The following is a 142,980-nucleotide window of genomic DNA, read 5'->3' as shown; positions in this document are numbered from 1 at the left end:
CAATTTCCTTTTCCCGGACATTTACACCAAAGGCCAACAAACTTTTTCTGTAAAGTTGCCGGTAGTAAATATTTTAGGCTTTGCAGGCTGGATATGGTCTCTGCCATGTATTCTTTGCTTTTAAAAAAAAAAAAAAATGTTTTAAATATAAAAACGTAAAATGTAAAAAAAACCAAAAAACCAAAAAAACAAAACCACCATAGCGAGCTCACAGCTAGCCAAGATAGCCACAGGAGAGTTTGGTCATGGACCATGGTTTGCCGACTCTTTTTCCGATTGTCCCCTCGTTCCTCCAACCTGAGGCAAATGCCTCTTTCCCGTTGCTTAGCATAGGTGGAAGGTGAAAGAGAGGACTGACTTCTCAGTTTCCTCATAATTTAGGTTTCCAGCCAGTGACACTGACATTTGCCCAGAGCCCTACCTTCTTCCTCTCGGGCACTCCTGCTGTTTCTGTGCCTGGCCGTCCCAGGACCCTTCCTACCCCAACCAGAACGCATGGCTTCTATAAGCTTTGAACACGATTTACTGCTCTCTGTCTTCCAGAGGACGCCCTGATGTTACTCCTATTGTTTTCCAGTGTTGTCAATAACTGATTAAGTCTAAAAGTATGGGTCTTTTCTAAGAAAGAGAGAGATCTTTTCTGTCATGGGTAGGATTCAGGGCGGGAGGGGAGTGTCCACAATGTTTATCCAATCGCTACTATTTTCTAGGAACATTTTCTTCCCAATTGCCCCAAGCCTCAAAGCAGTGTCCTCAACAGCGACTTAGACTTAACTGTGAGTGTAACTAATTTCTCTGCTATTTTTCCTTATAGGCTATTTCTCTCTTATTTTTTCAAGTGGATTAATTTCTTTACTTTTAGTAATCTCTACGCCCAAGCTGGGGCTTGAACTCACGACCCTGAGACCAAGAATTGCACGCTCCTCTGGCTGGGCCAGCCAGGGCCCCCATTTTTGTCTTAGATTAATGTTTTATTGAATTGGAGTATATCCTTGGATAACTTTTAAATAAAGGTTCTGAAAGTGGTATAAACTATCTGAGTTACTGGGCTGATTTCACTCTTGAATGATAGATTAGTTGCATAGATAATTCTGAATTTAAAATAATTTCCCTTGGAGCTTTGCTTTGATCACCTTCAGCAGCAAGTGTCAATAAAGAGGAATGTGTTACCAATGAGACCTTTTTAGATTAATGTTTTATTGAATTGGAGTATATCCTTGGATAACTTTTAAATAAAGGTTCTGAAAGTGGTATAAACTATCTGAGTTACTGGGCTGATTTCACTCTTGAATGATAGATTAGTTGCATAGATAATTCTGAATTTAAAATAATTTCCCTTGGAGCTTTGCTTTGATCACCTTCAGCAGCAAGTGTCAATAAAGAGGAATGTGTTACCAATGAGACCTTTATCTTTATAGGTAATCTATCCTCTCTCCTTCTCTATATAGGATCTTTTAGGATTTGGGGGCACCTGGGTGGCTGAGTCAGCTGAGCATCCAACTTCAGCTCAAGTCATGATCTCATGGTTCGTGGGTTCGAGCCTGGCGTCGGGCTCCATGCTGACAGCTCAGAGCCTGGAGCCTGCTTCCGATTCTGTGTCTCCCTCTCTCTCTGCTCCTTGCCGGCTCGTGCTCTGTCTGTTTCTCTCTCTCTCTCTCTCTCAAAAATAAATAAACATTAAAAAAAAAAAAGAATCTTTTGGATTTTGCCTTTGACCAGGAAGGTATAAAATATCGTTAGGAAATGACTTCATTTGTGTTAATGATGTGAGGTGAGAGTCTGAATTCAATTTTTTACATGTAGATATTAGGTTATTCTAGTATCATTTGTAAAAAAAAAAAAAAAAAAAAGATTATTACAGGGTGCCTGGGTGGCACAGTTGGTTAAGCGTCTGACTCTGGCTCAGGCCATAGTCTCGTGGTTTGTGGGTTCGAGCCCCGCGTCGGGCTCTGTGCTGACAGCTCGGAGCCCGGCGCCTGCTTCGGATTCTGTGTCTCCCCCTCTCTCTCTGCCCCTCTCCTGCTCATGCTCTGTCTCTCTCTGTCTCTCAATAATAAATAACTATTAAAAGAACATTTTAAAAAAATAAATAAAACAAGATTATTGCTTCCTATCAAGTTTTCATGGCAACCTCGTTGGAAATTAAATGACCACAATTATAAGGGTTGATTTCCAGACTGGCGATTCTTTTCTGTTGATCTGTCTACTCTGGGACACTGCCACATAGTCTTGATTACTATCACTTTGTAGTAACTTTTGAAATAGGAAGTATAAGTCCTCTAACTTTTTTTCAAGATTGCGTTGGCTGTTCTGAAGTCATTGGCTTCTTAGGCTCAATCTACTCCTTCCTTTCTGTCCTTGAACTAAACATAATTAAAGACCTTTCTGGGTTTTTTTCAAATGTTTACAAGCCTTAGTTCATTCAGGATCACAATTTGTTTTCCCAGTGCTTACATGGGCTCACACAATTCATTTTTATTTGCATGTCCTTCTATAGCTATCATTTTTAAAAAATATTTGTACGCTTATTTATTCATTTTGACACGGAGAGAATATGAGTGGGGGAGGGGCAGAGAGAGAGGGAGACAGAGAATCCCAAGCAGTCTCCGCGCTGACAGCGATGTGGGGCTCAAACTCACAAAACTGTGAGATCACGACCTGAGCCAAAATCCAGAGTCGGACACTTAACTGAGTAAGCCACCCTGGCACCCCTATATCTATCATTTTAGAACCAGGATCATCAAATGATCTTCATATAAGTTTAATAAGCTACTTCTCACTTTTCTTCACGGGAGCGTTTCATGGCTGTGTTGTCCGATTTTTGTTCTTTACAACTTCCCCTCTCCTTTTGAATCATCTTTCCTTGGAGAGCTTCTGGTGATAAAATTAGATGCTTCTATTTTTTTTTTTTCCCGAACTTTCTGAAATTTTCTATCTTAAAGTCGTGCCCCAGGGTTCTTTCCTTCATTGTCATGGGCCGCTGTTTGCTAAAAGGCCCCTGACTCTGCATGTTCCTGGTCATGCTTATGAGAATTCTCTCTCCTGTAACCCGTGGCCTAGAAAACAGACACAGGACAGTCGGTTATGAAGCCCAGATCTAGGCCCTTCCATTCTGGTAATGGTGCACACAAATGGTGACCACAAATGGAGGAGCCAATAAGAGACAAACTAATTTCATCTTCCCTAGACCTGGGGGCTGTGTAGCCTAGGGAGCTTTCAGAAAGACCAGGAATTCCTTCACCGACAGTGGTAACATGCAGGGACTAAATGTAGAAATGCTGTCAATAGCCTTCCTTCTAGTCAAACGTTAGTAAACTATCACAACACACCAGATACCATGATACAAATTCCCTCTTCTTCAAGGTCTTGGACTCCCTTACACATCATCCGCTGAATACTCATTTTTTTTTTTTTTTTTTTTTTCAATCAGAGCAGAGGCCGACCAAATGGTTATCTTGGAACTGATCAGAGGGCTGGGCAATCTCTGAGTTACCGGGATCCTACTGATTCCATCCCAACTTTATGTGACTTCCTAAAAAGATGGACATTAGTACATCTTACTTGGCTAAGTGAACTGCCTTCGAAATAAAAAGAGAGTTTGCAAAGTTGGCCAAATTAGCAAACAGAATCATAAGAAATTCACTTGCTTTCTTGGACTATTTCTAAGAAACATAATGGGGGAAGGTCTTCCTAACATGAAGTATCCATAAATAATCGGAACACGAAATGTTCACTATAAAAGGCAAGGTGGGAGGGGCACCTGGGTGGCTCAGTCATTAAGCATCTGACTCTTGATTTCAGCTCAGGTCATGAGCTGAACCCACGGGTTCGTGGGATTGAGCCCCGCATCCAGTTCCCTGCTGACAGTGCAGATCCCGCTTGGGATTCTCTCTCTCCCTCGCTCTCTATTTCTCCCCCCCCCCCAAAAAAAAAATGAATAAACTTTAAAAAAAAGGCAAAGTGGGAAAAGTAGTTTCAGCATATGTGACTGACAAAGATTTAATATTCTCTGTTTATATGAAGAGGGCAGTTATGAATCAACGAGAGGACTATCTCCATGGAAAATTGCACAAATGACATCAACAGGCAGTTTCCGAAAGAAGAGGAGGGTGTGAGGGGAGTTGAGTCCAGACCACTCCACAGATGTTTCCATGGAAATAACCAGGAGCGAGGAAGGAGACGGTCAAGTGGCAGATTTAGTACTTATGTGTGGAACTCTCTAGTTAAAAGGGAACCTGACAGGACCCAATCTCCCCAACTCCTTCTTTGTCTTCGAAAGATGATGTGTTTCCAGTTTGGGTGGGGGGAGTATTGTTGGGATCATTTCTTTTCCTCTACAGAATAAGCGTGTACGACATGTATTATAAGAATTCATCGAGATGTAGGGTTTTTGGTACCTCAGCAATTCTTAGATTATGTATGGTCCCTGGAGAAGCATCAGCACCACCTGGGAACTTGCTGGAAATGCAAATTCTCAGGTTCGAGCCTAGATTTATACAATCAGAAGCCCCAAGGGGTATGAGGAAAGTCATGTGTGTTTAATTCACTGGCCAGGTGATATTCTGATGCATGTTCACCTTCGAGAACTGCTGTCATTGCTAAAATCTTCCTTTATTGTTTCATGAGAAATCCAACTAAGTGGCTTATGTGTTTGAATCCCTGTTGTATATATTAAGTCATATTTATTAAAATGCTAAGGACATATTACATTTAAAAAATGAAATCTCGGGGCACCTGGGTGATTCTGTTGGTTAAGCATCTGCCCTTTGATTTCGGCTCAGGTCCTGATCTCACAGTTCATGAGTTCAAGCCCTGCATCAGGCTCCATGCCTGCTTGGGATTCTCTCTCTCCCTCTGTCTCTGCCCCACCCTCACTTGCACTCATGCATGTACACTCTGTCTCTCTCTCAAAATAAATAAATAAACTTTAAAAAATAATAAAAAATGAAATCTCTAATGTATTAAATTTCCATATCTCATTAAGTAAAAGATGAACAGAGGTGGACCAGGAAGAGAGTGGTTCTGGGTTAGTTGGTTTGTCTGCTTTTTTTTTCTTTTAAAGTTTATTTTATTTTATTTTTTTAAAAATTTTTCTTTAATGTTTTATTTATTTTTAAGACAGAGAGAGAGAGCATGAGTGGGGATGGGGCAGAGAGAGAGAGAGAGACACAGAATCGGAAGCAGGCTCCAGGCTCCAAGCCGTCAGCACAGAGCCCGACGCGGGGCTTGAACTCACGAACTGTGAGATCACGACCTGAGCCGGAGTCGGACGCTCAACCGACTGAGCCACCCAGGTGCCCCTAAGGCTTATTTATTTATTTTGAGAAAGCACACGTGCTAGAGGGCAGAGGGGCAGAGAGGGAGGGGGAGAGAGAGAATCCCAAGCAGGTCCTGGGCTGTCGGTGCAGAGCCTGACTTCGGGCTCGATCCCATGAACCGTGAGATCATGACCTGATCTGAAACCAAGACTTGGACGCTTAAGCAACTGAGCCACACAGGCGCCCCACAGGGGATGTAAAGGCGTTTAGAATGATAGACTCTAGCTAGAATAATTGTGTCTGGGTCACAGAGCAAGTGGTCAAGAATGAACAGCTCTGAAAACATGCCAGCAGATCCGCAGTAACTATTTCATCTTAGAGATTTATTTATGTTTTTTCAATATAATTTATTGTCAAATTGGCTAACCAACATCGAGTACAGTGGGCTCTTGGTTTGGGGGGTAGATTCTCATGATTCATCACTTACATACAACACCCAGGGCTCATCCCAACAAGTGCCCATCCCCCATTTTTCCCCTCTCTTATCTTGGAGCTTTAGAGTTTTAGGACTCTTGGGATCTTTGGAAATCCTCTAATCTTCCTCATTTTATCTATTTGGAAACCAAGAGACTAAATGACTCGCTGGTGAGAGGCAGAACCAGGAACAGAACGTGGCCATCCTAACTTGAAGTGTAGGATTTTGTCACTATAACGTGCTTCCCCTAAAATCTACGGTTTTTTTGTAGTAGTAACTACATAAACCCCAGAAATCCCTTGCACTAGGAGATCGCTGTAAATGCTAACATTTGATGAGCCTTCTCCACTCGTGTACGTATTTGTTTGATGCAGGACCATTTATAAAATTCTTTGGTATATATAGTCTTCTCTGCTCGGGCATCCCCCTTAATGGCTATACAAATAGGAAAATGACCTCCTATTTGTGAAACACAATAGAGGTCCTCTCTGGTTTTGTTCTCAGTCATGTTCAAAGGAACAGTCTGTGGAAAGCCCTTCCTCCCTATACCCTTCCCCTTCCTCTCTGTGCCAGAACCCAATAACTCATTTTTCTCAGTCAGTGGTTTTCACAGCTGGGTGACAAAGTCTCACTGCTCCTTGGCAAAATAAGAAGAAAAACAAAGCGTAGCTAGTTTTTTCTAAAGCTAGATTTCTTAGGTTTAAAGTGCTGTCCTTTCTTTGAAAGTAAGTTCTTCCTCTTTTGTTTTGACATTCAGATGCCATATTTAAAAATGAAATGATGGGAGTGGATGATGGAAATCACTGAAATAATAAAACCAAGAGTTGGCCATTATATACAGATTTCACTTAAAAATTTTTGTTCTGATCCATGAAATCAAAATGTCTGTGAGAACGACATCTCCAGCCATTGCTCCTTTGAAAGTACTTCTTATAAAATAAAATTAAATTAAATTAAATTTAATTAAATTTAAAAATTAAATTAAATTAAATTAAATTAAAAAATAAAATAAAATAAAATAAAATAAAATAAAATAAATAAAGTAAAATAATCTGTGATGAAAAGCCAGTTTTTTTCGCTCCAATCAGTTGTGGAGCGATGTCTTTGTAAAAGATAATGAATAAGTTATTAGAAATGCTGCAGTAATATTAGATTGCTATAAAAGTTTCTATACCTGCTCAGTTTCTGGGTTAATCTTGCTGCAGATCGGCAAGGAGTCGGAGGAGCAGCACAGGTCGGCAGAACACATTTTCAGTACACTAAATGTTTAATTTACAGCATAACACTCTTTACAACACCAGGCCCTGCAAAGGTGTGATGGGTGAAGGGGTTCTACGGTCCAATCCATTCAGGAAACGCTCAGAGCCTTTCACCTGCTGATATGCGGAGTAATATTACAGTATTTCTTGAACTTATCTAGCCACAGAACTACCACTCCCTTCTTTGGTAGTTCATCTTTTTTTTTTTTCTTTTAAGGTTTTATTTTTAAGCAGTCTACACCTAACGTGGGGCTCGACTCACAACCCTGAGATCCAGAGCCACGTGCTCTACCAACTGAGCCAGCCAGATGCCTCAAGTAACTTTTTACTGTCTTTCTCTGAACTCTGGCGTTCCATAGATCGCAGTTTGGGAAATAGCGCTCTGAAACATAGCATATGCCTGTCACTTGGAGGAGACAACTCATGTCACCTTCCTCATGCTAACTTTCCATTTGGGGCTCCGAAATGAGCCATACCGGAAACGTGTGGATGTTTTGGTGTGCCCACACTTCTTCCCATGACTGCACCTCATTAAGAAGCAAAATTAATCCAGTGTTTTCCACTCCCTGTGCCAACTGATATCACCTGTGAACGTTGCTTCACTTCTATTACTACACCTGCTGTTCCAGTGAAACTCCTGAGCCTTGATAACCTTTCCCCTTTCTCTTAGCCCAACCAGTTCCTTCCCGTAGCCATTTTCCCTCATGCTTTTCTGTTGGGCCCGTGAATTCCCCACTTGGTTGTCAGGCGAAGCCATCTTTAGCCTTTAAATTCTTCCTTTACGCTGTTGCCAGAGTCTTTTTAAAAGCCCCAAATCCAAGCATGGCATGCCTCTGCTTCCAGTGCTTCCCTACCTTCTCGTTAGAGTCCTTTGACAAGGGACAAGAGCATCTGAGCCCCATGCCTCCCAACTCTGGACTATCTCCGCCTGCCATTGTGTGGTCAGAACCTGGGAGCCCTTCAGGTGAGTTTCACCGCAGGGTAGGATGGCAGCTAAAGGAGTAAGAGAGATGAAAAAAGGCTAGAGGAGCACAGGACATTTTGAGATCAGACTTCCCAAGGGGCTAGCAGCATCACCTCTGGGATACCGTAGGTTTCTGTCAAGGTGGACAGTTGTGGGGAGGAAGAGAGCAATGTATGGCTTCTAAAGTTCTTCCAAAGTTCTACCTTGGACAGAGGAGGTACTTGACAAGAAGGGACTACAAGAAGAAGAGTAGCTTCTTTGGAAAGGATGTAATGACCTCAGATCCACTGGGAGAAGGGAAGCCCTTCACTTCCAAAACTTCCAACTATACACACAGCATAACTATTGTGCCGTCATAAAGCACGGTCGTAGGGGCCACAAAGCCACTGATAACTTTAAGGAAGTCCCCTCACAATGAACATCGAATCACCCAAACCCTTGCTTCCTGAACTATACAAAGATGGTTAGTTGAAACTAAGGTACAATCTGAGACAATAGAAAACGAAATAAGATCGACTACCTCCCATCGAGATTTATTTCTACACCTTGATCCCATTAGAACTCCCACAGCACTCTGTACATCTCTGGGGCATGCATTACATTTTATCTTATATTTTAGCCATTTGGGAAGTTTCTTCAGCTGATGAGCCTTTCCAGGTATGATCAGATGCCTGATTCATCTTGCAAATCTAAACTGTAATGTATAATAATGGGTGTTTATTGAATAAATTAGTGCTATAAATTTCTGCGACTTCTCAATTTGAAACTTCCATTCTCCACAGAATTCTATTTCAGATTCACCCCTGCTGCTCACGCAAACAAATGCAGTTGATAGATTCACTTGCAATGACCTGTTCATTGAAAACGAAGAAAAAGCAGATCTTGTATAATAAATTTACTCATTTTAGCGAGTCCAAAGAATCTAAAATGCCTTCTTTTTCAGAAATGTAAGATGTTTTTGTTTTGGTTATCATTTTACTGCGTGTGTCTTGATTTTGTGTTCATGCATGGTCACTGTTACCAAGATATGAGTGTCTATGGACCTGGTGACTTAAAGTGGATCTGTAAATCTTCCAGCAAGTTTGCTAACAAGTTTGGATTGGAGTCATATCCATAGGAATGCCTAGAAGTGAGGATTCAAGACAGAGCCCTAAATCAAGTTGAAGTCCCAGTGGAGCCAGATTGGTATTTACTCCCAAATTATGAGCTACTTTTTCAAAAATTTATTTCTTTAAATTCCAGTTGGTTAACATACAGTGTAGTAGTGGTTTCAGGAGTAGAATCCAGTGATTCATCGCTTACGTATAACACCCAGTGCTCAGCCCAGCAAGTGCCCTCCTTAATGCCCACCACCCATTTAGCCCATCCCCCCACGAACCTCCCCTCCAGCAACCCTCAGTTTTTTCTCTGTATTTAAGAGCCTCTTATGGTTTGTTTCCCTCTCTCTTCTTATCTTATTTTTTCTTTCCCTTTCCCTAGGTTCATCTGTTTTGTTTCTTTTTTTTTTAATTTTTTAACGTTAATTTATTTTTTCAGAGACAGATACAGAGCATTAGCAGGGGAGGGGCAGAGACAGGAGACACAGAATCCGAAGCAGGCTCCAGGCTCCGAGCTGTCAGCATAGAGCCCGACTTGGGGCTCAAACCCACAAACCGCGAGATCATGACTTAGGCCAAAGTCGGACGCCCAACTGACTGAGCCACCCAGGTGCCCTGCATCTGTTTTGTTTCTTAAAGAACATGCTACAAATAATAATATACAGTAAAACCTTGAATTGTGAGTAACTTGTTCTGTGAGCACTCTGCAAGACAAACATTTCTAACAAATTTTAACTTGATAAATGAGCGATGTCTTGCCATATGAGTAGTACGTGATGCCGGGTGTCACGTGATCACAATGGTTCTTGAAATTCGCTTTGATATACAAGTGCTTTAGATTACAAGCATGTTTCCCGAATGAATTATGCTCGCAAACCAAGGTCTTACTATATTACAATTAGAAACAGTAACTCTCATTTTGGAATATGTGCTCTATTTTCATCATAGATCTTGCCTACGACACATTGCAGACCTGTGGCCAGCCTGTGAACTTGCAGTAACAATATCCTCAAGGTCACTCCCAAGGCAGATAACATTACAACAAATTTCAATCTTCTGCACTTGGTACCTAGTCACAAGTGGCTTCTTCCTAGTGTTTAACTATAAATCTAACCCATTTAACCAAAGTCACTATGTATTTTGTGGGTTGTCCCAATGAAGGAGATAAAATTGGGTGCCTTTGCCCATCTTCATGAGAGGAGGGTCCAACTATTTCATACATGGATAGAAAGTCATCGTAAAGCAAAGCAGATCTTTCTGGTTGTGTCAAAAATCACTAGGTGACTGGATAGTCATAGAAGTACAGGCCAAGATGGGGTGCCTGGGTGGCTCAGTCAGTTGAGCGTCTGACCTGGGCTCAGGGCATAATCTCACGGGGCGTGGGTTCGAGCCCCGCGTCAGGCTCTGTGCTGACAGCTCAGAACCTGGAGCCTGCTTCCGATTCTGTGTCTCCCTCTCTCTCTGCCCCTTCCCCACTCATGCTCTGTCCCTCTCTGTCTCAGAAATAAATAAACATAAAAAAAAATTTAAAAAAGAAGTATAGGCCAAGAGCCTTGTTATCCTAGGAGAAAGGTCCTAGGAGAATTTTGAGAGCTTTGTGAAAATTGGTCTTACTTCTTAGCAGAAGAATTGGTCACCAGGAAGAAAGAAGACAGTGGAACTGGCCCTTGAGGTGGTGATCCTCTGGGTCCTTCCATGGCCAGATGGCACTTGGGGAGTGTGCTGGTGAGCTGAGAACACTGATGGCCAAGAGCCCTATTACTCGGAGCTCAGACCTATTTCTCCCAGGTGCCGTCATAAGAGAATGTAATTCCCAGACACTGCTTTGCCTTCAAAACCTGGGACATTCATATCAGCAGTATTTGCAATGGCTGAAAGGTGGAAGCAAACCAAGAACGTCCACTGATGGATGAAGGAAGAAACAAACTGTGGTGTATACGCACAATGGAATATTGCACAGCCATAAAAAAGGATGAGTTCTTGCCATTTGCAGCAATGTGGATGAACCTTGAGGGCATTATGCTAAGGAAAACAAGCCAGATACAAAAGGTCACGTATTATATGATTCCATTTATATGAAATAGCCAGAATAGGCAAATCCATAGAGACACAAAGTAGAATGGTGGCTGCCAGGAGTGGAGAAGCAAGAATTGTGGATGTAGTATTGACGTACTGAGTTTTAAGTTTTGCAGGTTGAAAAGAGTTCTGGAGACCAATGGTGGTAATGGCAGTGTGTCAAGGTGAATGTACTTAATATCACCTAATTGCACAGTTAAAAATGGGTATGACAGTAAATTTTATGTGTATTTTACCGCCCCCCCCCAAAAAAAGAAGAAAATTAAACCTGCTGTAAAAAGTGTTCTGTTCCAGCACCTGTGAGGGCAGCCACTGCAGAGAGGTCAGTTCCCACCCCCCAACCTGGGCCAGATCTTCACTAGAGCAGGTGGGAGATTTGCCACCCCGTAACCCCAGTCTCTACCTTTCTCTAGAGCTGAAAGCTCGAAACTTACCCTCCAGTAACAGCAGTAAATTCATGAAGCCATCCATCTCCCCTCTCCCATGTCTAAATCCCTCCATGGGAAGTGCATGAATGTAAGCACCGTTTGATTGAATGTGACGTTTCTTAACATGGGTAAAAGAACAATCCTTTACACATCTGGTCATTTCAGCATGCCTGTCGGCACACGAGGTGAGTAATCAAGTAAGCGGTAAGATGCACTTAATGCGAAGCTCGAAAGAAAGGTCTGTGCTGCAAACATATGTGTGGGCTTCTGGTACAGGAAGTGGATGAACACACCCTGAGAAAAATGTAGACAGAACATGTGTCCTGGGAGGTTGTTAACTAGCAGAATGGAAATAGAGAGCGCCACCCAAGTCTTTCTAACCTGCCCCCATGGGATGACCAAATTAAGAACTTGATTAAATTCAGACACTTTGGGTTGCAATGAAGGAAGCTGAACCAACAAGGGAATTGCGTCGGAAATGTAGGGATTCCTGAAAACAATAGTGTGCAAAAAAGAAAAGTGAGAGAATACACAGCACCTGACTCTCCTGCTAGCCCTTCTATCTGCTTCTCTCTGTAAATTCACCATATCCCACAGGAGGAGACATTGCTACAGCAGCTCCTGGGCCCCATCTCTCCTAGCTTCACCACCAGAGAAAGACTGAGTGTCTTCAAAAATTCGAGGAAAGATCTGATGGATTGAACAGGGTCGTGAGATCACTCCGGCCAATCAGCTGAGGCAGGTACTGTGGCTTAGGCTGCATTGGAGCCCAGGGATAGAACACTCATCAGTTGTGATCAAAAGGAAGGGTCACCAAGGACAGGAAAGACGTCACCAGAATCCCAAGATTTGAGTCAGAAAAAGATTTCCTAGAAAAGATAAGGTGACTGACAAAACCAAGTGCCGACTGTACAACATGCAGATTCTTGAGGCAGAAGCCTGTTTATAGAAGGTACAGTGGAGAAAGGAGGTAGTGAGGCCAGCCACATCCCCTCTCCCTCGGGTTTTGAAGACAGATCACATCTCGGTAACTACGGGACTCCTGCTGGGCTGTGGCTTCTGCTGCTGAAACCCTAACGGAGTTCACTCAGGGAAAGCCGAAGCATTCCATTGGGTCTCAAAGCACCCCACAACGATCAGTGTATACCGCCAGATGCCCACCCCCTAGTCAGCTCTCAGCACCTCCTCCCTCTTGCATCACAAGAAGGAGCCTAATCTTCCCAGTCCCCATCTCCATGAAGGCTACTTAATGAGAGGCAAGGGTCCGTAGGTCCACACAATCCTAACCTTGCCTCATCAGACACTGGGGATTCCATCCCACCAGCCCCCTGGTTTTCTTGTTCTTCCTAGAGCAAAACATAGCAGCACCAGAAATTAAGACATTTTTCCAAGCAGTCATCTCTAAGAATGGAGCACAAGTTTCCATCTTCGGTTTTCTTATCTCTCTACTTGCAGCACGGAAATATCGCCTACCCTTGCTCTCAGGGGCTCGTCTGCTTGGACATGATAACCACAAACAGAACTGCAAAGTCCACTGTTGATTACCTATGGCCCACACTGATCCACAAAATACGCCCAATGGGGGTTATCACAACCAGTTAGATGACTGACTGTTAACCCTCAGCAGAAGGACTGAACAGGTCTGACCACACCAACCAGTGACTGATGATCACTGTTTACCCAGAACTTTAGTAGACGCATCTAACTACACCAACCTCTGGTAAATACAATGGTAAACAATACCATTGGTAATACCATTTACCAATACCTCTGGTAAACAATGTTGACGCTCTGTGAAGAGCTTTTTGTTCCTCTTTCTTTTAGAATTAAAGCTCCTGCCCCTTTTTGAGGTTGGAATTTGTTCCAATTGGCAGCAATCGTTGCTTTTCACACTCCCTTTGCCACTGTCTGGTTACAATCACGAGAGGGGTCCTTTGCTGCTCACGCTACACTTTGTCCCCATCATTGCTAATTTGAAAATTCGGAAGAATCCGTTCATCTCCAACGGAGGTATCGGGCCGTTCTTGCTTTCTCTGCCCCACGACCCAGCATTTGCTACCTCCCAAGTTACCCCCGTTCCACTTGGTATTAGAGAATGTAAAGACATCCTCGTGCTTGGGCTGGATGTTTATCCTTTCACAGGATTAATAGTGACCAGCAGAAGGAAAGCAGCGGCAGTCTGGACTATTCCAGCCACAGGACAGGAGACTGTTCACCATATGCATTTATGCTGATGCTTTCGCTTTATCTTTCACTCACTTATCTTCTTCTAAATCTAGATCTTCTGAATCAAATGTCACCAACTTCTGCATGTCATAATATATATTGCCCCACCAAACTGAGCTTCAATTACAGAGCGGCCCCCAAATTTTCAAGCATAATCATTCTCCTGCTAACTTCTGGCCATCAATTGCCATCAAGCCAGATTATGTGATTCCACACTCTTTACCCATTTACACATCTATCCACTAATGCCCCAACCAGTTCAGGTCAGGCTCACCTCTTATTAAACCTATTTTCAAATGTCATTTAAAAAAAAAAAGTTTGTTTTGGGAGAGAGAGCGAGAGAGAGGGAAGAGAGAATCCTAAGTAGGCTCCACGCTGTCAGTGCAGAGCCCAATGTGGGACTTGAACTCATGAACTGTGAGACTGTGACCTGAGCTGAATTCAAGAGTCAGTTTCTTAACTGACTGAGCCACCCAGGGGCTCCAAACCTATTTTCAAATGTCTTACAGTGCAGCTTACTCTACCATGATAGTTATGTGACCTCTTCTGGCATTTATTTAATAAAACACACTTCCAGAAATGGATATGCTGGTAAAGTTTATTTACATTACATTCTATCATGTCAGTCACATTTAAGTCCTGGAGATTTGTATTTACATATAGCATAGAGTACATTCCTGGCAGAATTCTTTTTGTCTTAGCAAAACAAAAACAAAAGCAAAGAAACAAACAAAAAACCCCAAAAAAACAAGATGCAATTGATCTGACAGTTGGGTAGCTTAATGAGCATCATGCTTCTTTGGGGGTCTCATCTGGGATTTTAGAATGAACCGTATCCAAAGGCTGCCAGTGACAACTCATGAGAGAGTCATAGAGTTCCTCACTTTTCACCATAAACTCCTTGTTCAGTTCTTCAATATTCAAATGAAGATCTGGATCTGCAGAAGCCAATAATGCATATGGAAAAAAAAAAGTGTTACAGGACACATATTAGAAATGGCTTGAAACGAGAGTTTCATAAAAACATCAGCAGGAAAATATTGCAGACGTTTCACGTTAGAGTTTTTAAACTGCGCGTTTCCTTTCAAGAAGATTTGAAAATACAAACGGGAGCTGGGAAAGTAGCATGACCAGGCTCAACCAGCGTCCCTGTGGTGGAAGAGATGGAGAAAATGGGCAGATAAAGAGATGTTTTGGAGATGGATGGACAGTATTTGGAAATGGGTTCAATTTGGGGCAAAAGAGAAAGGGAGGGTCAAGGATGAGCCCTAAGTTTCCAGCACGAGCACCTGGGTGGACAGGACACCAGCGAGCCAGGACTAAATCCGCAGAACTGAACGGGGCTTTGAAACAATAAACATGTTGCTTTATTTGCTTAATTAACAGATTGACGTAAGTGAATAAATTGTTTATAGCAGCCCATTCAGAAACAGAGGGGGGCACAGGCTTCCTTCTCTGAAACCTGGAACCCTATGGTGAGGTGGTGTTAAGTTACCATGAAAGCGTCAGACCTAGATATTCATTCCAACTTGTCAGGTTTCCAAGGTGCTGAATGCCATCCGTTTTTTCCTCTCCTTATACTGAATGTAATTGAAGCAGCCCTTCCTGTGTTCCTCTGTAATGTTTGCAAGCCTTAGCTCATTCAGGACCATAATTTTTACTTCCTAATACTCATAAGGGACCACACTATTCATTTGTATTTGTATGCCTGTCCTGGACTAAATATTTGTGCCCCCTAAAATTCATTGAGACACTTACTTCCAATGCGATGGCATTTTGGAGACGAGGCCTTTGGGAGACAATCAGGGTTGGATGAGGTCATAAGGGTTGGGCCCTAGTCTGATGGGATTAGTGCCCTTATAAGAAAGGACACCAGTGATGGTGTTCTATGTTTCCCCCACCATATGAAGGTGGCTGTCTGCAAGCCAGGAAGAGAGCCCTCACCAGGCACTGAAGCAGCTAGTACCTTGATATTGGACTTCTCAGTGTCCAGAACTATGAAAAATAAACTTGTTATTCAAGCCACCCCGTCTGTGGTATTTTGTTATAGCAGCCTGAGCTGACTAACATCCTTCTGTGCTTATTTTAGAACCAAGATTATCAACCGTCATCATAGGCCTAAAGCATCATATAAGTTTCATGAGCTACTTCCCACTTTTCTTCCCTGGAGTCATTCGTGACTGTGTTGTCTGATTTTTATTGTTTAGAGCTTCCCCTCCCTTTTTATCTTTCCTTTGAGAGCATCTGGTCATAAAATTAGATTTTTTTTTTTTTTCTGAGCTTTCTGAAATTCTCTTTCTTAAGGTCATGCCCCAGGGTTCTTTCCTTCACCGTTATGGTCAAGTGTTTGTGAAAAGGCTCCTTACTTAGGTTCCTGGTCACAGGAAAGGTGTCAGGACCACATCCATATAAGTACTGCCTGTCCTCTAACCTGTGGCCTAGAAACAGACACAGTGTGGTCAGCTATGAACCCCAGATTAACGATTTAGGCCCTTCCAGTGACATTGACTCTAGTGGTAGAAGAAGCCCATAAAAGACAAACGAATACATCTTCCCTAAGCCTGGTGGACCTCTAGACCAAGCTAATCCAGCAGCCCCTATCCACATGTGGTTATTCAGCACTGGAAATGAGGTTAGTCCTTATCAGAGAGGTGATGTAAATATGCCCTGCATTGCAAAAACTTGGTATAAGCTTTTTAAATTCCTGGGGTGCCTGGGTGGCTCAGTCGGTTGAGCATCTGACTTTGGCTCAGGTCATAATCTCACAGTCCGTGAGTTCGAGCCCTGCATCAGGCTCTGTGCCGACAGAAATATTTCAAGCATTGAAATTAATTTCATCTGTTCCTTTTTAGTTTTTTTTTTTTTTTAATTTGGCTACTAGAAAATTTAAAACTATGTGGTTGGATTTGTGTTTAAATCACATTTGCCCTGGACAGAACTCCCCCCGCTCTATGAAGAGCTTATACTAACCACCAAATTTGCTATTATCTGCCAGATGAAGTTAAGACACTTAAAAACAGTTTAGAGCTATTGTCACACTTTGTAGGAGGTTCGTTTTCACATCCCATTCCACAGATGGGGCACTGATGTCCTAGAGGGGAATTTGCCTGGAATTACAGAGCTTGTCAGGGTGATTTGAACCCAGGCGGTCTGCATCCAGAAAGCACACTTATTGTGGGTCTTTCTCTGTAATTTTTATACCGTCCGCAGGACTGGAGAAGGCAGGGAGAATGGATTCAGGCTTTAACCAGAATGAAATTCCCCTGAGAGATGGAATGCGTACCTTTTATTCACATTTCAATCAAATGTATTTGGATAAAACTAGAACTCCCCCATAGCATTTAAAGATTTCTTTTAAACATCAGTTTCATTTCATTTGAACACTGAGCACCTGTTGACTTGCTGACTTTGTATTAGTCACTGGGACTACAAAGACAGCTGTTCTCACCTTTGATGCAGTCACGAGGCAGTGTGTGTGGGGGGGGGGGGGGTTGGTCTGCTGGGGGTCCCCTGGGGGTGGAGGAAACCACCAGATGGCCATGTGATAACACAGGCAGGTGGTAAGAAACTGGCAAAGGTGTTCTCTCTGAGAGTCTCTTCTATTTTTCTTGCCTGTAACTTAAGTAAAACAAGCCACACATTTTCTCCCCTTCCTCGATTAATAATAGGGTCCTGCTCTGGGCATTTCGTGCCCATGCACTTTTCTTTCAAATAGATCAGGAACTACAAGGAGCACTTCCTAACCCTACAGACTGGGCCCTTGAGGTCCCCCAGGAACCAATAACCCTGAGGGAAGTTAGGAAGCCAAAGTCACAGTGATCACCTCCTACTTCTCCCCTTAAAAATCAAAATTAAAGCATTACTAATCCCAAAGTTTAAATTTATGGAGGAAACTGATCTTAAAAACAATTTATTGTCTTTTTATTGCTTGGAAATGTCCCCATTTCCTAGTCCTTCAGAAAGACCCAAACAGGTGGCTTAGCTCAAGCTTCCCACAGAAACAATTTCCAAAAACCAGATGAACTGCTGAAGAAAATGGCTTACGCAACCTACATAGGAATTTTCCAGTAGAATCTCTCGGTTTCGAGCCAGTTGAGTAATGAGTAACCTTGGGAATGGATTAGTTTTGTTTTCAACCATGGCAACACAGGGTTTACGTTACCTTCCAGTGGGTTTTCATCTTGCTTTTCTGCCAGAGCCATGCTTTCCTACAAGGAAATCAGTATGTTAGGAAAAAAAAATAAAGATTTACTATCAACACATGCTTTTAAAGAAAACACTCCCTGTCAAAAATAATATCTAAGATACTGAACTCCCTTTAGATCAAATTTGTTTTGAATTTTTATTTGAAGAATCTTTAATAATGACCACAGTTATGAAATAGGTAATGAGTCAACAGATGAAAAGTCACAAAGGAGGAGCATGCCTAACCAAGGCCTCTGGCCTCCCTGAAGCTTCTGGAACTAACTGGCATCCTAGGGCCTGGGCTAGGAACTAGACACCAGGGACCCTGGCATCCAGACTCCACGGTCCCTGCACTAAATGCCCAACTCTCTGTCTGGACCTCTGCCCCTATTTCCAGATGACGACTTGTAAAATCTTCACGAGCACATTCTCCCTAGAGCCTTCTAATCACACCCGGACCCCACAGCTCAGCTAAGGACCAGGACAATAGGTGCTTAAGCAGATAACAGAGACTATAGAAGAGCTAACCAGTCAATGAGAGAAGTAAATTCGAGAAGCACTCCCCAAATAAATCTTGTTTGGTTAACCCAGACCCTATTGGCTCTCCTGGGACAGGTTAAGTTTCTATGACTCCTCTCCATAGGCACCTGCTGGGAAGTGTTTCTGTTAAACATGTACAGCTGTTCCGAGGAACCAAGCCATCCAGGAATAGCCCAGGTAGTTCCTGGGACCCAATGAACTTCATAAAGCCTCCCTTGCTAAGAAGAACAAGTTTATACTGAAAACCAAAGAGCCATTGTCTCTTCTTTTCAATCTGTCAGAAAGCATCCCTCCCTTTCACTCTGAAATAGGTCCTGGTTTGGAAAACAAATTATGTAGTTGCCATAAGTTTAATCTCACCATTGGTGTATTTTTTCCTGTTTAGAAACAGCTAAGACAGCCAGAATCTGGGCTTAAAGGAGGCCTTTCTCATAACACAATGCCTGAGTAACCTCACATTTCCTCCTTTGCAATGTGTGCTCAGGTAACTGTGGATCTCACCTGACCAGGATGCAGGGAGCAGGTGCTCCATGGAGACAGAGCATTCTCTCTGGTGTGAGGGTCACCTGGGCAGTACCTGCTGTTCTTGAAGAAGGGCACATCTAAGTAACTTTTGCTAGTGGTTTTGCTAGTGTTCTGCTAGCAGAGTGCTAACTCTGCTGGTGGGAGTGTGGGACCATTGTGCTGAAGGAGGCCAAAGACCTGAGAATCATTTTGAAGACATCCACTCCCTCTGATCTAAAGACACAATGTCAAAACGCACAGGGCTCTTGGGAGGCTAACCTCTTATCCTGGAGACACAAGCATTAAGAACACCAGCGTGCCCCAGAGGGGGAAATGGACAATAGAGCTGGGACATCTGGCAGAGGTCATCCTTTCTTAGGCAAGAATAAAGCGAGGGCACTTGGGAGTGAAAGAGGCCCACGGCAAAGCCTCACCGATGTGAATACTGCTAAACAGCTTCATAACTGGGGACTCCCGCCAGGAAAGCAGGCAGGTGGCACAAGTGTGCTAACCACAGCCACGAAAGTGGATAGATTTCTAATTCTTGACACTGCGTGTTAAGAAAGGAAGGAAGGAGGGAAGAAAGAAAGAAAGAAAGAAAGAAAGAAAGAAAGAAAGAAAGAAAAGGAAAAAGAAAGAAAAGGAAAGAAGGAAAGAGAAAGAAAGAAGGAAGGAAAGAAAAGGATAGAAAGAAAGAAAGAAAGGAAGAAAGAAAGAAAGGAAGAAAGAAAGAAAGAAAGAAAGAAAGAAAGAAAAGGAAAGAAAGAAAGAAAAGGGAAAAAAGAAAGGAAAGAAAGAAAGAAAGGAAAGAAAGAAGGAAAGAAAAGGAAAGAAAGAAGGAAAGAAAAGGAAAGAAAGAAGGAAAGAAAGAAAGAAAAAAAAGAAAGAAAGAAGGAAATAAAAGGATAGAAAGAAAGAAAAGAAAGAAAAAAGAAAGAAGAAAAGGAAAGAAAGAAGGAAAGAAAGAAAAGGAAAGAAAGGAAAGAAAAGAAAGAAGGGAAATAAAGAAAGAAGGAAAGAAAGAAAGAAAGAAAGGAAATAAAGAAAGAAGGAAAGAAAGAGAGAAGGAAGGAAAGAAAAGGATAGAAGGAAAGGAAGAAAGAAGGAAAGAAGGAAAGTAGGAAAGAAGGAAAGAAACTGCATGTTATGGTAATAATTTGACAGGAGAGTGGGATGAAAATCCCAGCAGGTGTCAACAAAAACGAGAAGAAAGAGACAGGGGACAAGGAGACAAAAAATGGTTAATTTCTTTTAAAAATTTTATTTATTTATGGGGCACCTGGGTGGCTCAGTGGGTTAAGCATCTGACTCTTGATTTCAGCTTGGGTCATGATCTCAGGGTTCAGGGATTTGAGCCCCGAGTCGAGCTCTGTGCTAACAGCACAGCGCCTACCTGGGATTCTCTCTGTCCCTCTCTCTCTGAGGGACACCTGATTTCTGCTCTCAAAATAAATAAACAGCTCTTCTTCTCTTCTGGTCACCTGATTTCTGTCTCTCAAAATAAATAAACATTAAAAACGTTTTTATTTATTTATGTTTCTTTGTTCCTTTGGTGGTGTTGTTTCTTACTGTCTTTTCTTTCTTTGGTGTTAATTTTGTTTTCTCATGAGTGGGCAGAAATCAAGAAATACTTTCATTTTTGAAGTTGATAATGCAGTCAAACCTATACTTCTCTATTTAAAGAGAAGGTAACCACAGGAAGACACATAGACTATCTCCCAAACTAGTGAAAAAGAGAAGGGGTAGAAGAAAAAATGTGCTAAAACCTCAGGTAATATAGCAAAATTTTCTTTTTTAAGTGATGCAACATCAAACATCTGCTAACAGGGTAAAACCTGATCTGGGTTTAAAAAGAAAAAAAAAACAAGAAATATAACAAGATATTTTATATAAAAGAAGGCACGCCTAAAACATACTTGAAAAATTGAAAATGAAAGTTTGGGGAAAAAAAAAAAAAAAAAAAGAAGATACCAAGCAAATGTAAGTTCTAAAAACTGAGGGTTGAAATATTAAATCCAACTCTGGGTTTAAGGTACAGGCCATCCCATGAGGAACACTAGGAAGCAAACTGGAGAGAACACGAACACTTTGACTGCTCAGTGCTAATTTCCATAATAGGCAAGCATCTGCACAGTCAGATAAAAGGGGGTATAACAGAAAGAGAGGTAGACAAAGAACATCGATGAGGTCACAGAACACAGATATCATCAGGCAACAGCTTAAAAGGTATTTGCCCTCAATGATAGGCAAACGCCTTCCACACCTGTCACGTTGGTAAATTGCACACGGAGAGGCAAGCACACTCACAACAGCAATGAGAAGTGTAAACGTAGGCAGGCTTTTTGGTGAGTAATTCGCGATCCGAAATTTTCAATGTTACATCCTTTAATCCCGACCTTCTACTTCCGGCAATGTATTCTTAGGCAAAGAACACTCTGACAAATGTTTGTAGATCAGTAAACGTTTGTTGAAGTGCTAAGAACATTTAAAATGTCAGCCCCCAAGGGATGAGCTAATATCACAGCTCGTCCAAATGGGCAACTTTTAAAGAAAGCTCTTTCAAAGGGGGTACGTCTCGGGGAGGCGGGGTGGCTCAGTTGGTTAAATGTCTGAGTCTTGACTTCCACTCAGGTCACAATCTCATGGTTCTTGAGTTCGAGACCCCCACCGGGCTCTGTGCTGTCAGTGCGCCTCTGTCCCTCTCTCTCTGTTCCTCCCCTGCTTGCGCGCATTTGTGCGCTTGTGCGCATTTGTGCGCTTGTGCGTGTGCGCGCTCTCTCTCAAAAATAAACATTCAAAAAAAAAAAAAAATTAAAGGGGAACATCTGCTAATGCCACCTGTCAGCAGAAGCAAGCAAGGAGTAAACCAGTATGTACTACACAAGTTCATTCTTGTTCAATTCTCCGCAAACAGAAATAAAGCCCAATCACCCTGATTTAGCAAGAGTAGAAGGAAAAAATCTAGAGGACATGGGTGTCCTTGAACAGGGGTTTCTTCTAACTGGGGAGGAAATGGGGAAGAGGAAAGGGACAAGGACGGGGGAAGCTTTCTCTTATTCTAACACAGAAATCTGTGCAATTTCAGAAATAGCTCGCATTAGTAACCAAAACATTAGAACAGTTCTTTTTAATTTTTTTAAAATGCTTATTTAATCTTGAGAGAGAGAGAATGGCAGTATGAGTGGGGAAAGAGCAGAGAGAGAGAGAGAGAGAGAGAGACAGACAGACAGACAGACAGAATCTGAAGCAGGCCCCAGGCACGGAGCTGTCAGCACAGAGCCCCTAATTCACGAGCTGTGAGACCACGACCTGAACCGAAGTCAGGCATTTAACCTACTGAGCCACACAGATGCCCCTGGAACAGCTCTTAAAAGTATGTTCATGTTTTCTGCTATTACAAAACAAAAAACTATCTCTAGTCCTATTTTAAGTGTTTAAGAGTAAAATCAAGGGGCACCTGGGTGGCTCGGTGGGTTAAGCCTCTGACTTTGGCTCAGCTCATGGTCTCACAGTTCATGAGTTCGAGCCCCACGTCCGGCTCTGTGCCCACAGCTCAGAGCCTGGAGCCTGCTTCGGATTCTGTGTCTCCCTCTCTCTCCGCCCCTCCCCCAACTCACACTCTGTTTCTCTTCTCTCTCTCTCAAAAATAAACATTTTTTTTTTCTAAAAAGAGTAAAATCAAATGAGTGGTAATCTAAAATTTAGCAGTAAGAATTTAAGCACGGACTTCATCAGCCTATAATTTTGTTTTTGGAAGACAGTGATGACTTAAATTGTGGGCAAATCATCAGCTTTTCCTCTCTGGCATTGAAATGGGGAGCAAAAGCCATGGCTGTGGGAATTTGAATGAGAGCATCCGGAGGTGTGAAGGTAGGAAAAAGATACCTCCATGCTGGGTTCACGGACGACACAGGATTCATTTCAGGGAGGGGTACCTTAGGTGTGACCAGACTTGCAGCTGGGTGTCCGGAGGTCTCACGCACAGAAAGGTTGTGTCCATCTCTCTCTGCTGCACAGCCGTAGTCATAGCCAGAGAGGGAGTAACCGCTGTGCTGCTGCTCAAACCAGCTGCCCGATTGGTAACCCAGGCAGGGCTGGAACACGGGCTTCCCCCTAATGAGCGGAGGGGAGACAAGAACGACATCACCAAGCAAGGTAGAATCACTCAAAACTCTTTCTTCTTTCCCAGGAGGCTCAGGTAAAGATGATTTGTGCGTTAACTGTTTAAGGACACCAATTTCCAAAGCGATGGTTTGGAAATTGCCAAAAAGCACGGAAGAAACAGAGCATGGACGCCCTTCATTTTCACTGGGAGTAGGACAGACCAGCTCACCTTTGCCAGTGCCAGTAATAAGTACTTGGTTGAGCTATGCCACAGCCTGCAAAACTCTCCTGCCCAGCCATTTATCCAGAAACCTCGCAAAAAGAGACCAGGTATCCACAGTTTTTATTCGGGAGGCAATAACTCCAGCTCTGGGGGCTAAAGCCTCTCACCCAGCAAATCTCTCTCCCGACTGCTAGAGAGAGCAATTAACATAGAAGCAGTTCCTGCTGGGTGATGAATTGCTTGACTTTTGTTACAATGGGGTTAAGGCATGGGTGGGGTAGGAGTCTATAGGGGTCACCTGGGGGGACCTTCTGCACGCTAGCAGCTGGCTCTAAGCTTGCCAGCGGCCTCTCCCAGCTCCAGGCTCAGGGGAAGGCAGCCGAAAGCCTGCGGGGGCACAGAGGAGTGCGTGTTGAGCAACTGTGAAACCCACTGAAGTCTCCATCCCACCCTCTACAATTATTGAGTCATTTGTAACAACGAAAACCGTAAAAGAAGTACCGCACTGTTGATGTTTCCCTCCTCAGTTCACTTATCTGCTAACTATTGGAAGCAGCAATTAGTGGACTTTTTTTTTTAATAGCTCTTGCAGGTTGAAATCATTACCCCGACCAACCAGTGGAAAGAAGTCCTAGAAGGAACACATACACACACTAACCTACCCTCTTAATGTGGGTACAGGAAAACATTTTATTTTTTTTTATTTTTATTTTTTGGTGAGATCTGATTTATTCATACATTGCATACATTCACTTGCCAAACATTGACTGAACATTTCTTTTATATGAGAAACAAGGATCAAATAGAGTAGAAAGTATATAGGATCCAGGAGTCAGAAGACCAAGTTTCAAATCCTGACTCTACCTCTTCATAACTGTGATTATGGCAGAAACAAATATCCCTAATGAGTCATGGTTCTTCCATGATTTTTAAGGTGAAGATAATAGAATCTTCTCTGCCTGCCTTTAAGGATTATGGTAAAGCTCTAAAGAATTCTGTAAATTACAGCTTTCCAAATGTCAAATGTATTTCTTATGTGTATGAAACTACTTCATATGGAGGATTTAAAAAAAAATCACCATTCTTTTTACTATACTTTGGTTTACAGGAAAACATTTTAAAGAAATAATACCGTGGCTCAAAATTATTTAAAAACACCAAATACAGCATGCCTTCCCAAATTTCAACGTGCATATGAATCACCTCAGCACGTTGTTTAAAACGTAGGTTCTGATTCCATAGGTTTGGATTAGAGCCTCACTCAGATTCTGCCTAAGTAGCCAGCCTACACAGTGTCCAAATGTGAGAAGGCAACTTTTGAGTCCAAATAGGGGCACTTTGGGTCTGGCCATTTCCCTGCAGCTTGTTAATAAGTGCTTGATGTAGTCTATATTTGCCGGTGTTGTAAAGAATAATAATCATGAATTCAAATCATTCAGTTATTCACCCATTATTTACTGAACAGCTACTTGTGCAAAGCAGGGTGATAGAGTGGGGCCTACACTCCAGATGTCCCCATGCTTCCTGGGAGAGGTTACTGATTAGCAGCTCTGCCTCACCTTGCTGGGTGCCAGCCACTATTCAGTTTCCTTTTCTTCCTTAATAACAAATCTCAGGGGCACCTGGGGGGCTCAGTCAGTTAAGCGTCCGACTTCGGCTCAGGTCATGATCTCATGGTTCGTGGGTTCGAGCCCCGCATCAAGCTCTGTGCTGACCGCTCACAGCCTGGAGCCTGCTTCGGATTCTGTGTCTCCCTGTCTCTCAAAAATGAATAAACGTTAAATAAAAATTTAGGGGGGAAAATAATAGCACCCTGATTTTTTGGGGGGGCAGAGATAGGCCTCACTAAAAGACATTTCCTAGTTCCCCAAGCGCAGGTAGATGTGGCCGAGCAGCCAAAGTCTGGCTAATAAGATGTAAATAGGACTATTATAAGAGGATTGAGGACAGCTGTGTGGGCCAAGGGTGTTTGCTTAACTGGAAGGAGGCCTGTGGTACTCCACCCTTTCTCCGGACCTAGGGCTAGGATTAGAGATATGATGGCTGGAACCCAAACGCTGCACCTATTTTGGCCTATGAGGTGACATCAAAGGGGAAGCCATACACCGGAATATAGGATCTGAAAGAGAGAATGTGTCTGCGTGTCTGATGACTGAGGACTCCTTGTACCAGCACTAGATTGACTCCCTCCAGATTTCTTTTACTTACGAGGTAAATGTCTTAAGCCATGGCTGATTTAGGTTACTGTATGAAGTTAAACACAATTCCTAACTGCTAGAGCAGCTTAGCCTTCAAATAAAACCTATCAGTTGAGGATTCTTTTTGTAAAACTTTCATCAGTGTTTTGTTCCTTCTCTTTAGAGCTGGATTTTGTAAAAGGAAAATCAGAATGTTGCCTATAAATGGGTGAGAGATAAAGCCATCGCTGGAAAAGAAAGCAGAAGTTAGACGCTTATAATAAGGTGGTTACAGAGGCTGGGGAAGGAAGTTAATGTCGTGTGTCTGAATCCCCCAGCAGCGTGACAGGAGCTGGGGACAGAGGGCCAGGAGCAAAGCTCCAGAGAAGATGGACACTCAGGGGCTTTGTTGATGACAGCGACAAGGAAGGGTTCACAAATGCTGTTTTGCTCTTTAAAAGCCCCAAAGGCCAACTCCTCATATTTCACCTGTCTTATTCCTGTGAAGCAGGTGAAGCAAATTTATACCAGGACAGACAATTGGCCAGTGTCCAGGGGGAAGTAGCCCACTCTCAGCTTCTACGTGCAAAGGAGACAAAAAGTCCTCTGGGAATATGCACATGTACCTCTGTAGTCCTAAAAGTTAAGACTTGCTACCTGCCACAGTGAGAAAGTGGGGTGGTGGGGAGGGGTAATTGAGCAAAAATATGAGACTCTCATATTTCTAACATGGCTGATTTTTCTCTGCTGTATCCTGTGTTTTAGCACAGCATGTCCACCTTACTACCCACCCCCCCCACCACCAAAAAAACTGTTTTTTCTTCAGCAAACCAAAGCCAGGCACTCCATAAATATTTGTTGAATGAATGAATAAATCAACACACAGCTCAAGTGTAAAAAGCTTTTTGATCAATAATTTAAAAGCAAAACTAAAAAAAAAAAATCCTGTTGTGCTCTAGTGTTAATGAACTCTTAACAGTTGGTTGTTTCTTGGCAACTGCAGTTTTCACAAGAAGAGGATTAAATGGTTTTTTGCATCCTGTGTTTGGAAAGAGACCAGGAGGTTTGCAGGAAGTATGCTCAGCTCGAATCTAGTTGAACAAGTTTGTAATTTTGTATTGTTTTTCTTTAGACAGTGAAAAACTGCTTTTCTTTCTTCTTTGTTAAAGAGAAAGTTTGAGCCCAAGGAAATGTAAAAAGTAGCAGCATTATAAGTCTACTGTCCCTTAGCTGGGTGGTTTTGAGTTACTTTTCTAGACCTATTTCACATTTATAACCTCAGACTGGATTAGTGCATTAAAACAATTTTTTTTTAATGTTTATTTTTGACAGAGAGAGAGAGAGAGAGCATGAGCAGGGGAGGGGCAGAGAGAGAGCGAGACACAGGATCCAAAGCAGGCTCCAGGCTCCGAGCTGTTAGCACAGGGCCCGACGCAGGGCTCGAAACCACAGACTACGAGATCATGACCTGAGCCGGTCGGAAGCTCAACCGCTCAACTGACTGAGCCACCAAGGTGCCCCAGGATTAGTGCATTTTAACTTTAGAGGCACTAATCCTTTTGAAAATGTAATGAAATTTTATCAATGCTCTCCTTCAAAAATGTACAAAAACAATTGTGCATCTAATTTCAAGGGCTGGAGAGTCCTCAGAACTTATCCATAAACTGCCCTAGAGCGGGATCACCTGGATAAATGCTTCTCTAAGGTCTTCTGAGCTCCAGAATTGGTTCCAACGATTTCTAACAGTTTTCAAGATAAAACATGAGACTTCAAAGAAATGTCCTATTCACTCATTCTTTGTCCCATGCCCAGCCAACATCCACTGCACCTATTCACACCCCCCTCACTTTGGTAGGTCTCTGGTGGACACAGGAAAGAGATGGTAAATAGGAAAATAACTTAAATAGTAAGATAACTTGACTTTTTTTTTTTTTTTTAACATAATGAAGATAACCAGCACGAAGCGAAGGAATTAGTTTAAAACAGTGAATGACTACACGTGTTTCCGAGACAGAGGGTTAGTTTGACTACAGCATTTTCAGTGCCTGGGGAGCGCTTACACGTGGAGTCGCTAAAGCCTGCAGAAGACAAAGCCTTCCCTGAATTGCAATGACACCCAAAGCATTCAAAGAGTAATCATTTCTACAAGACCCAAACCAGCGGAAATTAAAACAAACACGAGTTAGACACGTAGCGACAGTTCAGAATACCAGAGAAACACATAGTCTTGAAAACAAAGGGGTCAAAATGCTGATCCTGTAGGATCCTGTAGGATCAGCACTAAAGCGGGGGTTGAAGAACTGACACCGAGGATGCCATCCGAATTCCTGCTTGTCAAATCCACCTGCTGTCGCCTTTATGAGACTAATTATGACGCTTCAGGATTTACTCCGATTTGTGCAAAGCTGTCATTTCAACAGACCTTTGAATCTCCACACGTTATGAGAATTGCAAATGCTAATTAAGGCGATCTTGGCTTTCATGCATGTTTCATGTGGTCCCTAAACTGCGGGGCGGGGGGTGGTCAAAGTGAAATGGGAGATCTCTTTTCGGTACATTCACCTACGATGACTGCGGACTTCGTCCTCAAGCAGCCCGTGTTATCACTTCAGGTAAAGCGTCCTCCTCCCTCCCCGGGATGTGCGGCGACGTTGGCCAATGTGACCCCGAAGTCAGACAAACCAATCAAGCTAGAAGGAAAGGTGTGCGGCCTGCCTTAGAAGCCGCTAACCATGAATGCCGACCCCTCTCTGCCCTGTTACGAGAGAACGTGAGAGACAAACGCTTGCTTATGCTGCCTGCGCAAAAAGGAAACCCAATTCCTGTCCACCGTCTGACAGCCCACAGCACAGCTGGCTCGGCACTCAGCACGCGACACCGCCAGGGGCCCCGCCCAGACCGGAAGAGGTCCCGCCCTGTTCGTGACGTCACGGAAACGAGGGGCTTCCGCAGAGGATGTCCCGCCCCATTCCCCTTTAGACCGGCCTACCTCACAGCCACCTAGAATATGCCTGCTTGCCCCCAACATTTTTCTCCTCGCCGTGAGAACTTCCTCGTGTGACATCCTTTCTTTTTTTCCTTTTGGAAGTTCCGCGTGATCTTCGAGCGCTGAAACCGCTTCCACGGAGACAGGCGCCCTAAAGGCAGCCCTGCGCCCATGACGTAATTTGAGCGCCGACGCAGGAAGGACCCCACTTGCTCTGGCATCCGCTTTCGTCACTGTCTCAGCTGAGCGGCGCTGGTTGAAGGGGCACGTGCGCTGCTGAATGGAGCTGGTCGCTGGTTGTTACGAACAGGTCCTTTTTGGGTTCGCAGTACGCCCCGAGCCGGCTGCAGGCGACGACCACGAGGTAAGAGCGCGCGCCGGGAGGGACTGCGGGAGGAGGGGCGCTGGAAGGTCTGGTCGGGTTCCCGCACGGCCGTGGTAAGCACATCATCACAGGTAAACACACTGATCTCTTAGGGATTAATTGATGAATCAAACTCAAACGTATAATTTAGCTTTTTAAAACCTGGAGTAGGCATTTTCGTAAAACGAGATCACGTTTGTTCGGTTTAGTAGACATTCTGGCCACGGTGCGGGAAGGAAGCTGGCAAATGAGTCCGTTGACAGCCGGTGTATGCGTTCAGGATTTAAAGAAAGAACAGTTCGCTTTTACTGAGTTTTTGTCCTTGAATTTGACACAATGTTAGATCTGGGTCGGGTTAAACCTCTCGTTGATAAAGTGTCTCCAGTTCATTCAGTGTTTTTGAACTCTTACCACGGAGCCGTTAATTGGTAGTGGAGGTGCAAAGAAGCCAAAGGAATGGGTACAGCGCTAGAGAGCTTGCGGACATAAGGGCAAAGGAGACAAATGCGTGGAGGCAAATTAGAACAAAATAGAAGTATTTTTACTCGATGTGTGAGCAGAAAGGTTAAGTAAATTGCCGTTAGTCAAACAGATAGGACATACCCAGGATTAGAAATAAGATCTCTTAACTTTTAATCCAGTAGTATTTTTCCCTAAGCACCTAAGTATCTCCTAGAAACCCATTCTTTTCAGTACTTCTTTGTGAAAAAGGCAAGGTGTCAGTCTTGAATTAACCAGAAAACTGGAGGGATATAACTTGAATAATTACTTTGTTTGTCTCCTCCTGCTTATTAATCTTTTTGGCTGGAAGGTGCCATCTCTTGAATCTTAAAGATGATGCCATTGTGTTCTCTTTGTAATAAAGTCACTGCATTGTTCCAGACATGTAGTGGTCTTCCCAGCAGCCTCCTGAGGCAAATACAGTTATCCCCATGTTACAGATAAGGAGCCTGAAGTTGACATAGGTTAAGTGACCTGCGCAGTGCCACACAACTAATATTGGGAGACCTGGGACTCAAGTCCCTAGGTGTCTCTGAAACATGAAGCTCTTGTACTACCCACTGCTGCTTCTAAACTGAGACAGACCAGAGCTCAGATAATCAACATTCCCTCTGTAAAGTGCACAAGCAAAGATTGTCTTTGATTTATGGTCATAGCAGCCCCTCAGGAATATTGTGCCTTTACTCAAAAGAGGCTCCCTTGGTCCTATTGATGGAAGGACTGTCTGATGCTGTAGTTATTTAGAAATTAATTTGCAATGACACATCTTAAGTGTGTTCAAAGAAGTCTGATGGATTCTTCTTCCGTGGTTTGTTTGATTTGCTAATACTCCTTTTTTAAAAAAACTTAAAAAAAAAATTTTTTTTAACGTTTATTTATTTTTGAGACAGAGAGAGACACAGCATGAACGGGGGAGGGGCAGAGAGAGAGGGAGACACAGAATCGGAAGCAAGCTCCAGGCTCTGAGCCATCAGCCCAGAGCCCGACGCGGGGCTCGAACTCGCGGACCGCGAGATCGTGACCTGAGCCGAAGTCGGACGCCCAACAGACTGAGCCACCCAGGCGCCCCAAAAAACTTTTAATGTTTATTTTTGAGAGAGACAGAGTGCAAGTGGGGGAGGGGCAGAAAGAGAGGGAGACAAGAATCCCAAGCAGGCGCCAGGCTCTGAGCCGTCAGCACAAAGCCTGATGTGGGACTCAAACCCACGAACCGCGAGATAAGACCTGAGCTGAAGTTGGACACTGACTGAGCCACCCAGGTGCCCCAATTTGCTAATACTTCTTGATGCGTCTCCCTCAGTTTGAGGTGTGTGTATGTATTCAGCTCTCTTATTCCTTGCACTCAACCAGTCTCACTTATTTTGTCCAAAAGTTGCATATCAATAAGCGTAGAGTTCTTGAGATCTCATCATGGGTCATTCTCTAGGGCTTATTTTAGTACTAAGGGAGACACAGTGTTTATCCTGTTTATTTTTCTTTATAAGACTTGTCATTTATACTCCTCTCTATGTGATACCATATTTATTTACAGTTTGTCTCTCCCACAGGGATGCAGTTACATTAGAATTACGGCTTTCTTTTCTTCACTGTTACATATCAACTGTCCAAAATGATGCCAAGCACATAGTAGTCATTTAGTATTTGAACGAATAAATTCAAATCAAATTTGAACATTTGAATGAATGAATAGTGAAGTCTCACATATAAATACATATGTGAAGGAGTTAAGGATTGGAATAGGACCTTAAAGTAATCCGGTCTCCATAATTGTTTTGGAGTCTTGATTGCTTTCCTGTCTCCTTGCTGCCTGCCTTTTTTAATTCTCAGGGTCTTTGTTTTTCTTAGTCTGCTATCCTTGCATAGTTTTTTCTCAATTTGTAAGTATCCACTGGTAGTTTTCATGAATTGTGGAACCACTTACGTGTTTCTGGAGAACTGTGATGGGCTTGTGACACTGATTGCATGTTTTACTCTTCAGCAAAAATGGACTCCTGTGGCTGACTTCACTCACCATGCCCACACTGCCTCCTTGTCAGCAGTGGCTGTCAATAGTCGTTTTGTAGTCACTGGGAGCAAAGATGAAACAATTCACATATATGACATGAAAAAGAAGGTAGACCATGGGGCTCTAGTGCATCACAACGGTAAGAAAATTATATCCTTTAAGACAATGGTGAGGCGTCATTACTTGACAGTTTGACTTGAGTTGAACAATTCATTAAGTGCCTATTACATAGTAGATTCTGTGCTAGGAAATACAGAAATGAAAAAAAACATGTCTTTTGTTTTTAAGTTCTTCACGGTCCATATTGAGAGACAGAAGGGGGGCACTTAACTGCATCTGGGGGAAGTGGGAGGAAGCAGAAATTTCCCTAAAATGCCATCGAACTGAATTATCTTAGAAGAGAAGTGCCAGTTGTTAGCCAGGTGAAGTTTTCAAGGTGGGAGAGAGGGCATCCCAGGCAGAGCAGGAAGTGCACGGAGCAGAGTAGCAGCCTCATGCTGATGGCTGACTTCGTTGAGGGAGTACCACATACCCAGCAGTTTGCCAGTAAGGTACAGTTGCATCTTCGGCTTCCTAGAAGAGAAAACCAAGGCTCAGAGATGTTTTGTGAGTTGCCCATAGTCACAAAACAGTGGAACTGGAACTCAGACCTAGGTGTGGAGCCCATGTCGTTAACCAGTGGGTGCATGGGGACCTGTAAGCAAGTCAGTATTACGAGAAGGTTAGAACGGAGGTTAAGGTGATTGGGGAATTAGACAGGCCACGTCCTGGATGGTCCTTGAGAAGAAGAGGTTAGGGATTGAATGGTAGGGAGGGGCGGTGTGGGCTTGAGGAAAGTGCTGGCACCTGGCATACGAGAGATGCTGACCAAGGACAAGCAGAAGGACTAGTGAGAGTCTGCCTGATTGAAGTTGGAGGCTGTGGCCCGAGTAACATCCGTTTGCACTAAGCTCCAGGCATTTTTGTGGGGAGCAGAAAGTTACCCGGTACCCATGCAACAGAAGGATTGATTTACAAAGGATTTTGATGAAAGGTGGTTTAAGTTGTCAGTCTAGAGAAAATGGGGTGTTAAGGGTCTGCAGATCTCTGAAATAAAAAAGCACGTGGAGTGAATGAAGGGGGCAAGAAGGGGCTGGTGAAAGGTGAGGTTGCAGGCAGGGAAGAGATTCTTCAAGAGTTGTAATGTGGAGCAGCTCTAGGTGGTAACATGTCCTGGGTGTAGGTGCGAGGGACTGAACTAGAGAGGAAGCAAAGGTCACTGGAGTGGAGGTCAGGGCCTGGTGATTCTCCAGTCATGCTTGGGTTTTCCGCACTGATGGTGAAGTTGTCCAGGATAGTGGTAGGATTTAGGGATAAGAAGACTGAATAGGTATGTGTTTTTCCAGTATTGAACATTATTCTGTTTTTATTGTATTTTCCCAAGGCACAAAGAATGAGGTTTAACACGTGTTCCAGGAGAAGGGAAATGGAAAGGAAGAACTCAAAACAGTAGAATCAGTTAGATATGTGCTTAGTTTGGGGAAGCTCTGCCCAGGTTTTTGATTTCCTGCGATTAAAGGGAGATAAGACAGCTACACACTGGTTTCTAGCAGTAATTTGGAGTGTTCAGTGTCTTTTTCAGATGGTCCTTAGCTACTTTGACAAGTTTTTGCTTTTCAACAGAAGCTAGACTTTGAGTGAGTTCAACATATGTTCTTTTTCCATTCTGCCTCCTATTCCCAGTTCCTACAAGAAAGTCCTCTCTCCCTTAGGTGTGGAAGAAATAATTTAAATCAATCTGATCTGCCTAAAGCCATTGGTACAGGTGTTGCACAATAAGGATGGGACTTACTTAGAAGAAGTTTGGATGGGGATGAAGTACGGTTCCTAACTTCATTCTTTGTATAACTCCTGTTTATCTAACAGTTGGTAATAGATAAGATCTTTACCAAGGTAGGAAATAAGTTGATAGAAAGGAAAACGGGCAAAGGTGGCTAAAGACTCCCACTTTGATAAGGTTGTATGTTACCCCATGTATTTGGGGCTGGGGCTGGGCGGTGTGCAAACTTGTATTCATCAGAGATCTTTTACTCTTTCCATATAAAGGACAATGTAAAGGACTCACCAGGAGGTGGCAGGTGAACAACAGTGACCCAAGGGTTCATATTCTTTTTTGAAAAGGACAAGATAGTAAATATTTAGGCTCTGCGGCCATATGGTCTCTGTTTTGATTGCTCAGCTCTGCTGTTGCAGTGCAGAAAACAGCCATAGACATTTGGGAACTGAACAAGCAAGTCTGTGTTCTAGAAAACTGCATTTATCAAAACAGGCCACCAGCCAGATTTAGCTTAGAGACAGTAGTTTGTTGACCACTGAGCTATAGGAAGAGTAAGCTGACGGACACAACCTTTAAAGGATAGGGAGTTTTATTTGAGGGTCAGGGTATCATGTGTTGTCCATATACAGGGACTGCTTTTGGGGGTCAGAAGAATGCTGGGTTCCTCTATCACCTTAACCTCCTTCCAGCGAGGTTAATATTTGAGGGTATAGAACATGTTTGTCTCTCTATCTCAAGAGCTGTAGAAGAAATTCATGGGAGATTCAGGTTTTAATTTTTGGGCAGAGGGGAGTGGAGTTGTTTGTGAAGAAGTTGAAAAGCTGTAGGAAAATTTGTGAACCATACAAAGGAGATTACAGAAGGCATAGTTGAACAGTAGGACAGTTTATAAAATTGTTTTCATAAATTCTTTGTTTTAAGATTTAAAAAAATTTTTAGTTATTTTTTTAAAGATTTTATTTTTAAGTAATCTCTAAACCCATTGTGGGGGCTCAAACTTACAACCCCGAGATCAAGAGTCATCTGCTCTGCCAACTGAGCTAGCCAGGCGCCCCTGTAATAAATTCTTAGGACAGTGAATGAAAACTGTAGAAATCAAATAGAAAACAGCTCTGGAGTGATAATAATTGGATTGTGGATGATTGGGTAGCTAACTAACTGATTAGAAAGTGATAATCATTCCTCTCTTCTCTTTCAATAAAGAAAGAAAGGGAGGGAGCCAGGGTGCCTGGGTGGCCTCCAACTCTTGATTTTGGCTCAGGTCAAGATCCCAGGTCCTGGGATCCAGCTGCATTGAGCCTGGAGCCTGCTTGATGCCCCTCTCTCCCACTTGTGTTTTCTCTCTCTCTCTCTCTTTCTCTCTCTCTCTCCCCCTCTCTCTCTCTTAAAAAAAAAAAAAAAAAAAAAAAACCCACACAAAGCAAAAACAAAAGCCAAAACAAAGAAAAGGGAAAGGAAAGGAAGAAGTCATATGGTTGTATATCTTGGTTTGTTCCCCAGATTAGCTGGTTTATTAGTTGTTTTTTTTTGTTGTTTTTTTTTTTTTGACTTCTGCTCAAATAATCCTAGCCAACCGTCTCCTAAATTTATGATTCTAGACCCATAGAGCAAGTAAATGAACTGATTAGCTCTAGTCTGTATCTACAACTAGAGAAATTCTGTTGAAAGTATTTGCACAGCCTTGAAATTGTATGTTCTGATATGAAAAAATTAATTTCTTCACCTAAGACTTTAAGGTTTATTTCACTAATGCTGACGTTAGATTTTTACTTACCACAGCATAGCCTTCAAACCAGAAATGGAGTTTGCATTCAAAATGAACATTAAGTTGGTCTGTTTCGGTTTTTCCACAGGCACAATAACTTGCTTGAAATTCTATGGCAACAGGCACTTAATCAGTGGGGCAGAAGATGGAGTCATTTGTGTCTGGGATGCAAAGAAATGGGAGTGCCTGAAGTCCATTAAAGCTCACAAGTGAGTCTAGTCCTTTCCCATTGGTGGTCTCCAGGTACCAGTCAAGTTGGGGGCTAACTGTTGGTTTCCTTGTAGAGGACACGTGACCTTCCTTTCTATTCACCCATCTGGCAAGTTGGCCCTGTCTGTGGGTACGGATAAGACATTGAGGTAAGTCATTAATGCCAAGAGCATCTTTTCTCAGTTGTGGTCTTTGTTCTCCAAGTACAACAGCAGGAACCTAACCATCAGGGTATTTTTTACTACAATAATTAGATACACTTCTGTCTTGTGTCCTGGCTGTCAGCTACTTAGAGATACTGCAGTACAAGGAAAAGCTGAAAGCCAGTGAACCTTTTCATGACGGTAGAGAAAAAAAAGGACAGACTCTGTGTTCAGACATACACATTACATCCCAGTCATTCATTCGGAGTTGGGAAGCAAAGAGGATGGTCCTAAAAAGCAATGTGTTAAGAGGTGAAACCTTTTGAAAATATATTAAACATTTTAAGTAGGTGAAAGGGGTGTGGGAATGGATGCATTAATCTTGCTTAATGGTAAATATTTCCAGTGTTGTTGTAAGAAACATGACAGTTCCAAGTAGCGGCATCTGTAGTAAATTGTCATTCGAGTAAGTGTTCATTATGCTTACCTTTACACCTAGTAAAAGTTACCATGCCATAAGTGAGTTTCCTGTTTTGCAGAACATGGAATCTTGTGGAAGGAAGATCAGCATTCATAAAAAACATAAAGCAAAGTGAGTACTTTTATTTGGAATGTTTTTTATAACTTGATGGAATATGAATGTAGGCACACACATTCTTGTGTGCGTGCGTGCTCACCTTTGTTTCCCCTGCATGATGGTGGTTACCTCCTAGAGCAATGCTTTGGGTTACTTTTCCCATTTTCTTTTTTTCCCATTTTAGATTGGGATTCTTGTTGTGACTGTGTCACCTACCAGGTCTCTGACCTTTGATGATTCTTTAATCCAGTTTATTTTCTAAAACTTAACTTGCAAAATATGCATCAAAAATTTCTTATGAAGGGTAAATAGGACAGTGGATGTGAAATGCATGGTACAGCTCTTTGCTATTTTTGTTATTACTCTGGTCATTGTTTATGAAATAAAAAAAGCTTTTTTTTTTTTTTTAACTTGCAGATGCTCACATAGTGGAATGGTCCCCAAGAGGAGAGAAATACGTAGTTGTTATGCTGAATAAAATAGATATCTATCAACTTGACACTGCATCCGTTAGTGGCACCATCACAAATGAAAAGAGAATATCTTCTGTTACGTTTCTTTCAGTAAGTGATGAGAAATCAGTGGTGGAATCTTAGTGTGTATGATGATGGTTGCAATTGTTGATGACATTCCGGATATTCTTTTTCTCTCTTCTAGGAGTCTGTCCTTGCAGTGGCTGGAGATGAAGAAGTTGTAAGGTTTTTTGACTGTGATTCACTAATGTGTCTCTGTGAATTTAAAGCTCATGATAACAGGTATTTTTTTTTTTTCCTTGTCAGTCTCTATGTGTATGTGTGTATGTAAGTGTAGAGTCTCCAGTAAGTGTCACGTATGCAATAGTTTCATAAGGTAGGGTACATTCCTACATATATATGATTTCTGGAGTCTGAGAGGATGGTAGAAATGTCTTGGCCTTAGTGCAAAAGTAGGGAAGTTGTCATCAGGACTAGTGATTTGGACAAGATGTTTTTCCAATAATATTAGGCTCGGGGCCTAAAATCAGTCATATTTGAAGAGGAGCAAAAAAAAAAAAAACGATCTTGAGCTTTGCCAGGATCTCTCTTGTCCTTTTATTTTATTCCTCTTTTCCACTTCTCCCTGTGCACACTACTTGTTTTTCCTGCAGGAGAAATATGTGACAGCAATGACTTCTGTTTTATGCCAGTCTTTCTTACCTGTCACTGCTCACTGTATCTCTGTGGGTAGACACTGCCATTCAGAGTAAAGGCTAAGTGACTTGGCCAAGGTTACCCCACTGTTGGGTGCTGGAGCTGGGATCCAAACCCAGTCCTGTCTGCCTCTGCTTTTTCTACTACAATTTTGGGAAGGGTGATAATGCACTGTTCTACTTTAATGTGCTTCATTTACTTGTCCTTTTATGTCTTAAGTAAGTCCTAGTTTTTACTTTCCAAATAACAGTTTTTAAGAAATCTCTTGGCAATACTCAAATACTGCAGTGTACCGGCTCTGGTTTTCTCCTGCATTAGGAAGTGTTCATTCAAGGCCATGTCAAAGGTACTTAATAACACTAGTACACTTAAGCTAACACTTAGGATATTTGGCTGTTTATTCATTTAACAAGTATTCATTGAGCATCCATTAAGAACTGCACTTAGTATTTAATGATGAATGGAAAGACAAGAAGTTGCATTTAGTGGCTCTAGTCGTAGAGCAACAGACAGACGATGAACAAGTAAGCAGGTAATTAGAACAGGAAAAGAAATGTGTGCTTTAAGAATAACAGACATAACTTGCACAGTTTGATCCAGAAAGGGGGAGGGGGTAGGACTGGAGAGGGGTAAAAGGGAGCCGTTTCTGAACAGACGAGCGATGGCACGCAGTCACCTGAGGGAGGAAAGAGCTGGATGTATTTTAACAAGAGATGGAAGAACGTTGTGACTAGATCAGAGTGAGCCAAATGGTACATGGCCTTGTAGACTGGTGAAGAGTTTAGATTTTAGCTAAGGGCCTTTGTAGATTTTTTGTTTCCTACTGTGGAAAAATGTAAAGGCCAATAGACCAGTTTAAGGAAGCAACCCCCATAGACCCACCACCCAGCTTCAGCAGTTGTCAGTTTATGGCCAGACATGCTTTATATATACCCCCATACCCTTCCTCCTCTCCTGTGTTATTTAAAAAAAATTTTTTGGGGGGCGCCTGGGTGGCTCAGTCGGTTGAGCACTGGCTTCAGCTCAGATCATGATCTCACGGTCCGTGAGTTTGAGCCCCGTGTCAGGCTCTGTGCTGACAGCTCAGAGCCTGGAGCCTGTTTCGGATTCTGTGTCTCCCTCTCTCTCTGACCCTCCCCCATTCATGGTCTGTCTCTCTGTCTCAAAAATAAATAAACGTTAAAAAAAAAAATTTTTTTTTTTAATGTCTATTTTTGAGAGAGAGAGAGAGAGAAAGAGCCAAAGTCATGATTGGGGGAGGGGCAGAGAGAGGGAGACACAGAATCCGAAGCAGGCTCCAGGCCCTGAGCTGTCAGCACAGAGCCCGACATGGAGCTTGAAACCACGAACCTCAAGGTCCACCCAGACACCCTCATCCTGTGTTATTTTAAAAAAGATCCTAGTTTTGTAGGATTTTAAGCCTGGGACTAACATGATTTGATTGATAGTTTTAAAAAATTGTTAGTAAAAATGGAAGCAGAGAGACCAGTTAGGCTCCCTGGGAATCCAGAAGAACAGGGGTAGTGGCTTAGACTAGGGTGGTGGCATTGGAGGGGGGGTAGAAACGGGTGCGTAGGAGGAAGCCCGTGGTTCGTTTCGTTGTCTTACTTGGCTCTTCATACTGAACTTGGAGTATCTTGAGGTGAAGGACTTTAAGTATCTTTATGTCATTTGTGATAACCTAATTACTTATGGTTATCATGATCATCTTTTCAACTTTTTCTTAAATATGGTTAATAATCCACTTTATCTTAGAACTTAGACCCTGAAAATGGCACACTGACTGATGGGGATGTGAAGCACAGTTCTATTTTAGCACCGTTCCTTGAGCAGTTTGGAAGCACTTGAAACATTGAAAAATCGAGAGATTGTGTGCGTAGAAGCTCTACAATGGTATTGTACTATCTGGAAGAAAGGATCCTTTATGGTGTTAATATTTCTATTTTAGGATAAAGGACATGTTCAGTTTTGAAATTCCAGAGCATCATGTTATTGTTACAGCATCAAGTGATGGTTTCGTCAAAATGTGGAAGCTTAAGCAGAATAAGGTTGGTGTCTTAGCACAATGTGAATGCGCTTTAATGCAAGTCTTTATTATCGGTATTGTTTTGAGTGAAGTGAGGTGGAATATTTTCCAAAGGTCATAAGGCAGAGATCTTTAAAAAAACCTGAGATCTCTTCCACGCATGATTGATACTCATAGTTTTAAAGTTAGGGTTCCAAGAGCCACGGTGGGGGTTGGTGTTGTGAGTCTCAGCTGGCAGGATACGAGAACTCGTGCTTTTTCAATCAGAGAAATGCTGCTTTCTTCTCATTTGTGTGTAGATTGGTGTTAGATAAGATTTTGTTAGATAAAAATGCTGCCATTACTGGGGTGCCTGGCTGGTCGGTAAAACATGTGACTCTTGATCTCAGCGTTGTGAGTTTAAGCCGCATGTTGGGTGTGGAGCCTATTTAAAAAAAAAATACTGCCATTACTAAAAACTCAAAAATTCCTGATCAGTAATCTTAGAATAGTTTTGAACCAGATAAGTGGAAAATTAAATCCCTTTAGTGGTCTCACTCTTAACAGATTTTCTTGTTTTTACTTGTTTTGCTTGGTTCTCTTATAAACCCATTCTACGAATGTGGTTTGTCGAGTGTGTGCTTTGTGCAAGATTCTTTGTTAAAACCTAGACATGAACGAGACACGATCCTTTTCCTTGGTGAATTTACAATTTCTGAATATTCAGAAAGTGCCTTGCGAAGGGCATAGTCAGACCAAACATGGATCAAGATAATGGAATTCTTCTATTTTATTCTCAAGAAAATATAGTAAGTTTTAAATTAAGTTCACTCAGGGGTGCCTGACTGACTCAGTCAGTAGAGAATGCGACTCTTGGTCTTGGGGTTGTAAGTTTGAGCCTCACGTTGGGTGTAGAGATTACTTAAAAATGTAAAATAAAACCTTTGAAAAAAAGTTAAGTTCACTTGATTATGGAAAAAGAAAAGTATTTAAAATTCCCCCATGTTAAGAATTCTTCTTTCTTCTGTTTTAGAAAGTTCCTCCATCTTTACTCTGTGAAGTAAAAACTAATGCCAGGCTGACATGCCTTGGAGTGTGGCTAGACAGAGTGACAGACACAAAAGAAAGCCTTCCTCCGGCTGCAGAGCCTTCTCCTGGTAAGTGAAAGTGATTGTTTTTTAATAATTTGTTAGCTCTTGAATTGTTGAGGTGGAGGACATTCAGATAACTTCACTTCACAAGAAGGAAAAAGCAGTCTTTAAATGCACTGTCTCAGGGCACCTGGGTGGCTCAGTCGGTTAAGCATCCGACTTCGGCTCAGGTCATGATCTCACGATTCATGAGTTCGAGCCCCGTGTCAGGCTCTGTGCTGACAGCTCAGAGCCTGGAGCTTGCTTCGAGTTCTATGTCCCTCTTTCTCTGCCCCTCCCTTGCTTGTGCTCTGTTTCTGTCTCTCAAACGTAAATAAAATATTAAAAATTAAATAAATAAATAAATGCACTGTCTCTTGTGTTTTAGTAAGTAAAGAAGAGTCCAAAATCAAAAAGGAAGCTGGCAATATAGTGCAGGAAGAAGAAAGGCAGTCCAAAGCTAATACGAAGAAATGTGGTTTAACTGATGACAGTAATAAGCCAACGAAAGGAAATAGCCTGGTGTCAACCAAGAAGAGGAAAATGGTAGAAATGTTGGAAAAAAAGAAGAAGAAAAAGAAAATATGAGTGATACAGTCAATCCCACATTCCTTCTATGAGAAAAACTTATTAGATGGAATCATTCTTTTCAAATGTGCCTGCCTCCCCTCCACGAGTAAAAGCTAGAAATTTCTTCTTTTGGAGAAGATGTACAGCTTAAAAAAACAAACACATTTAGATGTTTTCTATTTTTATTTTTTATTTTTAACAATGGTAAAACAATTTTTGGTAGGCGGTGTTCTATTATATATTATATATCGTGATATATAGTATGTTAATGTGTAATATATAATTTTTACCGTTGTATAAAGCAAATAAAGATCTTAAAATATTTAGTTTAAAATATGCACAGTTTTGAACACATTCTTTACCAGAGATGGATAAAAAAATTGTTTTTCAGATTTTTCTCCTAAATGGGGGAAGAATAAAACTTAGCCTTCCTTTGGCTTCTTCAGATGATTCTAGTACTTTTAATGCAGATTTTGATCCTTTTCGTAACCAAGGTATAAAAAGATTTTCATACCAGTAAGTATATATTAAGACCAACTCAAAACTCATGGACACGTAAAATATGTATGCATAAAGTGTATGCTTAAATTCAGGGCTATGTCCTTAAGAAGGTTCTTAGATTGCCAAACCTCATCAGACTACTCTGCTTCCACGCTGTGGATGAGAAGATAATTGAAGGTTTGGAAAATGACATTTTCAGGGTATGTTGCTTTTTTTCCCCATCTGTTTCAGGCCAACAAAAACAGTCATTTAGTTAATCCAATAAAATCTTAAATTCAGCCTGTTAATTATAATCTTGTCATCTCTCTCTTCCTTGCCCACCCCCCCCCCCCCCAGTAGATTCCTAGGTATTTAGAAAAGACACATTAATAGAGGATTCATAGATGTGAATTAGCTGACCAGATGTCAAATACCTAAAGCCGACAGGGGAATCCCTCCTGTTCAGGCTAATTAAAACATCAAGCATTTGGGCACTGGAATTGCCACTCACTTCACAGGAGGAAATCATCTAGGAAGTGAGCCAGAATCCGTGTCTGACATTTCAGGCTACCTCCTCGTTAACTTCAGGCCTACAAACAAAGATGAATATAGATTTGGGTTATTTGTTATGTTTTTGTTTAAATATTTAATATTTTTTAGAGCAGTTTGAGGTTTGTTTCTAACAAAAGGGAGAAGGTGCAGAGATTTCCCATGTACCCGCTGCCTCTACCATGCACAGCCACACCTGATATCCACATCACTCATTAGAATGGTACACTTTTTACCAGGGATGAACCTACACTGACGTGTTCGATTCACCCAAAGTTCATGGCTTACCTTGGGGATCACTCTTGGTGTTGAACACTGGATGGGTTTGGAAGAATGACCTATTATAATGCACAGAGCATTTCCACTGCTCTGCAACAACTCTTGTGTTCTGCCTGTTCATCTCTCCCCTACCCAACCTTCCACGATCACTGATCTTTTTATTACCTCCATAGTTTTGCCTTGTCCAGAATGGCACGTACTTAGAATCCTACAGTACTGTATCCTTTTCAGATTGGCTTCTTTCACCTAGGAATATGCATTTAAGTCTCTTCTGTGTCTTTTCATAGCTTGATAGCTCATTTCTTTTTAATGCTCAATAGTATTCCATTGTATGTGCCACACATTACCACTCATTCACTGCTAGAGGACATCTTGGTTGCCTTCCAAGTTTTGGCAGTTACAAACTTGCCATAAACATTTGCAAGTTTTGGGGTGGATGTGTTTTCAACTCCTTTGGGTAAATACTAAGTAGTGTGACTGATGGACTGTATGGTGAGTGTATGTGTAGGTTTGTGAGAAACGGCCATCCTATCTTCCAAAGTAGCTGTACCATTTTTCAGTCCAGAACATTTGTCAGTTTTCTGGATCTTGGCCAATCTTGTGTGTAGTGGGATCTCGTTATTTTAATTTGCATTTCCCTGAGGACCTACGTGGAGCTTTTCCTATGCTTATGTGCCATCTGGATATCTTTGGTAAAGTGTCAAGCTACTTGGCCTGTTTTTTAGTTAAATAGTTTCCTTACTATTGAGTTTTAAGAATTCTTTGTACTTTAGAGGCGCCTGGGTGGCTCAGTTGGTTAAGTGTCCGACTTCAGCTCAGGTCATGGTCTCACAGTTCGTGGGTTCTAGTCCCGCATCAGGCTCTGTGCTGACAGCCTAGAGCCTGCTTCAGATTCTGTGTCTCCCTCTCTCTCTGGCCCTCCTCCACTTATGCTCTGTTTCTGTCTCAAAAATAAAAATTGTGCATATGTATGTACACACACACACGCACAAGTTCTTTGTATTTTGGATAGCAATCCTTTATCAGATGTGTCTTTGGAAATATTTTTTTCCCTGTCAGTAGCTTGTCTTCTCATTCTCTTGATAATATTTTGCAGAAGTTTTTAATGTTAATGAAGCCTAGCTAATCAATTATTTCTTTCACGGGTCATATTTTTGATGTATCTAAAAAGGCTTCACCATCCCCGAATGTCATCTAAGTTTTCTCTTAAGTTTCTTTATGGGAGTTTTACAGTTTCGCATTTTCCATTTAGGTCTGTGATCCATCCTGAGTTAAGTTTTGTGAAAGATGTTAGGTCTATGTCTAGATTTTTTTTTTTTTTTTTTTTTTTTTTTTACACATAGATGTTCAGTTCACCATTTGTTGAAGAGACTATTTTTGTTTTGTAGTATTACCTCTGCTCCTTTGTCAAAAATCAGTTGATTGTACAGTTGACTCTTGGACAATGTGGATTTGAACTGTATGGGTCCATTTACCGATTTTTTTCAATAAATACGGTATTGTAAATGCATTTTCTCTTGTGTTTTCTTGGCATGTTCTTTTCTCTAGCTTTATTGTAAGAACACATATATAATTCACATATAACATACAAAATATGTGTTAACTGTGTTATCAGTAAGGCTTCTGGTCAGCAGTAGACTTTTAATTAACTTTGAGGAGAGACAAAAGTTAATATGCAGATTTTTTGACTGCCTGAAGGGTCAGGGCCCATAACTGAGCTGTTCAAAAGTCATCTGTATTTGTGGTGGTCTATTTCTGGGCCCTCTATTCTGTTCTGTTGATCTACTTGTCCTTCCCCTCTATGTACAGTCTGCACATAGTCTTGGCCATCTACATGTCAAATTATCCACTTTGATACTTGTGTCTGAGCAGATTCTCTTCCCAGATTCACTCCCAATTCAGAATGCACCATGTCACCTATATCTCCCCCTCCTTTGTTCACTAGCCCTGTGCCAGGTGCTACCCTAGATTCTGGGTGCTGAAAGGAAAAGTGTGATCCCGGCCTAAAGGACGAAAGCTGGTAAATAATTACACATACGGGAACAGATCTGCCTGGATGACTCTCCTATAGCCTGAAGCCTTTTTGAGCACCCCTCCCTTCTTTCCTTTTGTTGAACCACACCCTTAAGTATACCCTCGGTGCATAACATCCTTGATCTGCCCTGCAAATATGACTGACACATACCTATTCTTTTTTTTTTTTTAAGCTTAAGTTTACTGATTTTAAGAGAGAGAGTGTGCGAGCAGGGGAAGGGCAGAGAGAGAATCCCAAACAGGGTCAGCGCAGAGCCCAGCGTGGGGCTCGAATCCATGAATCGTGAGATTATGACCTGAGCCTAAATCAAGAGTTGGACGTTTAACTGAGCCGCCCAGGCACCCAGTTACTTAAAATTTAAATCCAAGTTAGTTAACATACAGTTTAATAATGGTTTCAGGAGTAGGACTGAGTGATTCATCACTTACAATAACACCCAGTGCTCATCACAAGTGCCCTCCTTCTTGTCCATCGCCCATTTAGCCCATCTTCCCAACATCCCCAAGCAACCCTGTTTGTTCTCCGTATTTAAAAGTGTCTTACGGTTTGCCTCCCTCTGTCTTTTTTTCCTTCCTTTCGCCTATGTTTGTAAGTGAAATAAGTCAGAAAGGCAAAGATATGATTTCACTCATGTGGAATTTAAGAAACATACCTAGTCTTTAACATCCTCCTCTTGGGTGGTCCCTCAGCACATACTCTGTTGCAGGTTTTTTTTTTTTTTTTTTTTGGCCTCAGTACCCTGGGGTTTGTTGTCTCGGTGCTTTGAAGAATGAAAAAGTGGACACAAAATGAGCAGCAGGCAAAAGTTTATTCGTGTAGAAGATTAGAAAGTAAGACTAGGGGGCGCCTGGGTGGCTCAGGTCATGATCTCGCAGTTTGTGAATTTGAGCCCCGCGTCGGTCTCTCTGCTGACGGCTGCTGACGGCTCGGAGCCTGGAGCCTGCCTCAGATTCTGTGTCTCCCTCTCTTTCTGCCCCTCCCCTGCTCACGCTCTGTCCCTCAAATATAAAAGTTAAAAAAAGTTAAAAAAAATAGTATGAAATGTCTCTTTATAGACGGGGGCATTTGGAGGTGAATACCCACAACACTAGGTAAGGATCTTTGTTTTATAATTCTGGTCAGCCCTTCCTTCCCTTCCCCCGGGTTCCTTCTTAGGTCCTCCTCTTATCGGTGAGAGAACTCTAGGTGCTGGGTTGTCCATTCCTTATTGGCTCGATTCCATTGTGGGTGCTATGTGGCCATATCATTCCTTGTGGGTCATACCTTTTATGGTCTGTCTTTCACAAAAGACCTTTTGTGAAATTCCTGAGGGGAACCTGAGAGGGAGGAGGTGGTGACTATTACATTCTTAAGAGGAACCGTACCCCGGAGGGAGTTTTTCTGTGGTCAGATGCTCCCAGCATTGTCCCAAAATATGTGTTTCCACACCCAGGGACCTCCGGTCCTCACCCTTCCCTCTCTGCCTACTGAATCCTATCTTTTCCTATCATACTCCCTGCCCCTGGCACTCGAAAAGCAAGTCTTAGGGCGAGTGGGATCCAAGAGACCTACTTGTCTTGTGGCAGCCAAAGGAACACTCCGTCCACAAGCCCCCTACTAAGGGGCCATTTCTTGTCAAGCTAGACTTGTCGGCCTTTTTGCTTGGTCTAGCGGCTCCTTTGGTCTTTGGAGGTCTTTTGGCATTCACCTCCCTTTCGCAGAACACCTGTAATGGCCTGGGATGGTCAGGGGTCGCTTGACTGAGGACTTTAATAAAAAAAAAGGAGATGTGAGTTTTTAGACAAGGATAAAAGGGCATTTCTGGCAGAGGAAATGGGGTGCTGTCTCAGCTAAGAGAGACTTAGCTGGGAGACACAAAAAAGCTGCTCTGGCTATTCTAAACAGAGGGCACGGGGCTGGAGTTATAACAAAGACACAGGTGCGTCGGACAGAAGAGAACCAGAGCTCAGAAAGGGAGAGGGTGCAGTCAGGGCGATCTCTCCACCTTGTCTCCAACTCCACGTGTTGTCTTCACGCTTCTCTCTGCAGACTGGCCTCTCTTACTCCACATCTGTTCTCACTCAGTCCATGCTCATTGAGCAGCCGTTGTGTGCCAAGCACCGTTCCAAGCGCCGCATAAACATCCTTCTCAAAGAACTTACGTGCTGGGTGGGAGGATGATTGTGCAGTCAGTAAGTTTTACAGCATACTGTGTATGGAGGTAAGCGTCATGGAGAAAAATAAGCCGTGGAGGGAACTGCGGAGGGATTGCAGTTTTAACCCAGATAATCCGGGAAGGCCTCACTGAGCAGGTGACCTTTGAATGAAGACAAAGGAGGTGAGGAAGTGAGCTGGGAGATGATCTGGGGAGAAGCTCTGGGCTGATGAAGCAGCACGTGCAGGTGCTCGGAGGTGGGCGTGAGAAAGGGGGCCATCGGAGGCATTTGAGCATATGTATCCACAACTGACTCATAACAGGAGTGCTCTGGTCACTGTATTGAGAACAGACGAAAGGAGTTAGGGCAGCTCTGCCATTTATTAAGGCCAGTGGCCATGTCCCTATTAGGTAACCTCTTTCTCCTCTTGTGTTTGAAAGCAAGAGATAATAAGAGTCTCTAGTCCAAGGGATAGTATGAAGATTAGACCAGTTCATCTACGGAAAGCACTTCATGCAGTGTCTGGCTTACAATTAACACGCCGCGTGTTTTCTTTCTGATAAATGAGGTCCCAGAAGCATGTGGCAGATAGGGTGGGTTGAGAACGCAGGCAATATTTTTTCATAACCTCACTCATCAATTTCCTGGGGGAAGGTTTTATTGATGGATGATGGTCCTCTTCAAAGCTACAAAATACATCCTGAACACCTAGAAACTGGTATTGTAGATCCTCAGTAGACGTCAGGTGAAACACTGCAACCGGGAATTTGTTTCTGACATTTTTGTTTTGGGATTTCTTAATGTGTGAAGTCACACACGAATGAGGTTCCAAAAAGGGTCAAATAATGCTGAAACTGAGGCACTATTCCTTCTTCTTCACAAGCTCTTCTGTTTTGGCCGACGGACTTTACTGCTCTGGTTATGTGCGTGGCTACGTTTGTCTGTCTACCGAACATGGTCTGGACCCTAGGCCTCTGTGAAAGAAACAAACAGAAACAACCTGTTAAGAAGCCCCAGTGACCAGAGGACTAAAAACTTCTCCCTCACGCGATCTTGGTCACACTCCATTGACACATTTGTGGCTCAGGGGTTCCTAGGTGAGAACTGAGCTATATCCTAAAATATGTTAATGCCAATGAGAAACATTACTGAACACAAATCGTTAATTTGGTTTACTCTGTAACTAACTGAAACAGAGCAGAGAGCCAATGTATTTGACAATAAATTTTGGGACTACACACAGAGAAATGGGGTGTGCTACGGGTTGAGGAATGACGAGGCAATACAACATAAAGGTGAAGGTGTAGGTTTTGAAAGACCTTACTTCAAATAACAGCTCTACCAAGCATTACAGTTGTAGGTAATTAACTTAATCCTCTGTGGTTCAATTTAAGTCTAAAGGGCAGGGGTAAGATCATGGTGGTGATAACTAAGGTTTACGTATACACCTGTATCGGGAGGCGTGCATCCCTAAGTCCGTTCCGAGGTGGTTAAGATAGGTCCCGTTGTTGGTTGCTAAGCGGAGTCTTCCAGTAATTTGGTGAGGATCTGGCCTACTAGAATTACCAATGGTTCTTCTTAGTCCTTATCTGCTTTGGCTGGTAAGAATCAGCGATGGTAACCACAGGGTTCAGTTTGGGTATCTAAAAGGTTAAGAGATGTTGCAAGTGACAAGTTTTTGTTTTGGAAGATGCGGGAGCTGCGATCTCCTTTTTTTCACTGAAGACTGTATTTATAAGATTTATCTACGTTGATCCTTACAGGGGATGAGGGGGAGAGAGACGTCAAGGATAACACCCAAATTCTGGTTTACAGTGATTGAGTGGTCGCGCAGGAAACGCAGGGAAGAGACGCAGATCTGGAGAGGGAGTGGAGATGATGTTTCGTGGACACTGGCGCATACTGCGGTAGTAGGAAATTATATTTCACTTATCCTCTCCCTTCCTTTAAGTTGCTTCTCAGATAATAATAAAGCCACATTATTGTCTGGCTTGTGGCCACCAGCTCTGCAGGAAGAAAGTAGTTCTTAACCATGGCAGGCAAAAACCGCGATTCGGCGAGTGAGAATCCTCCCGGATGGCATGCCTTTGGTTTACACCAGGTTAACCTGGCCCAGCTCGCGAAGCCACTTGGAAAGACCCGACTCAAATTCTGGGTTTCAGGCGGGCTGCTGGCGAGCCGAGCTTCGAAGGCCGGTCAGCACGGCCGGATCGGCGATTGGAACACCGGCGTAGGGACTCCGGGCTCGCGCCGCGACTCACCGCCTCACCTCCCGGACGCAGAGCGCTTGCCTGGGCGCTTCCTCTCAAGCCCCGCCCCAGGCGTCTCCCGTTCCTGGAACGCATGCGCGCGCCGCGACACCTCCGCCTCAAGCCCCGCCCCATGCTCCGCCCCACCCCTCGGTCCGCCTTGCCCTCGGGACGCAGAGCGCGTCGCGACGTTTCCGGCGGGGCCCGGACTCCCACGCCTCGCCGCTGGTACCCCGCGGTCGACCGGTGCAGTCGTAGGGGAAAGAGGTTCGGTGCTTGGGAATTAATTACTATTTTATATCATTTTGACTTGTTTGGGGTTATATAAGAGGCTTTGCTGCCGCCTACTCGTTGTCCCCCAGATCCAGGCAGGGGCTTTAGGCTGCGTCACAGTTTCCTTTCTAGTCGTGCATTTTCTGCTTTCCTTAAAGTAGTCGTGAATCTTGCAGAACCTCTGAGCTCTGGAGGCCAGTGCTTACCAGTGTAGCGTAGCGGTGATTAGTTTCCTGGGGGTTTTATTGCTCTTGCTGCTTGAAAATCTCGCTGAGTGCTACTTGCAATTAATGACTGGCACAATTCCAAGTAGCCCCTGCCCGACAATTAAAAATTTAAACAAAAGGTTGTATTGCTTTCAAGTTAAACCATACCAGATGCATTTCTTTGCCAAGAGCGAAGTGTTCACGTTAATTATGATTTGGACTTTCCTGTATTTTACCCCCCTCACCGTACCCAGTCTAACAAGAGTTAGGAATTGGATGCAAAATTAAATAGCTGTCTGAAAGTTTTGCACATGTTGAGTTTTGAAAGAATTCAGTTCTTTGGGCAGGAGTGGAAAGGGGTAACTGAAATAGCTGAATTAAGGTTACAGGAGATACTTAGTTTCCGATTCAGTAATAATTTGGTTAGCTGATGAAAAGGTAAACTTATCACCTGGACAGAGCTGGTCCGTGAATTTTGCTGTTTCCTGTAGTCCTGTGCTATTGGAATGGAGGTTATTACCAAAATGGTTGGTATCTGCTCAGCATTTACTAGCGGCTGAGCACGTTTACTTATTATTTTGTTTAATGCCCACAGCAGCTGTAGGAAATTTGTACCATTCTTATCCTCATGGTACAAGGAAGGAAACTGAGGCTTAGAGAGGTTGGGAGCTTGTCCATTACTTCTTAGCTGCTAAGGAGTGGAGCTGGAACTAGGATCCACTTCTTTCTGACTGCTAGAGAGACGTGCTGTTTACCACCTCTGATCCAGTCCCTCGTTCCCAGGTGCAGCAGGTGTACTCTTCTGTCTGGTTGGAGTGAAAGAGAACAATGCAGAAGGACTCTGGCCCGCTGTAAGTACACAGTGAATGGGAGTAGAATAGCCAAGAACTTCTCAAAACCAGAGCTTCTTTCCTGATCTGAAAAGTGCACTAAGCGTAGAGTGCCGGACAGCCTGGGGTATCGGAGCATTGGTCACGTAGGCCGGGAACCTGAGTTTGAGTCCCGGCTCCGTCACTGTCTCCAGGCAAGTCCTCTAACCTCTAGGCTTTATTTTCATTTGTACAGTGATATGACTGTTCTGGAATGATGACGTTTTAGTCCCATCCTGTGATTGTGGTTTTTATTTTTTAGACATGGTTGGCACTGGTTTCTTAACTCTTTCATTTTCAGAGTGCCTTTACACTGGATTGGCTTTGGCTATGCAGCACTGGTCGCTTCTGGTGGGATCATTGGCTATGCAAAAGCAGGTATGGTTTGTAGCTACCTGACCTCTTAAGATCTTCACGTTGTTGCTGGTAAAGAGTGAGTCCCCGGGGTCCCCAGAGTTCAGTCTTGTTTGAGTCAGGTTTGTTTGAAGCCCTCTAGCTGGGGTACAGGCTCCTTTTCAGTCCCGTAGCTGCCCCTGCACTTGCTTTCCCATTATCTGGCTGACCTCAGTCAAGCTTCTTGTCTACTCCCTTGTTCTTGGTGTCTTTATCTAAGATGCCGGGCAGGAGTGGTAGTAGATTGTTATTATCATCGACTACCACACATCTGCCTTGACCCCTGGGTGTTATTATCTCTGTGCTCTTTGGAGTAGGCAGAAACCTCTTTTCTCATCAGGCATAGTTCTATCAGCAAACCTGCTGTTTCTACCTCTTTCCTAGCCTGCATTCCCCACCCCAACACACACACACACACACACACACACACACCCCAGAATTTTTACTCTCCAGGTTTGGTTTTGTTTTAATTCACTGCCCCTATTTCCTTCTCCTTTGGGGATTTGCCTGAGGTTCTGCCTGTGGACAGTTCCAACGCTTGACAGGTTCATCAGGCCTGGTTAGGAGCCCTTCTTTGCTCCCCAGATGCAAGTGTCTGAATATTAAAAAGGAGAGGAATAATGTGACGTTACCCCGACTTCTCCGTAAAATAGCAAACGCCGCAACACATTTGCCTGCTTGAGAGCTCCTTGGTTATGAGCTGTGTTGAGAGAAATTCTCTTGGCTGTTTTCCCCTGGAGGGAAAGGAAATCTGGTGACTTCTGTTGATGAGTGTCTGACGTTATAATGCAGGACTGTGTTTGCTTCTCTGCAGGTAGCGTCCCGTCACTGGCTGCTGGCCTTCTTTTCGGAAGTTTAGCAGGCCTGGGTGCCTATCAGCTGTCTCAGGATCCGAGGAACATTTGGGTTTTCCTAGGTACGTCCGCTTCCCTGTCTCTCTGGTACAGTTATGTATCCAGAACGTTCTACCCAAAGGCTCTGGTTCGGTGGCATGTGGCAGGATCTTCACATGAAGACAGTTTTACTACTTCTGCCCAAGTGCTGGGGAAGTTTTAAAATTGGGAGTGGGGAGAGTGGTGCTGATTTCTGTTTACTTTCTATGTACAGAATACGGAAAGGTTTTCATGCCTCACAATTTAGGTCTAGCCAACGGAATTAGTGTTAAGCTTGTACGAGGCAGGTAGACGTCTCGTAATCATCATGTCTGCCCACTGAAGAGCATGTGCTTGTACCGGAGGATCACGTGCCTGGGTGAGGTTTGCCTCAATAGTGCGTTTGTTTGCCTTTGCAAATCACGTGTTAGCCCTTTAAAACTAAGCTGAATGTCTGGCATAGGCCTTGCCTTCGAGGAGCCTTTACGTTGACTGATGCTGTTGGGGTGACTGCGGGGCTGCTGAAGTGCCCCGTGAGCAGCCCAAACAGCAGCACCGGGGAGGAAGATCACTTCTTATCAGCGTGGCCTGGGGTGCATTTTCACTGAGCTCTCCCCACACATCAGCCATTCTGCCGGGAGCGTGGACATCTCGCCGTCTCCCCAGATACGCAGAGTGGGAACACGTGCAGTGCCGGCCCTTAGAAGAGTGGCGGGGAGAACAAGTGTGTTGACCGAGTGGCTCGTACAAGTTGGCACGGGTTGGGAAGGGAGGTCGTGGCGGCTGATTTGGGGCATGCCTGTGGAAGGAGGAGGCGCCCCGCTCTCAGCTCTGCCTCCCAGCTCCCTCGCTCAAGCTCCTGAATGACTTTTAGGCTTCCTTTATCCTCATGTCTGATTCTACTCCTGCTCTCAGCAACTGCCCTCGCTGCCTACGTAAAGGAAAACAACAGTCATCACACGGAGGCTCCAGCATGCCATCATCACCCAGGCCTTCTGCTGTGCTGTTTCTCTCTCAAAGGCCAATCCCTCCACCCACGCTTTGGGTCTCTTCTCCCCACCTTCTTGGGGTGTTATGCTGCCAGAGATGTCATCTCTTATTTGTGTTCTGCCCTGCGGGTGAATCCTTCCCACTCATGTTCAAAGGTGTCCTCTCTTACCCATTAAAAAAGAAAGGACCTCTCGTGACCCCACTTCCTTCTCCAGTTGCCTGCCCTTCTTCTTCCCCTTCAGCAACTTCCCTAAAACAATCCGTTCTACTCCCTGTTTTTACTTCTTCACCTCTCACATTCTCGACCCCCCTTTTTGTGTCCTTTGTCCATGGAAATAGCTTTCCTTGAGCCTGTCAGTGACCTGGATTTTCAAAATCCAGTGTATATACTTTTAATGTTTATTTATTTATTAGAAAGAGCGTGCGCCTGAGCTGGGGAAGGGCAAGAGAGAGAGCGAGAGAGCGAATCCCAAGCAAGCTCCACGCTCAGTGTGGAGTCCGATGCGGGGTTCAATCTCATGACCCTGGGATCATGACCTGAGCTGGAATCAAGACTCAGATGTCTAACCAGCTGAGCCACCCAGGCAACCCGACTGTACATTTTTTAATTCTCATTCTAGTTGGCCTTTTAGCTTTTTCAGCATAGGAGACCAAGCCATTTTCCACTCTCCTGTTTTCCTTCTTATTTTCTCGTTCTCTTTTGTTGACCCATCTTTCTTCTTGGCCATTAAATATTTAAGTTCTTAAGACCTGGCTCTTTGTATATTTTTTTTTTTTGTTTTTAATTTTTTTAATGTTTATTTTTAAGACAGAGATAGAGCATGAGCGGGGGAAGGGCAGAGAGAGAGGGAAACACAGAATCCGAAGCAGGCTCCAGGCTCTGAGCTGTCAGCACAGAGCCCGATGCAGGGCTCGAACTCCGGGACCTTGAAATCATGACCTGAGCCGAAGTCGGACCCTTAACCGACTGAGCCACCCAGGCACCCCGTATCTTCTTTATACCGTCTTGCTTGGCAGTGTTATTGGGGTCTAGGCCTTAAATTACCATTGAAACGGAAAATTGATTCAGAAAGGCATCACTCCTCCAAGCTTTACTCATAAGTAAAGGTTGTGTGCTTGAAATCTTGTCTCCAGGCATCTGCCCAAACCTAACTTCATGTCCTTACAAATGTGTTTGGTGCCAGTGTTTTCCATCCATTTGGATCTTGTCCTCCTCCCACCTTTCTGTCTCCTTCAGCAGTCAGTCCTATTTGCACTACCTCCAGCCCATACCCTGAAGTGTCCCCTTCTGTGTCTCCATGGCCACCGTTCTCATCCCAGTACCCCTTATCTGACCTGCATTCTTGAGGAAGTTCTTCAGTGGTATCCCGACATGCTCTGGTTTCCCTCCGGATTGTTCTCCATGGAGCAGCTCGAGTTCTGATTTTACAGTCCTCTTATGTTCATGTATCCCTCTGCTTGGTATGCTTTGATGGCTTCTCATTGCTCTTGGGCCGAAGAACATAGTCCTCAGTATGGCTGTCAGGGCTCTGTGCTCTGGCCCCTCTTCCTTACTGGCCACAGTTGAGCCTTCGGTTCCCTCTCACCACAAGGCCCCACCATTATTATCCCCTCTCTTGGAATGTGCTTTCTTCCCCCTTTTAGCTCTTCACTCCTTTTCAGATCTTGGCTTTTTGGTCTTTGTTTCCTCAGCAAATCCTTTCCTCATTTTCCCGAATAGGCGGGACCCTCTTAGAGGCCTTTTATGATGGTAGTTTTGCCCTCCAGCACCTAGTGCAGTGAGTGCATGGGAATACATGTAATAGGTCTTCACATGCTGACTAGCAGAGCATACAGTTAAGGTAAATACATCAACAGGGAATAGAAGAAGACCTACCGCAAATGTGGAGAAAACTATGGCGGAAGAATGGTGGGTAGTGAGGCCGGAAAGGCAGGTTTGGCCCAGATGGTGAGGGCCTTATATTCCAGTCTTTGTACTTAGTCCTATAGGGCGCGGGTGGCCATGAAGCACCCCCAGCGCTCCCCCAGCGTGGAGGAGATGGTATGAGAGGGGATCTGGCCCTTGAAAGGTGGGTGGGACATTGGTTCTCCCGTATAGAAGATGTAATGATATTCGATTCTTTCTGTCTTTCCCCTCAGCTACATCTGGAACCTTAGCTGGCATTATGGGGATGAGATTCTACCACTCTGGGAAATTTCTGCCTGCGGGCTTAATCGCGGGTGCCAGGTATTTTCTGTTCCCTTGCCGTTCGTCACCGGGATGGAGTTGAGTTTAGGGCCCCAGATACACTGTACATTCCAGAATTTACTTGTGTTGGTATACCTGATGCTGGACATCAACCGAAATGATTTAATTTACACACAAATAGGAAAGGCTGCAAAAACAGTAGTTGATTTGATGTCAAAATGAAGTAAGTTCATGGCTTTGCTGTCACGTTTGCAATCTGGTCCATCCTGGCTCCTGCCTCCGTCAGAAGGAGCTTCAGGCAAAGCCCTGACAGCGGCTCTTTCTGCGACTTTCAGCGTGCGTTCCAGATTTCTTAGACGTGTGGGTGTCCTTTATCACTGACCATTTTGTTAAAAGGGAGTTTTGATTGAATCCTGCTGGCTAACTTGAGTTACAAAACTCAGACCAGATTGTTTTTAAAAACGTTTTCCTTACGTGTGATAAAGATACTCTGAGGACAGAATTTTTAAAAATCTGTTCGAAAGAAGATCACTAGCCTGACTTCAGTCATAGTTACGCTGTCAGGCATAATGCTTTATAGTCCGTGTACACCAAGGTCAAGAGCAGTAAACTGGAGACTGGAAATCTACCATTAACTAGCTCAGTGACCCCGGAGAGACCTTGGTCTTTCAGCCTTCAGTTTGCTCATCTCTTTGAATTATTGGCAGTGAGATGAGGAACCCCCAATTCACACGTACCATTTTGAGGCGGGTGCAGGGCAAGACTGCCCCTTGGCATGTTATTTCTTTCGTGTTTCCGAGAATGAAGTCTCCACCTCTGCCTGCTCGGCCTCGGCGTCTCCTCATGTAGTTGCGAAGGGCCTGTAGTCTTAGTTTCTTAAAAAAAAAAAAAAAAAAGCAGTCGAGTACCTGTTGTGTTCTTTACCTGATGTGTTTTGGTTTATGTGTTTCTTTTGAACAGTTTGCTGATGGTCGCCAAACTTGGAATTAGCGTGTTGAATAGACCCCATCAGTAGTTGTCATGTCCCAGCTTGGACTCATGAAGATTTTAAAAACTTCTCCAATATCAGTGTATTAAGAGAAACAAGTGCAGCATTTTCACATATTCTGACATTTTACTTAAAAAAAAAAATGACATTGAACTTCGCAGAAGAAATCATTCATTTCACTACAGCCTTAAAGAGGTGGTAGTTTGTAACCCAAGAGCTCCTTATTACACTTTGATTCTTGTGTGTTGATGTTCTCTCTTCTTTCTGTGTCTATAGGTAAAACCTCAAAGGGTAAAATGTTAGGTATCAACTTTGGGGACCCCCAAACCCCATGCCCTACTCAGAACAGTGTGAAAAACATCTCTTATGAGCTTTAGGGTTTCTGTTTTTTGGCTCATCTTAGAGCACAGACCTACTTTGAAATTATGTTAAATGAAATATCAATGAAAATAAAATTTACCATTAATATTTTCTATGGTGTCTTCGTTGCCAGAGTTGTCTAGAACATAGACTGGGATGTGAATGGCAGGAAGCTATGGGAACGTGGAAGTGTTCTGTTAATGTTTTATTTAGTATTTATGTATTTTAAATAATTTAAGAACCAAGGAAAGCTATGTATGATTTGATTGTACATTGCATCGAAGCTTGTTTTAAAGGTGATCTTTAGTGAGGATTTCTATGGTTAGGACTGTGTAACAACAGCAACAGAATGAAAAAGAAAAAATGAAATTGTGGTTAATTAGCTAACCTATAAATGTGAAACGAAAAGACCTGTGGGAAACTTGAGTTATCTAATTTGGTCTCTACACACATTAACTGGGTACTGACACATTTTCACTTCACTTTCCTTTTTTCAGCATTGAGAATTAACTCCCATCTGGTCCTTCTTACTTTAGCTTCCCCCTCTTTGGAAAAAAAGGGATATTTGCGGCTTCCCTCCTCCCTAACTGCTGTTGATTGTATTTATAGTGTAATTCAGGCACTTACTGATCAGTATCATGTGTCTCCTTAAACTCTTTGAAAGGCGTCCTGGTTTTCTCATTCTTGTTTTATGTAACATGGTTTTGACATTTCTGCCTGGGCCTGCTCTTCAGTCGTAATGCCTGGAGCTCTGCACAAGTTGGGTGCGACCAAGGTACCGTGTCTGAGACTCTGCATTTCTGTTAATGCAGCTGGGATCAAAATAAGATTTTTGGACAGCCCCATCACAGCAGTGACTCATTACGCTTTCGGTCTACTGAGACTTCAGGCCCTTTTCTTGCAGGCTGCTATTAATAACTACTCACAGATCGGAAGGGGTTATTGCTTGATGTCACATACTTGCAAATACATTGATTAAATTACAATGCCCCATTAATTCCTGGCATAGTCAGTAATTGCCTTTTATCCTGTAGTGCTACCAAATTCATGCTTTAAATTATAAAGACAAATCCATTTACAAATAGTTCATTGGTGTGTGATAGGATTTCATGCCCTGGTGGATCAGATTATTATGAACTGTTCTCAAACATTAGTCTTTTATGGTCTAAGAGGAAAACAGATAAAATCAGGTAGGTAGAACATTGCATTATGTTTTTGATATCTTAAGAATGGATTTTTATGGAAATGTGTTGGGGAGAAAAGAAACAACTGTTTGTAGTTAGTGTTACAAAGATCAGACCTGGGTGTTCTCTTGAGCAGCAAAGAGCGGTGTGTGTATTGTATATGTTCATAGAGCTAACCTTCATCTTCAGTGCTTTTTTCCCCAAAACCCTGCTATGTGAGGGCCAGGTGGACTTGTTCCCCAGGTGTTTGAATCCTGTGAAGTATAAGAGCAGAAGCACAGAAAAAAGATTATTCTAAAAAAAAAAAAAAAAACAAAAAAAAAACACTAACAAAAAAAAACCCCAATACTCATTTTGTATTTATTCATCAGACACATTTTGGGTTCCAAGCTAGCCTTTCTATGATCATTTTGATAAATAGCTTCTTGAAATATGGTTAGATTCATTTAGTAATCCTCATCTATATTTTCTGTCTTCTCCATCCGAGCCCAGCCACATATGCACGTACGCCAGTGACATGTGCATGGGGCCACCCAAACTGCCATCCGTCCAGGCTTTCATAGATAGGATTTTGAATCACCGTGTTGGCCTCAGTTCATCTGTTGTGGAGTGTTTCCAAAGGCACCAATTTTGGTCACCTTCAGTTCTAGCATCAAACTCTGAAAACAGGGGTCCCTGGAGGTGGGAATTTATTTAGGTCCACAGTAGATCCCCGTGTAACTGTTTGATCCCAGTGGTCAGCTCCGAAAGGTTTAAGGCTGTCCACAGACTGGGGTTAGAGGGTGGGTGGGATGGTCTTCAATGCCTAGCCGCCCAGGTAGTGCCCTTGCCAAGTTTCTGTTGCCCCTTCTTTGCAGAGTTTCCCCAGTACTTACTGTCCTAAGATTGTGCTGGGTCCTAGAAGGAAAAGAACAAGCGATGACTTGCCTTCTTGGAATCTAGTGGAGAAGACTGAAATCTAAAACACCAGAGGCAATAATAGGAATAAATGCTTAATAGAGGTAGATGGGTACTGCAGCCAGAGCACAAAAAAAGGGAATGGTCAGTTCTGTTGAAGGACTCTAGAAGAGTTGATGGTTGAGCCACGCCTTGAAAAATGAGGAATTCATAAACAAGGACTGACAAATGTTGCAGGAAGGGAAAATATGCACAGTGCCTCAGAGGCATGACGCTATCTGGCACAGTTGGGCAACAGCAAGTCGTGTGGTTATGACCAGGACAGCAGGACAGGAGACTGAAAGGCAGAGGTCATATCTAGATGACCTTGGTATCCTAGACCAAATAATTTGGATGGAAACCATTTTTGTCTTCATTTTTTTTTTTTTTTTTTTTTAGTTTTGCTTCTTATTTGTGGAAGCTCTCTATTTTTGATGGGTACTAATCCTTTGTTGTGTATTGTGTTTTCCCCCCAGGCTATTACTTATTGTTTAGCTTTGCTTATAGTGTCTGTACATTTTTGCATATTCAGATCTGTTAATTTGCTTTATAAAGCCCTTTCTCCAAAATTATACAAATTAGGTATTAGGTAGTTAACAAAGTTACTTAAAATTGAAGCAAAATATGCTTGTGATAAAAAATGGATGTAGGGTACCTGGGTGGCTCAGTCGGTTAAGTGGCTGACTTCGGCTCAGGTCATGATCTTGCAGTTCGTGAGTTCGAGCCCAGCTCAGAGCCTGGAGCCTGCTTTGGATTCTGTGTGTGCCTCTCTCTCTGCCCCTCCCCAGCTCGCACTCTTGTCTCTGTCTCTCTCAAAAATAAATAAACATTGAAAAAAATGCATTCAAGACAGAAAGGTAAACTGTAAAATTGTCTTTTTCTCATCTCAGACCCTTAATCTCTCAGTGTAAGGGGTAACCATTGTTATGCCTTGTTTATTGGCCCAGGAATTCCCTGGATAGATTATCATTTCCTGTGTTATATTATCATATAAATGTATCCTTTTTTGCTTATGGTTGACGTAAATCAGCGCACAGCAGAAATACTACACTCTTTGCTGCACTGGACTATGTTTAACAAAGCTTTTCTTACCTGGACATAGAGACCTACCTAGTTCACCTTTCCCCTACTGATAGAAAAGTACTTTGTTTAAAAAAGTCTTTTGCTGTTAATGCTGAGCCAAGGTACATTACCATCTAAATCACAGTGCACCGTGCAAATGAATGTATATAGGTGACATCTCTAAAAGCTGAGTCCAAGCAGATGAGCATTTAAAATTTTAATTGTCCTCAGAAGAGTTGGAACAACAATGGTTGTAAGATTTTGTTTCCCCGTATTTGCTAATGTCATGTCTTGTGAGAATTTTAAGCTTTGGCAGGTTAAATTAGGAATCTGCAAATGGCCAGATAGTAAGTATTTTAGGCTTTGTGGGCCATACTGTCTCTGCCCTAGCTACCCAGTTCTGCCATTGTAGAGTAAGACCCGCCAGAAACCGTATGTAAACGAACATGGCTGTTTATAGACCCTGAAATTCGGATTTCATATGATTTTCATATATCATGAAATAGTAATCTTATTTTTTTCAGCCATGCTATTTTGATTGAAAACAAAAATATTGTTAGCATGCTGGCTGCATAAAAACGGCACAATGGACCAAATTTGACTCACTAGCCATAGTTTGCCAACCCCTTGATCCAAGCCAAAAATAACTAATTGTTTAAATTATTAATAAGTTATGAAACATTTTTTCATGTTTATTGACCAGTGATAATGTATTTTTTCTGTGAGCTGCTCTTTCTGTTTTTTGTTCCTGTTTTTGTTTCTTTTTCTCTTGGTGTGTGACTCTATATAGTAAAAAAGCTTGTTCTTGTTTTCGGAGCACCCGGGTGGCTCAGTCGGTTAAGTGTCCGACTTTGGCTCAGGTCATGATCTCATGGTTCGTTGGTTCAACCCCGAATCAGGCTCTGTGTTGACAGCTTAGAGCCAGGAGTCTGCTTCAGATTCTGTATGTGTGTGTGTGTGTCTCTCTCTCTGCCCCTCCCCTGCTGAAGCTCTCTTTCTCTCAAAAATGAATAAATGTTTAAACATTTTTGAAAAAAAAAGCTTGTTCTTATTTTCATTTGTTACTTCCATAGTTTTATTTCTTAGGTTTCTATTTTTGTTGCCCTTAGAATTTACTTTTGTGTGATGTTTCAAATTAGGGATCTTTCTGAATTCTGTTCTCCCAAAAAACGCATTACCCTCAATATTGTTTATTCAGGTGATATATCCTTCTCTCGTTGCTTTGAAATGCCACCTTTACCTTGTACTGAATTTCCATATTTGAGACTGATTCTGTTTCTAGTATCTTTCATAGATTTACTTATCTCTGTCTCAGTGCCAAATTATATTCATCACTATAGATTTATATATATTTTGATACTTGGTAGTGCACGTCTGTCTTTGTTCCTCTTCAGATTTTCTTGGACATATTAATATATAATTTTTCCAGATAAATCTGGAATTAGCTTTTTTTAAAAAAGATTTTAGTTTTGAATAATCTCTACACCCAACATGGGGTTCGAACTCACGACCTCATAGTCAAGAGTCGCATGCTCTTCTGACTGAGCCAGCCAGGTGCCCCTAGAATTACCTCTTTATTTTTAAAATTTACTTGGGATTTTTGGTATGATTGCACTAAATTATTGGTAAATTTTGGAGGAATTGAAAGCTTTAAAATATTTATTCTTCAACCCAAGAACATTGCTTGTCCCTTCATTTAATTTTTTTCCTTTAAGTTTAATTAGTATATAATATTCTATTAATTTCAGGTGTATATCATAGTGATGTGATATTTTTATACATTATGAAATGATCCCTGTAAGTAGTTATCATCTATCACCATACAAAGTTATTACAGTATTATTGACTATATTCCCTAGCTGTACATTACATCCCATGGCTTATTTTGTAATTGGAAGTTTGTACCACTGAATCTCCTTCACTTATTTCACCTCCCCCTGCCCCCACACCAGGACCCCACCCCTCCAGTAACTTCCAGTTTGTTTCCTGTATCTCAGTCTGTTTTTATTTTTTTTTTTTAAGATTTTTTTTTTAAGTTTTTTATTTTGAGAAAGAGAGAATGAGTGGGAGGAGGGGCAGAGAGAGCAAGCGGGACAGAGGATTTGAAGTGGGGTCTGTACTGACAGCAAAGAGCCTGATGGGGGGCTCAAACTCATGAACCATGAGATCATGACCTGAACTGAAGTTGGATGCTTAACCGACTGAGCCACTCAGGTGCCCAGTCTGGTTTGTTTGTTTGTTTGTTTGTTTTCCAATTAATTAATGTTTTTGAGAGAGAGTGCATGTGAGTGGGGAAGGGCAGAGGGAGAGTCAGAGAATCCCAAGCAGGCTACACACCCAGTGCAGAGCCCAAAGTGGGGCTCCATCTCACAAACTGTGACATGATGACCTGAGCTGAAATCAAGAGTCAGGAGCTTAACCAACTGAGCCACGCAGGTGTCCCTGGTCTGTCTCTGTTTTGTTTGTTCTTTGTGGTTTTTAGGTTTCGCATACAAGTGAAATAGTGTGGTATTTGTCTTTCTCTGACTTTTTTTTTACTTAGCATAGTATTCTCGTGGTCCATCCATGTTGCCACAAATGTCAAGCATCTCATTGTTTTTTATGGCTTAGTAATAGTCTATTGTGTATACACACACACACACACACACACACACACACATCCCACATCTTCTTTATTAATTTCTCAATAGACACTTAAGTTGCTCCCATTAGCTATTGTAAATAATGCTGCCATGAAAATATGGGTGCATGTATCTCTTTAGATTGGTGTTTTTGTGTCAGTACCCAGAAGTAGAATTGCAGGATCGTATTGTAGTTCTATTTTTAATTTTTTGAGGAACCTCCATATTCTTTTTCACAGTGGCTGCAACCAATTTACATTCCCACCAGCAGTGCTCAAGAGTTTCCTTTTTCCCACATCTTCGCCAACACTTGTTATTTTTTTGTGTTTGATACTAGCCATGTGTGTGTGAGATGGTGTGGGATATTTCATTGTGATTTTGATTTGCATTTCCTTGATTATTGATGTGGAGCATCTTTTCATGTGTCTGGCAGACATATATGTGTAACTTTGGAAAAATGTCAATGCAAGTTGTGCTCTTTTTTAATTGGGTTATTGTTTTGATATTAAGCTATGTAAGTTTTTTATATACTTTAGATATTAACACCTTAATCAGATACATGATTTGCAGATATCTTCCTCCATCATTAGGTTGCCATTTCATTTTGTTGGTTTCCTTCGCTGTGCAAAAGCTTTTAAGTTTGATGTAATCCCATGTATTTGTTAGCTTTTGTTGCCCTTGCATAGGAAACTGGTCCAAAAATATTGCTTAACACTGATGTCAAAGAGCTTACTGCCTAGGTTTTCTTCTAGGAGTTTTGTGGTTTCAAATATTATGTTTGTCTTTAATCTATCTTGAATTTATTTTTGTATATGGTACAAGATAGTAGTCTAGTTTTATCTTTTGCATGTGGCCATCCAGTTTCCCCAGCACAATTTTTTGAAGAGTATGTCCTTTACTCATTGCTTGTTCTTGCCTCCTTTGTCATAGATTGACCATATATGTGTGGGCTTATTTCTGGCTTTCTGTTCCGTTCCATTGATTTATGTGTTTGTTTTGTGCCAATACCATACTGTTTAGGTTACTATAGCTTTGTAGAATAGTTTGAAATCAGGGAACATGATGCCTTCAGATTTTTTTCTTCTCTCTCAAGATTGCTTTGGCTGTTGAGGGTCTTTTGTCGTTTCATATAAATATTAGGATTCTTTGTTCTAGTTCTGTGAAAATGCATTTAACATTTTGATGGGGATTGCATTGAATCTGTAAGATTGCTTTGGGTAGTAAGGATATTTTAACAATGTAATTCTTCCAACCCATGAGCCCAGTATATTTTTTCATTTATATGTGTCATTTTCAGTTTCTTTCATCAATATCATACAGTTTTCAGAGTACAGGTCTTTCATCTCTTGGGTTTTATTCCTAGGTGCTTTGTTCTTTTTGATGCAGTGGTAAAGAGGGTTGTGTTTTGTTGTTGTTTTTAAATTTTTTTTAACATTTATTTTGAGAGAGAGAGAGAGAGAGAGAAAGCACAAGTGGGGAAGGGCAGAGAGAGAGCGAGACACAGAATCTGAAGCAGGGTCCAGGCTCTGAGATGACAGCACAGACCCTGATGTGGGGCTTGAGCCCACGAACCGTGAGAGCATGACCTGAGCCAAAGTTGGACACTTAACCACAGGTGCCCCAGGGGTGTTGTTTTTTAAAGCTTCTTTCTGATAACTCATTATTAGCATATAAAAGTACAGTTGATTTTTGTGTGTTAATTTTGGATTCTGCAACTTTACTGAATTCATTTATTTGAATAGTTTTTTCGTGGAGTCTTTAGGGTTTTCTATATATGTTATGTCATCTGCAAATAGTGATAATTTTGCTTCTATCTTTCCAACTTGGATGCCTGTATTTCTTTTTCTTATCTAATGGCTGTGACTAGTACTTCAGTACTATGTTGAATAAAAGTGGCAAGACTGGGCATTCTTGTCTTGTTCCTTATCTTAGAGGAAGCTTTCAGCTTTTTGCTGTTGAACATGGTGTTAGCTGTGGGTTGTCATATATGGACCTTACATGTTGAGATACATTCCTTTTGTACCCACTTTATTGAGAATTTTTTTTTTATTGAGAATTTTTATGAATGGATGTTGAATTTTGTCACATGGTTTTTCTGATACCTATTGAGATGATCATATGATTTTTATCCTTTGTTTTATTAATGTGGTGTATCATGTTGATTTGAAGATGTTGAACCATCCTTGCATTCCTGGCAAAACTCCCATTTGATCATGGTGTGTGATCCTTTGTATTACTGAATTTGGTTTGCTGATATTTTTTGAGGACTTTTTTCATCTTTGTTCATCTGGGCTATTAGCCTACAAATTTCTTTTTTTGTAATGTTTTTGTCTCATTTAGGTAGTAAGAGTAATGCTAGCTTCATAAAATGAGTTTGGAAGTGTTCCTTCCTCTTTAGTGTTTTGGGATAATTTGATAAGGATAGTTACTAACTCCTCTTTAAATGTTTGGCAGAATTCATCTGTGAAGCTGTCTGGTCCTGGATTTTTGTTTTGGGTGGTTTTTTTAATTGTTTTGATTTCATTATTTATAATTGATCTGTTCATGTTTTCTCTTTATTCATTATCAGTCTTGGAAGGTTATGTGTTTCTGGTAATTCATTTTTTCCTAGGCTTTCCAGTGTGTTGGTGTATAATTGTAGCAGTCTCTTATCATCTTTTGTATTTCTTTAGTGTCAGTTGTAATTTCTCTTCCATTTCTGGTTTTATTTAGTTGGTCCCTCTCTCATATTTTCTTGATGAATCTGGCTACAGGTTTATCGATTTTATCTTTTCAGAGAACCAGCTTTTGGTTTCATTGAGCCTTTCTTTTTTGTCTCTATTTCATTTATTTCCATTCTGATCTTTATCATTTCCCCCCTTTTACTAACTCTGGGCTTTATTATTGCTGATTTTGTTGTTCTTTCTCTAGTTCCTTTAGATGTAAAGTTAGTTATTTGAAATGTTTATTGCTCATTGCTATAAACGTTTCTTCTAGAACTGCTTTTACTGTGTCCCATAGATTTTGGAAAGTCTTGTTTCTATTTTCATTTGTCTCAAGATATTTTTTGATTTTCTCTTTGAGTTTTTTTGTTGGCCTATTGGTTGTTTAGTAGCATATTATTTAGTCTCCATGTGTTGTGTGGGGGTTTTTTTTTTTTTCAGTTTTACTTTTGTAATTGATTTCTAGTTTCATACTGTTGTACTTGGAAAAAATGCTTGATAGGGTTTCAGTCTTCTTAAATTTATTGAGATTTATTTTGTGGCCTAATGTGATCCTGGAGCATGTTCACTGTGCACTTGAAAAGGTGTATTCTGCATTTTGGGGATGAAATGTTCTGTGTGTATCTAATAAGTCTATCTGGTTTGCCGTGTTGTTTAAGGCCAGTGTTTCCTTACTGATATTTTTGTCTCAATAATCTGCCCATTAATGTAAGTGGGGTATTAAAGTTTCCTGTTATTACTGTATTATTGTCAATTTTCCTCTTTATGTCTGTTAATATTTGTTTTATAAATTTAGGTACTCCGTGTTGGGTATGCAAATATTTGCAAGTGTTTTATCTTCTTTTTGGATTGACCCTTTTATCATTTTGTAATTTCTTTCTTTGTCTTTTGTTTCAGTCTTTCTTTTAGAAGTCAGGGGGGTTTTTTTGTTGTTTTTTTTAATGCTTATTTATTTTGAGAGAGAGAGTGCACGTGCACACACAAGCAAGGAAGGGGCACAGAGAGAGAGGGAGAGAGAGAATCCCAACCAGGCTCCACGCCATTAGTGCAGAGCCCGACACGGCTCAATCAATCTCATGAACCATGAGATCATGACCTAAGCTGAAATCAAGAGTTGGACACTTAACTGACTGAGCCACCCAGGCACCCCTAGAAGTCAGTTTTGTCTGATGAGTATTGCTACTCTAGCTTTTTGTTTCCATTTGCATGGAAAATGTTTTCCATCTCTCCACTTTCAGTCTGTGTGTGTCTTTAGATCTGAAATGAGTGTCTTGTAGGCAGCATATAGGTGGGTCTTGTTTTTTATCCATTCAGCCACCCTATGTCTTTTGATTGCAGCATTTAGGCCATTTATATTTAAAGAAATTATTGATAGATGTGGGCTTACTGCCATTTTGTTGTTTTCTGTTTGTTAATTTAGTTTTTTTAATGTCTTCATATATTCCTTTAGTTCCTTGTATTTCTATTAAGATTACTGTCGGATACTGTAGAGTTTTGATGAATAGTAACTTTTTTAAATTAGGTAGCAATCTGAACAAAATGAATTGACACTACTATAAATGTCTCTGCTGATCCACTCAAGCATTACCTGCGTTAGGTTTTTATTAGCTACCACTTATCTAGTCCTATGGCTTTATGTTAAAGTTAGAAATACTATGGGACGCCTGGGTGGCTCAGTCGGTTAAGTGTCCCAACTTCGGCTCAGGTCATGATCTCATAGTTTGTGAGTTCGAGCCCCACATCGAGGTCTGTGCTGACAGCTCAGAGCCTGGAGCCTCCTTCAGATTCTGTGTCTCCTTCTGTCTCTCTGCCCCTCCCCTGCTTGTAGTCTCTCTCTCTCTCTGTCTCTCTCTCTCTCAGAAAAAATAAACATTAAATTTTTTTTTTTTTTAAGTTAGAAATAACATACTTGGGGTTACTGACAAGATCAACATTGTTCTGGAGACATTAGATAAAGCAGTAAAACTATGAGAAATAAATGAGGTCTAAATTAATAGTGGAGGGGCGCCTGGGTGGCACAGTCGGTTAAGCGTCCGACTTCAGCCAGGTCACGATCTCGCGGTCCGTGAGTTCGAGCCCCGCGTCGGGCTCTGGGCTGATGGCTCAGAGCCTGGAGCCTGTTTCCGATTCTGTGTCTCCCTCTGTCTCTGCCCCTCCCCCGTTCATGCTCTGTCTCTCTCTGTCCCCAAAATAAATAAAAAACGTTGAAAAAAAAAAAAAATAAATTAATAGTGGAAAAAGAAATTAAACATTTTAAATGGTTAATATATGTCTGTCTAGAAAATCCAAGAGAAACAATTCAAAACATAATAAATTAATGGGAAAGTTCTATAAAGCAGCAAGAAAGAAGATAAACACTAAAATCCAGCAACTTTCTGTTAACAGTCATACTCTGCTCTCTCCCATACAATTGCTAATACTGAAGTCTAAGCCTCACCATCTTTTAATCTTCTAATAGAACTATTTGTTTTCATGTTTTGCCCCAACAATTCTTTCTCTTCTGCCGGGAGACAGAAGTATATTTCAAGTATATTTAGATTCCTAGACTTAAAACCATTCGGTTCTCTCTTAACATTTAGATTTCTTCTTTAGTCTCACGAACGTCCTTTTCTTTTTCTTAACACCCATAATAATTTGCCAATATACAGTTTTATGCATGCTTATTTAATGTGATCAGGACAAGTGACCCTTTTGTCACCATCGTATATGCTACACTTTAGTACGTAATGGGCACTTAGTAAATATTTGCTGAAAATATAGACTGATCCAATCTTCTTTTTAAAAATGGGCTTGATTTTTTAGGACCATTTTGAGAAGATAGTACAGAGTTCCCATATACCCCACCCCCCATCCAGTTTTCCTTGTTATGTTAGCATGATACATTTGTTACAACTAATGAGTCGATGTTGGTACATTAATTAAAGTACATATTTTGTTCAGATTTTCTAAGTTTTTAAACTAATATTGCTTGTCTGTTACAGAATCTCACCTAGGACCGCATGTTACATTTAGTTATCATGTCTTCTTATGTTCCTATGGCCTATGATTGTTTCAGATTTGTCTTGTTTTTGATGGCTGTGATAGTTTTGATCAAATGTTTTATAGAATGCTCTTTTGTTGAATTTGTCTAGTGTTTTCCTTACGGTTAGACTGGAGTTCTAAAATTTTAGGAGGAAGGCCATAGAGGTCAAGTGCCATTTTCATCACATCCTACTAAGGTCACATATATGGATATATAGTATTATTGTTGATTTTGACTTTGATCATCTGGCTTGAGGTAGTATTCAGTCAGGCTTCTCCACTGTGAAGTTACTCCTTTTTTCCCCCTTCCCCTACTGTACTCTTTGAAAGGAAGTCACTATACATACTCTGTACTTAAGGATTGGGAATTGTACTCTACCTCCTTGAGGGCAGAGTATCTACATAAATGACTTTGAATTCTGCTGTTTGGGAGATTTGTCTCTTCTCCCCTACTTACTTATTCACTTATTTATATCTGTATGGACTCAAGGATATGTATTTCCCACTTTGGGTTATAATACAGTATTTCTTTATTAATTTTCTTTCTCAAATTGTTGCAGTTTTGGCCGTCGGGAGCTCTTTCATTTGGCTCCTGTGTCCCTTTGACATAGCCCGTCAACATAGGCTTCTTTTGCTTGCTTGCTTTTGCTTTTGTTTTTTTAGAACTTTGTTCCTTTCTAGCACTGTAAGATCCTCCAGTATCATCTTGTGTATTTCATGCTCAGCGCTAGAATCAGCCATTTCTCCAGACTGGACAATGCTATCAGAAATCAAGATCTGGATGCTAGATATGCTTGTTGCTACTGGGGTGAAATCTTTTATTTGATTATAATTATATCTTTAATCTTTTTTAATTTTTCATTTGTTATTTTTTCTACTTTCTTAAGCTAAATGCTCAAATTCAGCATATTTTCAGTGTTCCTAGTTTTATTTCGTTTTTTTTTCATAAATGGATCCATGTATACTTTTTTCCTCTGAGATCTGTTTTGGCTGAATTTTGCAAGTTTTAGAGGCATGTTGTTCATTTCTAAAGAGTTTTTTTTTTTTACTTTTCCTTTTTGAATCATTGTTTAGAATGATATTTTTAATATATTTTTAAGTGGATAAAATTTGGAGACATATACCCTTTTATTATTATAGTCTAGTTTTATTAAAATGTGGGGAAAATGTGGCTTATGTATTTCTTTATTTGGGAGATTGTAATTTTCTTTGTGACCTAATATAAGGTCAACTTTTTGTGAATGCTATATATATTCGAGAAGTGCATGAATTTTTTCCTTATTGGTTGAAGTATCTCTATATGGTATGTATGTCAGATAAACTTTGTTTACTGTATTATCCAAATACTTATTTACTTATTTTAGGCTTCTAGATCTGTTGAGAAATAAGCCTCTTACTCTGATTTGGTTGTTTTTGTTTTTGTTTTTGTTTTGAGAGTGCACACATGCATGTGTGAGTGGGGGAGGGGCAGAGGGAGAGCGAGAGCTAGAAGTTTAAGCAGGCTCCATGCCCAGCACAAGCCCAATGCAGAACTGATCTCACAATCGTGAGATCATGACCTGAGTTCAAGTCAAGAGTCAGACGCTAGACTGACTGAGCCACCCAGGCGTGCTACTCTGATTGTTTTTATATCCGTTTCTTCTTGTATTTATGATAAATCTTGCTTCATATATTTATCTTGCTTTAAGTTTTATTTGGAAAAATTTCAAATCTACAGAAAAGTTTCATTAATATTCATAATTACTCATATAACCTCTACCTAATTTTAATTCACTTGTTAACATTAGGTACATTCTCTCTCACTCTATCTGTATCTATACATGTGCCTATATTTTATATATATAAACCATTCAGTTGTCTCAGCATTGAGTTTCTTTCTTTAGTCTCTATAGTGTCTTTTTATATATGTAGTATAAAATATAAGCATAGATACAGTAATCCTCAACCAGATATTAGCAAATTGAATCCAACCGTGTATAAAAGGAATTACATATTATGACCAAGTGGAATTTATTCCAGATATACAGAGCTGATTCAGCATTCGAAAAGCAATTAATGTAATCCATCGCATCAACAAGCTACAGAGCAAAAATCATATATATAACCAATGATGATAGCAATAGATGCAGGAAAAGCATTTGACAAAGTCTAAAACTCATTCCTGATAAAACTCAGCAAACTAGGAGTAGAAAACTTCCTCGGTTTGATAAAGAACATCTGTTTGATAAAGTAACATCGTACTTAATGGGAAGAAACTAGATGTTTTCCCACTAAGATCAGGAACAAGACAGGGATGTTCACTCTTGCCTCACCTATTCAATATTTTACTGGAAGTCCTTGTAGTACAATAAGACCAGAAAAGAAAATAAAAGATAAACTGGGAAGAAAGAAAGAAAACTTTGTTTGCAGATCACATGATTGTCTATGTAGAAAATCTCAAAGAATTAACAAAGAAACTCTTGGACTTAATAAATGGTAATAAAAGGTATTAGGTACAAAGTTAATACACAGAGTCATTTGCCTTCTTATATATGAGCAATGAACAATTTAAATTTGAAATTAAAATACAATACCATTTCTATTAATGCTAAAGAAGAAATGCTTAGGAATAAATCTAACAAATATTTATAAGATCTATATTAGGAAAACTACAAAACACTGATGAAAGATGTCAAGATGACAGTAAATAGAGATGGTCCATGCACTACAAGAAGAGAATATTGTCAAGGTGTCAGTTCTATCCAACTTGGTCTAGATCCAGTCCAATACAACCAAAATCCCAGTAAATTATTCTATGGGATGTTGGCACCTGACTCTGGTTTATATGGAGAGGTAAGAGACCCAAAGTAGCCAACATAAAATTGAAGGAGAAGAACAAAGTTGGAGGACTGATGTTAACCTGACTTAAAACTTCTGTAAAGCTATAGTAATCAAGACACTGTGGTATAGGTGGAAGAATAGATACAGATCAATCGGACAGAACAGAAAGCCCAGAAATAAAGTCAACTGATCTTTGATGAACTAGCAAAGGCAGTTCAGTGGCGAAAGGATAGTTTCTTCCAAGAAATGGTGCTGGAACAACTGGAGATAAACATGCAAAAAATGGAAAGAAAATTTAGACATAGACCTAACAAACGTGAAACAGGTCACAGATATAAATGTAAAATATAAAACTATAAAACTCCCAAAGCTAACAAGAGAAAATCATAGGTGACCTAGTGTTTGGTGATGATTTATTACATACAACACCAGAATTATAATCCATGAAAGAAAAAAATGACAAGTTGCATTTCATTAAAATTAAAAATTTCTGCAGTACACAAGACACTGTTAAGAGAATGAAAAGATAAGCCAATGACTGGGAGGAAATATTTGCAAAAGACATAATCTGATAAAAGTCTGCTATCCAAAATATACAAAGAACTCTTAAAACTCAACAGTAAGAAGGGGCACCTGTGTGGCTCAGTTGGTTAGGCACCCAGCTCTTGGTGTCAGCTCAGGTCATGATCTCACGGTTTCCTGAGTTCAAGCCCCACATTATGCTCTGTGCTGGCAGTGAGGAGCCTGCTTGGGATTCTCTCTCTCTCTGTCTCTCTCTGCCCCTCCCGCACTCATGCGCGCGCGCGCTCTCTCTCTCTCTCTCTCTCTCTCTCAATAACAAAGAAAGTAAATAATCCAGTGTTTAAATGTGTAGAAGATCTGAATAATACTTCGTAAAAGGAGATATACAGCTGGAAAATAAGCATATGAAAAGATAGCCCACATCCTATGTTGTCAGGGAACTGCAAATTAAAATGACATACTGCTGCACACGTGTAAGAATGGCCAAAATCTAGAACAGACAACCTGCCAACACCAAGTGGTGGTGAGTATGTGGAGCAGTAGGAACTCTCATTCACTGCTGCTGGGAATACAAAATGGTGCAGCCACCTTGGAAGTAGCCTGCTGCTTTTTTACAAAACTAAATATATTCCTACCAGATAATCCAGTAATTATGCCTCTTGAATTTATGCAGATGAGGTGAGAACTGATGCCCACACAAAAGTATGCAGTGAATGTTTCTGGCAGCTTTATTCATAATTGCCCATCCTTGAAAACAAGATGATCTTCAGTGGGTGAATGGATAAACTGTGATGCATATATACAATGAAATATTAGCTAGCAGTAAACAGACATGAGATAAGCTAAGAACAGACACGGAGGAAACTTAAATTTTGAAAGAAGGCAGTCTGAAAAGGCCACATACTGTATAATCCCAACTACATGACAATTCTGGAAAAGGAGCACAGTGGAGACCATAAAAAGATTTGTGTTTGCCAGAGGTTTGGCGGGGCGAAGAGGCAGTGGAGAAGAATGACTAGGTGGAACATGGGGTTTTTTATGGCAGTGAAACTAATCTCTATGATACTGTCACGGTCGATATATGCCGTTATGTGTTTTGTCAAAACCCAGAGAATAGACAACACAAAGTGTGAAACCCTAGTATAAACGAAGGACTTAATGTACTCATACTGGCTCGTCAGTTACAGCAAATGTCCCCCACTAATGCAAAGTGTTAATAGGGAAAATTGGGGAGGGGCCCTTAAGGAGGGGTATATGGAAACTCTGTACTACCCAGTGAATTTTTCCATAAACCTAAAACTGCTAGAAAAACAAAAGTCTATAATTAAAAGAACAAATAGGCCTCAGAGTAGAAGTATAAAGTTTAAAAGTGTAGAGAAAACACACCAGTTAACTATATTAATTTTAATATCTATCAAGAAGTGTAAAATCTTCCAGCAACACAAAATAATCTTTTAGCTTTGAGACACTAATTAAAACTGTATAAATAGATATAGCCATTACCATCATCATAAATTACTCTTCCGATTTTAACAGTTTTCAACAAGGTGAGCTGAATCTTCTATACAAAAATACCGTATTACTATTATTTTATGATGTCTTTGGATAATGTCCACAAGATGATGCCAATTACATTAGCATTTGTTACAAAGACAAAAAACACATAAAAATTACAGTTGATAACAGTATTATTCTTTAAAAAGAATATACAGTATTAATGTTGAGTCCATAAAATGGCAAATTTAAATATAGTCCCAAGTTCAAGATGTCTCTTTTAAGAAAAAAAAAATTGTACTCAGTGAATCACTGCTGTAGCAACTGAATTGCATTTGCTCTTGAGAGTAAATATCGAGGTCGGAGCCAGGTCAGCGATCTGCAGCGCAGCAAGAGTTTGCTTTGGGCGAAAGCTGGCGCACCTCATCTTTGTGTCTGGTAGGAACATGGAAACAAGGTATTTTGAAAGTGTGATGAGCAAACATCACAGTTTCAAGAACTCTCGTAATGATGTAAAGATGAGAACCTTGGTTGATCTGGGAGTCATTAAGCCATTGAGGTTGATAGTCTCCACGAAGTCACAGGAGTTGTGTTGGTCAAAGTCAAACAATAGACTCTTTCTCCACTAACATCGGGTGTCATAATTTTGAAATCTTTATGTTAAAGATAAATTTATTCCGAAGAAAGATGCCCTGCTCAAGAATTACCACTGCTTTCATAATTTCAGAGTAGAAAACCAGATGATAAATCAGCATTCTCTGCCATTGACAAACTGGTAAGATAGAGCCTTAGCCAAATACGAGCTCTGATTGACAGACCACCGAGGTTGCCATTAAAAAAAAAAAAAAAAACAACCCAAAACCAAGCAAAACAAAAACACCTCTGAGGCCAATCAAAATATTAATTAATTTAGGCAAATAACGGATGAAACCGAAAACATTCTAAACACTTACTTTCTGGAGGCTTTTTTAAAAAAGTGTCTTATACTTAGTAACTATTGATTTGTAGATCAAACACTTGATACTTTGGCAAATAGTTTATTCAATACTTTGTAAAGTCCTACCCGTACGCGTGTCAGCGCTGTGGGCAATTGATGCTAAGAAATTGGATTTCATTTCTAGGAAGGAAAGAAAATAGTAGGAGATGATTTTTGCTCTGCAGAGTACCCACTACTTCATATTGCTTCCAGAACTCAGTAGAAATAGACATCTGTACACATTTCCCAGGGTCTGGGGACTTGCGTGGACTCTATGGAGAATGCTGTGGGGCTTTCTCCTACCGGTGGCCGCCATATTTGGCCACCCAGTCTGTCCTTCCGTGCACTGAGGGAACCGGCTGCACACGGTTCACAATGTTAAGATTCTTGGCCGTAGGATTGTAAGTAGGTCCTGAAAACTGCCCCCGACCGGGTTTTGTGTTCCAGGTGTATTCTGGAAGAAATCAGAATTGGAAGTTAGAACTTTATTCATTGGATTGTCAAATTGAAAATAAGGCAGTTTTAAATCTTTTCATTTCATGGGGGAGTTTTGAATTTATCTTTAAAAGATTAGTTCTGTGGTCTCTAAGGGTTTTTTTGTTTCTTTGTTTTGTTTTGTTTGTTTTTTTTAATAGTAAAACGCAAAATTCTAGTGTGGTGTGATGTTGATAGAGAATTCTCAGTAGCTCAAGGGCCAGTGTTTCTGGTTTACAGTTCTGACTACTGCTGCTGCTTTTGTGGTTTCACTCAAATGCCTATCACACTTAGGTTGGCAACATGAATTAGGATGACCAAGAAAATTCTTGGTTCAGGTTGAACAGGCAATAACCCACAGTGTTATTAGTGACTTTGTAAAATCACACAGTGGTTACATCTGAATAATACTCACTACGGAAACTTTATTTGTAATTGTGAATCCTATAAAGCTTGGGCTTCATGGAGCTCCACAGATGGGATCCCATAGTAGATTTCTTTTAACCATGAAAATGTGGTTTTTAGAAGCAAGAAACTTCCTTTTTTTTAATTGGGAAAATGAAGGGCGATAGCAGAATTCCTTTAAAAGGTGAGCCAGTCCTAAGATCCCAAACCGTTCATCGTAGGGTCTGCTTTATTCATAAATTTGGCTGATTAAATATTTGTGAAATTTTGATTTGTTAAATATTTGTTATCTGAACAGTTTACAAGCTAAAATTGCTTAAACATCTCAAATGACAGAGCAGTAAATCATTTTGCAGAGAACTTTAATCTCTTCTCCAGTCCTTTCTTCGCCTGCCCTCACTTCATATTTATGGCTGAGCATCATAGATGTTCTATCTGAAGAGGGATGTTTGATCCTTCAATTTGGGATTTAAGTATCGTTTCACACTGTGTGGTGGCTGACACTCTTGGATTAAACTAAGTGTCAATTTTGAGACGAGTCTGACCATTTTGTACGCTGAACACTACCCATACTGTATTCACTTGCATGGTTTCCCTGTTTTGTTTTGTTTTTGTTTTCTTAAACCTTCTCTGTAAAACTGGGAGTGGAGGGGAAATTATGGGAGCACGTGGGTCTGCCGCTGACCTCAGCTTAATGGGAATAAAGCATTAAGTGAGGAACTGCCCTGGGGATAATCACCTGGTCCTATCATCCTGCCCTTACCAGGTTTAAAATTCTCCAGGTTCAAGCTGACAGAAAGCAACCTGACAAGGTGGGTTAATAGCCAGTTAACCCTGAACTGTGAAGGAAGAACTGGTTAAACAGTTAACCAGGTTTTCCAGGAACAGCCCTTTTGTTCTATCCCGCAGGAGTGTGGACACACACCAGTCTGTTAAATTTGTGAGCCCACATGGAAGGCTGCAGACCTAATGGGCCTGTGGCTGGAGGAGAGAGCAGGTGAGAGGGAGGGAGTGGAGCGAGGAGGAGAGAGAGGCAGAGAGTCCCCTGGTGAGTGATTTCAGAGACAGGAGAGGGGACGCAGTCTTCAGCTAACAATTGGGCGGGCCTCTGGTGTTGCAACATGAGGGATTTGGGGAGCAACAGAACTTTTTTCCCAGCTCATGACCTAGCTACGTCAGGTCCTGAATGCATTTGAGGGAAACCATGTACAGGAAAACATTTTTAAAACTGCTGAAGAGGGAATCATTTTGCCAAGATTTCCTTTCTGAGAAATAATAATTTCAGGACTCAAGCACCCTTGGTGAAGAACTCAGCAGCTGCCAGAGGAGCTGAGATCCGGGGGCAAGGCAAGAAACACTTTTGTGTCAGCCGGACCTTGCCCCGCACCTCCTCAGTGGGGCAGGCAGCCCTCTCACGCTTGCTGTGCCCTCTTTTTAAAAACAGCACATGTCCTATCAAGGGCATTTAACTTCCTGCAGAAAATATTTGCCAAAGGAAAGATGTTTGCCTGTGATCCGTGCCCTGATTATGTAACCTTTAGCAAGAAATAAAACCCGTGTTAAATGAAGACCGTAATAATAGTACCTTCTGGAGTAGAGTTAATGAACATAGCTCACTTAGAACAGGGCCCTCCCTGCCCTTGCAAAGGGCGGCCGGCCAGCCGTGTAGGGAAGAAGTCACTCCTCATAGTCCTTGTTACCACAAGGCAGGGAGTCGGGGAGGAGGTGTTGGGAAGTTTGGGGTGAGAGATTACATGGGGAAGCTGGAAGAAATTAATTCGATTTTTCTTCTCTAATCCTGGGGGCGAGGCTGGGGAAGACTAGAGAGGAAGGCTATGAGAGAAGGGGAAATAGTCGAGGAAATACGGTAATGACCTGGTTTTATTCTTTTGTGGGACACTCTCACACCAGTGGGTACTGAAAGACACATCTCTTACAGAACAGTGTTTTCCTAAGGATTGGCATTGACCACTTGAGGATGATTAATATTTACTTCTTTTTTTTACCTTTCCTCCTATCACCATCTGTAGGAACATCTGATGAGCAGAGGAAATGAAGAGATGAAAAGTTATGAGAAAGCATTTACTTAAAAAAAAAAGAAAAGAAAACAGGAACATGCATGCTAATCTGACAGAATGCTTAATATACAAAGGCCTTCAATATCTTACAAAATCGTTTTCTAAAATGCCCACTTTCACTTTCTAAGAGCAGACACTTAGATAACAAACCAGTTTGAAACATTTTGATTTTCTCCTCTTCTTCTAAAAATTGCTACTAAGCCCTGGCTGCTGACTCATTGTCAGGCTGGCTTAAAATACCTGAGGCTTCAAAAAAAAAAAAAAAAAAATCACTTGCTGTGTATAATGTGTTTACTTACATATTTTGTTTCAGCAGAGAGATAATGAAGCGATGTTTTTCACAGATAAGGTAACTAAGTACTGTTTGAGCAGTGCTACCGTGGTCCGAAATCATAAATTACAGAAGTCCCGTGCTTCTCGCGGTTTTAGCTCCAACAGCGTGAACTTTAGAGGTTGGACTTCAGAGAACTTTAGAGTGTGAACTGTAATCAGGAGTTTGAAGTTCGGAGGGAATTTATACAACTCCCTATCTTCCCAAACTTCTGACTGTCTGCCTTAATGTGTATTTTAAGTGCCTTCCTGAGGACTTCTATTTTAGAGTCGTTTTGAGAGCCTTCATAGTCAGACCTGGTCAAGCTCAAGTACAGAATCACCACCATGCCACCGCAGGGCACACAGCCTACTTGGTCATAACCGGAGGGCGGGGGCATAAGCCAAGCCTCCACCATCTACTACCGGTGCAAAGCCAGAGCCAGGGTGGGAAAGTTCTGCCACGGCTCCCTTCACTCTGCACGGGAACTGCCTGTGGAGTGATACACGAACAGCATCTCCGTGTTTATGAAGCCCCCACCCTGTGCCAGGTACCGACCGGGTGGGCAGCTCTGAAAAATGCACCTTCTTTACATCCCGTTGGGTCACACAGCATGTTCTCGAATTTCACAAACCGGCTCCTCTCCCAGCTCCACCACTTAGGAGCTGGGTGACCCTCGGCCAATTACTTGATGTCACTTTCCTCCTCTGTAAAAGGTCTACCTCATCCAGTCTTGTGCAGGTTCAATAGCATAATCCGTATGCCTGCAAGTCACCACTTTGTTAAAGGCAGCTCTTACAAGAGACTCGCAGACCGCACCTTCAGAAGAAGGGGCATTTTGCCAAAAATCATTAGAACTGTGTTAACAAGGTGAGTGAGACTAATTTAAAAGTCTCCGCTTGGGCAAAGTGTAGAAACTTAGAAAAAGCTCCTTTCTGGTCAGAAATCTTAAAAACTCTAAAGTTCTTACCTGTCGTTGTTGCACCAAGAGGTGCTAAGTGTATCCTCTGGCCAGCTGACCCCACTTCTTTTTTGAGAAAGGAAGGAATGTATCCTGACTGATTGTAAGTAGCATAACTTCCAAGACTTCCTAGTGATGTATCATAAAGTTTCATAGTCAGAAGGTGAAAATTTTAAAGCACCCGAGAGTAACTTGAATACTACACGCCTACTAATTCTAGATTCTATTTTTTGAGGACTGACTCTATCCCAAGCATTGTACTATGGCTTTAGAGACCATCCTATTCAGTCCGTATAACAACCCTTTGGGAGGTATATTTTACCCACACCTTGTGGCTCTCAGAACTTGCTTAAATTATCACGGTAAGTGACCAGGTTAGAATGTGAACCCAAGGCTGTTTGCCCTGAACACACCAGGTTTTTTTTTTTTTTTTATGACTCCACTCTTACCCTGAGAGTATGTCTCCTGCCAGGAAGCCCCCATCCCTGCATTGCTTTCTGTGCTTTGTCTTCGTTCTGTAAAATCACTATCATGACCGCACCTACTCTCATAGGGTTGTTGTAGGGATTGAATGAGATGTAGGCAAAGCACTTAGCATAGAATCCGGTGTTCAATAAACGTCAGCTGTCATCATCGTCATCCTCATCGCTATTAGTGAATGATCAACCTGGGGGCAGTAGAGGGGCCGAAGGAGGGAAATGTAGAGGCAGAAGACAGGAGGTCATTGCCATAGCTGAAATGAGTAAGTATGAGGACCTGAATTCAGGGAGTCACAGAGGCAATGCAGAAGAGAATGGAGTGGGTATATGGGGTAGGAGGGGGAGGGAAAGAGGAATATAAACCCCTAAGTTTGTATCTTAGGTGACTAACAACAGCAGTACAGGAGAATCAGGTTTGTTGGAAAGACATGATGGCCATGGGATATTTGAGTTGTAGTGTTGAGCAGGCCTAGAGATTTGGAATTATCAAGCTATGGCAATTATGGGCCATGCGCTTGGAGGAGCCAGCTCAGAGGGACCGTGGATGTGCAAAGATCCAGAATGGAACCCCAGGGAGCACCAGCATTGAGGGAAAGGACAGAAAAGGACCCCGTGGAGAAGAGGGAGTAGGGAGGGTAGGTGATGGGAGGAGCAGGGTCTGAATAGCCAAGAGGATACAGTGTGCAGAGAGAGGAGGGAGGCCAGAGAGGCAGAGGTCTGATGGGATTTGCACCACCCTTGGGATCTGGCCACTAGGATAACGTCAGGACCTGGCAGGAGCTGTTTCAGTGGCCTGAAGCCATCTGAGGACAAAGGACAGTGAGCTGAAGAGCAAACTGAAATAAGGGAAGAAATGGATGTGATTTCTCCTTCGAGAGCCTAGCCGTGCAGGAGAGGAGACAGGTGTGTCAGCAAGGAGGTGAAACGGGGCTCAGATCGTGGTGGTGGTTTCAAGAACTGCTTGCTTGGCAGCTATGACTGAAGCATTTTTCACAGTGTTACTTGTTCGCAAGTCTGGACTCTGAACTTCTCGTCCCTGAGTCTGTCACAGCGCTGTGCATAGTAGGCTCCCAGTAAGTGTCTGCTCTTGAACCAACAAACGTCAAACAGCAGCGTCGTCGCAGAAATGGGATTTTACACAGTGAGCACGTTACCAGCTTATACAGTTTTAACGCTACTGAATATAAGCATGATCGCCTCCGTCGAGTGCCCATTCAGAATCAGCAGTCAGCCCTCTACTTTGAAAGATTTTTGAAAGTTCAAGGCAGTGATCACGTTCAGCAGCAGCTTCAGAACATTGCTCTTGGTCTCATCCTTCTCACCAGAGCAGCCACTTACTAAATGCTTACTGTGACAAAAATCCTAGGTATGGTTATATAATAATACATTGGTAAATATTATTTCCTCCATTTTGTAGGTGGGGAAACCGACGTAGGGAGCCTAAGGAACTTGTCCACAGTCACAAGGCCTACTGAGTGATAGTATGGGGATATGTCAGATTCTAAAAGTCGTGTGCCGAATAGTTAATAGGCTGCATCTTACTATTACAAGAAGAAGTTGCTACGGAAAAATGCACAGAAAAGGAAATTTTCTTAAATTACTTTGGCTACGGAGTTTTGAAGTGCCTTGTGAGCTGCAAATCTTTAGGCTGGAGTCCATAGCACTGTTTATACCAGCGACCTTGAACCCCTAGGAAATCTACCATTTCCATTAACCTGGTTAGTTTTTAATTTTAAATGATTGTTAACGCTTCAAAAATGAGTTTCAGAACTTAAAAAAAAAGTTTTGCAGGAATACTGATTACAAAATAAGGAAATCTTTTAATTCTTTTCAGTAGATCTGCTTCACTTATATAAATTGTCATCATTAATTTAAGAAGATGAGCATAGAACTTCCTGAGAGCATGTTAGTCTTAGAATTCCAACTACTAAAGAATGGTGTTTCTGATGATGTGGAATGCTTCTCTTTCTCCTGGTCCTCGTCTGACTTCTAAAAGAAGGTGACCTTGGCCTTCATAGTGGCCTTGTATGACAGGATTCAGAGCAAATGTGGAAAAGAAAAGTGGACAAGGTATTCAAAGAACAAGTTGTACTCATCTAGAATGCCCAGAAATTACCTTGTGGGTCCTCTAATTTTTCAGGAAAACTTTCATTACATGATAGTTTTTCAATTGGTTTAATTATGCTTTCCTCTGAAGAGAAGGCAGGTAGAAAGAAAGAATGAATAATAAGAATGTTTTAGGAAAAGCAGAGAAAAAAAAAATGGATTGATTAGATGATTAATGAAAAGATCAGGAAGAACCCTTAACATGAGAAAGCATTCTCATGTGTGGTCACAGCTTTCATCTGATGCCAGCCAAGTATAGATTCCCCCGAGACTCAAAGTTGTATTTAACCATAACTCATTTGTATTGGTTCGGTGGATATTATTTTAAAATACTGGCAAAAAAAAGTGAATTACAGTGCTGCAGTGTTTGACACTTAAAATGTCCACAGTGTTAAGATTAACGTCACATCAGAATATCCCAGTAGATGGGGCGCCTGGGTGGCTCAGTCGGCTGAGCGTCCGACTTCAGCTCAGGCGGTAATCTCACGGTCCGTGAGTTCGAGCCCCGCGTCGGGCTCTGTGCCGACAGCTCAGAGCCTGGAGCCTGCTTCTGCTTCTGTGTCTCCCTCTCTCTCTGCCCCTAACCCACTCACATTGTGTCTCTGTCTCTCTCAAAAATAAATAAACATTAAAAAATAAATAAATAAAAACATTAAAAAAAAAAAAGAAAAAAGAATATCCCAGTAGATTACCATAGTGATCCTCAGGTGGTTTTTGGGTCCAATACCAGAAAACTATCTATCTATTTTTTTAAAAAGAATGCTTTACTTCTTTACACATTTTCAAATGATATGTAAGATCCTTCAGCATAAGTTTTATAGTTCCAAAAGTTGTCCTTTGTGGCATATTTTAATTATAGACATTTAAAAATAAAACTATTCCATCTCTCCTTTAACCATAACCAATGGAATCTAAGTACCATGGTGATTTAAAGACTTTTTTTTTAATGTTTGTTTATTTTTGAGAGAGAGAGCATGTGCAAGTGGGGAGGGGCAGAGAGAGAGGAAGACACAGAATCTGAAGCAGGCTCCCGGCTCTGAGCTGTCAGCATGGAGCCCAGTGTAGGGCTTCAACTCATGAATGGTGAGATCATGACCTGAGCCCAAGTCAGATGCTTAACCAGCTGAACCTCCCAGGTGCCCCAATACCGTGGTGATTTTATGCCCACCAATACTGACTTACAAAATACATGAACATATTCCTTTTTAACAGCTGGAAATTTCACATTAATCTCATTTCTCTCTAAAATTTTATTTTCATTCATGTCAAAGCCCAGATTTTATCCAAATATAATTTTAGGTTAAGAAAAACAAATATAAGTTCAGGCTTAAAAGTCTTTAAATTGACCATTCAAAAGTATGTATAAATTGAAACCTTCAAAAATTTTTTTATAACCCTAAGTATGTTAAAATACTTTTTTCCTGGATTAGGTTAGTTATAATTATGACAATTCATTGTATGTAGTTAATCAAAAAAGCTGAATAGTATAAATTTTGATTACTAAACATTAAAAGGCATTATTTTGGGGGGAAATTCATCTCACTGAAAAAGACGGCAGCTTATTCAAGCTGTCCGCGTGTCCACAAATGAATGTTGCTTATTGCTAAAATCAGGTTTCAGGACCAATTCCGTCCCTTTTTTCTTGTTCCTTTTTGGAAATGTAAGCACTGAGAAACCTTGTTTAACATAAACAGATAGTTGGGAATGAAAGCTGTTTTATTACAGCTTTGTCATCACATTCTGTGAATTCAGAGTTCTAGACCAAAACTCATACAGTGATTTTAAAAGTGAGTTTTGACTATCTGTCAGCTAATAATTCAATTAGGCTCTTCAATTTTGTGAAGGTTAAGAACTGGAAACCACTTGACTTCAACAGGACTTGTTCCCCAGTTATCACAATTACTCGCTCTTTCAACATCGTTCCCAACTTATGAAACTGTCTCTTGGATTGGCACCCCAGGTATAGGTGATATTTCTACACTTTGGGGAAAAAGGAAACAACCATAGTAAACAGGCAATTTGTCTTTTGTTTTGTAAAGTAGGAGAATAGAGACACAGCTCAGGGAGATCCATTTTAGGAAAGAATCCACATGGGAGTTGAGATCTGGCACATGACTGCCTTAAAACCACCTGTGCTCAAGTACCAGTTTGAAAACTTGGTGTGCCCCCCAAGGTTATCTCAGTTGGAAGAAGGCAGCTGCAATACAGTTAGAAGTCAAAATCTGCAGAAGGAAAGCAATGTAAATGTATACTTTAAGTGTGTTTTTACTTTACCTGCGTTACTCCTTTTGAAAGCAAGTTCTGCCCCCATGGGTCCCAATGACTTAGGAAATAACTGATTACTCCAAGTATGTGGGTTTATATCCTTTCCACTGGCTACCAAGGACACATTCTTGGGATTTACACCTTAGAAGAACAAAATCAAAGTAGTCATTTGAAAAGTTAAGGTGTGATCATTAACTTGACAGATAAATACATAATACATTCAAATGAACACTGGAAATAAGTTGGAGGGGAATGGAAATAAATTTGTTACAATGTAGCAGTTCCTTCAATAATGTGGAATCCTCACAGTGTGTTTTGCAAACACAAGGTATTTTCTATAATACAAGTAATAATCATTGAACATTGGACATCTCTGGCTCAACGTCTTATAAAAATTGAGGTGGTACAAAAATTTTCTTCAAATTGACTTGTTTTAAGTACGTACTTAAAAATTCGTGGATATACGCCAGACCCTTGAGGAGCACTTAGTGTAGCCAGGAGAATTGAGAGCTTGCATGTGGTGTGTAAAGATCTCCGAAACTTATTGCATATTAGACAATAATAAAATCTAAACTCTTTATGATTTTCTGAAATCTGTGAAATGTGGAGTCAACTTTAGACTTTGGTACTAATGGTCAAAGGGTGGTGTTTTAACTTATTCTTAAGAGATTTGAAAACTTCCTGAACGTGACTTCTTTTCACTGATAATAAATTGGATGCAACTTATGAGAAGGTAAAGACATCACACAGTCTACGTCTCTGGGTCGTACATGTGTTTTCTTTAGCAAATACAAGAAAAATCCTCACCAAGGACTACCATTAATGTAGGAAGTTAGCACCTCTTTCCTGACAGGATGAGCTCTGGCTCTTCAGAGAGTGAACTCCTCAGCAAGGTTTCACATTTATGAGACATATAATAATATCCCTTGTTTTGAAGCCATAAAAAGGCCAGGCTATTCTGTACTGAGCCTCAAAGTTACCAGTCATCAGTACTCTAATGAAACACTCCTCCATGTAAATAATTTGCCTTTCTTATCGCATAGAGCTCCTTATGGATTTCGGATTCTGATAAAAGACGTACCAATAGAACTATATATCATAGGCACTTGCCTGACAGTAAAGAAGATGCACTTACTAAAAAGGTAGCAATAACTCATATGAAAAAGTCAATACAAAAAAATCCTTTACCCCCAAAGACAAGGCAAGGTAGGGGGGAAAAACTAATCTCCTTAAATGAACAGTTTTCATAAATGTAGTTCAACAAAGAATGGGGCCTGAGCAGTTAAATTATTTTGTTAATCCAGTTAGCCTTCGGATATCCCTAGTTTTTTTTTTTTTTTTTTTTTTTTAATATATCCATTAGCAAAGACAATTGCTTCAATTTTGTCTTTTTGAACATTCCAGATTTCTTGGAAATTGACACAATCTAGAATGTGAAGTCATTTACATATTAGTTTACAAGCTTTTACTGGGCATCTTCTATATACCAAACACTGACAGACAGAGGTAGAAATGAATATACCATCATCCCTTGCCTCAGAGGAAAGTAAATCAGTGAACACATATTTACTGAGTACCTATCACATGCCAGGCATTGTGTATGGCATTGGACAAAAGGTGAGCAAAATAGTGTCTACCCTTTTGGGTCTTAACAACCTAAGGGAAGGGAAACATTAACAGTTACAAATAGGTAATTAATGGTATATAAATTGTTTAAAGGAATCTGGTGCTGAGAGGACAGGCAAATAACAGAAGAAACTTTCTTTAAAAGTCCCACCAGTCTTTCTTTAAAAAAAGTAATTTTAAGCTGAAATGTGAATCTGATTAGGACTTGGGAGGGGGGTGGGAGCTGTGCTCCTGGGAGAGGCCACAGTGTAGGCTGGGGACCCAAGATGGGAAGGAACCCCGAGACATTCCATGGATGGAGAAAGAAGTGGGACTGGCACAAAATAAAGATGGAGAAGGGGGCAGGGGTCAAATCAAGTAGGGATTTGTGTGCCAGGTTAAGAAATTTAAAATGCAGTGGGAAAGGCAAGTGTAGAAATAACACAGCACGTTGAATACACAGGGTGGAAGGAAGGACAGAGGCGATAAACAGACTTGAGAAGGAGCAGGGTTTCAAAAGTGCTGTGGAAGGAGTGGCCCTCCCCGCCTGCGTGGTGGCATCGGTTTGTGCCAGAGAGCCCAGCTCTGGGAGCAGGGAGTGAGACCAGAGGGCACCCCCAGGGATGGTTTTCACTTCCATCGCACACTCTGCGGCTCCCTTATGCGATAATTAAGTACCTAAGGCTTACAGGGTGAGCGGAGAGGTGAGTGCAGTCCCACTGTAAGTAACAGAAAACAGTCTCAAAGTCTTGTTCCAGTAAACAGCCGGTCAGTAGCAGGTCAATAACTAGGACTCTTGCGTCCCTCTCCCTGCAGGCCAATGTCACAGATCTGCCAAGTCTTGTAGAATAATGCCATGCTGCCCTGAAAGTATATGGTACATTTCTAGAGCTCCCATGATCCTAAAGATTGACGCTTAAGAACCAATTGATGCTTTTATACTTGGCTTTATGGTAAAAAAAAAAAAAAAAAAAAAAAAAAAAAGCCCCCAAACATATTCTTTTTTTTTTTTAATTCCTAAAGATACTTAATTATAAAAATAACTATGGATCGTAAATGTCAAGCATCATTTCTTATTTCGGTTTCTATCCTCTGCAGTCATCGCTGGCTCATGACAGGTGCTCAGTAAATGTTTGTCTAAGTGACTGAACTGAGCTCAATTCTAGTTTCAAATCTCATCCAGCTCTAGAGGGGCATCTTCAAGGCAAAAAAAATGCCAACAGGGAAACAGAAAGACTCAAGTTTAGATTTCAAGCAGCTCTAATTTCAAGTCTATTTATGGTCTCAATTATAGCCATGCTTCTGACCCACAGTAATTTGCAGGATCGGATAGATCTTTCTAGTTAAAAAGGAAATGACCAGACCAGTTTCAGGTATCCTGAAATATGTCCCAGAAAACCACATTAGGGAGCAGAACTATGAAAACAGAGTGCTTTGGATCTATTTATCCTGATAAAAACTTACAGTTGCCTTTCCCACCGCCAGAGGGCTCCCTTGTACAGATAAGAAAATATCGATTTGCTATAGGATTGATTTATGTTTAAACAGGGGAAAATATCCCCCATGAATCTGTGTTCTGGGAATTTTGTTACATCCCTGCTTTTGCAGCAGGATCGGAACTCCTCATGGTATCAACACCAAAATGTCACAGCGAAGCATCTCCAGAGTTGTCTACCTGTTCAGTCACTAACTTCTCACCTCTCATCACTTTGCAGCCCACTCCAGCCTCGTTCTCCCTCACCATTCCAGACTGAAACTGCTCGCCAAGTTTCAGGTCCTTCAGGGACCTCTCCACTGTTCAGTTTAATCAGGCATTTCTGTCCCTTCTCATAACCGCTAAGCAGCAAACTCTTTCAGGGAAATGGTTCCTTCTCAGCTTCTGCAAACCCCCTGTTCATGGTTTTTCCCCCTCAGCCGCCTGGTTCCTTCCTTTCCTCTCTCTCGAGTTGTCCTCCTCCTCCTCCTCTACTGCTACCATTGTTCCCACTCACAGTCTCTCTGTAGGTGATCCTGTTCAATGCATGGACTTAAATACTGTCTGGGTGTCGCCGTTCTCTGTAGCCCAGGTCCCTCCTCAGTGTTCCTGGCTCTTCCCTTCCACCTCCTGCATGGCCTCTCCACACTGGAATGTTTCACAAGCATCTCGACTCTAACCGCCCGCATGCAAGCCTGACCACCTCTTTCCCGCCCAGTGCTGTTCCCCGTCGGTCTTCCCCATCTCAGAGCATAGCACCACCATCCACCTAGGATTCAAGCCCACGAACTGGCTTTTGTCTTTTTCTTTTCTACAACATCCATCAGCAAGACCATTTCCAAAATCTATCAGGAGCCCTGCTCCCTCTCAGTCATCATCCTCGTTTCCCTGGGGGACCACAGTGGCTTCCAGCTGGCCTCCCTGCTTCTGGTCTTGCCCTGTGCGATCCACCCTTTACACAGTCTTTTTAACACGTATGTCACATGTCACCACTCACCTCCCAAGGTTCCCCCCAAAGGCCTCTTTCGGAGCTGGAATAAACCCAGAATTCCTTCCCCTGCCCTCACGGTGCTGTCTTACCGGAATACTGCTGGCTCTCCCCACCTCACCCCTCCTCACTCTCTCCTAAGCTCTTGTAAAATCTAAATGTGCGGCCTGTTGTTCTATTCAGAGAAGCCAGTGTCTTTCCCTCCACCTAAAACTTCTTTTCTCAGCTCTTCATCTTTCCCTCTTTTTGGACTAAAGATAAATCTGTATAGATATATGGTCCCTTAAAAATTGATTCCCTTTTAGGCTACGTTGAATTTAAACTTTTCTTTTTAAAGTGGACTTTGAGGAGAAAATGCTACCTGCAGGCGTGACATAAACTACCCACCATCTGTCTAGATCTTTCTCCTAAGCTCCGGATTCATATATTGAGTCGTCTCCTAGATAGATCAACTCAGATGCTCACTAGACATCCCAACCCCAACTCCCGAGATTCCCTAGTTACGCACATCCGTCCCCTCCTGATCTCCCCCTTTCTTGGGTAAAGTCACCACCCCCCCCCCAGGGGACAACACTGATTCCTCCGTTCTTTACCACCACCCATGCCCATCTGTCAGCAAGTCCTGTCTTTCCACTGCTCAAATACATGGAGATTTTACCCATTTCTGTGTCCACGTTCACCACTCTGGAACAAGCCATCACCCTCTCGTTCCAGACACATGCAGTGGCCTCTTGAGCCCCTAGTATGCTCTACCCACAATGATCTTTCAAAAACACAAGCCCGATCATTTAGGAAACAGTGTAAAATGCTACATTTTATAAAACGGTGTCGCGGGGGTGCAGAATTGTTTTAATAAAACTTAGCGCTTGCTAAAGGCACAGCTTTGGCGGGAGAGGGAGGAAGTTTTTTGTTTTTTGTTTTTTTTTTGAAGCCTATTCTCATCTTTTTGGTTGCCAGGCATTTCTTTCTTTTTTTTTTAAATTTTTTTTTCAACGTTTTTTATTTATTTTTGGGACAGAGAGAGACAGAGCATGAACGGGGGAGGGGCAGAGAGAGAGGGAGACACAGAATCGGAAGCAGGCTCCAGGCTCCGAGCCATCAGCCCAGAGCCTGACGCGGGGCTCGAACTCACGGACCGCGAGATCGTGACCTGGCTGAAGTCGGACGCTTAACCGACTGCGCCACCCAGGCGCCCCAGTTGCCAGGCATTTCTTGAGCAGACTTCCCCGAGGCAGGGGACCCAGAAAGTACTTGGGAACAAGTACTGACCAGGCTGAGCCGGCAGAGAGCGCTGTTTCAGTGGTGCCCTTTCTGCAGATATTCCAGGACGCTTAAGCCTGACCCCTCCCCTAGTTAGCATTAACGTTGTATGTTCTCTGCTCACCTGGAAGGTATCTGGATTGCTTCAGGTAGTACTGCTTAGCGGTGGAAGCAGTTGACAGTTCAGAATCCGATTTCTGGGAAACGGCAGCGGGTAAGCTCTTGTTTTCCCCTGCTGAGTGCTGGGAGGCTGAGGGCACCGACTCTGGAAGCCTTGAAAGTCCACAGAAGGTAGCGTCACTACTTGAAAAATGAGACGATGGCAGCTACTGCGTCCCCCACCCGCCCCCTGCGCGTCTGCGGGAGGACCGTCGCGGCCACCGTCACTGCCTACTCACGTAACGTCTGATCAGTAAGGCCGTCTGGGTCCCCCTCGGAGGCTGACACTGGCCTGGCTGGCCCTCAGCTGCTGGCTGCCCCCACCCGCTCAGGGGTAGTTCTAGGCACAGGCAGGTGGACCCTTTCATGAGAAACGGCCCCACCCGTTCCTGCCTTCTTTCCCTTTGGCTCAGCCCATTGTAGTCATGCCAGCTGCTGAGATTCGCCCCACTTTCAAGACCGCTCGTTCCAGAAAGCCTCCTCTCCTCGAAGTGCTCTGCTGCCCGTAAACAGGACTTTTGAGCTCTTTGCAGCTCCTTCGTTAGCAGCACTCAGTGCACGCTCTGCTCTGGTGTCATGCTGACTCGAACGTCTTATTTCTGCCGCTATACGTTTGATGGGCTGCAGACAGACCACATCCTGTTCCTGCCGTGGCTTAATACATCTCTGTATTTAGTAAACGTCTACCGACCGTGCGCGCAAGTATAACCGTCTTGCTTTTGTTGACTCTAAAAGAGACAACCTCATAAGTAAAAGTTTCACACTTTAGCATTGGGTCTTTTGTATTCTTTATGAGGAAGCCTAGGCCGCCAGAGGAACTGAGCAGACAATAGCAGGGTCCATTCAGTGCGCCAAGTGTTTGAGCTCTTATTGCTTAAGGAATAGTGCGGTGCAAAAAAAGAGACAGAGGTCTAGTTTGGGATTCGGCCTCGTCTGACTTTAGGCAACCTGTTCCTTCAACCTATCTGACTCTCAGTAGTCTACTCTGCAGATAGTTGTACTGGAGTATGAAGATTACAAATTAAAATTTAGGTAGGCGCTTAATAAATGGAAGTATCTTAATCATTATTGTTATTATGTCTAAATCGTGTAAAGCCATTCGAAGATACCAAAAAATAAAAAATGGAAGAAATACATTAAAAATTGATTGTCGGGGCGCCTGGGTGGCGCAGTCGGCTAAGCGTCCGACTTCAGCCAGGTCACGATCTCGCGGTCCGTGAGTTCGAGCCCCGCGTCAGGCTCTGGGCTGATGGCTCGGAGCCTGGAGCCTGTTTCCGATTCTGTGTCTCCCTCTCTCTCTGCCCCTCCCCCGTTCACGCTCTGTCTCTCTCTGTCCCAAAAATAAATAAAAAATGTTGAAAAAAAAAAATTTAAAAAAAAAAAATTGATTGTCATACAGTTTTTCGAACGAATTTCAAGAGAAAAGGAATAATTGATACTGCAATTTATCAATCATTTCCTTGCCAGAATTAAGTATGTGGACTACAAACTCGATCTATAGGTTTGGATTCAAATCTCTTCTACCCCTAAAAGTACGTGATAAAATTCAGCTGGAATTAGAACGTCATGGGTTAAAAAAAAAAAAGTTTTCAAGTCATGTACAGAGTAGGCCAACGCAGACGCGAAGAATTATTTTTAAAAAAAGGAATTATACAGCTCTCTACACGTCTTTAAAATGTTGACCTCTTTAAGCTGACATCTATAATTTCCCATCGTAAATTAAATCCTTTTATTTCTTGTTTCTTGTTAACAATAGGTGGAAAACAGTAAATAATTTATAAAGTGAAATATTATGAGGATTGACTGTAATTGGAGTATTTCATGGTACGACTTGATAAAATAAGTCTTAACTTATTCCCTTATTCCATACCCTTATTCCATAAACACTCTGAATCTTCAACAAATTATGTACAATGTATATCCGTAGGTTTTGAAAAATCAGACAGTTTCATAGAACATTCTAGTACACTTAAAAGAATAAGCATCACTGGGTCCTGGTGCTTTAGTGGTTCTGAATCTCCGTGCTTTCCAACACGTGCTTTCCAAATAGACTAAAATTCCCGGGGCGCCTGGGTGGCGCAGTCGGTTAAGCGTCCAACTTCAGCCAGGTCACGATCTCGCGGTCCGTGAGTTCGAGCCCCGCGTCAGGCTCTGGGCTGATGGCTCGGAGCCTGGAGCCTGTTTCTGATTCTGTGTCTCCCTCTCTCTCTGCCCCTCCCCCATTCATGCTCTGTCTCTCTCTGTCCCAAAAATAAATAAAAAACGTTGAAAAAAAAAAACAAAAAAACAAATAGACTAAAATTCCCTATTTCTAATGTGGGCTTTTCCCTTGAAGAGAAATACTATAGGACAACAAAGCCTTCCAAGTGGAAGGTGTTGGTCGTCTGACTTCTCCTTTTGCTTAGCATCTCCAAAGTTGTTTGGCCTTCCTGCCACTCACATATGGAAATGCTAAGAGGTGTGACTTTCCACAGGGGGATTAAGCAGGTTTATCCTCAAGTTCATGTATTTTAGGGAAGGGTCCCTATGGAATTTGAGAAACTAGAAACGTATTGACTGAGGATTATCCAAGCATAGGTCCCCCTCACAGAATTTCCATGTACCTTCAGAGATATGTGGACCCCAAGGGAATGCCAGATAGCTATTAGATAAAATTCCCTGCCTCCTGCCAATATGTTTTTCTCCCTATTCTTTTATTCCAGAGAGAGAGAGAGAGAGAGAGAGACAGAGAGAGAGAGAGAGAGAGGGAGAGAGAAAGACAGTATTTCCCCACACATTGGTTCACAACGTTTAACCCACCCTCACCTCAAGGGTGAATAGTGCACTCATGAATACTTGGCTTAGAGAAAGACAGGGGGCTGCTGGAGACGTTAAACTTCCAGGAAAAGTTTAGGAAGTGATCCCAAAGGTTTAGAATAGCAAACAAACAAATAAGGGAACCTGAACGCCATCGGAAGAAATCATTGCCTCTGCAGGTTGTGCTTTGCTTTCTTCAAATAGGCATGCGGATTTCAGATGGGAATCGTGGGATCGTATTTCATCAGGGTACGCTCAAAACTTAACAAGAGCCCTTCCCTCCACGCGCCTGCAGCACTCAGCCATTAATACTGAGAATCTTTACCGTGAGAAGCCAAGATTCTTACCTTCCCAGAGGTACGTGTACAGATTTGGGGTTTATGGAAGAGAACAATATTAAGCTACTTATTGCCTTTAATGTCTCCCTGCATTTGTATGTCCTGAGTGACATAAAGTTGATACATGATAAAAATAGATTTTCCTGAGGGATGTGAAATCTTACCGGAATGGGGTATCTTTTTTCCTCTTTTCTTTGAATACACCCATGCTCGGCCGCTTGGAATAGGAGGCTCCAAGATCGTAATCCTCATACTCTTCCCAGCTGTCTCCAGACTTGAACACCGTCTGACCCCAGCGCCTCCTAGCACTTTTGTGCCCCAGGGTACCATTTGGCTTCTGTGGTGGAAAATCAGTCATCATCATCTCTAATCATTTGCTGAATGCCTTTTATGCACAAGCTACTCTACCTTATACTAAGAGTACCTGATCTCGAGGGGCCTTCCGTACCGTTAAGATAACACGTACACACGTTGAAAAGTGTTAACAAAAATAGGTAGCACGTGCTAAAAACAGGATAGGGGTTCCGAGGAAGGAGAGATCTCTGACATTGGGTTGGGGGAGGACTCGAACACTTAAGGATCAGAACTGCTCACCGCCGTATAATTTGGAAAAACTGCCATGTGTGTGACTGTCTCTTTGGGCAAGTGACTGAACATTTCAAAGGCTCGGTTTCCTCCTCCTTAAATGGTGATATCCAATGTTCATCTAATTAGTGTTTCTGAATTTAATAGTAAAATACATCGGAAGTCCTTCGGTTAGGGCCTAACACGTGACGAGAGTCACTGAGTTAGGTGGTACGATTATTACTATTGTTGTTGTTCCAGAGTTTGGAAGAGGGAAAGAGGGTGACTTTCTGACAGAAAAGTGCCAGAGTGTGTTCTGGGAAGGAAGGGTGGTTGGTGCTTATCAAGGCAGATAGTTGGTGCTAGAAGTAGTGAAAGACAGGGTTGCAAGGACAGACTGATGCCGGAGTCTGAAGGCCTTCCAGCGTCTGCCTAATGAGCTGCAGCTCTCCTGTGAGCAGTGGAAAACACTGGATGTTTTTTGAGCTAAAAAGTGAGGAGATACAGGCAGCATTCCCGAAGGCCAGACTCTTCAGATGGGAGGCCTTTGCAGTTATACTGGCATGCAGTGGCAAGGCCAACAGATTCCTAGTCGCTGGAATGCTCGGGAAAGAACACGTGTGCTCTTAACGAGGAATTAAAGGCCTGGACTTTGCATCCATGTGAACAGATGTGAGAGAAGAGTGTGGCAGCACTCGTTGCAGCAGCTTAAATACCTGAAGTCCCAGCTGCCTTTGCAGTTGTTGGTAGCCATGTGACACAATCTAGCCAATGAGTTGTCAGTGGAAGTCTACTAGAGGGATTTCTGGGACAGCTAGCATGACATGCCAGTGTTGTTGTTTTTTTTAATGTTTATTTTTGAGAGAGAGAGAGAGAGAGAGAGAGAGAGAGAGAGAGAGAGCTCAAGCAGGGAAGGGACAGAGGGAGAGAGAGAGGGAGACCCAGAATCCGAAGCAGGCCCCAGGCTCTGAGCTGTCAGCACAGAGCCCGACGCGGGGCTCGAACTCACAAACAGTGAGATGGTGACCCGAGCTGAAGTCGGACGCTTAACGGCCTGAGCCACCCAGGGGCCCCATCACTCTTCCCTCTTCTAGAATGCAGATGCCGTCCCAAAGGAACGGCAGCCACGTTGTGGCCATAGGAAGGAAAGCCGCTTGCTAACCATGGTAGAACAGGAAGGCAGAAGCGGTCTGGTTCCTTCTACAAGCTGCCGGAGCCCTGGTTTGGCCCACCGCTGACTTCTTGTCATGTGGGAAAACAACCCATTACTGTTGGAGCCTCAGGGGTCAGGTTTCCATCGTAAGTCACTGAGTGTAATCCTAATGGATGCAGAGAAGGAAAGGCAGCAATCACTTCAGGATGGGGGCCCTGTCAACAGAAATAAGGAACGAGGAAGAAGACTTGGCTTGGATCAGAGAGTGGTTTTATTCAAATTTATTTGGGGTGCTTTTGGGGTTTGTAAACCGAGGAGTCCAAAAGGCAATTGAAAATTAGGGAATTTGGAAGCAAGGTCAGCAAATACAGTTATCTCTGGAGCATGATGTTGAAAGAATGGATATACTATTGCTTGGAGCCCGTGGTGTCACAGTGATGGCCCATGACGAAAATGGTATTTGCCAACTTCTGTTATTGTTTTCTTTGCCAGGGAGAATGAGCTCTAGACTAAGGAGAATAAAAAGCTATCAGGTCCCAGACAAGAAGAGCTGATCAAAGGTTACACTTAGCTGAGTTTGAGGCTCTGGTTTTGGTGGGATGGTTTTTTAGGGTGCTGAGTCTGTGTGCTTCTGAACAGTGTCAGTAACATCAAGTCGTATGCCTGAGAAGACTGGAAAGGGGCAAATGTACGTAATTTTTGTAACGTAGAAGGTGGAGTTGTGCCAACTCCACTTTAATACGTTTGGTATAGGATGAGGACAAAGATTCGAAAATCAGTTACTAAAGGGAAAGTTTTTGAGCATCAAGGGAAAGGAGTGGCAGACCACCTAGGCAACCATTTTTTGTAAGAAGCACACAATGTATGTAGTCTGTGTGGCCTTCGACAAAATGGGTGACAGGGTCTTTGAGGCTATCAGTGAAGCGACAAAAGGACAACAAGGCAGGGTCAGTACTGCTGACCACCCCCCCCCCCCCAATTTATAACCCACGTCTAATGTGATGGTATTTGGACAAGTGGCCTTTGGAAGGTAACTGGGGATTAGTTCCCTTATGAAAGAGACTCCAGAGAGCCTGCTTTCTCTCTCTGCCATATGAGGACAAAGCAAGAAGGTGACATCCACAAACCAGGAAGAAGGCCCTCCCTAGGAATCAAATTGGCTAACGCTCTGATCTTGGACTTCCCAGCATCTAGAACTGTGATAAAATAAATTTCTGGCTTAAAGCCACCCAGTCTATGGCATTTTGTTACAGCAGACTAAGTACGTAGTTCGGTGCTCTGTTCATCTTGAAGGTATAGGGCTAGGGTATTGGGTACTTTGACTTAGTGCATACCAAGGCTGGGCATAGTACATGGCACTTAGTAGCTCCTCAGTAAATATTCCTTTTCTTTTCCTCTCAGTATGAGTCAACATTTGATGTGCCTTCCAAGAAAAAGACAGAAGTGTAATCTTCGGCGGCACGAGTGGATGGACCTCTGGTTCTGGGATGTTGGGGTGATTCACCATGCTTTATACTCCCTGCCTGCTGTTCACCTCTGGTTCTGACAGCCTCATTCTAACGGGGCAGCGGGATGGTAAGGGGGACTCAGCAGCTCCTTCCTACCCAGGAACCAAGGATTACTCAGTCATTGGTGAATGATGTCATGTGCAGAGCACATGGGGGAACCGGGGATGTTTCTCCTAGAGAAAAGGGCAGGCAGGATAAGGGCTAGTTTCAAATTATCTGAATGGCTGCCTTTCTCGAAGAGTGATGAACTTTTATTAAAAGCTAAAGAATGGGGCGCCTGGGTGGCGCAGTCGGTTAAGCGTCTGACTTCAGCCAGGTCACGATCTCGCGGTCCGTGAGTTCGAGCCCCGCATCAGGCTCTGGGCTGATGGCTCGGAGCCTGGAGCCTGTTTCCGATTCTGTGTCTCCCTCTCTCTCTGCCCCTCCCCCGTTCATGCTCTGTCTCTCTCTGTCCCAAAAATAAATAAATAAACGTTGAAAAAAAAAATTAAAAAAAAAAAAAAAAAAAGCTAAAGAAGACCAGGGGCGCCTGGGTGGCGCAGTCGGTTGAGCGTCCGACTTCAGCCAGGTCACGATCTCGCGGTCCGTGAGTTCGAGCCCCGCGTCGGGCTCTGGGCTGACGGCTCGGAGCCTGGAGCCTGTTTCCGATTCTGTGTCTCCCTCTCTCTCTGCCCCTCCCCCATTCATCCTCTGTCTCTCTCTGTCCCAAAAATAAATAAAAAACGTTGGAAGAAAAAAAAAAAAAAAAAAAGCTAAAGAAGACCAGAGTTTAGCTCAGTATAAGGAAGAACTTTCTAATAGTCAGAAATGCCCCAAAGGTGATGTGGGTTCGTCAGGACCCTGGGGGTGCTGAACAGAAATAATGTGGACAATTATTCACTCATTTGTTCAACAGATATCTGAGAATTTACCGTGTGCCAGGCACCATTCTGGGTTTGGGGCCTGTACTGATAAAAAAAACAGACAACATCCCTGACCTCATGAAACTTACATTCCAGTAGGAAGAGCCAGATAATAAACAATACACATACACATAATTAGATGTATGTTAGAATATGTCAGGGCTTTGCGAGCAGGGCTTGCTTCTATAGGGGTGGCAGGAATGGATAAGGAACGAGGCAGTTTTCTTTGAGATCTCTCAGTCCTAAAATGCCCATAATGCAGTGCATTTGGGAGTATACATCTTGAGGAGACAGTAATATGGCACATGACGAGCTCCCTGAACCGACCAAACAACTGAAGTCGGAAGAGGAAGTTTTTATACTATGCCTGACACTTAAAAAAAAAAAAAAAATCTGTTCATGTTCAGTAGTATTTAAAATTTTTTTTTTTCAACATTTATTTATTTTTGGGACAGAGAGAGACAGAGCATGAACAGGGGAGGGGCAGAGAGAGAGGGAGACACAGAACCGGAAACAGGCTCCAGGCTCTGAGCCGTCAACCCAGAGCCTGACGCGGGGCTCGAACCCACGGACCGCGAGATCGTGACCTGGCTGAAGTCGGACGCCCAACCGACTGCGCCACCCAGGTGCCCCGTTCAGTAGTATTTAAAACCAGTATAAAATTACTGTTAAAATCCTTAAGATTTTAGGGTCAGCTCTCTTGAGTCCCATATTCTATTAAATGCTTTCAGTTCTTCTATATCTAAGTAACTGTTAAAGTCTGCAACATCAAAACTTTATTACATTAGTTTTGGTAGTTTTTCTTTTCATAAACCATATTAGAATTTCAAGTTATCTCATGCTAAGCCCCGGCCAGAGGAAGCAAGGACTTTAACATAGAATCATATTTTACATCTTAAAAAAAATTTTTTTTAGGGGGCGCCCGGGTGGCTCAGTCAGGTAAGCGTCCAACTTCAGCTCAGGTCATGATCTCATTGTTCCTGAGTTCGAGCCCCACGTCAGGCTCTGTGCTGACAGCTCAGAGCCTGGAGCCTGCTTCGGACTCTGTGTCTCCCCCTCTCTCTCTCTCTCTCTCTTTGCCTTCCCCACTTGTGTGCTCTCTCTCTCTCTCTCTCTCTCAAAAATAAACAAACATCTCTAGGCATTTTTAGGAATGCCTAGAAAACAAAAGCCTAACTGAACCAAACTACTGCATATAAAGGATCCTCACGGGCTACTTACGGCCGGCAGGTTTTTGACGATGCTCGGAAATAGCGTCTGTGGCTGTTTCTGCTGCTTTGGCGCTTGGAGGACACTCGTGTTCTGTGGCGGCTGGATGGACCGCAGTGGCTGGTGGCTGTTTTTCGGCTGCGGCTGTCTGACAGTCTGCTCGTTGATGTCCGGCAGAGGCTCAGGTTCTAGATCAACTGAAGATGGCTTCGGCTCTGGTGGTTGCACCTGCTTACTATGTAAAGATTGTTTTGATTCCAGATGATGTGAGGAAGGGCCTAATACTTGACCAACTTGAAAATACGGGTGTTTCAGTGCCTACAAAAAGCAGGGAAATAAGAAATGGAAAACGGTCTCACCTACATGTATTGCACATGAACTACCGACCGGCGGCGAGCTCAGCATATAGAACTAGACTAGATAAGCTTCAAAGACTCAGAAAGCATCCAGTTTTCCCTTACGTGGTACCTTCAAAAAGAGGACTGGGAAGTAATGATTTAGGAAAGAAATTTCTTTTAAAAAGCAAAGTACAACATAGTAGGAAGAATGTCAAACTCACATGTAATTTTAACATCCAGGCAACACAACCGTTGTATTTAAAGATTCTGTATGAAAAAAAAAAAATCTAGCTTATAAACACTGGCCAAATTTGTTGCGATTCATTCAAACTAAAATGCTATATACTGATCATGGTCCAAAGGCATTAGAAAATGAGTTAAGAAAACCTATGTACTTCATTTTCAACGGTTAACTATCACATTATATAAAATTCAGGCCTACACTTAGCCTAAGGATAACTACATACCTACTAGCAATAAAAAAATTCTAAGAAAGGAGATAAGTGAATATGTTTTAGAGTGTATTATAGCACTATACCAGATATTTATGGAAAGAAAATATAAATAATAATAAAAAATGATCACTGAGGGTTTTTTTTTTTTAATTTTTAAAAATGTTTTTATTTATTTCTGAGACAGAGAGAGACAGAGCGTGAGCAGGGGAGGGTCAGAGAGAGAGAGAGACACAGAATCTGAAGCAGTCACCAGGCTCTGAGCTGTCGGCACAGAGCCCGACGCGACACTCGAACCCACGGACTGTGAGATCGTGACCTGAGCTGAAGTCGGACGCCCAACCAACTGAGCCACCCAGGTGCCCCTGATCACTGAGTTTCAACTAGTTCAGTCAGCCACTCGCTGCTGCTGCATGGAGGTGGCAGGTGGAGTGGAGGACCCCTCACGACTGTCTGGGGACATGAGCTACAGTAGAGGTTCTCAACTGGGGGCGATTTGTCCCCTCTGGAGACATTTATTTATTGTCACAATTTGGGGGTGGGAGGCGCTCCTGGCATCGAGTATAATAACAGGACAGCCCTACAACAGAGGTGATCTGATCCAAATGTCGGGAGCACCAAGGTGGATGAAAATTGACCTAGAGAACGTCCGAAGTCTTCTGTGCAGCTCAGCTGTGGAGGCTGAGCCCCTTACCAGTAAGCCTGTGCCTGGATTAAGGAGGAAGGCTCCCAGTTCCGCTGTTTGTGTCTGTGTGGGGGGCGGGGGGAGGGGAGGGAAGGTGGGAGGGGGTCCTTGAGGTCGCCCAGCCCTATTACCCTGCACATCCTGCCCTAAGCCGGTCCCCACCTGTGTGTGAGCACAGCCCTGACCCACAGTTGGCTGCTTCTCAGGCCTGCAAGGGCAGTTTCTGGGGGGACAGCATGGCCCCTGTATCCTATAACTTCCATCTCTCCCTAACTAGGCCTCCCTGCTTCCACTAAAAAGCAAGGCTATGACATAGTGGAAAAGAAAGAGGTTAGGGGCAGGGAGGTGGATTTTGGCGGAGGCAGAAAGAGTTTTTAATTCTGCGATGTCCCCTACCACAGCTGGTGTCCGTGTTAATTACACTGACATTGCTAAGTGGACCTCTACAAACACAGACAATTTAAATACAGCATTGCGTGACACACAGAAGGCACTCAAATTCTGCATTAAGTCATATGAATTAGTGTGTCATACTCCTGAATTTGAAATGGGCTATATTTTGGAACCGGAACCTTTATAAATGTGTTTTGTAATTTCACGGCTTCGTCTGTAACAATTTTTCCTCTTTAATATCAGCTACCGTCCTTCCAGAGGAGGAGAGTCTTAGAAATAATTTATTCTTTACTGCTCATGCAGGGAATATTTGATCATTGCATACAATAAGGATGCATAGAGGGGTGCCTGGGTGGCTCAGTCGGTTAAGTGTCTGACTCTTGGTTTCCACTCCGGTCATGATCTCACGGCTTCTTGTGAGTTCGAGTCCTACATCAGGCTCCTGGCTGACAGCTCAGAGCCTTCTTGGGATTCTCTCTCTCCCCCTCTCTCCCTGCCCCTTCCCTGCTTGCTCCCCCTCTCTCTCTCTCAAAATAAAAAAAAAAAATGAACAAAAAGAATGATTTAAAAAGGATGTATAGAAATTTCTATAATTAAAATGATTTCTAATGCCAACACCAGAAGAAAACTACTGCTCACATTGTGATGGGTTGTTTTTTCAGAACTTCCTTCTAGTCATGTAATATATGTATATTTTTTAAAATAAAATCATATTGTATTATAATATTCTAGCCTGCTTTTAAATTTAGCATTTGAACTTGAAAATTCTCTAAAATGGTTTCTTTACTTTAAAAATTCCATTTTTTTTTGTTCTGTGCCCACAGATTATATAATTTATCTGAAGGTATAAAGTGTGCATAACTTCAGGAGCTCATACTGTCTGCCTTAATTCAGATTCCTTAGAAACAGAGCCTAAGAAGGAGATCTGGTATCAGTGATATATTGAAGGAGTGCTTTTCATGAAAAAAAAAAAAAAAATCTGAAGTGGGTGAAGGATAAGGGTGGGGAGGGGTCAACCTAGGATACCAACTCTGATCCAGTCTACCTTGGCCTGATCCACAGAGAAGGAGGGGGATTCTGAAATGAAAATCTGACCTCAGGGTTTTGCCCTCTTAAAACAAAGGTATCTTTATGTCAGCCATGCAAAGGATCTAGACTGTCCCCAAAGCAGATGTATGGGTACGTAACCTCTCAGTGATGCTGGTTTTTGCTGGCTGGAGCAATTGTCCAGGAAAGGGAGCAGCTGTGAGCATTAGCAACCAGCACTTTACAGAAGCTGGAGGACAGGTGCATCAACCTGGCACAGGAGATCTGGGTGAGGCATTAACAGCATCTACTATAATATCTGCTATAATATCTTGTTCAAATAGCAGTCTCCATTTTTTAATTGTAGCAAACAGTCTACTTTAATGATGTTTAAACTTGAAATGTTCCCTTGGAAACATTTAGGTTTATACTGCCAATGGAAAGTTTTTTTTTTTTTTTTTTTAAATGTTCTATTAGTTTTTGAGACAGAGAGAGACAGAGCATGAACAGGGGAGGGGCATAGAGAGAGAGGGAGACACAGAATCTGAAGCAGGCTCCAGGCTCTGAGCTGTCAGCACAGAGCCCAACGCGGGGCTCGAACTCACGGACCGCGAGATCATGACTTGAGCCGAAGTCAGACGCTCAACCGACTAAGCCACCCAGGCTCCCCAATGGAAAGTTTTTAATTAGCTTTTAACATCTGTGTGCAGAAATCTTTATCCAACTTTCTGATTGTTTTTAAGGTTCTTGATATACTATGTTGCAAAACTATTTTCCATTACTTAGAGAAATAGCTTTTCAAAGGTTTTTGTTTGTTTGTTTGTTTGTTTGTTTGTTTTTTGCATTTTACCATGGGGAATAAGAGGGGGAACATCAAAAAAAATTTTTTTGGTAATTTTTCTCTTTTTCTTTGATTTTTTTTATTAAAAATTTTTTTAATGTTTATTTTTGAGAGAGAGAGAAAGAGAGAGCATGAGTGGGGATGGGGCAGAGAGAGAGGGAGACACAGAATCAGAAACAGACTCCAGGCTCCATGCGGGGCTCGAACTCACGAACTGCAAGATCATGACCTGAGCCAAAGTCGGACATTCAACCGACTGAGCCACCCAGGTGCCCCTCTTTTTCTGTGATTTTTAAAAAAAAAATGTAATTTATTTTGAGAGAGAGTGTGTGCATGAACAGGGGAGGGGCAGAGAGAGAGAGAGAGAGAGAGAGAGAGAGAGAATCCCAAGCAGGCTCCACGCTGCCAGCATAGAGCCTGATGTGGAGCTCGATCTATCAAACCATGAGATCATGACCTGAGCTGAAACCAAGAGTAGGATGCTTAACTGACTGAGTCACCCAGGCACCCCTTTCTGTGACTTTTTAACATGTCTCATGCCCATTCTTCTTTTTTAGGTAAGAGTTAAAGAGTTTTGTTGCATTTTTATTACAAAAGTAACCAATATTTAGAAACATTAGAAAATACACTGCCACATTTGTTAAAAAGATTTGTTGCTGTTTGCCTTCTAATCTTAAGATTTTTATAAGAGAAAGTTTTAATTTTATGCGATCAAATCTGAGCTTTCCCTACACAGAACAAAATGTTGGTCACCCAGAGGGGAGGGAGGAAATAGGGGGAACTCAGTGAAGGGGATTAAGGAGTGCATTTATCATGTTGAAAAAAAAAAATTTGAGTTTTCCCTCAGATTTCTGAGGGAAATTTTTCTTCTATTACTTTTATACTCCTCTATTTCTATACTCCTCTATTTCTATACTCCTCTATTAGGAAGAAACTCATCACTGGTAGTAGAGAGGCATCTCTCTACTGAGGGAAATCTGAGGGAAAACTCAGAGAAGAAATTTTTCTTCTATTACTTTTATACTCCTCTATTTCTTAGCCTGAGATCAGATACTCACCTATAATTTCTCTAGTTCTTAATAGTTTAGTTTGTCCTTCTTATTATTTAAACCTTCTGTGATTTACTTGAAAAATTGAAACGTATGGTGAGAAATAACCTAAATTTACTTTTTTCCAAAGAATTAACTAATTGTCCCAGTGACGGTACCCCTCCCCCCCCATTTGTGATGCCGTATTTACCCCTCTGCTGACTTACAGCTTTTGCAACTCTGAGCTGTCTGTCCATTCTTATGCTAGTACCTTCACTGTTGTAATTACTATCACTTTACAGGTTGTTTTAATATTTGATAGGGCAAGCTGTCTGCCCCACCACTGTCCTCCAATTACTTATTCAAACCTGTCTTGACTATTCTTTCCCATTTGTTCTTCCAGTTCACCTTTCGAGAACATTTCTCAACCTTATTATTTCTGAAATAATGTTTTGGTAATTAAATTTTTTTTTTCTTATTTTAGAGAGAGAGAGTGCGAGCCGCGAGAGGGGTAGAGAGAGAGAGAAGGAGAGATAGAGGATCTTAAGCAGGCTCCATGCTCATTGTGGAGCCCAAAGCGGGGCTCGATCCCACGACCCTGGGATCACGACCTGAGCCAAAATCCAGAGGTGGATGCTCAATCGACTGAGCCATCCAGGTGCCCCTGTTTTGGCAATTTTAATACTGAATTTATATTTAAATAACAGTAAGTATACGCTAAAGCTTAGATTTTTTTTTTTAATCTAAGCCCTTTGCAAACACAACCATGGCATTTTCAAGACTGCGACGCGAGAGAACACCTGTAGGATGTAGAAGGGCTAGTCACAGAGGAGCCAAGCGAGGGTACCACCTGCTGCCCTCTTGTGGGGGCTGCAGAGTGAACAATATTCCAGTCCTATGGAGGGTTGACACTGTTGTATGGAGTGAACAAGGACCCACCTCTAAACCACAGGAGAGCACAGAAAATCTGTTTCCTAACTGAAGAGATGCCTCTCTACTACCAGTGATGAGTTTCTTCCTAATTCTCTGTCACATGCCTGAATTTTTTAAAAATATATTTTTTAATGTTTATTTATTTTTGAGAGAGAGAGAGAGAGAGAGAGACCATGAGTGGGGGAAGGGAAGAGAGAGAGAGACAGAATCCTAAGCAGGCTCCAGGCTCTGAGCTGTCAGCCCGATGCGGGGCTCAAACTCACAAACAGTGAGATCATGACCTGAGCCGAAGTCGGATGCTGAACTGACTGAGCCACCCAGGCGCCCCCTGAATTTTTATCATTAGAGAAATTGATCTCTTTCAGCCTCAACCTCATTTGAACCGGCAGACACAGAACATCATTGGTGTGGCTGTCTTCTCAATTCTCCCAGGCATCTTGTAGGCCTAGAAATTAATTCATGACATATTGGATGCCTTAGGGTTTTGGGCTTACTTCTGTTGGTAAAACCCTGGTTGAGAATAGACTTATCTTTGCAAATGAAAATATTCCTGGTATTGTAAACCCTCAAAACAAAAAGAAAAGGGAAGGGAAGGGGAGAGGAGGGGAGGGGAGGGGAGGGGAGGGAAAGGAAGGGAAGGGAAGGGAAGGGAAGGGAAGGAAAAAACACTGTATCAGGGGGATTCATCTTACCTGGCTTGCTGTTGGTCGCTTCTTTGGATCCCAATTTAACATTTCAGTCATTAGCTGAATAGCTTCATTACTGGCGTTGGGAATAAGAGTTTTTAAGTTTATAGGAACACACTGGGGAAAGCGGAAATTCATAGAGGATGCAAGCTGGTACCCTTCTGGCCAGTCACTCTATTTAGGGAATATATAAGTAGGTGGGACGGGAGAGAAAAAAAAAAAAAAAGAAAAAGAAAAGAAAAATCGTTTTTAGTAATCAATTTAAAAACATAGAAATAATATAAAATCACTGGTGTATGAAAATGTTACTGTTAACTACCATAAATAGATGAAAGAATGAAACACCAGACCACGTATACACTTCAGGGCTACGGAGAGTATAGAAGGAATATAGAACTGTTAGGAAAAAATGAGAAAGCACTTCTATGAATTTCAGAATATTCAACTCTTGTCAGGTGTTTGGACCTTGAGGATGATATCCAGGTGACTTTGAATAAACAAGGACAACAGATATACGAAGCGGCTGATCATCCCAAAGACCCTTATTATATGTTATATACATCCCATCCAGTGTTAAAAACTGCACATAGCTGGGAAATGACAAATTTCAGTAAATCTCTAATAACTGTTTACTTGTCTGATGTTAACTACAAGGCACATGTGAATACAATTAGGATGTAATGATAATGATACATACTTATTAAGTACGTATCAGAAAGTAAGGTCTAGCTGAATGCAATAGTTAATCGAAAAGTAGTCGGTTCAAGACATCACATATCCAGGGCAGAGGTACATAGAAAGAAACATGAAAAGCTTAAGCGAAAATGGTCCAGGACACTTGGGATTAATGAGGCAATGCCAATGAACATTCACAGAGCAAGTAGGAGAGTCTAAGCAAGGATATCTATGCAGTCAGCAATGCTAAATATAGAGCATTCCCTTAAGTTCTTAAAGGCAAGAATCTTTTCTTCTTTAGCCTGGTGGGGACTCTGGCTTCTCATCCCACCCAATTAAAAAAAAAAAAAAAAGGATTATGAGAACAAATAACCATTAAAACATAAGCCTATTTGAAAATGAAAGATATCAGATAGCCAAGGTAAAAGTTATAAATAACCAAAAGTTATAACAACTTAAGGACGAGAGTACTCACTTTTTTGGGAGTCCCTAAAACTTGGCAAATCTTAAAGATTTCATCGACCTCACTTGTCCCTGGGAAAAGTGGTCTTAATGTATACAGTTCGGCCATTATACTCCCTACAGCCCATACATCAATGGGAGAGCTATAAACTGAAGATCTTAATAAAACTTCAGGAGCACGATACCTATAAAAATAGAAAACAAAAGAAAACAGGCCAATTTGACTGTGGTTTCAAAGATGGCGTGGCAGTAAGGTTCTATTCTGTTTGGTCACGCATTTCAACCAAGGGATCGGTATGAAGTGCTTTCTGTGCATCCGGCATTTATACAATGTGTTGGGGTTACGTTGGACGTAACATATTTTCCCTGACCACAAACAGTTGGTGGAGCTGGAGACAAATTTAAATGAAGTGTCCAAGTGGCCTAAGATAGGAACTCAAATGAATAAATATGGAAATAAATGCTATAAGACACGGTTGGGGGGTGGCGGGGAGAAGGGCTCTGAAGGGAAGCAGATACATTCTGAATGAGAACAGTTGTATAATTTTACCAAGCGTTGTATCCATGCTATATTTATATGAAGGATAGAAAACAAAAGATTAGCAAAGATTGTCCCTAAGTAGTGTGGGGTTTTTTTCCTTCTTTTTACTTATCAGTTTGAAAGTGCTGATTCCTTCAATTGATTCCATTCCCTTAACTAACATGTATTTTCATGGAGAAAAATACACTATTTACGAGAGCAAAGCTACCTGGTAGGAAATATTCTCACTTCTCACTTCTTTTTTTCCATATTGAAATGTGTAGATTTTTCAGCCCAAATGTGTCACAGTGTGTGTGTGGTTTTTTTTTTTTTTTTTTTTTTTTTTTTGCTTCTATCCCGAGTACCTTTCTTTGACAGGTTTATTGAGATATAATTCACATAATATCACAACATACAACTCTCCATTTAAAAGGGGCGCCTGGGTGGCTCAGTCGGTTAAGTGGCCGACTTCGGCTCGAGTCATGATCTCGTGGTCCGTGAGTTCAAGCCCCGCGTCGGGCTCTGTGCTGACAGCTCAGAGCCTGGAGCCTGTTTCAGATTCTGTGTCTCCCTCTCTCTGACCCTCCCCCGTTCATGCTCTGTCTCTCTCTGTCTCAAAAATAAATAAACGTTAAAAAAAAATTAAAAAAAATAAAAATAAAAATAAAAGCGTATGACTCAGGGGCTTTAAGTATATTCATGGAGTGTGTAATCCATCATCACAATCAACTTTGACCATTTTCATTGCCCCCCAAAGAAACCCCATACCTCCCCAAAAACCCTGTATTCCCAGTGCTCTAGCTTTACCAGTGGAACCACACGCTTTCTGGTCCTTGGTGACTGGCCTCTTTCACTTAGCATGTTGTCAAGGTTCCTCCACGCTGTGGCATGTATCAGTATTTCATTCTTCCTCCTGCCGAATCGTATTCCATTATATGGCCCTAGTATACCTTATTTACCCACTCACCAGTGGACGGGCACTTTGGTTGTTTCCAATTTGGGGCTATTATAAGTAGTGCCGTTGTGAACATGCATGTGTAAGTTTCTTTGTGGATGTGTGTTTCCATTTCCCTGGGCTATATACGGAGAAATGTGTGTGGAGTTGCTGGATCACGTAGTAACTGGATGTTTAACCCCTGAGGAACCACTGACTCTTTTGCACCATTTCACGCTCACACCAGTGATGTGTGAGGGATCCGGACTCTCCGCGTCCTTGCCGATGCTTGTTACTATGCCTTGAGCTTTTTGTGAGATAAAATTCATTGTTTGGAATGTTTTGCCAAGTTTGGATGTTGAAAACAAGTCTCAATTTCATTCCGTTTCAGTATGGAACCTAAATTTACCCAGATGAAAACAGATACTCAAACTAAAACAGAACCGAGGCTCCCCCATATCAATTAGTGCTGACTCCAATCTTCCAGTTGCTCAAGAAAAAAAGAAAAAAACAACCTGAAAGTCTCTGACTCCTTTATCTGACACCCCACATCTGATTCACCAGGAAGTCACGGTTGCACTGCTTTAAAAATACCACCTCCGCGGCCACCAGATCCAAGCCACTGTCACTTCCTGCCAGAATTACTGTAACAGCCTCCTGCCTGGTCTCCCTGCTTCTTCCCTAGCTCCTCGGAAACCTGTTTTTAATACAGCAGTGAGGTGGTACTTCGAAGGCATGTCAGATCATATCACACCTCTTCTCAATACCCTCCAGGAGCTCCCCAGTTCGCCCGCCCGGATTAACAAGCCACCACAGTCCTTACAATGACCTGTAAGGACCCATGAGATCTGGCCACTCCATACACTCTCTCGCCTCATTTCCTCCTACAGTCGTCCCTGTTCATTCTGCTCTTGGCAGAATTCACACATGGCGCTCCCGTCTCAAGGCCTTTGCGCTCAGCATTTTGTCTGCGTGAAAGCTCCTTCTTGCCCTGGCCTCTCCTTCTCAGCGAGAGCCTCTCTTTACAATAGCGACATGCCCTGTCCTTCCCCTACCCACCCAACTCCCTGTCCCTCTCCATATTTTATTTTTCTCCATAATAATGTATCACCACCTGATTTACCATATGCTTGTTTTTCCTGGAATGTAACACACACACACACACACACACACACACAGAAAAGTGCACGTATTGTAAGAGGGCAGCTTGATGAATTTTCACAAATAGAACACATCCACTGACGCAGCACCAAGTTCAAGAAAAACTGAGTGTTGTCAGCATCCCAGGAGGTCCCTCTCCCGCACTCACTGTCACTATTCACGTAACTGCTACCCTGACTGCTGACAGCATACGTTAGGTTTCACTTTATATAAGTGGAATCCTACTATATGTACTTTTTTCCTGTTTGGCCTCTTGCTCTCCGCATTATATCTGTGAGACTCAGTCGTATTGTTGTGTGTGGCTGTAGGCTTTTCATTCTCATTGCTGTAAAGCATTCTACTGGGTGAATATATTCCGCTGCTCCTGATGGACGTTTGGGTAGCTTGCAGTTTGGGACTATTACATGTCATCTGATGAGGATGTGCATGTCTTTCTGTTGGTAATGCATGACGTTTCTTGGTTTTTGGTTTTTTTTTTAAGTTTATTTATTTATTTATTTATTAAAAAAAATTTTTTTTAACGTTTATTTATTTTTGAGACAGAGAAAGACAGAGCATGAACGGGGGAGGGTCAGAGAGAGAGGGGGGACACAGAATCTGAAACAGGCTCCAGGCTCTGAGCAGTCAGCATAGAGCCCGAGGCGGGGCTCGAACTCACGGACCGTGAGATCATGACCTGAGCCGAAGTCGGACGCTTAACCGACTGAGCCACCCAGGCGCCCCAAGTTTATTTATTTTTGAGACAGAGAGACAGAGTGTGAGCGGGGGAGGAGCAGAGAGAGAGGGAGACATAGAATCCAAAGCGGGCTCCAGGCTCTGAGCCGTCAGCACAGAGCCCGACGCGGGGCTCGAACTCACGAACTGTGAGATCACGACCTGAGCTGAACTTGGATGGTTAACCAACTGAGCCACCCAGGTGCCCCGCCCCCCCCCCATGATGTTTTTATTTGTTTATTGGATGTCATGTAAGCAGTATGAGACAGAGATTTTTTTCCTATGACGTTCACTTCCGTGTTCCCCGTGCCTGAGATAGAATCTAGCACATAGTACGTGCTCAACAGATGTTTGTCGAATGAATGAATCAATTAATGAAATCCTTTTTCCTTCAGAATAGTCATGACCCAATCCTTCTTTCTCCACAGAATGCAAAAGTCAGTTTTATATTTTCTTTTAAATACTTGATATGGAACCTCCAGAAAGCGATGTAATGATCTTTTGTGGTAAAACTTTAACACAGACATAAACCTCTACAGAATTGCATGAAACTACTCACCATCGGGTAGATACATAATCAGTATACGGTGGCTGTGATCTTAATTCCCTTGCAAGTCCAAAATCAGCAATTTTCACAAGTTCTGGGCCCATACAAAGCAAGTTTTCTGGTTTCATATCCCTATGAAAAAAACCTTGGGAACAGAGAGGGAAAACAATAATAGATCATCACGTTTAAACATACTTGAAACCTAAACAAAATATAACTGAACTTCTCTGTTGTAATTAGGAATGTGAACTTAGGAAAAAAATAAACCCTAACTATTGTCTAAAAGGTGAAGGTGGCAGGCACCCTGTGTTCAAAATAAATTGGCAAGAAAGTTCCCACTGTACCTAAGGACATTAAAAATTCCCACTTAACACATATTTCTATTTGTGAATCCTGTAAGTTCAAGCACTGAGCTAGACACTGCCACATTATGATTATCTCCATTAATTTGCACAACCACCTTAAGGACGTATTATGGTCACTGTTGTATAGCAGATGAGGAGGGGGAGGGCAGAAGAGAAGGAGCCTAATCAAAGCCCGAGGAAAGCTGCATATTCGGGCTGACGTCACTTATTTGAAAAGTCCATTAAACGAAAACGCAACTGCACCCACTTTAGCCAATTCTTTCATTTGCAGTTGTTCTATTTACCAGCTCAGTTCTCCCCTGGTAGCTGCTTTATTGAAAAGCCCAATAATTGTAATGGTTATTTACCAATTCAGTACGTAAAATAAATGGTGACTGAAGCTGAAAGGCAGGTCAGTGAACACGAGGCAGAAAACCCAGGAAGAAGGACATGAAAACCCTCTTCGTACATTTCTAAGGGCCATCTAAAGCACACCGGTGACACGCGGGTGGCCTGTATTCCAATGACCTTGCGAGGCGGGAGACTCAAGAGGGGGCCTGGTCCCTTGTAGGATCCGTTGTAGGTGATCATTGTGGGAGCGGGTTTCACATAGCTTCAGCCTGAACTTTTTAAGCCGAGTTTTAAGCCTAAGCTTTTCTAATTCCTTCTAAGCCAGTGCGGGCTCTACATTGGTGACATCACAGCAGTTTTGTACCCAGTGTCATCTGGTACTTCTTACTCAAAATAGTTGTTCTGAGATCCATTTCACAAACTTCCAAGGGAAATACACTGCACTTTTTTTTACCGCAGAGACAAGAACAGGAACACACGTGGTGGTGAGTAGACTGACATAATCCGTAAAATCGTAGAGAATCAAACCAATTACATATTTGTACAGTTGAGGTTTTCCCCATTCTCATTAATATAAGGGTATTGGTAACGTGGTCCTATTTTAACTAAAATATTAGTGTTATTTTGGGACAGCCACTGTTTTAAAAATGTTTGCTCAAAGTAGTACATCTGAGATGCTTGTCCACTGTAGCAAGAATAATGTAGCTTCTGTAAAAATATCTATTGTTCTTGGAGTCTGGCGTCCCCAGTCACTGTCATCAGTTGTGGAGCCAACTGCACACCATTCGTGTTCTTTACTTTTAATTTGTCAAGCCCCAAGCCAGCTTCTTCCTGCAATCTCTTATGCTCTGACGTTGCTGGGAGTTCCTCCTATAGACCCAAGGAATCTAAACCAATTTTATTCCTAACCTAAAAAATATCAGTAAATCACAAAAGTCTTTCCAAAAATCAAATAATTCATAATGCTTTTGATTTTTCCGCACATTGGTTTCTACTGGCATAAATTAACTCAGGCAAATATATATCACAAGTTACCATGCTGGTCAGTATTACAAAATGGGCTGAAGATGGAAAATCCATTATGAACAGTTAAAATAGCATATGTCCTCTATTTCCATGTAATTAACAAATGACTGGCTTTTACCAGTGGGTTGTAGTATGTTACCGTAGGTTTTAGACGTTTAAAGGACCAAAAAGTGGGATTCAGGAATGTTCTGACAATGCTTACGTGGAATACATAAGTAGCATTTTTACCTATTTATTTAAATGTTTATTTATTTTGAGAGACAGAGAGAGAGAGAGAGAGAGATTATGTGCTCACGTGAGTGGGAGAGGGGGACAGAGAGAGGGAGAGAGGAAATCCCAAGCAGGCTCTGCTCTATCAGCACAGATCCTGATGCGAGGCTTGATCCCACGAACCATGAATCCATGACCCGCACCGAAATCAAGAGTCAGCTGACTCACCGACTGAGCCACCCAGGTGCCCTTAAATAGCATTTTTAGACATTAAATTATCTCGTGTAACAGTTAAAGGGGAAAGTTTCTCCTTTCATATCTTCTCATATAAACTATGGGATGAAACGTGAAAGGAGACTGATGCTGGTGATTTCCAAATGCCTCCGTTCAGAACGCAGCGGTGGTCTGGCACAAACCCTTCCAATTTAATATCGGAACGTCTAGTGATTCTAAACAAATGTTCGCTAAAAACTTTCATACTAATTATGTTAACTTTTTGGACTAATTATTTTGGTTTGATAGGTATATAAAAGACTATAAATGAAGATCACATAAATGAGAGATTCATAAAAATAAGACCAAGCACTTTCCTTAATTTCACTCAAAGAACAGAAACGGCAACAATAAAAAACACAAAGAACAGAAACAACTAAATGTAAATACTAAGGAAAACTATAAAACACCATAGCATGGGCGCTTTAAACTATTTAAACGCTAATAAGGGGTCATGTGATCAAAGCATTCCCATCTTTTCCAGAAGAAGGGCATTTTGTTTGTTTTGTTTTCATTTCCAAGGTAAAATCAGGGCAGGAGATTATAGGATGGGTTTATTGTAACTGGGACTAACAGCTGATGATCAAAGTGTTAACAAATTCTGCTCTGGAGGAAGATAGTTAGAGATTACAGAAATACCATTTTACATAGTAGGCACATATTCCAAAGTTGTAGTTACTCAATAGAACGTTATTTAGCAGTTTATGGACAATTCCTGTACGTGACCTCGTGACCTTGACAGTCATCTAAAGAGGCAGGGAAATGAAATTTAAACCTACCATGTTTATGGATGAATGCCAGTCCTTGTAATATTTGATACATAATATTTCTGATGACTGACTCAGGGAACAGCTTGTCTCTGTGAAGACACGAACAAATAAACAGTCAAAGAGTCGTGTAACTCTGTTAACCAACCAACCAAAACAAACAAGAAAGGAGATGTTCTTCCTCCCTCAGAGCCCCTGTTAGCCTCACGATGCTGGTTAAAGGTAGCTCTATAGTTGTTGAAAGGTTGTAAATTTGAAACGTGACCATTAGAATTTTTGTTTGTGTTGATGTTCGGTAGAAACTCAAACCCAGTAATGAATGTATCTGCACGAATATTCAATAGCTAAATTTTAAACTGTCCCAAGAGAAGCAAAGTAAATTGGAAAACTCCTAATAGTCAAGGAAGCCAGGTGTGCAAATCTGTGTGATAGAGGCTTTAAGAGTTTTAGGGGCATAACTGCTTCAGTTCTGTATTGCCTACTGGTACTGTCCAATGGAAAAATATATTAAGAGCCACAAATGAGAAACACTTATGTGTTTACTTTTTTCCTAGTAGCCACATTAAAACAAATGACACAGGTGAAATTAATTTTTAACAATATTTCATTTAGTATCTATACCAGGTATCATTTCAACATGTAGTCAATATAAAAATTATTAATGAATTTACTTTTTTTTTTTGGACCAAGTTTTCAAAGTCTGGTGTGTATTTTTATTTTACCTTTAAAGAACATCTCAGTCCAGATGAGCCACGTTTCAGGAGTTCGAGAGCCACATGTGACTACTAGCTACAGTATTGGACGGTGCAGCTTTATATGGTATTTACATAAAGACCCTAATAAAGCCTAAATTAAGACTGAAACATATGAGTTGTTAACATGAATTAATTCTCTTTGACCCTGAAACCAAGCAGTGTTTTAGAAGTAATCATTTTAAGCTTTTAAAGCTCATCATAATTTCAACATTTTCTAACATCTTTATCACAGCGTGATTGATTGGGTTAGAGTGGGTTTTTTTTTATGTTTATTTATTTTTGAGAGAGAGAGAGAGAGAGAGAGAGAGATGGAGAGCGAGTGGGGGATGGGCTGAGAGAGAGGGAAACACAGAAGCTGAAGCAGGCTCCAGGTTCTGAGCTGTCAGGTTCTGAGCTGTCAGCACAGAGCCCGACGTGGGGCTCAAACTCATAAACCGTGAGATCATGACCTGGGCCCAAGTCTGACGTTTAACATTTGACTGAGCCACCCAGGCGCCCCTGGATTCGAATGTTTATTCAAAATGCCCTTGGGGCGCCTGGGTGGCGCAGTCGGTTAAGCGGCCGACTTCAGCCAGGTCACGATCTCGCGGTCCCTGAGTTCGAGCCCCGTGTCGGGCTCTGTGCTGACAGCTCGGAGCCTGGAGCCTGTTTCCGATTCTGTGTCTCCCTCTCTCTCTGCCCCTCCCCCGTTCATGCTCTGTCTCTCTCTGTCCCAAAAAAATAAATAAAAAACGTTGAAAAAAAAATTAAAAAAAAAAAAAAAAAACAACAAAATGCCCTCAACATATGGAAAATGGCCTATTTCTGAATATTACATTGTTAACTATATTATATGCTTATGTAATGTTCTAAAATATCTCACCAAACGGGCTGAAAACACACAATAGAGAAAGATACACACTGATCTTATATAAAGCTTGAAAATACTATTGATCATATATTATTGAAATATTTTTTAAGTTATTTATTTATTTATTTATTTATGTTAGTGATCTGTACACCCAACATGGGGCTTGAACTCACGGCCCTAGGATTAAGAGTCACATGTCTTTCCAACTGAGCCAGCCCCATATTATTGAAATATTTTTAAAATACATTTTAAAAAAAACGAAATATTTTTATCCTTGCCAACAATTTAAATTATATAATGAATGCTATAAATTAAAGGTACAGTTATAGCATCAGAGCAAAGGTTTATATACATTGGCCTTCAGTTAAAATAGAAAAAAAGATTACGTGAATAAAAAAGGCTTTTAAATTAATCTTGATCCTCAAAATAATGCTTCAGGAAGTTAAGCTACCAAAAACAAAGTGTAAGAAAGCCACTTAGCCTCAAATAGCTCTTTGCCATGTACAACTGTTGTTAAATTTATCCCTTTTACATTGAATAATCATCAAACAGTATCATTTTTATTTCCACTTAATTTAGAAATCCAGAACTAAATCATGAAATTCCAAACTTGACTATTTTTATTGTTCCTTTGCTATCGCATTATCCACTCAGCACAGATTTATATATTTTTAAAATCAGATGAAAGTATAACATTTTAAATATTTATATTTACTTTTTAAATTTTTTATATCTTTTTTTAAAAATATCTTTTTCAAAAAAAAAAAAAAAAAATTAAAAAAAAAAAAAAATAGAAAAAAAGGGGCGCCTGGGTGGCGCAGTCGGTTAAGCGTCCGACTTCAGCCAGGTCACGATCTCGCGGTCTGTGAGTTTGAGCCCCGCGTCAGGCTCTGGGCTGATGGCTCGGAGCCTGGAGCCTGTTTCTGATTCTGTGTCTCCCTCTCTCTCTGCCCCTCCCCCGTTCATGCTCTGTCTCTCTCTGTCCCAAAAATAAATTAAAAATGTTGAAAAAAAAAAAATTTTTTTAAAAATATCTTTTTCGGGTGCCTGGGTGGCTCGGTGGGTTGAGTGTCCGACTTCGGCTCAGGTCATGATCAGGTGGTCTGTGAGTTTGAGCCCCGCGTGGGGCTCTGTGCTGACGGCTTAAGAGCCTGGAGCCTGCTTCGGATTCTTTGTCTCCCTCTCTCTCTGCCCCTCCCCCACTCATGCTCTCTCTCCGTCTCAGAAATAAATAAACATTAAAAAAAAATTTTTTTAAATATATCTTTTTCTTCCACAACTGTATCTCAATATATCATTTCATACATTTTAAAGAGCATGATTATTAGAAGCCAAACATTTAGGACTATCCATCATCACCTGATTAAAAAACTATTTTGATTTTTCAGTATTCTGGTCCAATACTAATCCATTTACATGTATAACTTTTATATTACGTTTCAATGTTACATAATTATAATTTTTATTTGTTTTATTATCCATTCATAGGCATTTTCATATTCATTATAATTATCACTTTTAATGACTACAAAATAATCTCATCAGTATGATACAGTATAATTAACGTATTCTCCCCGATAGTTATTTCTTTTAAATAAAAGAGAGGAGTGAAGCATGTATAGCCATTTAACAGAACATACTAACAATAGTAACTGAAGATTATGTATCAGCAAAACAAAACGCTTGTAAGTGAATCGATCAAATAAAAAAGTTATCACCACTAAAACTGAAAATAAGTAAAAAAAACCATGCATGCCTGTTTCCATGGGCCAGAAAGAGCTGGAGAAAAATAAACACTGATTTGAGGGGTTGAAATTTTCTTTACCATTATTTTAACTGCTATTAATGATAGGACATTAGCCTGTGGAGCATAAAAGGCATTCAATAAGTATGTTTTGAAAGAAGGAAAAATGTGATTAAAGAAAAATCCACTCACCATCCTTAAGGATTACTTTGAGTGGGTATGTATGTGTGTATGAAAGAGATACACAGATAGCAATCAGCATTCCACTGGGAAGTGTGTTTATAAAGTATTATAGGATCTTTTGTTGAACACCTCTGGCTTTAAAAGCGGGTAAAATGGGGGCGCCTGGGTGGCTCGGTTGGTTAAGCATCTGACTCTTGATTTCCGCTCAGGTCGTGATCTCATGGTTGGTGAGATTGAGCCCCGTGTGGGCTCTCCACTGTCAGCGCAGCAAATAAATAAACTTGAAAAAAAAATCAAGATAAATATTTCATATAAACGCACACACTATACTTTTTGAAACAAAACCTGTCTACAGTTGCATGCTCAGTGATAAAGCTGGCCTTGGACAAAACTGAGAAAATTTTCATTGCTTCATTACTCTCTCCGGCACTTTGTGAAAGGTTAATGAAAGAAGGGAGGAAGGAAGCAGGTTTCATGAAGGGATCTAGTAAGTTCATTTACTAGAACATTTAAGTGAATGATAAGACTTAATGTGTTACCAATTCCAAAGAAATCCTCATTTTAATTTCTAAACGTGTGAAGAGAGAGAGCTTCAGTCATGTGCCACGAGCTTGGGGAGGTTAATATTTTGGTGGTAGCTCCTGGTCACATGTGGGAGATTAATGTCCATTTTACTTGCTTTAAAAAAAAAATGTTTACTTATTTTACAGAGAAAGAGAGAGAGAGAGCACATGAGTCGGGGAGAGGCAGAGAGAGAGGGAGAGCCAGAATCCCAAGCAGGCTCTATGCCTTCAGCACAGAGTCCGACACAGGGCTCGATCTCATGAACCATGAGATCCGGACCTGAGCCGAAATCAAGAGTCAGATGCTTCACTGACTGAGTCGCCCAGGTGTCCCTACCTTGACTTTTACGAGATGACACCAGAAAAATGGTGACTGTGTCATAGCTGGTTCTTCTTCGAGTTATGAGGATATCAGCTAATTAGTTTAGATTCACTCTCGGGGTGACAAACCCTTCATGCTGTAAAGTGTGACGTGTTGAAGGGATCCAAGGAACTCAGAGAGGAGGTAACAGGGAAAAAATTATGGTTTTTGTAAAATAAAGACATACCTGTCTTTCATTAATTGATAGAGGTTTTCTTTCATATATTCAAATATAAAATAGAGATGATCATTTTCTCTGATAACTTCTTTTAGTTTGATCACGTTGGCGTGGTTAAGCTTCTTCAGAGACTGCAGCACAGCAAATACGCAATAAAATTCTTAAAGCCAAGTTATAGAAGTTGGCAAAACCTCATCAGTGCTACCTATGATAATTACCTTAAGTGATCTTCTGAACTCATTAATGAATTAAGTTTCAGTGTCTACAATATTTTACATGACTAAGTTAAAGTAAGCAGTGATTGTTTCCAGGAATGAATGGAAGGGCCAACATAAACAGTCGATGTTACCCACCAAATGTTTCAATCTGTCACTTTTGTCTCTCCCGTCTATTCAACAGGTTTAACTTTTTTCTGACTTAACTGTGTGACATTCCATACAAATGTCTCCAAAAATGTATCCAGGTTATACAGTGTAACATAGAAAGAAATGGTTTGTAGTTGTTAAAAGTTGTCTTTCCTTTGACAGCATGAAGGAAAGTGCTCTTTTAAAAGTGAGAGTGTATACTTTCAAATATGAGGGTAGAGTTATTTTCTGTTCTCCACTGACATTTGGTTGGGGAATGAGAAGTTACTTTACGTAGGAAGATAAAAAAAAAACGTAAGAAATACAGTTATCTTTGGACTGCTTCCTACAAAGAACAGAACAACCCCTTTAGCAGCCATCTTCAGAAATGGGACAGGGTGAGGCAGAGTTAAGGCCTCCTTGGGTTCTTTCCATCCGTAGGCTTTTTACCTTAACTTCTCTCAAGTTCATACATTCATCCCAAGAATAGAACTTTCTCTTCATCCTGAAATAAAATAAGACAAGTTTAGTGTACAGGGACTGGATTTCCAACACCAATAACACTGTTGGCTTTCTTACTCTAGTTTCCATTTTGGGCAAGCTATGATCTCTCTCTTCCTCCTCCTTAAAAGGGAGCCACCTCCCTTCTGTATATCTCAAGGCTGTTTGGTACAGGTTCACACTTATGTCATACCTGAAATTCTGCTTTAAACACAATGGTGAAAGTATTACCATTAATCTTCCTTTCTGGGTGAATTCTAGCATGTCTCTAATCAGTTGATTGTGTTTTTCTAACAGGGCCTCTTCCAAATCTCTTTCTAGAACTTAACAGATAAATATGAAACACTGAGGTGGAGAGGGGAAGGAAGTCATAAATTTTGGTAGCAAATGTAGTAAAATAATTTGATCTGACAAATTCTGTATTATTACCCCAGCTTTAAACAGGAAGCCCATAAAGTTAAGTGATTCAAGTCAATAAAAATTCAAAAGTAACCAAACCTTAGAAATAGCTTTCTTTTCAAAAAGATTTTTTTCTTAATTTTTCTTCTTGAAGTATAGTTGACATACAATGTTGTATTGGTTTCAGGTATATAACATAGTGATTCGAAAATTATGTACATTATGAAATGCTCACCATAAGTGTAGTCCCCATCTGTCACCATACAATGTAACTACAGTATTATTGACTATTCCCTTTCCTGTACTTTAAAAAATTTCCACATATGAGTGAAATCATACGGTATTTGTCTTTCTCTGATTTATTTCGCTTAGCATAGTACTCTCTAGCTCCATCTACGTCATTGCAAGTCACAAGATTTCATTCTTTTTTAATGGCTGAGTAATATTCCTCTGGAGTGTGTGTGTGTGTGTGTGTGTGTGTATAATTATCACTTTATATATATATAATTTATATAAATTTATGTAAGTATAAGTATATTTATGTAGGTATATAAGTATATTTATATATACTTTTATATACAAGTTATATAAAATATATAAAGTATATATTAAAATATATAAATATATAATATATATTATACAGGCATATATATTATATTACTAGTATATTACTAGTATATATTATATATACTACATGAATTATATATTATATAAATATATTGTATAAATGTAATATATATTATATAAACTACAATAATATATAAAATTACATCCAATATATATTTATACATACATATATAAATAAAAATATATATTATATAATATGTATAAATTATATATATAAATTATATGATATATATGAATTATATATAAATTATATAATATATAAGTTATATATCAATTATATAATATATTAATTTATATATATAATATATATCTATATCTATAATTGTCACACACACACACACACACACACACATATACCGCATCTTCTTTATCCATTCATCTGTCAAGGGACACGGGTTGCTTTCATATCTTGATTATTATAAATGATCCTGTGGTAAACACAGGGGTGCACGTATCTTTTCGAATTAGTGTTTTTCATTTTTGTGGGGTAAATACCCTGTAATAGAATTCCTAAATCGTATGGTATTTCTATTTTTAATTTTTTGAGGAAACTCCATACTGTTTTCCACAGTGCCTGCACCAGTGTACATTCCCACCAACAGTGCGAAAGGGTTCCCTTTTCTCCACATCCTCACCAACACTTATTACTTCTTGTCATTTTCATTTGAACCATTCTGACAAATGTGAGGTGGTATCTCATTGTGGATTTGATTCGTATTTCCCCGATGATTAGTGACGTTGAGCATCTTTTCGTGTGTCTGTTGGCCATCTGTATTTCTTCTTTGGAAAAACGTCTATTCAGGTCCACTGTCCATTTTTTATTTGGATTGTTTTTTTTGGTGTTGAGTTGTATAAGTTCTTTCTATATTTTGGGTATTAATTCCTCATCAGATATACTATTTGCAAATATCTTCTCCCATTCAGTAGGTTGCCCAGAAATAGCTTTCTTGAATTTTGTTCTTTACTTTCCCTCTTCCATCCCAGTGTTACCATTAGGGATAAATATACCAAAAGTAATAAAGTAATAAAGGCAACAAAATAATTCCACTATATACACCGCAGGTAGAAGTTGTATTTTTATATGAACAGATTTTTAGTCACCGTGCGAAATGGGACACGAGAAAAAAGAGGATTCACGTTCTAAAAAAAAAGTTTCCTCGTGTATAGAAATTACAAGGCTGGATTATGAAAATAAAGACTCTATATGCCTTGCTGCTTTCATTTAGTAGTATAATCTCCTACTGATATGTTCCAGAAGATTCTCAGGAAGCTTAAGTCGTCTTTATTGATTAAACTAATTCCTGTAGGAATTATTCAGAGCCCTTACAAGAGTGTCATACACAAGGGTAAGGAAATGAGTAAATGAACACAGCATGCCATGGTAGCTAAGAATGTGGCCTGTGAGGTGTCTGGGTGGCTAAGTCGGTTGAGCGTCAGACTCTTGATTTTGACTCAGGTCATGATCCCAGGGTTGTAGGACTGAGCCCACATCAGGCTCTGCGCTGAATGTACACCCTGCTTAAGATTCTCTCTCCCTCTCTCTCTGCCCCTCTCCCTTGCTCGTGCACTCTCTCTCTCTGTCTCTGCCTCTCTCTCTCTAAAATAAATAAAATGAAAAAAAAAATTTTTAAGAACATGGGCTGTGGCATTGCCCTGCTGGATTCAGATCCTTGCTCAGTGGCTTACGGATCGTGTGACCTTGTACAGATTGCCCATTGACGATTCTGTGCCTCAAATTCTGTAGCTACAAAGTAGAAACCACTGCATATGAAAAGGTTATTGTAAACTGTTTCGTTCAGCACTCAGTAAATACTGGATGGTCTTGTTTTTGCCAATATCTGTGATCATTGACAATAAGACATGAATGGCATCACTGCTATTATTTCTAAAATATCCTTAGTGAATCAGAATTTCATTTATACTCATTAAGGTGCTATGCCCAACTAATCATCTATTCCCAACTAGTCATCTTTTTTTTTTTTTTTAAAGTTTATTTATTTTGAGAGAGAGAGAGCACATGCAAGCAGGGGAGAGGCTGAGAGAGGGAGAGAGAAGAGAATCCCAAGCAGGCTCTGCACTGTCAGCACAGAGCCTGATGTGGGGCTTGAACTCACAAACCGTGAGATTATGACCTGAGCCAAAACCAAGAGTTGGATGCTAAACCGACTGAGCCACCCAGGTGCCCCAGCCCAACTCATCCTCTTAAGAAAAGGATAGTACTATGGGGCGCCTGGGTGGCTCAGTCGGTTAAGCGTCCGACTTGACTTCGGCTCAGGTCACGATCTCGCGGTCCGTGAGTTCGAGCCCCGCGTCGGGCTCTGGGCTGATGGCTCGGAGCCTGGAGCCTGCTTCCGATTCTGTGTCTCCCTCTCTCTCAGCCCCTCCCCCGTTCATGCTCTGCATCTCTCTGTCTCAAAAATAAACGTAAAAAAAAAAAAAAAAAAAAAAAGGATAGTACTATTGCTAGGTTACTGCTCCTACTGTGCTTTTTCTCCATAGCACTTATTATCACCTCTAACATACTGTCGAATACTTACTTATGATGTTGAGTCCTCCCCTCTCCTCAAATGTAAGCTCCTTGGGGACACCCCCACATGCCTAGAGCAGTTTTTGGCATACAGTAAGTGCTCAATAAATATTTACTACATGAATGGATGAATTTCTGTGCTCACAGATGGGCTCATGAGGAACTATCCCCCAAACAGGAGACCGTCAGAAATAGAATTGCCTTTCAAGTCCTTAAAAAGTAGAGAGTTTAATAAATAGTTTAAATTTAATGAGATAAGAGGATCTTACTGCTAACCACGAGAATGAATGGTGTTGCCGCTTTTTTTTTTCTTAAATGGCAGCAGATAATACAAGGTGATCTATAATACATGTGATCCATTTCTAGCCAATAAGATGTAAAAAAAATTTTTTAACATTTATTTATTTTTGAGACAGAGAGAGACAGAGCATGAACGGGGGAGGGTCAGAGAGAGAGAGGGAGACACAGAATCTGAAGCAGGATCCAGGCTCTGAGCTGTCAGCACAGAGCCCGACACGGGGCTTGAACTCCTGGACTATGAGATCATGATCTGAGCTGAAGTCAGACGCTCAAGTGACTGAGCCATCCAGGTGCCCCTAGCCCAGACCTGTTTTGAATGCAAATATTCAGTTACCTATAGGCACCTTAAAGCTATTATGTCCACAAGTGAACCCAGCTTTACCGCTAAGCCTGTGATTTCCCCTGTCATGGAGAACGGCACCATCACTAGGCATTTCAGCAAGAAGCCCAGGAGTGAGCCCGGACTCTTCCACATGCTTTCCTCCTTTCCGCCATGCCCAGTCACCAGTTTCTACAAAGCCTGGCTCCTAAATGTCTCTTGAGTGCTTCCACTTCTGTCCATACCCAATGCTATCTTCCTAGATCAGGTCACCACCACCTCTAACCACGAGGACTACACCAGCCTCCTGACTGGTCACCTCATGTCCAGCCTTGATCTCTTTGATCAGGTATCCGCTCTTTTGCCAAAGGGACCATTCTACAGCAGTACTGGATCGTATCGACTCTCCTGCTTAAAATCCTTCATCGCCTTCTAGTCAAGCTACACGAACTCATTGCCCTGGCTTTGTGACTTCACCCTTTAGCCTCATGACCCTCCTCTGCCGCACTCAGAACCTACATTCGGGCCACCTACCCTTCTTTCAGCTATGCAGCACACACAAACCTTCCTATTCTCTTGCCTCCCGGCCATGATACATATTATCCTTGCTGCTTAGAGCATTCTTCTCCCTCCTCTTTTTCTTGGTATTTTTTTTCCCCTCACTCTTGAGATCTCACTTTCTACGGAAGCTTCCAGCACATTTCCCCAGCATCACTTCTCTGTGCTCCCCTGGGACCCGTTATTCCCCCATCAGAGGACTTACCATATTTTACGTCATAATTCGTTTAATCCGTTGGTTTTCCTCACTTACATTGTAACTCATCTATCTCATTCCCATTTTGGCCTGAGCACCAGTGTGGTGGGAGCTTAACAATTAATGTGCTGAATGGACATTTAACTTTTTCTCAAGCCTTCCACATGACTCCTCCTCCTTCTCATTCGTTTTGCTATGTCCTTACTTAAGTTAGGAACACGGTCTAGCACATGGTAGATACTGAAAGCGGCAGACATTGTGAGTTGACTATCGAAAAGCCGCTCTTTCCTTCCTCTTTACTAACACAGCTCAGGGTACAAAATGCTCAGCGAAGTACTCAGCTTCCCAGCCTCCCTCCCGAATAGCCGGGTGCTCTATGTGACACGCTTCCGGCCAATGAGAAGTAACCAGAGGTCTTCTGGATGGAGGTGAGGCGCCTATTTTCTGAAGACAACAGAACTTAGGTCTATGAAAAACTTAGGTCTTGTAAGGTGGTGACCTTACAAGGTACTAGCCCTGGGCTGCCTACCTCCAGACTTTTTATTATGTGAGAAAAATAAATCTCTAAGTTACTTGTTAAGTTAAATGCCTGTTTAAGTTATTTGGTTAGGTTTTTTTTTTTTAATTTCATACCCCAAATCATTCCTAAATTATATGCATATGGCCTCTTCTCAGCCCTCAAATGAATTTGACTTCTTACAGTTTTAGACGCCTCAGTGCTTTCAAGGCTCTACTCAGCTCTCTGCAGGTGAGGCCTCGTTCCTATTTTACGAAATGGGACCGTGAAACACACACGTGATTTTGCCACCCACAAGACACCATGAGCATTTTGTAAAATAAAACCAACACCGGTAATAATGTTGCATGATTCCACCGGACCTCATCTCCTTCCTCATTTTTTACCCACTTCCCAGAGGCCACAGCTTTCGTGAGATGTATGTGTTGCTTTCCAGGTCTTTCAAAACATTTTATATATAAATTTACATACAATGAAGTATTTGTGTGAGTGCATACAATTATTTAATCTACAAATAGGGATGATTTCATCTCATTTTGGCTAATACTTATCCCCCCTTTTTTTTTCTCTTATTGCATTAATTAATTAGATCACCAATGCAATCTTAATTAGTAGAAATATGGCAAGCAGTCTGGCCTTAAAACCAACTCTACTGGCAATACTTCTGATATTTTGACATAAAGATGATGCAGCGTATAAGTCTTATCAAGCTAGGGAAGTTTCTTTTTATTCCTATTTGCTAAGAGGTTTTTTTGGTTTTTTTGTTTTGTTTTGTTTTGTTTTGTTTTGTTTTGTTTTTCCCAGTCATGAATGGGTATTGAATTTTACTAAGCCCACTCGGTAAATATTTCATTTCAGTTATGGTACATTGTACATTTATTTGATAATAATGGCTACTGTCAATATTTTATAAAACTATTTCCTTAAACATGTAATGTTTTCGATCATGACATTTTAGAGTTTTTAACGCTTGATAAGCATTTGTTAAAGCATTTAAATTTTAGATTGCCATCACTTGGCTGATTTGGCAATTGGTCTCCAAGACTCGTTCTGAAGGAAGGCGACGGCCACGTCATGAGAATATTCAAGCAACCCTCTGTGGAGGCCCATGTGAAGAGGCCACTTCTCAGCCAGTGAGTGAGTGTTCTGGGCTAAACTGTGCCCACCCCTGCACACAAACCCATATGCTAAAGTCCTAACCCCCAGCACCTCAGACTGTGACTTGATTTGGAAACGGGCCTTTACAGTGGCAGTGAGGGTAAAATGAAGTTATTAGGGTGGAACTTATTCCAGTGTGACTGGTGTTCTTACAAAAGGGGGAAATTTGCACACAGAGATATGCACGGAAGGAAGATCATGTGGAAGACAGACAGGGAGAAAATGCCATCTAGAAGGCAACGAGAGGGACCTCGAACAGATCCTTCCTTCATGGCCCTCAGAAGGAGCCAAGCCTTCTGACACCTTGATTTTAGACTTCCAGCCTCCAGAACTGAAAATCTGTACATTTCTCTCCTTTCAGCCGCACAGTCTGTGGCTTCCGCTTTGTTACAGCAGCCTATTTATTGGCTACATTTCCCCCCACCAAATCCGCGTTGAAGTTCTAACTCCCAGGAACTGAGTGTGATTGTATTTAAAAGACAGACTTGAACGAATTAATTAAGGTTACGTGAGGTCTTTAGGGTGGGTCCTAATCTGATATTACTAGTGTCCTTATAAGGAGATTAGGACACCTTGAGAGGACACAGGGAGAACACGGCCATCTGGGAGCCGAGGAGAGAGGCAACGGAAGAAACCAACTCGGCTGACGCCTTCATCTCTGACTTCCAGCCTCCAGAGCTGTGAAGAAGGCGACCTGCTGTTTCAGACGCTCGGTCTGTGCTCCTTCTTTATAGCAGCCCTAGCAATCTCATCTAGTGAGCCACCTTCGAAATGGACGCTCGGTCCCAGTCCAGCCTTCGGATGACTGTGACTCATGAGACACCTGGAGCCAGAACCGTCCAGCTAAGCTCCCCCGAAACTCCGGACCCACACAGTGTGAATTAATAAAGGTTTGTTCTTGTTTTAAGTCACTAAGCTTTGGAGTAACTTTTTTTTTACGTATAATAGATACGAAATACGATAGTTTAAGAAGGTAAGTAAGTTGGGGCGCCTCGGTGGCTCAGTCGGTTGAGCGTCCAACTCTTGACTTCAGTTCAGATCATGATCTCACGGTTCATGGGTTCGAGCCCCGCATCCAGCTCTGTGCTGACAGGATCTCCTGCTGGAGATCCTCTCTCTCTCTCTGACCCTGCCCCCACCCCACCAAATCAATAAATAAACTTAAAAAAAAAAGATGATTAAGTTAGTAATAGTTAATTCTATTTCATTGGTAAGCTTAGGAAAATACCACACACCATTCAGAACTCGACTGGTCCTATGAATACCATCTTTCAAGGCCTATTAACTTAAAGCAATCATATGGTCTACTCTGTACTCAACTTTAAATTCTAAACACTTTGCAAACATCGCCTTCAGTTTCAGTTCATATTTCTCAGGCATAGAAAGCAGAGCACTTATATTTTTTGATCATTAATGTAGCCGGACAAACCAGAAAACTGAAACAATGTGCGTGGGGAATCCCGTTTGGCAGTGTTTCTCCAGAACGGCAGTCCACATTAGCCAAACAACCATGGGGTCCGAGCTAGGCCTGTCTCTAAAGAAAGGGCAAAGGAAGATCGGACGCTCAAAGTCGGCCGCGTCGCGCACGGTACCTTTTGATGGCCACCAGCTCCCCAGATTCGTTACTCTTGCCCATCAGAACGCTTCCATACGTGCCGTCCCCCAGCTGTCTCATGGTTGTATATCGGTTCATCTCGGAAAAATAATGCAACACAACTTGTTGACTGAGACGACTCCCTTGTTGAATATAAACGTAAGTGCTTCCTTATCCGTCTTCTTCCCTTGGACTGTTGTTGCTACACTGGTGACAGCTGTGTCATCGTTAAACACAGGCTCTTGCCCAAGATTACGTAGGTTCATGAAGTACAGCAATAAGGAATCTGGCAAGGAAACGGTGCTTTCATTCTTACGAACACCCTCGAGAAGAAAGGAAACAACAAGATGAATAAAAGGAATTTTCATTAAGGAATCTCTTCAAACATCTCCTGGTAAACTAAGCACGGGGAAGAATTATAATATGTATGCCAGTATGCTAACCATTTGTCAGTCCATCCTTTGTGCGATGTGGAATGGAGTTTGCGGAAGCAGGCTGGTAATACTCATTTATGAAATCTTCATTTACATCACACTGTGTTATTTATCCCATGAATATTCAGTAAATACTGGTTGAATTTGTAGGATTCCTTTTATACTGAATATAACCTATATTATTCTAAATCAGGCACTGGAAAATCACCATCTATTCTATATCCATTCTTTGAATCAGTTTTTGCATCACATTTACTTGGCCCATGATCCCTTATGTGAAACTCCTGGGCCAGCTGTACTCGGAATCCGGGAATCTGCACATTTTAGAAAAGTCATATGGTTGGGGCGCCTGGGTGGCTCAGTCGGTTGAGTGTCTGACTTCGGCTCGGGCCATGATCTCCCAGCTCGTGGGTTCGAGCCTGGCATCGGGCTCTGTGCTGGGGTCAGCTCGGAGCCTGCTTCGGATTGTGTGTCTCCCTCTCTCTCTGCCCCTAACCCACTTGCATTCTATCTCTGTCTCTCTCAAAAATAAAGAAACATTAAAAAAAATTTTTTTTAAGTTGTATGGTGAATATACCATATGTTATGTAACACTTCCCAAACAGCATCTTAATCTAGCTGTAGAAAAATATCTGAAAAGTACACCCACTAAAATAAATGAAGGCTATAATGGCATGACATTGTTACAAATTTATTTAAAAAGTTTTCAGGGGCGCCTGGGTGGCGCAGTCGGTTAAGCGTCCGACTTCAGCCAGGTCACGATCTCGCGGTCCGTGAGTTCGAGCCCCGCGTCAGGCTCTGGGCTGATGGCTTGGAGCCTGGAGCCTGTTTCCGATTCTGTGTCTCCTTCTCTCTCTGCCCCTCCCCCGTTCATGCTCTGTCTCTCTCTGTCCCAAAAATAAAATAAAAAACGTTGAGAAAAAAAAAAAATTAAAAAAAAAAAAGTTTTCATTTTGGGGGCGCCTGAGTGGCTCAGTTGGTTAAGGATCTGACTTTTTAAAAAAAAAAATTTTTTTTTAACATTTATTTATTTTTGAGACAGAGACAGACAGAGCATGAACGGGGGAGGGTCAGAGAGAGAGGGAGACACAGAATCTGAAACAGGCTCCAGGCTCTGAGCGGTCAGCACAGAGCCCAATGCAGGGCTTGAATTCACGGACCATGAGATCATGACCTGAGCTGAAGTTGGACGCTGAACCGACTGAGCCACCCAGGCACTCCTAAGCATCTGATGTTTGATTTCAGCTCCAGTCCTAATCTTATGGGTTGTGGGTCTGAGCCCTGTGTAGGGCTCCTTGCTGAGAGCACAGAGCCTGCTGGGGACTCTCTGTGACCCTTTGGCCTTCCCCAACTTGTGCTCTTTCTCTCTCTCTCTCAAAATAAATAAACATTTTTTAAAAATCTGTCATTCTGTTATACAGAATGTTATATGCTTAGTTGCAGATGATAATAAAATGCTTGGCACCATTAAAATAGTTGGTGTTGGGGCGCCTTGGTGGCTCAGTGGGTTAAGCAGCCGACTTTGGCTCAGGTCATGATCTCGCGGTCCGTGAGTTCAAGCCCCGCGTCGGGCTCTGTGCTGACATCTCAGAGCCCGGAGCCTGTTTCGGATTCTGTGTCTCCCTCTCTCTGACCCTCCCCCGTTCATGCTCTGTCTCTCTCTGTCTCAAAAATAAATAAACGTTAAAAAAAAAATTTTTTTTTAAATAAAATAAAAATAAAAATAAAATAGTTGGTGTTAAAATGCCTGTTACAATTCGGTGCTTCATTCAAAGATGACTTTTCTTTCACTGTAACACTGTTTCATTTCCACCAAATAAAATCATAGGAATCATTTCTCTATTATGTGCAGAAGCTTAGGACCCACAGAGACATGTCGTAGTTGGCAAAGTACCCAAGGCTTCCAAAAGAAGACTTTCGGGAAAAAGAAACAAACATGTGCAGGGAAGGACAATAAAATGGTGTTGTTTCCCAAGACAGGAATGTATTTGTCCACAGGAAATGTGGGAAGAACCCTGGGGGGCTTTTAAATGACAGGGAGTGTGTATTTGTTTACCATTTATTTTACTTCATGTAGATCATAACCCCTTCAAAGTCACGTGCGAATTAATGTAGGTTGTGCTAACTCTGAAGCCAGGATCTTAAAAAAGAGATCACAGCAGTAGTGGTAGATTCCATATCTACTTAGAGGTCCTTCCTCAGCTTAAGTCTGAGCTACTGGGCTTAATGGATGCCAACAAATGACTCCCCATTGGCCTAAAAATGAAGTTTTTTGTAAGTGGTCTTTACATTATACTATACATGGATTCGAAATACTAAGGCATTAGGGGAGCTTGGGTGGTTCAGTCGGTTGGGTATCTGACTCTTGATTTCAGCTCTGGACATGATCCCAGGGTCATGGAATTGAGCCCCATGTCAGGCTCTGTGCTGAGCCTAGAGCCTGCTTGAGATTCTCTCTCTCTCTCTCTCTCTCTGCCCCTCTCCCTCACTCCCACTCTTTCTCTCAAATAAAAAAAAAAATTATGGCATTAATATAGAGTGAACACTCCTGCACAATTCTTGACACAAACATGTATTTGCTTTTCTTGATTTTTCCTTTATCTGTATAAGGAAATTTATATTTGAAAGATCTTTTTTTTTTTAAGATTTTATTTTTAAGCAATCTCTAGTCCCAACATGGGGCTCGAACTCACAATGCCGAGATCAAGAGTCACATGCTCTTCTGACTGAGCCAGCTGGGAGCTCCTGGGTTGTTTGTTTTGTACCATGTGCTATGATTGAACAAAACGTGGACTAAAATGTATTTATTCTTATCATTTAGAATTTTATTAAATCAGCATTTTGCAGTTCATTATCAACATGTTATGTTGCTTGACACCTTTTCTAGTTACCTTATTTAAGAAGACATACAGTTCTATTTTAAGGAAAAGTGTTCTCTGTAAGTTGACTGATCGCTTCTGGTTGAGTAACAATGTAGAGAATATATCCATTGTATCAGTAGGATTGTAATCTATAAAATAATGTGTCTATAATCAGAGAATCAAAGATGGAGTCAGTCTAGTAACTGCATTAGGCTTGAGGCTGTTTGTTCTTTGTAGGGTGGTCCCCAACTTCTAAACAACCCGTTCTTACTGGCTTTAACAATCACTGTTGCAGCTCAAGGAACCATCCCTGCCCCTCTTTGCCTCAAAACCATGCAGACTCTGCCCCACAATGAAAGCTGCCCACCCCCACCTCCACCTGAAGATTCCTAACCCAGTTCCTTACCCTAAAACATCCAGATGCTACTGAATGGAAATTGCTAGTGGTGCTCTCTACCCTACTAGACCCCGAGCCTGCATCTGGCCCCATGCTCGGAAGGACACTGGAAAATAACAGGCCAGAAACAGTGAAGGAAAAGAAAGTAGAAGTTCAGGAGGAAGACAGTCTAAGTGGAGCTCCCTTATGAGAATGAATTTCTTACTTCAGAAATTCAATGGGATGATAGCATCATCTTTTCTTTCATGTTAATACCTCACTGAGGACAAGCACTGAAGGTCTGATGGGCAGGAAGTAACGTAGGCAATTCTGGAAAAGGACATATTGCGTGAGAAGGGAATGAAAGAGGGAGCTGCCCAGGTAGGAACAGAAAGGCAGAGGTGAGAGTGTGCAAGAAACAATAGTTAAAATTCTCCCTCGCGGTGACTTAACCCCCAAAAGTGGAATTAATCTTTCCTTTCCTTTGTCTTCCACTGTTAAGACCAACCAGCACCACCATCACCGGTGTTATTAGCATTACAGATCATTCACTCATTGATGACTTTCTGCACTGGCCTGGAAACCCCACCCGTTTTTGGAATGGAAGCTATAGAAACTGCATTCCAAGCCTAACCATCCACGTTCCAAATAAACACTAGAAACACAGTTTGTTTGTTTGTTTTGGTTCTGTGGGGGGGGGGGGTTGTTGTTGTTTTTGTTTTATTTGAGAGACAGAGCACATGCACATGGGACAAGGGGCAGAGAGGGAGAGAGAGAGAATCCCAAGCAGATAGCATGGAGCCCGACATGGGGCTCGATCTCACTGATGGTGACATCATGACCTGAGCACAAATCAAGAGTCGGACACTTAACCAACTGAGCCACCCTGGCAGCCCTGGGAACAGTTTATTTCAAGTGAAGGTGGCTATCCCATAGGGTCTGCTTACATTCAGGGAAGAATGAACAAGGGACTTGGCCATTTCCCAGCCATGGGGTGAGTGACGAAGATTATGGATATCACATCGATTTTCAAAAGGTCTGATTGGTGGCTCTCAGAGCCTCTGTCCAGTTTGAGCCCTGCTTAACCTTTACATAAAATTTTAGAAAGGCCTCTTTGGGTCATTTGAATTGGAAAATAAATAGTCCTCCAGAGTTAGAGGCTGACCATTCCAGCTGTCCCCTTATCTTCCCTGAAAATACAAAGACAATGGCCTAATGGAAAGAGGCACAGATATCAAGGCGAAAGGTTTTTCTTGTTTTTTAAAATAATTTCCCCCATGTATCTACTGACTGATAGCACGTAAACAACTGCTTTCATCGGTGTAGCGTAGTAAGGTCCTAAACAAATTACTAGTCAAAACCAATAGATACGACTTAAGAAACATACATTGCCTATGGTCCCCAGTTCACACACAATAATATTTCTCCATAGGTTACATTTATTCTTCTCTGTTCATCTATAGAAGACTAATCCTGCAAGACAGAGATGTATCAACACGACATTTTATGTATGTGAATATTTCCATCTGTAGGGTTGGCTCTTGAACACACACATTTCAACTGCACAGGTCTACTTACATGCAGATTTGTTTCTGATCAATACCATAGAGTGCTGTAAATGTATTTTCTTTATGATTTTCTTGATAATGATTTCCTTTCTCTCGTTTACTTTATTGGAAGAATACAGCACACAATACATATAACGTACAACCTACGTGTTGATTAACTCTTTATGTTACCAGTAAGGTTTCTGTCAACAGTGGACTGTTAGGTTTTGGGGGATTCAACAGTTATACTAGAATTTTCGACTGTTGGGGGCTCACACCCCTAATCCCTGTGTTGTTCAAGGGTTAAACTGTGTATATATTTCCATATGTATGTATATATACACAGCGAGGCAGAACACAAGTAAATGTAATACAACTATGATCCTTATTTAACAGAGCTGTTAGGAACTTGGAATTTTTTTACAATAAGGCTACGATATTTAGTGACTTTCTATGGCTAAGCAAACCTTATATTTTGATTTAAAGAGAAAGACTTAGAGGCTCAATTACAGACCTACATTAAGTAAATACCCTTATAATTTCTCTCCCATTATAGTTTTCGTATTGTTATTTAAGTGTACAATTACTGTAAACTTAAGCTGATTTCTCAGGAGCTTCTGCCAGCTAACAGGGATTTAGATAGGATTAAAGAAGATTAACATAGAGGGCAAATGGAGGGTAAAACTTGTCTGCCAACCACTGAACAGATAACCTTTGGAAGTCTGCAACTTGTCTTTGTAGAACCTACTGTAATTCTATCACTCCAAGGCTGGCATTACTTATATTTTAAAAAAAATAATAATAACGTCTTAAAAATCACTAACTTGTTTGAAGAGCAAAACAGGAAGGAAAAGAAAAGATCTCAAAGTAAGACACGTATTTACAGAAATTAAAAGGAGAGTTTTACAATGGGAAAACAAAGCTGCCAGGATTTAAAAAAAAAAAAAAATCGTGCCGACTGCTAATATTCACAAGGTATTCCCAAATTAAACTAAACAAAACAAAGAACCACCCCAACGCGGAGATCGAGCATCCTTGCCCAAGGCCAGGTTTGCTGGGGCAGTTAACTGGCCGCCTGGGGTTGGAGGAGGAAGGGGGAGTTTCTCCCTTCCCCAGTCGCCGCGGTGAACTGGGGGGTGGGGTCACAGAGGAAAACCAAAAGGCTGGAGAGTAACTCGCTCCTCCTCCGCTGCTTTGACCAAATGAGTTTTCTGAATGAAGGAAGTCCCATAACTGACTCTATGAGAATTTCGTTGTCCTCGGGACAGATGTCTGCTTATTAAAAATGGTCACTTAAATATGATGAATCCCTTTGAGAACGGAAACTACAAGCCCCTAAAATCAGTTTTATTGCTCCCCCCTTCCCCGCCCCCGACTCTGTCCCTAAATTTGAAAATCGTATCTGCAGGAAGAAAGTTTTCATTAAGCCGAGTCTCGTCCTTTTTCGCTGACAGGGATTTAAAGCCTCCTGGGGCGGGGGTCCTGCGGGTGTGCGGGGAAAGGGGTCCGTCCTGGGGCCCTGCGCCGGGATCCCGCTTTTACCTGGGAGTCCCTTGGGGTGCACGAATGAGGGCGGAATTTAGACCCAGTTTCTTTCTACCTCCTTTTTAATTTTAGTCGTTCGGCACTCAATTCGGCTGCCTTCCCGAGACCCGATCCCGCTTCTCACTCGTGAAAGCAGTTTCCCCTCCAGACTGGGGGTGGAGACTGGGGGAGTTGCGGGGGGAGAGTAGGGGGATCCTAAGGGAGAGGTTTGGGGGCCGGGTCCCTCAGACCGACGGACGCCCGCCGTCATCCTCCCGCCCCGAACCTTCCCCGCCGTCGAGGAGCGCGGAAAAGTGGCCCGAGGGGCCTGGGGAGCACGGATCGCAGCAGACGCAGAAGGACCCCTCCCGCTCCACCCCCACTCCCGGATCCTCCTCCCCGCCGTCCCTCCCCCTACCAGTGTCCAGGCCCCTTCTCTCGGCGGAGGTTGGCCCTCGTAGGACAGGGCGCGGAGGGGACATGCCGGGCAGGCCTCGCCGGACAGGCTGGGGCTGGGCTCGGACAGAGGGTGGCAGCCCCGCAGCCCGCTAGGGATTACCTGCCCGCACCGGCGGCTCACCTCTTAGGCTCCCTTGTGAAGCTCTGGCGCCTTGTGTTTCGTCTCCTAGGAAACCGCGGGGGTGCGAGGGCTTCTGCGCGGCCCGCCTGCTTACGCCCCGCCCAGAGAGGGCGTGGTCGATCCGGACAAATCCCGCCCCGCACTTCGGGCCCCGCCTCCCTTGGGGCGGGGCTTCCGTCAGCACCGCGGCGCCTATGGAGCTAGTGCTCTCTGCCATTTGTATTTGGGGATTGGGAAAGTCTTGATTACCTTTTCATTGCTTTGTAGGAGGTTGGTTTGCCTTTATTTTGTCTTGGTTTTGTGTGGATTCATTCCAGAAAAGAATGTGATTCATTAAATCTGGTTCTCGGACTTGGAAAGGGCAGGAGAAAGATACAGGTTGCCTGTACTTATATTGGTTTATGCATATACCACCTGCGGGAAAAGTTGCTCTTGGAGTACAGTCCTTTATATTAGTCAATGCTTCATGTATGTGTTACCTCCTAGGCCACACTTCTAAGTTTGTTTTCATTTATTCATCCAGAGAACCTTCTATGTATCAGTTACAGTGTTAGTGGTAATTCCAAGATAGACTAATGAATGTGTGAATAAATGAGTAAATAGTAATTAGCCTACAGTTGTGCGAGGAGGGCAGACTTTTGTTATAGCAAAAAATGTCCAGATTGGCTAGGAAAAAGGGTCCATGAATCAGATGGTTTGAGATGAGGCAGTGATGTACCCATTTAGTAATTATCTGTGAGGTTATCAGCCCTGGGCTTGGCACTAGCCAAAGTAAACAAGATGGATATGCTCAGGGCCTTCTTACAGCTTAAAGAAAAATAGGCAGGAAGGTAAAAAGCTTTTTAAGTTAGATCATGGAGGTCTCACATGCCCAATTATGAAACCTAAGATTTACCATGCATTAATGGGAGAACCGATGAAGAATCTTCCACAGATGAGTGACACATTCATATCTGCATTTCAGAAAGATCACAAAAGCAGCATTGCGTCAGGCAAATTTCAGCAGTGAATCTGGAGGCAAGAGAAAGAAAAGGAGGCAATGCAACTCATCAGGAAGTAACAATGAGGATCTAACTACAGCAGTGATGATAAGAACAGAGGAGAAAGAGAATTCAAGGGCTATTTAGGAGTTAAAATTAACAGGACCATCTGGCTTAGGTGAGTGGTGGATAGTGGTGTCCAAAAGTGGAGAAACGTTGAAGAGAAGCAGATTTGTAGGTGGAATATGGGAGAGATCATAAAGCCAGTTTTGAAAATTTTGAGTTTGAGGAAAATCCAAATGGGGATTATGAGAGGGTAATTTGAAATATAGATGTATCATTTAGGGTTATGTCAGAGCTAGAAGTACAGCTGAAGTCCAAGCGTGTAGATGAGATCAACTGAGAAGGAAGGAGAATTGGCATTCTGGAAAACCCCATACTTGAAAGAGTGGGGAAGAGAAATGGAGGTGAGGGAGTGAGAAGGACTGAAAAAGAAAACTCAGAGAAGTAGCGAATCTCTGGAAAAAAAAAAAAAGATATTTCAGAATGAACAAAGGTAGGTTAAAAAAAAAAAGAAGAAGCAAGGAGGAAAACAAGAAGAGGGCAGGAGGGTGGACTAGATCCTCTGAGGAGCCCTCTTGATTTGAAACAACACATCATGCTTAAGACACAACTTTTGTCTCATCATTGCAGTAGGAAGAATGGAAGATCACCAAGCACTCCCAACTCCTTCTAAGAGGTACCTGATCCTCGACTAGGAGCAGTAAATATATGTGAAGGCAAAACTGGCCCGAAGGCAGATTCACTTTCAGCACAGCAACAAGAAGACGAAGCCGTGGACCAGTGGCCATGGGGCTGAGCTGAACCAGACACTAGAAAATCAACCTGAGAAACTGGGAAGGGGCCAAAGCGGTCCCAGGGCAGTAGCGTCATCTAAGTCCCAGAAGAAATAGACATGAACCTTCTCTGGAGAAAGCATCTTCAGTTTAGGCGTCCAGGTTTTTCACAAAACTATCAGCCAATAGCCACATGAAAAACGGAGCTCCTTAAATGCACATTAGCAAAAAAAAGCAATAATATATTTAGGCTTTCGAGGATTTCAGACATTGGAGATATCAGCTTGAGTATAGAATAGCTATGCAGGCAAAGCATACAAGAAAGCATACAGAATCACAAAAATGAACAAAAAATTGAGCCGGAATATTAGAAAAAAATAGTTAAAAATAAACATAATCATTAACAACATATTAAAAAAAAACAAACAAGTGAGTTAAACAGCATGTTAGAACCAAAGAAAGAATTATGGAACTGGTCCAAAATCTGCAGAAACCACTCAGAATGTAGCACAAAGAGATGAGAAAGGAGATTTTAATGACAGACTAAGAGATAGGATGGAAAGACCAAGAAAGTCTAATATATATCTAACTAGACTCTAAGAAGTAGAGAATAAAGAGATTAGAAGAGAGGCAACTTTTGCAAAATCATGGCTGAGTATTTTCTACAACTGATTAAAGACATGAATCCACAGGGGCATAGGGGTGGCTCAGTTGGACTTCGGCTCAGGTCGTGATCTCACGGTTCCTGGGTTCATGCCCCGCGTGGGGTTCTGTGCTGACAGCTGGTAGCCTGGAGCCTGCTTCCGATTCTGTGTCTCAGCTGCAAAAATAAAATATGAGCAAAGAAACTGACGCATGTATAAATGTAAAAGCATTCTCCGTGTAAAATAACAGTTATTCATAATTAGTAATAATAATTTTTGGAGTTGAAAATATGACCCACAATACAGGTTTCCCCTGCTATACAAAAGTAGAGTGTTCCCCTGAAAAGTTAAGCTGAAATGGCATAAAACAAAGACACAATTACCATTAATTTATATGGAAAAAATTTTTAAGAATTCCCAGACCAAAAAAAATAACCTTTCTTAGTTAGGCTTTTCTGATACTTTAGGATACATCTTGCTGACGGAGTAAAATGTGTTCATTAGAATTGTTATTTAGAATTTGCTGGTGGCCTCAGGGATGAATATTTCAGTGGAGACGCCTGGTTTGGTTGAAGGTATGCAGACTTTTGTTTTAATCTCTCTACCACCTCTAACTGACAATGGTTATTATTTTTCTCTGGGCGAAGTATGTAGGATCTCTGATACTCCATGTTTTGTTTTGTTTTGTTTTTCTGTGAAATGGGCTAATGATGCATAACTTTGAAAGTTGTTAGGGGAACTCGAATACTATGCAGCTCATACTAGTCAGTCCTTATTATCTATCATGGCCCTTACAATTAACGTCATCATCATCATCATCATATCATCATCATCATCATCATCATCATCATATCATCATCATCATCTCTCTCTCTCTCTTTAAAAATAAATGAATAAATATTTAAAACCTTAAAAACAAAATCACTTTCTCCATGAAGTGCTCCCGGACCATCCCAACTACCTCACTGCTAATATTCCATGCACTTTGCTTTATTTTTTCTTTTTAGCATCTCTTACCATTTAATATACATTTTACTGGCTTACGTTGTTTTCTTTCTCCCTCTCCCACTGGAACAGAAGCTCCCTGAAGGCAGAGATTTATGTATTTGACCAGCAATGGATTTGTCCCTTAAGCAGTCCCTGTCACACACCAGGTGTTCAATAAATATTTGTTGAGTGAGTAAACGGGTATTTCCTCTGGCTGCTCTCTGGGGAATGCATCGTAGGGGGGCAAGTGGGGAGTAGGGATGCTGGCTCATCAGGAGGCATTTGCCCTTGAATGGCTAAGATACGATGGTAGAATGGACAAGCGCAACAGCAGTAGAGACAGGGAGACTTTGCAGTGTCCAATAACAAAGTGATCCATTGATTGATTGATTCAGTGGATTGATTGAAAGCTTAGCAACCTTAGAAATGCAAGTCTTTGACTGAACTTCCTATGACAGAACTCACATATCTCCTGCAATCTCAATTTGGGATGGTTCCAATGGTTTACATTGTCCTTTTATTGAATGGCAACATGTTACTTTGTAGTTCCTGACCATACTCTGAATTTTACCCTGTATGATCTGCAGTGGATCCCTTGTTTTTGCCTATCTAGCATTTACTCCTTCCTGTCAGGTATCCCTCAATATCCCCCTGGGGAGACACCTTGATACTTTTGTCACTGTGGTTCAGCTTCCGGGATGTCATGTGAAGCCACTCAGTCTCAGAGATTGGCTTACGTAGATGGGCACATGATTCTGAGATACTGGGGAAAAGGTACCCTTTCTGTGATGCATCCTTAGCATAAAACGAGGGCCCAGACTGGCTGGGGGCCATCTTTGCTGCGTGTCCTTGCTGAAAATGAACACAGTCGAATGCAGAGATGAGATGGAATGAGACCATTTCTAGACAACATTTGAGCACCTGTAGAAAGCTATCCCTGAATCTATTCTTGGTCTTTTCAACTGTAAGAGCCAGAAAATTCCTCATATTGCTTGCTCACTTGATTTTTCACTTCCATTTTCAGTTGAAAGCATTCCTTAATTATACAGGACCATAGAGAAGACTTACTTTGTCTCTCACATGTTGACCCTGCCAGTATTTGAAGTTAGCTACTCCATCTTTCCATGCTTTCCCCCTGTCACCCTGGAATTCAGCATGCAGGGGACATCCAGCCCCCCTATTTGATCCCTCCCTCAATCTCAATGCCAAGTATGTAGCCCTGAAGTTCAACGAATGACAAAGGGATCAGAACATTCCTGATTCAATACACTTTTTACCACGCTGTCCTGTTTAACTTTTTTCTCAGCTCCCAACTCTGATCCAGCTAACCTCAAATGATTTAGATTTATTTTATTTTTTTTTAATTTTTTTTAACGTTTATTTATTTTTGAGACAGAGAGAGACAAAGCATGAATGGGGGAGGGTCAGAGAGAGGGAGACACAGAATCCGAAACAGGCTCCAGGCTCTGAGCTGTCAGCACAGAGCCTGACGCGGGGCTCGAACTCACGGACCGCAAGATCATGACCTGAGCCGAAGTCGGCCGCCCAACTGACTAAGCCACCCAGGCGCCCCACAAATGATTTAGATTTAAATGAAATTATTTTCTAAAGAAACTTATCAACTATATAAGATCATGGTCAAATTTTAACTAAAGTCAAAGCAAATTCTACATGGTCGTAATTTTAAGAATGACCCCACTCGCTTTATTTTTCTTCATAGCACATTACCACCTTGTAATATATGATATAATTAATTATTCACTGTGCCTATTGCTTGCTTTGCCCTCCATCCCCGCCAGATTATAATCTTCACAGGGCAGGGATTTCATGTGATGTGTTCATTGTTGTTTCTCTAACATCTGGAAGGGTGCCTGGCACGTAGTACCTGCTCAGTAAACATTTGTTGAATGAATGAATGAATGAATGAATGATACAGATTCTGTCCTTGAGCAGTTCATGTTCTAAAAAAGGAATTTGCAGTTTTCCAGAAGAGCGTACAGTTTGGTAAGTGCTACATCTTTTAGGTTTGATTCAGTTACGTTTTTGTAGAGATATTCCTAACAAATTGTTTCTTGGATTTGTTTTTCTAAGCAACTGCTTTGCATTAGAAGCACTTAAAATTTTATCTTAAAAAAAGATAACACTTATGTTCGCTTTCTCAAATATAAACCAATTGGAAAACTCGGGGCCAGCTTAAAAGGAGAAAATAAGTATTATCTTCCTGTGTTTTGCTGTTTAATATTTTGCTGGGTTTCTTTCCACTTCATTTTTAAAGCAAAAATTTTATTACACAATAAAAGCTGGTATCACTGAAGAAACCAGTTCGTCAAGCAAAGAGTTTCCACTCTAAACAAAGAAAACTGCTCTATATCACCATGTAAGCAGATTTTCCACTATAGCAAGAATATGTGTGGTTGTGTTGATTTTTCCCTGTGTTCACAGCCTGTAGCTTTTTACCAGAGCAAGGACATCGGTGTCATTCAAAGATATACAACAGCATCTTGGCTAAGTGCCATCAGGTGCACTTGGCTAAGTGCACCTACCTCTGGGAGGTCCCAGGAGTGGCCAGGGAGGGCCCACATCTAGGAGATCAAAAGACATTAAACCCCAAACACTTGATCGGAACTTTAGTCACAAAACAACCTGTGGATGACCCTAGCTGTCTCGCAGGGGCACAGGGCAGGAATGGGAACCTGAGATCTGGCCTATCTGTCAAGAGGCAGCCGCTTGACTGCATGATGTTTAGCCAGACTATTCAGTTCACTTTGTTTCTTTCACGAATAAGTCTAGAGGCTGTGGAGGAAGTAATAAATTATATCACTTCAAGTATGTTTGCTTTCTGTCAAATGGATTTGTGGAACAGATCTTTATCAATATGTTCTTAGGTCCAGCAACTTTGTTTATACGTTTTATTCACTGACTTAGAAGATTTTATCGTAAGATGATATATCATCAAGTTCCTGCCCCCAAATGAAGTTGAAAAAAACCTCTGAAATAAAAATTTAAAAATACTAGCGGGTCATCATCAAGACAAGTGACTACTGACATTCCAAATTTCACTCCCAGCGTCTTTGGTTTCTTAAAAATGCATACTTCTTGATTTGGGTCACATTTTGGGGGGTAGATTATGTTAAAAAAAAAAAGAAGTCAAGAAACCAATGCAGGTTTTTTTTTTTAGGCACAGGAGGTAAATTTAAGCTTCATATTTTAAAAACACCACACAAGTCTTTGATTGGTAAGTATAGTTTTCAATCAACTTCATAAGGAGATTTTAGAGGTATTTATTTTTATATGTGTTTATTTGTCAAGACTTATAGTTTTGTTTTGTTTTTTAACAGAAAAGAGTTTGTTCAGTTATGAATGAAAAGTTAGACCTAACCCAACCCACTTGGTATTTTAACAACTCATGCTTATTTTTTGTTTACTTGTGAACAGTCTCACAAAGCCTAAATCTTGGATGAATCAAGAAAAGTAAAGTACTTTTTCCTGAGGATAAACGTTCACCATTCCAGGGAAAACTGTAACTTCAAAGACTGTCAAAGCAGCAGAAAGCTGATTTACACTGCCAAATTCAGATGAAGTTCAGCCATCAGATGTTTTGAGGGACCCCAGAAAGTGGTTGGAGTGGGGCTGAAGAAAGGAGGATTGGCTGAAAATCTGTAAAAGAGGGGCACCTGGGTAGCTTAGTAGGTTAAGCATCTGGATCTTGGTTTTGGCTCTGGTCATGATCTACTAGCTCGAAAGTTAGAGCTCTACACTGGGCTTTGTGCTGACAGGGAGGAGCCTCCTTGGGATTCTCTGTCTCTCTCCTTCCCTCTCTCTCTCTTTCTCTCTCTCTCTCTCTCCAAATAAGTAAATAAAATTTTAAAAAATTAAAAAAAAAAAGAAAAGAAAATCTGTAAAAGACCCTTAGATCTTATTCTCTAACTCCCAACTAGAGACGCCCTTCCCTCGGACAGTAGAAGGCAGGACACTGCACCTGTTGACCTAGGCGGATTAAGAGAGTTACTTGGATTCTCAGGAAGGAGACCTTAGGCCACTTTCTTTGCTGGGTTTCCAGGAAAATGGCCTCTGCCTTATGCCATAGGTAATAGATGAGAACATTAATCTCTGGGAAAGTGGATTGGAACAAGAAGAAATCCTGCAGATCCTGATAGTTAAATCACCTGGTTCACAAGTGCCACCCAACCAAGGAATGTGAGAAACTTGACGGAATTATCTGATTCAGAAGAAAGAAAAAGAACACAGGGAACGTTAAAAAAAAAAAAAATAAGCAAAACAAACCAAATGACTAATATTCTCCAAGACGCAAATGGAAAGTGATGCATCTATGAAACAAAGATGATTCTATAAAAAGTAATAATCAGAAAACAAAGAACTCCTAGAAAATGAAACTAAGATAAGCAGAAATTAATAAAATAGTGGAAGATACATTAAGAAAAACTCTTGGGAATCAGAACAAAACAACATATAGTTCAAACATAAAATACACAGGAGAGAAAGGATTAGAAAATAAAAGGATCAAGTCTCTCATCTGATTAGTGAGTATGGAGAAGAAAGAAAAGAGGAAACAGGATCAAAGATCGAAGAAATAACGCAAAATTATACAGAATTGAAGGACACTTGTTTTCACATCGGAAGAGCCCAGCAAATGCCCAGTAAAAGATTTGGGAGTAGGGACATGAAGATACATCACTGTGAAATTTCAAGAAACAAAACAAAACAAAACACTAGTGACAAATGGAAGATTCTAAAAGCTTCTGCAAAGATAAAAAACCAAAACCAAACACAAAAACAGGTCACAGGGAGCCTGGGTGGCTCAGTGGGTTAAGCATCCAACTTCAGCTCAGGTCATGATCTTATGGTTTGTGGGTTTGAGTCCCACATCAGGCTCTCTTCTTGGGATTCTCTCTCTCTCTCAATCTCTGTCTCTGCCCCTCCCCCACTTGTATGCATGCCCCACATGGGGCTTTGTGCCCAGGGCAGAGCCTGCTTGGGATTCTCTGTCTCTCTGTCTCTGTCTCTCAAAATAAACATTAAAAAAACCAAACAAACAGGTCACACACATATGATCAGAAATCACAGTGACAGCTGATGCTGGAACTGGGAAAATATCCAAGCAAACAAAAGACAGCAATGTCTTTAAAATCTCAGGAAAAATTGATTTCCACCTTGAAGTTGACACTCTAGTTTGAGATGTGTGCTCTTTCTCCTAAAGAACCCTCCTATGCATCCTTTCTCAGGATGCTCAAAAATGTGAGCCACCGAAAGGAGAGATAAATCAGAAAAGGAGGTATAGGATCCTGGAATAAGAGGATCTAACACAGGAAAGAGGAAAAAACTCCCAAGAAAATGGTAGAAGGAAGAAATAGCAGTATAAACCTGTGGTTTAGAAATATGGTAATGCCAGAAGAAATACTTGAAAGATTTGAAAATGGTTGCTTCAGGGTAGTGGGAATCAGACATAGGAGAGGGTAGCTCAGGGACCGGTAAGCTTATTATATATATAAAATATTAATATATTAATATTTTATACTATTATCTATAATAAAATATAATATATAATACAATGTACACAATGTACATAGCATATATGATATATTCTCTCACTACATATATATAAAATATATGTATTTTGTGTATATATTATATAAAGGAAAAAATACTTTTAGAAAAAAATAAAATTAGCTTTCAAAATGTAATGGCTTACATGTAGAAGAATGAAACTAGACCACTTTCTTACACCATTCACAAAAATAAACTCAAAATGGATAAAGGACCTGAATGTGAGACAGGAAACCATCAAAACCCTAGAGGAGAAAGCAGAAAAAAAACCTCTCTGACCTCAGCCGCAGCAATTTCTTACTCAACACATCTCTAAAGGCAAGGGAACTAAAAGCAAAAATGAACTATTGGGACCTCATCAACATAAAAAGCTTCTGCACTGCAAAGGAAACGATCAACAAAACTAAAAGGCAACCAACAGAATGGGAAAAGATATTTGCAAATGACATATCAGATAAAGCGTTAGTATCTAAAATCTATAAAGAACTCACCAAAGTCCACACCCGAAAAACAAATAATCCAGTGAAGAAATGGGCAGAAAACACGAATAGACACTTCTCTAAAGAAGACATCCAGATGGCCAACAGGCACATGAAAAGATGCTCAACGTCGCTCCTCATCAGGGAAATACAAATCAAAACCACACTCAGATACCACCTCACGCCAGTCAGAGTGGCCAAAATGAACAAATCAGGAGACTATAGATGCTGGCGAGGATGTGGAGAAACGGGAACCCTCTTGTACTGTTGGTGGGAATGCAAACTGGTGCAGCCGCTCTGGAAAACAGTGTGGAGGTTCCTCAAAAAATTAAAAATAGATCTACCCTATGACCCAGCAATAGCACTGCTAGGAATTTACCCAAGGGATACAGGAGTGCTTGATGCATAGGGGCACTTGTACCCCAATGTTTATAGCAGCACTTTCAACAATCGCCAAATTATGGAAAGAGCTGAATGTCCATCAGCTGACGGATGGATAAAGAAGATGTGGCTTATATATACAATGGAATACTACTTGGCAATGAGAAAGAATGAAATCTGGCTATTTGCAGCAACGTGGATGGAACTGGAGGGTATTATGCTAAGTGAAATGAGTCAGTCAGAGAAAGACAGATATCATATGTTTTCACTCATATGTGGATCTTGAGAAACTTAACAGAAGACCATGGGAGAGGGGAAAGGGGAAAAAAAATTACAGAGAGAGAGGGAGGCAAACCATAAGACTCTTGGATACTGAGAACTTACTGAGAGTTGAGGGGGGGCTGGGGAGAGGGGAAAGTGGGCGATAGGCATTGAGGAGGGCACTTGGGATGAACACTGGGTGTAGTATGGAAACCAATTCGACAATTAATTATATTTAAAAAAATGAATAAGATCGGGAAAAAATAATAATGAAAAAATTTTAAATTACTAGGAAACTATTACACTCTTACACTTTGCTCAGAAGACTTAACATGGAAAAAGATATGTAATTTTGCCTAGGTTCTTATATGAGGCAATTTGTAAAAATCAATTATTTAAATTCTAACACACTTTAGTTGTAAATTCATGTTAATATTATCATTGCATAGCTTCAAGTATTAACATAATGTAAATCTAAAGTTTCTATAAAGGCAAATATAGTACGTTTAAACAATTGCCACCAATGTGACTTTAAAATATGCCATGAACTTTCATTTTCTAATATTCTATAGCTATTCCTCGACACGGGGTTACATCCTGATCAACCCATCGTAAGCTGAAAATATCTTATGTTCAAAATGCATTTAGTACACCTAGCCTACCGAACATCATAGCTTAGCCTAGCCTACCTTAAACGTGAACACTTACATTAGCTTATAGCTGGAAAAAAATCATCTAACACAAATCCCATTTTGTAATAAAATGTCGAAAAAAATGTAATGTCTGCTGTCACATTGCCAATTGCAGTGAGGATGTCAAAATACCGATTCTAAGGGATTCTTTATGTTGTCTGGCTTCTTAGTGAACCATCTTAGAACCAGCTGAAGTATGTTTAGAGTTTGAATCCTGGAAATATTTGCGGCTGAGCTAAGCCTACCCTGCTTCTGCTAGCCAAAGATAATTACACCATAAAGCAAAGGTGGCCCACAAACATTTACTTACAAGAACTGAGAGTTTGGAAAATGTGTTGCTTTTGTTTTTATTAGAATGGGAGACGGTAAACAATTCAACAGCTCCCCACTTCCCCGCCCTGACAAACGCAGTTCCAGATTTTTAACTTTGGGGCCACCTGAATTATATCAACAATGGCTTCATTTCCACATTCACTTTGTAAATACGGATTTAATTTATGCTTGAAGTCAAATGGGAAATGTTGGAGGAGGAATATCATTGAGTATGATCAGTGGGTTTCACTTGCTTTAGAAAGATCATTAAAATTTTTTTTTTTTTTTTTTTTTTTTTTAGTTTTTAGAGAGAGAGGAAGCGAAAGGGGGAAAAGGGACAGAGGGAGAGAGAGAATCTTAAGCAGGCTTCATGCTTAGAGCCTGATGTGGGGGCTCAGTCCCACGACCCTTGGATCGTGGCTTGAGCTGAAATCAAGAGTTGGACGCTCAGCCGAATGAACCACTCAGGTGCCCCTTTAGCACAAT

The 142,980-nt window shown here is 41.6% G+C and overlaps 4 protein-coding genes and 2 long non-coding RNA genes across 18 annotated transcripts; 4 read left to right on the top strand and 2 right to left on the bottom strand.

Annotated features, from left to right (window-relative positions):
- Window positions 1-14,363: 14,363 nt before the first annotated feature.
- C6H6orf52 (chromosome 6 C6orf52 homolog) lies at window positions 14,364-23,615 on the bottom strand. The gene is made up of 4 exons (XM_058733028.1): window positions 23,346-23,615; window positions 22,948-23,125; window positions 17,946-17,991; window positions 14,364-14,721 (listed from the first exon to the last, which is right to left on the bottom strand). The coding sequence occupies exons 1-4, from the start codon at window positions 23,414-23,416 to the stop codon at window positions 14,573-14,575; spliced, it is 444 nt and encodes a 147-aa protein (XP_058589011.1). The 5' UTR covers window positions 23,417-23,615; the 3' UTR covers window positions 14,364-14,572.
- Window positions 23,616-28,708: 5,093 nt separating this feature from the next.
- On the top strand, window positions 28,709-41,545 carry PAK1IP1 (PAK1 interacting protein 1). Of its 2 annotated transcripts, none has more exons than XM_058733026.1 (10): window positions 28,709-28,866; window positions 31,346-31,511; window positions 35,042-35,162; window positions 35,238-35,312; window positions 35,846-35,898; window positions 36,301-36,446; window positions 36,541-36,638; window positions 39,001-39,100; window positions 40,091-40,210; window positions 40,575-41,545. In XM_058733026.1, exons 1-10 carry the CDS (start codon window positions 28,783-28,785, stop codon window positions 40,773-40,775), a joined length of 1,164 nt encoding a protein of 387 aa, XP_058589009.1. In that variant the 5' UTR covers window positions 28,709-28,782; the 3' UTR covers window positions 40,776-41,545. The 2 variants fall into 2 exon arrangements, with proteins under 2 accessions (XP_058589009.1, XP_058589008.1); XM_058733025.1 differs by having other exon boundaries at window positions 40,091-40,214; window positions 40,576-41,545.
- Window positions 41,546-48,630: 7,085 nt separating this feature from the next.
- Window positions 48,631-55,731, top strand: TMEM14C (transmembrane protein 14C). Its single transcript, XM_058733024.1, has 6 exons — window positions 48,631-48,751; window positions 49,747-49,814; window positions 50,134-50,210; window positions 51,040-51,141; window positions 54,227-54,314; window positions 55,236-55,731. The coding sequence occupies exons 2-6, from the start codon at window positions 49,792-49,794 to the stop codon at window positions 55,288-55,290; spliced, it is 345 nt and encodes a 114-aa protein (XP_058589007.1). The 5' UTR covers window positions 48,631-48,751; window positions 49,747-49,791; the 3' UTR covers window positions 55,291-55,731.
- Window positions 55,732-57,663: 1,932 nt separating this feature from the next.
- On the bottom strand, window positions 57,664-131,466 carry MAK (male germ cell associated kinase). 12 transcript variants are annotated; one of them, XM_058733013.1, is made up of 17 exons: window positions 131,196-131,330; window positions 129,094-129,179; window positions 124,034-124,358; window positions 115,790-115,844; window positions 115,005-115,126; window positions 110,374-110,453; window positions 107,403-107,535; window positions 103,528-103,699; window positions 102,384-102,551; window positions 96,008-96,313; window positions 90,824-90,996; window positions 87,491-87,639; window positions 82,049-82,180; window positions 79,785-79,859; window positions 77,199-77,318; window positions 75,847-75,876; window positions 73,007-73,415 (listed from the first exon to the last, which is right to left on the bottom strand). In XM_058733013.1, the coding sequence occupies exons 3-17, from the start codon at window positions 124,132-124,134 to the stop codon at window positions 73,261-73,263; spliced, it is 1,971 nt and encodes a 656-aa protein (XP_058588996.1). In that variant the 5' UTR covers window positions 124,135-124,358; window positions 129,094-129,179; window positions 131,196-131,330; the 3' UTR covers window positions 73,007-73,260. The 12 variants fall into 12 exon arrangements, with proteins under 12 accessions (XP_058589005.1, XP_058588996.1, XP_058588995.1 ...); XM_058733012.1 differs by lacking the exons at window positions 129,094-129,179; window positions 131,196-131,330 and adding an exon at window positions 131,358-131,466; XM_058733014.1 differs by lacking the exons at window positions 129,094-129,179; window positions 131,196-131,330 and adding an exon at window positions 131,337-131,359.
- Window positions 89,845-94,358, top strand: LOC131513797 (uncharacterized). The gene is made up of 2 exons (XR_009262802.1): window positions 89,845-90,678; window positions 93,778-94,358. It is a non-coding gene; the product is annotated as an uncharacterized LOC131513797 (long non-coding RNA).
- LOC131513796 (uncharacterized) lies at window positions 121,230-123,352 on the top strand. The gene is made up of 2 exons (XR_009262801.1): window positions 121,230-122,420; window positions 123,111-123,352. It is a non-coding gene; the product is annotated as an uncharacterized LOC131513796 (long non-coding RNA).
- Window positions 131,467-142,980: the final 11,514 nt, after the last annotated feature.

The sequence above is a fragment of the Neofelis nebulosa genome, chromosome 6 (assembly GCF_028018385.1).
Source record: "Neofelis nebulosa isolate mNeoNeb1 chromosome 6, mNeoNeb1.pri, whole genome shotgun sequence".
In the NCBI taxonomy this organism is placed as follows: domain Eukaryota; kingdom Metazoa; phylum Chordata; class Mammalia; order Carnivora; family Felidae; genus Neofelis; species Neofelis nebulosa.
This window is presented reverse-complemented; position numbering and strand designations above follow the sequence as displayed.

Coding starts and splice junctions, on each gene's coding strand:
- C6H6orf52 (XM_058733028.1), bottom strand. CDS start 23,416: ATGGCTGGGCAGGAGAGTTTTGCAGGCTGTGGCATAGCTCAACCAAGT. Junction 23,126..23,345: donor TATTACTGGCACTGGCAAAG/GTGAGCTGGTCT, acceptor TCCGCTCATTAG/GGGGAAGCCCGTGTTCCAGC. Junction 14,722..17,945: donor AGATGAAAACCCACTGGAAG/GTAACGTAAACC, acceptor TGGCTTCTGCAG/ATCCAGATCTTCATTTGAAT.
- PAK1IP1 (XM_058733025.1), top strand. CDS start 28,783: ATGGAGCTGGTCGCTGGTTGTTACGAACAGGTCCTTTTTGGGTTCGCA. Junction 35,899..36,300: donor CATAAAAAACATAAAGCAAA/GTGAGTACTTTT, acceptor TTTAACTTGCAG/ATGCTCACATAGTGGAATGG. Junction 36,447..36,540: donor CTTCTGTTACGTTTCTTTCA/GTAAGTGATGAG, acceptor TCTCTCTTCTAG/GAGTCTGTCCTTGCAGTGGC.
- MAK (XM_058733012.1), bottom strand. CDS start 124,134: ATGAACCGATATACAACCATGAGACAGCTGGGGGACGGCACGTATGGA. Junction 115,127..115,789: donor TGAACTTGAGAGAAGTTAAG/GTAAAAAGCCTA, acceptor GCTGTGCTGCAG/TCTCTGAAGAAGCTTAACCA. Junction 82,181..87,490: donor GCAATCCAGATACCTTCCAG/GTGAGCAGAGAA, acceptor TGTTCTTCTAAG/GTGTAAATCCCAAGAATGTG.
- TMEM14C (XM_058733024.1), top strand. CDS start 49,792: ATGCAGAAGGACTCTGGCCCGCT. Junction 49,815..50,133: donor CAGAAGGACTCTGGCCCGCT/GTAAGTACACAG, acceptor TTTCATTTTCAG/AGTGCCTTTACACTGGATTG. Junction 51,142..54,226: donor GAACATTTGGGTTTTCCTAG/GTACGTCCGCTT, acceptor CTTTCCCCTCAG/CTACATCTGGAACCTTAGCT.